At 42.0% G+C, this 142,614-nt stretch overlaps 5 protein-coding genes across 7 annotated transcripts; 3 read left to right on the plus strand and 2 right to left on the minus strand.

Moving 5' to 3' along the window:
• The first annotated feature begins 2,774 nt into the window (after window positions 1–2,774).
• On the plus strand, window positions 2,775–74,084 carry LOC137907710 (ryanodine receptor 3-like). Its single transcript, XM_068752068.1, has 107 exons — window positions 2,775–2,822; window positions 13,558–13,677; window positions 15,302–15,406; window positions 15,983–16,003; window positions 20,875–20,889; window positions 21,492–21,566; window positions 21,670–21,748; window positions 22,168–22,280; window positions 23,334–23,433; window positions 23,812–23,905; window positions 24,636–24,710; window positions 25,253–25,409; window positions 25,869–26,033; window positions 26,334–26,455; window positions 27,132–27,312; window positions 28,232–28,367; window positions 29,471–29,566; window positions 29,863–29,981; window positions 30,906–31,039; window positions 31,143–31,384; window positions 31,687–31,879; window positions 34,162–34,378; window positions 34,456–34,560; window positions 34,819–34,821; window positions 36,453–36,556; window positions 37,299–37,382; window positions 37,597–37,756; window positions 38,099–38,246; window positions 38,566–38,768; window positions 38,939–39,113; window positions 39,383–39,591; window positions 39,678–39,877; window positions 39,974–40,040; window positions 40,131–40,291; window positions 40,426–40,591; window positions 40,982–41,068; window positions 41,407–41,633; window positions 41,974–42,781; window positions 42,911–43,111; window positions 44,107–44,209; window positions 44,557–44,688; window positions 46,488–46,761; window positions 46,921–47,035; window positions 47,543–47,675; window positions 47,916–48,019; window positions 48,132–48,267; window positions 48,519–48,705; window positions 48,861–48,969; window positions 49,054–49,174; window positions 49,520–49,689; window positions 49,951–50,171; window positions 50,440–50,530; window positions 51,007–51,147; window positions 51,722–51,885; window positions 52,010–52,088; window positions 52,591–52,680; window positions 52,771–52,917; window positions 53,048–53,110; window positions 53,242–53,317; window positions 53,522–53,645; window positions 53,738–53,853; window positions 53,935–54,002; window positions 54,107–54,228; window positions 54,394–54,443; window positions 54,903–54,963; window positions 56,008–56,246; window positions 56,357–56,438; window positions 56,527–56,657; window positions 57,049–57,372; window positions 57,733–57,973; window positions 58,053–58,140; window positions 58,247–58,339; window positions 58,712–58,726; window positions 59,331–59,501; window positions 59,597–59,656; window positions 59,756–59,890; window positions 60,021–60,133; window positions 61,085–61,181; window positions 62,045–62,154; window positions 62,445–62,496; window positions 62,581–62,637; window positions 62,725–62,824; window positions 62,910–62,989; window positions 63,071–63,147; window positions 63,475–63,548; window positions 64,368–64,385; window positions 65,019–65,099; window positions 65,218–65,306; window positions 65,399–65,527; window positions 65,612–65,716; window positions 66,429–66,510; window positions 66,722–68,034; window positions 68,121–68,179; window positions 68,573–68,747; window positions 68,850–68,936; window positions 69,025–69,219; window positions 69,572–69,702; window positions 69,806–69,848; window positions 69,960–70,087; window positions 70,170–70,230; window positions 70,354–70,500; window positions 71,658–71,792; window positions 71,873–72,029; window positions 72,244–72,308; window positions 72,772–72,872; window positions 73,197–73,248; window positions 73,973–74,084. Exons 1-107 carry the CDS (start codon window positions 2,775–2,777, stop codon window positions 74,066–74,068), a joined length of 14,700 nt encoding a protein of 4,899 aa, XP_068608169.1. The 3' UTR covers window positions 74,069–74,084.
• Window positions 74,085–95,659: 21,575 nt separating this feature from the next.
• On the plus strand, window positions 95,660–97,240 carry LOC137907519 (muscarinic acetylcholine receptor M5-like). Its single transcript, XM_068751864.1, has one exon. It carries the CDS (start codon window positions 95,660–95,662, stop codon window positions 97,238–97,240), a length of 1,581 nt encoding a protein of 526 aa, XP_068607965.1.
• A 1,302-nt stretch (window positions 97,241–98,542) lies between these two features.
• zgc:194887 (uncharacterized protein LOC571819 homolog) lies at window positions 98,543–99,994 on the minus strand. The gene is made up of 2 exons (XM_068752416.1): window positions 99,850–99,994; window positions 98,543–99,237 (listed from the first exon to the last, which is right to left on the minus strand). Exons 1-2 carry the CDS (start codon window positions 99,992–99,994, stop codon window positions 98,543–98,545), a joined length of 840 nt encoding a protein of 279 aa, XP_068608517.1.
• Window positions 99,995–100,501: 507 nt separating this feature from the next.
• On the minus strand, window positions 100,502–103,771 carry LOC137907854 (KATNB1-like protein 1). 2 transcript variants are annotated; one of them, XM_068752209.1, is made up of 10 exons: window positions 103,649–103,771; window positions 103,008–103,095; window positions 102,866–102,903; window positions 102,110–102,386; window positions 101,904–102,019; window positions 101,758–101,808; window positions 101,593–101,682; window positions 101,371–101,475; window positions 101,004–101,097; window positions 100,502–100,908 (listed from the first exon to the last, which is right to left on the minus strand). In XM_068752209.1, exons 1-10 carry the CDS (start codon window positions 103,747–103,749, stop codon window positions 100,876–100,878), a joined length of 993 nt encoding a protein of 330 aa, XP_068608310.1. In that variant the 5' UTR covers window positions 103,750–103,771; the 3' UTR covers window positions 100,502–100,875. The 2 variants fall into 2 exon arrangements, with proteins under 2 accessions (XP_068608310.1, XP_068608311.1); XM_068752210.1 differs by lacking the exon at window positions 102,866–102,903 and having other exon boundaries at window positions 103,012–103,095.
• Window positions 103,293–113,666, plus strand: acp7 (acid phosphatase 7, tartrate resistant (putative)). Of its 2 annotated transcripts, XM_068752206.1 has the most exons (15): window positions 103,293–103,438; window positions 104,292–104,407; window positions 104,673–104,873; window positions 104,958–105,140; window positions 106,008–106,033; window positions 106,623–106,720; window positions 110,312–110,374; window positions 111,026–111,140; window positions 111,349–111,462; window positions 112,037–112,103; window positions 112,438–112,505; window positions 112,600–112,671; window positions 113,027–113,164; window positions 113,243–113,341; window positions 113,434–113,666. In XM_068752206.1, the coding sequence occupies exons 2-15, from the start codon at window positions 104,299–104,301 to the stop codon at window positions 113,602–113,604; spliced, it is 1,524 nt and encodes a 507-aa protein (XP_068608307.1). In that variant the 5' UTR covers window positions 103,293–103,438; window positions 104,292–104,298; the 3' UTR covers window positions 113,605–113,666. The 2 variants fall into 2 exon arrangements, with proteins under 2 accessions (XP_068608307.1, XP_068608308.1); XM_068752207.1 differs by having other exon boundaries at window positions 113,243–113,666.
• The last annotated feature ends 28,948 nt before the right edge of the window (window positions 113,667–142,614 follow it).

Below are 142,614 nucleotides of genomic sequence, written 5' to 3' on the forward strand. Positions count from 1 at the left end.
ACCTTGCTGCAGCCACCAGTGAAATGAGACGGCGATGGAATGGCACTGTTCTGCTCCAACAGCTGAAGTCGGGCAATACACATGCTAATTTATTATAAATTAAAATGTCATGCATGTAACTCCTATCAGATTCGTGTCATCATGATGTCATGGTTTTTGCTAAATGCAGAAATGCGGTCTACTCGACCGCTCTGCATGGAAGTCTACCTGCAGCAGGTGAAATCACTTTGAAAAAGATAAACATTGGCTTACCCGTTTCAGAGGCATGGCAATTGGCAAATGTCTCTCTTCACATCTCTCTATCCTGCAGCCAGCCAGCGCTCACCGCGGCTTCACGGGGCTGCTCCGCCGTGATCGACGGGGGTCTCCGTCCAATAGAGAAGCTCAGCGCCACCTTACTGCTCTTTGATTGGTTGGTGGAGCTTTCATCCACGTCCTGCAATTCCTGTCGGTTGCAGCTGCAGCTTGCAGGTGGGCCCATGTGATGGATTTCAGCGTGCGCAGCGAGCAAACGGTGCCAAGTGTGGCTGGAAATCATTTATATGTGGCAGCACTTTTCAGCGTTCACGGAGACAACAACTCTCAACCGCATATCGTTGCACACAGAGATAACTTCGCTGGCCAGGTGGCGCTATTTGTCGCGACACATGCTCCTCTGTTATTATTATTTGTCTCCATTCAAAACAGGAATCTATGACATTATATATTCAAAGCTACCAAGGAGCTTATATTCAGTCCAGTAAATGATGGGACACATTTGAGCAATCACAAGAGTGTACAAATATATGGGGCGATATGACATGCTTGTTGGTTTGCTTTTCTGATACTGGGATTCACCTTGTTGGGCATATGCAAAGTGGATCCTGAAAAATGGGGAGATTCGGTTTTTTCCTACTTTTTTATTATAAAATATACACGATAGAGCTTGTCTGACCAATTTTGACAATTATACATAAACTATTTGACCAATCAACATGAAACTGGATGAGTGGAGCATGTGTGAGATGTGAAATTAGTGGATTTTATACCAGTGGATAGAAGGTGGATACAGTATTTTTATTGTTATTATTATTATTATTTCAACTCCATTAATATTGCAATAATCCTGAGAATAGGCCTTTTGTCATGTTTGGAATTAAATTAGGATTTTATTTAAAATAACTTGGACCTTTAGGATGGCATCCGATACAAGCACCATTCTAGTTTTATAAATAAAATTGAAATTGAAGTAAGACTCATCCAAGCAGAAAGGAAAACTTCATGGGATACTGAAATTTGACACACACAGAAAAATACATGATATATAAATTGCCATATTAAATGGAGGCAGAACAAACAATTTAATTAAAAGGAAATGGATAGAAACAGAGAGGATAAGGAAAGGACTAATTGATATATGCTCAATTAAAAAACGTATCCCTGCGTTTATTTGCTATTTTGCAAATACAATTTGTACCATACGAACAACCTGTGTTAACTTTAAATTAAACACCATTTTGGTTGGCAATATTGTGGATATTTCTGTATTTGAACAGCTAGTAAAAATCAGTGAAATCTGGCTTACAGTTCAAATCATGGACACTGGGGGGTGATATTGTATCATGATTAAGAGTTAAAGTTGTTAAGTTAATTTTAGTGAAATAGATATTTTCAATATGGCAACCATAAGGGTAGATTGCCCAGGCTCGCTTTTGTCATTTAATTTTATTGGAAGGATAAGGTTAAAAAAAAACACGTACATTTTAAAAATCAACTGTCAGTTTTGCAGGCTGTAATATGTTCTCGCTCCTCAGCTCCTATTAACAAAATACTTCACACTTTTTAACTTGATTATGCATAATGCCACAGAATAGCTACAGCACTGTAAACACTGGACACATTTTTTGGACCGTAAATGTTACAGAGTTGTGTTTTGCTTATCCTATGACTGTTCTGTCTCTATATAGAAAATGTAAAATAGTGAATAGATAGATACAGGCTGCCACTTTGTTAATTAAATACAATGACGACATTTAACGCAAACGCAGACTAAGAAGTGTGCTTTGTGTGGCGCTGTCCGTGGTGCTGATCTGGACCGACGCTAGAATGGGCGCTCCCATAGTACACGTCCCGCCTGGTGCTGTCCGTGGTGCTGATCTGGACGAACGCTAGAAATGGGCGCTACCATAGTACACGGCTCGCGTGGCGCTGTCCGTGGTGCTGATCTGGACGAACGCTAGAAACGCATACAGCGAAGTGCGCTTTGTGTGGCGCTGTCCGTGGTGCTGATCTGGACCGGCGCTAGAAACGCATACAGCGAAGTGCGCTTTGTGTGGCGCTGTCCGTGGTGCTGATCTGAACCGACGCTCGAAATGGTCGCTACCATATTACACGTCCTGAACAGACATGCCCATGTTTTCTGCGTTTCCTTAGCGAGGCGGCGAGGCGGGAAGCTGCAGGCTATCGGCACGTGCGCGCGCCTTCCTGATTACTTCACCTACGTTTTGAATATTCGCGCTTTTCACGGCTGTAATTAATAAGCTCTGCCGGTGACGTCGAAGATAAAGACCCCGCTGCTGTATCTGGGCTACGCGACTTGTATTCTTCCTGGTTCCCCACCACACCGTCTCCAGATGCTCCAGCCCACCGATGCTGACACACACTCCTCCTCCCGGGGCTTGAGTGACACATGCTGCGGTAGTCTCCCCCCGCTCTGTGGCCGTGGATTAGCTATATGCTAATATCGACAGGAGAGAGGAGCCAGCGGAGGCTTCTGAACTGCCTCCTTTGCAGCCATGGCTGAAGGTGGAGAAGGAGAGGATGAGATTCAGTTCCTCAGGACTGTGAGTACATTTGGACTTGAAGCTCTCTGTTGCTCTCTCTTTCACGGTATCCTGTGTGTGGATTCATGCGGTGGATCAGCTACCATCACTTGGCTCTCCTCACAGCTATTTTTTTACCATGCAGCCTGTGATAACCCTTTGCAGATCTTAGAGGGGGTGATAGCGCTCCTTTGTTTTGCGCATCGTTCACTGACAGCTTTTGTCTCTTCTGCAGCACAAGAAGTTGACGGCACTGTTTCCCATGCCACGTCAAACTTACACTACATACCTTGACGCACAGCTGTAGTCAAATCTTCACAAGGCGGCAGGTTAACAATGGAGAAACTGTCGATTTCATCAGTCTTCAAATAACTTGAATACAAAGCTTCTTGTTGCATCATTTGAGGATATAAAGAGTTGATTATGCTGTATAATCCTGGCACTGTCCAGACAGACACCCAAGGGTTCCTGTGCAACAGCAAAAGGTCTATGTAAATTGATTTTGTCATAAATATTCCTGCTGCACATGAGCAAGATTTATAACGCTGTCTTTTTAGACATGGACCCAAAAGTAGATGCGATGCTACAATGAAATAATGTCACTTAGTAAACATGCGTGTTAAGATTTCAAACACTTCCCACTTTTGACAAATAGAGACGGTGTGATGTGGTTGTGCATTGACAGGTGGGTTGTGTGTGAGGAGATACCCTCACTGGCAGTGGTTGAAGGAGCAGAGTGTTGGAGGTCTTCCAGTCAGACCCAGAGGCAGTGGGAGGTGTTTGGTTGCACATATCGCTGCCTCTGCTGCTTGAGGTTTCCCTTTATTAAGCTGCTCACTGATACGCAACTTGTTGTATTTGGAGGTAAACGGAGCAGGGATGTATGCGATTCATCTTAATTATACGAATACACTCTTGTGTGTGTTTTTTTTTAAGTGAAATTTTCCTTTAAAGATTTCAATGTCAAAATGCATTGTACAAATTAATGCTTCTTTGTAATGAACCACATTTTATCCAACAAATAACAAGTGAACATAGATCCAAGCGGAAAACGATCCAGTAAGTGATGAAGCATTGCTTGGGCAAGTCAGCGTTTTATCGCTGACAGGGGTCTCTATCCCCAGCAATCTTAAAAATGCCCCTTCCTGACTTAGAAAAGCTGACACCTGGTCTTTATTTGCCCCTCGGCACCCTCAACCTTTTAACCACAGCACGTAGAGGTCATTACATCAGCAGCCCTGCCACTCCACAATGCAGCTGACATTCCAACATCATTCCGACCTTCAGTAGGGATTTTTAGAAACAAGCCTCGTGAAAGATGTGAACCTTTTTGCTTTTTTGACTGTTCTTGTTCAAATATTTTGATCTGCATTGGGGCTGAGCAATATGACATAATTACTCTTACAAATATTGCAATTGCAATATGATTTCCAAGTTTAATGGTAATGGTGTTCTTATGCACTTCATTCCTCTGAAACAGATACAAAAAACGTTTAAATGTGATATCACTGATGTCTGAATAATTGATTGCAGGCTGAGGCGTCTCTTAATCACCGCCGTGCTTCATTTATAAATGTATGTTGCGACACATTTGACTCTTGGCAACTGCGATGCGGATATTGCACTTGGCCTTTATTGGACTTTCATTAAAATTTCAATTAATTTTTGGCTCGTTTTCACAGTGAACATTTCCCCAGATGTAGCCCTGAGAGAAGAAGCAATGCCTTCTGATGTGAATCTGCTGCTATGTTTTTATAAAAGGCTTAGCAGCTTGTTGCATCCCTCCACACAGGGAAGCAGCTGACAGCCGAGACGATGTTCGGGTGGTGTTTGTGTGTGTGTGTGTGTGTGTGTGTGTGTGTGTGTGTGTGCGTGTGCATTGAATGCAAATGCTGAGCTGTAGTTCTGGTGCAGTCAGTCTGCACCAGACGTGCCACAGCAGAGCACAGTGCAGAGATTAATCATCAGTCTATGCGAGGCACGTACACTGTGTGCGAGTGTGTTATATATATATATATATATACACACAGACGCACATTTGAACCTTTCTCTCTTTATATATATTATGTGTGTGACTGCTTAGAATCTTTCTTGCTGAATTGTAGATGTTTCTTGTTATGGGAGTCAAAAAGTTTGATAAAGAAGTTCACAAACTGCCTTTTTTCTAACAACTCTAAGTAATTTCCCTGGAGTGGCAGCAGAAATTACCCCAACCAGTCTGCTGCCTATAAACCCAACTCAGTGGGAGGCAAGGGAAGGAGAGACTAAGAGTGAAGAGATCTCAGCTATGGGTAATTTGATGTTATGGGAAGAGGAATGATGCTGCAGGAAACTATGAGGAAAGCCTTCCCCATACTATCTTTTTCATGTTAAAGGGCCAAGGAGCTGCAGGACCTTTATTTTCCCTCTTTGGAGATTGGTTACATCCAGAGATGTGCTGGCTCTGGCAGTACAGGCTTCATTAAAAGCAGAATAGAGAATACGATTCCAGATTATGGTCACCTGGGCAGCTCATTATGTAGGAGCTGATTTAAAAATGAACTTTATTAGAGTCATTAGAGCAGACGAGAGAGAACAGTGACAAATGTTGGTGAGTTTTGGTTTTAAACCTTGACAGAAGGCTGTTTATGGGTAAAAACATGTTCCAGCACGTGTTGCGATGTCTGCATAGAAGCGCACGTGAATGGATCCCTGCTAGGTGAATATCAAATCGTGACAGCTTTATTAGCGGTTGGAGTGGGAGTAGCACCTCTGAAAAAGCCCGACTGGAGCTTTGATGAATGCACAGCGACATTGCTTGTCTGTGAGAATCCATCAGCATAATTTTACAACCAGGCGATGATTGCTACACAGAAGTCAAGCCCAAGAACAAATATGAGAAAAGGTGCTGGCTTTTGTACTTGGAAGATGCCACCAGCAGACTGTAATTGCGATATGAGTGAATTGTGAGGGTGGATGCTGCTTATACGTGTTTCACCCTGGCTCAGATGCAACCAAAGGTGTCCTTGATCTGAATGTTCTTTCTACGGAATGGAGGAATGTTTTGCTCACTTTAGTGCAGGCTAGCGCTGAACTATAAATATTATCATCATCAACACTGCGATGTGTGAACCCGTAGGAAGGTGACGTACCCTGAGGCAACTTAACTCAAACATTCTCTGAGTAGCAAGACGAAGAACGAGACTGAGGTTCTTGTGGTTTCTGTTTTCCAAAATTAATTGACATGTCTGTCTGATAAGTCCAATATCAGATTATTCCCATTGCTTGGAATTTAGTTCAACACATTCACAGATTCTAATTGACCTTAAGAAGGAGAACTTTAACGCTAAAATGATGAGGGCTGCTTTAATTACACAGCTGAATTAAAATAAAGAATTAACCCTGGTTTCATTAGTGATGGAAAGGCTTTTTTTTTTTTGTATAATGCTATATATTTCAGCGGTCACGATTAAGCGATTTCATGAAACAACAAAAATTAAATATTTTCTTGCAGTATGTTACGGGGAATCTTGCCTGACTGGTTTGATCACCATCTTCTTTTACTGGCTGTTACTGCATGGCTCAGGACAGAAACTTTCTGTGTCTCTGGATTGTAACTGATCTATTGTGGTTCTTTTTCATGGCGAGTTGTTTTTAAACTGCACAAAATGCAAATGTGTGTCCCCACGTACCACTACCACATACATGGGACTTGTTCAGATACTCAGATTGCAGAGAAGGAAGTTCAGAAGAAGGCTGTTTCTCTGTGTTTTGTGATGAAAATGATGCTTGAGATAGGCCTGTGACATGGAGCGCATTAAGCCAGCAGGCCTGCCCAGAGTGATCCCAGTGTAAAGCTGCTGTAATGAGCTATTGATCGGGTCACCAAATGAAGACATTTCTTCTGTAATGCCACTGACATGCAGCAAGCGGGGCCCATTGATGTGCTGTTTTTTAACATGAATATTTAAAGAGGGAAAGCACTCTTCCTCCCTAATAACACCCTTCTCTGTTGGATGCTGACCTCCAACATGTGTGCCAATTAAGGTTCCAATTATAGAATTGGAGTGTGGAGAATCAAATCAGCCTAATATGAACACTTATTTCAAGCTGCTGAAATGCCGATTGGTCCGTATGCTGGGTTGGAGGTGTTGGATCTTTTGTTGCAGAGGTTTAGAGCAACTAATTACTATTTTACTCAGTGGTGAATCAGTTTGCAATTAAGTGAGTTGATTGTGTTTAAAAAGCTACCAGAGCCCAAAGCCTCATCTTTACTTACAGTTAACAACAACCCAACAGCAAATGAATGCCGAAAACCACGAGGGTACAAAGGTTGTCTTTGGATTATTAAAACGCCACATTTTCTCTTTGCCATTGATTCTAGATTGTGTTGGCTCACACGTGGAAATCTGTGTTTCCAAATGTGTGGCTATCAATGAATCACTGAATGTAGTAAAACTGAACCTCTTAAGTTTATTCCCCTCTTCAGAAAAGGGACCCACACAACCTAAATATCCTTTGGTGTTATGCTAAACTAACCATCATCTTCTACGGCTACATAATGAACATGAATATTTAACAATAAACTATAACTGAGTAAGTAAGCCAGTATGTGCATTTCACAAGTTTTGTGTTAGTATTGGCAGAAAGGAACAAGATGCTTGGATGCCTTTTCTCATCTGGGTGGTTTTAATTAAGAAACATGAATTAGAGTAGCTTGTTTCTGTGAGTCTGTCTTGTTTTTCTCTTCCATTTGATGATGATGCTTTACACACTGGGAAATATTCCACAGCATAAATCATAAGCTCCCCCAAACTGTCAGGATTTACAGCCATTTTTCCCCAAAACAAACCAAGGGTCTCCTCTTTAATTGTGATTGACTGCACTTCCTTACGTGCAAACGAGTGGTCTTTCCCTACTTATGTAATCATGTTGCTACGGAGATAATATCATGGATAAAAGTCAAATAAACCCTCTCAACTTTTGGCTGTGCTTGTTAATCATTCTCCTGCTGCATTAAACAGCTCTGCTATCTGCAGCAATTCTGTCCAATGTTCCCCACTGAGCCCCTAATAATCCATTTAGAGGAGTGCTTGCTGCTGCAATCTGCTACCGTTGAGATGCACTGAGAGAAAGCTGACTTTTTCTCTGTGTCTTCAGCCAAACCTTGACATCTGCGTCCAATGCAAACCTGGATCATTACACTGTGAGTAAGGCACTCCCAGTGCCACCAGTGCATGTTAGTGAAGAATCCCATTGACCCCACTAAGGCAGCATATTTAAGTAATAGCAGGGTCTTCACACAAAGGTGCTCCAGATGCTATAACAATTGCTGTATTGAAGAAAAAACCTGTGATGTTGCCCCTGTGGAAAATTATGTATTTTGTGTAAAATGTTTTAGGTTTAGGTCTGAATCCAGAATGGAGCAGATGACACGCCAGATGAAACACGGATTGGGCCTACGGTATTGAACTACCACTGATCAGATTATCTTCTAGCGCCTCGCTGGTATTTTCTTGAAAGCACATCTTGAGGATTTTCAGCCAATAACAACCGAGAATAAAAATGTCTGATTTTCCCATCTGTTGATACAAAGAGCTGCTGTGGATGGTGTGCAGAAACCGGATTGCCTCAGGAATTGCTGTTCATTAGGGCTGGAATATATATTGAGATTATTTTAGTGTCTGTTGGCAGCACGGTGGTGCAGTGGATGCTCATTGCTCAATATACATACATTTAGAATAAACAGGTCAACAATACTCTATGCAGAAGCAGGGGCTGGATATAAAGCTAAGCAATGTCATTGATCATGACTGCAGCTTTTTTCTGCAGGCCAATTTTTCTGCTGGGTGCTGGATGTAACATTATTAACTTTAGAACAAGAAAGCTGCAACCAGCAAAGCCACAGGCATGCTTAGAAACACCAGTGTGACTGCGCTAATACATGAAAATACAAGTACCTTACCTGACACTGTACTGCGGATTCAAGGATCGTATCTAAACCTCTATAGTGTGACAGTACCGGTGCTGTTTGCAGTGTAGCGGCATGCATTTAGTACCAACAACTCGCCACTGGCATTATTCAATAGTGGGCTTTAAAACTGTCCTCCTCAGCAAAGCCTTTAAAAGAGACGGATATTTCAGTGGATGTCGAGATTAATTTATGGTGTAACTCTGGGCTGGGGATTTTAATGATGTGTGTAGAGAGATTTTTATGTTCTCTATAGCTTTGTTTGCCTCTCCTCTCTCTCTCTCTGCTCTGGCCAGCTGCATTGTGTTCTGCAGTGCTGAACAGCTGTATCAGTCTGTGCACAATAAAGTCTCCATGTGCGACCTAGTCAATGCAGCAGCAAGGTCCCTGGTGATGATGGAGATTTGTGTGTATTATGCATCGGCTTTGCTTGCAGCATCTCTTCCGCTGTCACATCCTTTCCCTTCCTTCATCGTGGCCTCTTCTCTGGCATGTGGTGTTATATCCTTAGATATAGCAAAGGGCCTCTCCCTGTGTAGTACAGATCAGTTAATTTTTTGTTCACCCGATTATCTGGCAAAGGATGTGAAACTAAAAGAAGAAAGAACAAATCTGACCTTAAAAAGAGAGGCAGAGAGCAAGAAGCTGCTACATCTTCAGAGGGGGAGTCTGGATATGTATTACCACACCAGTCTTTGCAGTGTCATCATGGCACTTGTAACTGTTTCCCTAAACAGTGCAAGAACATTTTGTTTAAATGCAGCAACAGCACAAAAATATTGAAAGCATGCTTTCTATACAAGCTGAGATGCTGCATGTGAAACGCTAAGGCTGTTTTAAAAGTGTAGCCTTCACAGCCTTCTCCTTTCATCGCCTTTTCTGCTACACACCTTCCTGTAGCACTGAACTGTAGCGTCAGCCATGCACACTCACAACAGGTATTTTAGGTTAAAGCATTTTTGAACATCATGTGCAAACTCAAACAACATTTTAAGGCGGTGTCATGTGACAGCATCATTGTGGATGCATGTCTAATGCCAAACCGTGCGATCAGCTGACGAGGATTTGACTCATTTCGATGTCATTCTGCTGCCATCATACCCAGATTTTCTTGGATGGAGGTACTTTATTTTTCCCCCTCTTGTTTTAGTTTTCCTGTGTCTGTAAAACATTGTTGAATGCCGCTTTACTCTGTATTGTAGTGACTTCAAGATATACTTCAGAAAATATTGCCAAAGCAATGCAGCTCTGGGAAATACTTGATAAGCTGGTAGATATCACACTTTCTACGAGCTGATGGCATTCATAGCCACTCCACTCTCAGCTGAAATGTCCTTCAAATTTCTTCCAGCTGAAGGCTGAGCTGCTCCAGACACCTCCTGAGAGCATTCTGACTCAGGTACCTATTGCAGTACTTTAGAGGAAGCCCACCAGTATTACATTATCCTTCACAAACCCTTGCTTTCTCTCCGGAATGAATAAAAATGTGAGGAAAAGCGTACATAAAACACTGGGTTGGAGAAGCAGAGAGAAAAAAGAGGCTCTTTAAATAATTGCACACTAGTGCAGGCCCTAATGCCAGGATTATTCTTTTATGAGCCACAATAACCCCTCACTTGTCTCTGAATGCTGTAATCACTCTTTAGAATCATCAATATTGATCATTTATTTAGAAGCAGTGCGAGTGCAGTCCAGCAGCGACACTACGAGGTCAGGGCTTTAGGGTAGCAGTGCTACCCACCGACCTGTCACTATGCAAACATCTCCACCAATGCCCTGTTTCCCCAGTGCAGCAGAGAAGCCTGATTGGCTGAAGCCAAGAGAATATTCTCATTGATATGCCTCGGCGTTACTTGCAAAAGTCCCCAAGGAGTGTTACACTATGGTGGTGCGCACAAACACACATACAAAAATTCACACGCATTTTTCACAGTGGAAATGACGAATGCATGAATTTATGAACGAGTGTGTGTGTGTGAGAGAGAGAGAGAGCGAGAGAGAGAGAGCGCAAGCATTACAGTAGAGTGGAATTTAATCTCAAGGTGCCCTTGGAGACAGGAGAATGTAATATTGTCATATTATTATTTTTGGTTTTTAATATGCTGACAGGTGAAGGCCTGACACCAATTTAAGCAGCTGATGTTCTTGCTTCTGCACTGAGATGCAATCTTCTTGAAGGTTTTAAATTGATGCATGATAATCAAATATATTCTACTAACTTCCCTTCTCATCTGATTCCACAAGCCTGTTGACATTTTCTAATGACTGTCTCAATTACTGATCGAATATTTTGTTTTTGCTCCTATCTTTAACAGGTTTAAAGTTACACACAAAATCACTGCCTGTGTGTGTGCGCGCATTAGTTAATTCTCTGCATGCTAGCATGGCGATGTCAGCTCAAAGCACCACTGTGAGCGTGGTGTGGTTCTCTTTCTATCGCTGTGGAGGAATCCCCTGAAGTCTGATGTTTTATTCAGATTTTGTAAACTGACCCATCCCAAGTTGAGGAGAGCCTCTTCCTCCCTTCCAGTCTGGCAAACAGCAGTTTGAGTCTGACTTCATAAATGATTGATAGGAGTGAGCTCCTCCTCCTCCTCCTCACAGTCAGTCAGGTCAGATGGTGGTTGAAGGACAGGTTACAAGAGTGAGGGAGAGACAGTGTCAGTTACTGGAGCTTCTATATGAGGTTAGGTAATTTCCTCAGTTAGACAATTGCAGAGACATTGCGCTGACAGTGACCTCTCTCATTAATAAGACCTGTGTGTCTATGCATGTGTGTATCTGTGTGTATATGTGTGTGAACCTGCTTGCGCATGTTTGTATCTGGGCACTCAGACAGGCCGTCTTGTGATGCGTGGATCGATGCTGTACTTATAGCGCCAAAATCAACCCTCTGGTCACTCCATCAACAATGACACTGATTGCATGTTCCAGCCAGCCAAGTGTCGATTTATCACAGAGAGCAATTCATTTCAATCTGCATTTGCGCCGAGGAACATTTTCGTATCGATCCATGACTGTTAGCATCATCCAAAGTCTTTCCCATAACAGTCCTATGAAAGACACAATCAATTCTAGCAGACAGTATTATCTCAGTTATGTCTGCTTTCTATTACACGGACTGTTTGTGTATCCAGTACTGTACCTTTACATTTTAGTTTAAAGCTCCAGATTATTTCTCCTGTTCAAAGACTTTTTAATCAATATTTTATTATTTCAATGTTTGTCTAGTGCAGTCCTGAAACATTTTATTTTATTTATAGAGGCATCACAGTGTGGTTAACATCTGAATTGGTTCCTGCACTATGTCCTAATGCATGCATGGTCATGCATGTGGGGATAAAATGTGTATCCTCATGTGTTTTGTGGGCCCTGAGGCTCATCTTCTTGACTTTTGCGCAGCGCTAAACAAATATTTGGAAAAGCAGACACGTGCGCTTACAGACTTGTCTTTTCACTGTCACTCTTTTATTCATCGAGCTGCACTGTGATGGAGCGCTGTACCGTTACTACCGCTCTCTGCACTACCGCTCCTGCATCAAACAATGCAGCTAGCCACCCAAATGCCCTGCAGCAGCCCACATCAACAGATTTCTGCTCGTTCTGCTATTATGAAGACTAGTTTCACATTTACAAGCCACTGTTATTCCTCTAAAGGAACAAATATTTTCTTTTATTGCTTAAACTAATTCACCTTCACAATGACAAAAGCAATAAAGATCAATAAAGATCACATTATTTATTGGTTTACAGTTACTACTTATGCATTTATTTGACATAGCGGTAATTGCAATGTTGAAAAGCTCTGTGTAATGTTATAAACCATTGACATTAGTGTTTCTCCATTTGCTTCCTCTATGCTGTTGTTTCTGCAACGTGTTGATGTAACTGATGCTGACATTGTTATTGCTGCCATCTGTGTCTCTTTCACACTGGACAAACTGTCGGCTTCAGTCAAAATACATTATCAGGTGCAATGACCCAAACAAGAGCCTTTGAAGAAATTAGGACAACCCCTGTGAACACGCTCGCGTTTATCAGCTTCTCTGACACCCGTTGAAGTCGATGATGTCGACGTGTAAATTCTACATCTTCCTCGTCCTGAATATCCTTCATTAGACATGAGATCTGAAAGAGAGACTGCCAACATTAGTTTGCTCACGGTTGAACAAGCTGTGTGTCATTTTAGGGTAATTCTCAGTGCAATCATTTGTCTTTTTGGTACCACATATACAGAGTAAACAGCCCAGTGGATTTGGGTCGACTCAGAGGGATCAGCTTTGGGTGGTCTCTGTTTAATCATCGCAATTAAAAGAGAAACCCCCTCCCCCGATTAGCCAGGCCAATGCAGATAATTAACTATCGCTTGTGAAGAAGGGTAAATACTTGCTAGAATGAACTCTCTGTGGTGTATTTGACGGTTTAGGTTTATAGTATTGCAGCGTATGCACCTTCAGTACCATTGTGCATAAGCACCCCAGAGTATTTGAGAATTCTGGATCATCAAAACAACTATAATGCAATGCAAATTCTATGAGTCATTGTTCATGGTTTCCTTTACTTGTCCATATCGTGACTGAAACATAAATATTAATAGTGACCACACAGCGGTTCGAGTTCCAGGATTACAATATAAATCTTTCTGGGTGCTCTTGTTCATTTCCCTCCACGACCACAGATAATTACTGGTGGTACTGGAGTCCTGTCTTATCGGCGCACTAGAATGACCGCGCGGGTTTACTGGGGTTTTCTTGTCATAACATCCACATTGGAACACACAGTCTAATGTCCATTTTGCCTTGACAGGATGATGAAGTGGTGCTCCAGTGCGTGGCCTGCATCCAGAAGGAGAATCGCAAATTCTGCCTGGCTGCTGAGGGGCTGGGCAACCGGCTGTGTTACCTGGAGCCCACATCTGAGGCAAAGGTAGGCGCAGTCGCCCTGCTGGTGTTAACATCACATCCCCCATGTTTGTTGTCTCTGCAGTTCTGTGATGAACTCTGTGTTCATACGCAGACGTGAATGTGTTCAGCAGATTACACATGAAAGTTGCTTTCAGGAAAGCAAATCCGATGAAAGGATGTGTTCACCCAGGAAAGAATGCCATGGAAACCAGACATCCATTTGTGCCCAGTAAAGACTCAGTGAAGCCAAGCAGGGATGCACAGAGAGGCAGCTCAGAGTACCATCAGAGCTGAAACAACAGGGTTCGGGGATTCGGTGGAATCTCTGTTGGGACCGTTGTCAGATGTTAATTCCCTGAAATTGTGCCGCTGAACATTTTGGATGGAGTGTTTCACAAACAGAGCTGTTGTTGCTTTAATTACCTACACACTGCGGAACAGTCAGAGCTGCTGAAGTATTTGTTAGTGCAAAGTTTTTATGATAACATTTGTTCTCAATTCAATTATTTATCTTATATTTCACTGGACCTCAGCTGACCATGTGACTTTAATGTTTTCCTATAGAAAGCTATTGACAGCAGGGATAATGGGCTTTCCCCGCATTGATTGGCTTTTAATCACAGTCAATTGATATTGTCTGAGATTGCTCTCGCTCAAACTATGACAACAGGCGAATGCAGTGTAAATGAGACTCAATAATGCTTCCCAGGGAATGCAGGATCTATATAATCCTGGTATTGAGCTTCTCTCCTTTCGCCTGTGCTTCTCTTCTTTCAACAACTCTCACAAAGAGTATGTACAGGTAATCTTGGCAATCTGAACGTAAGCTTTACTTTACTTTTGCTATCTGAATTTACAAACAAGGTTACAATTTCCTTTGTAAATGAGCCAGTTTTAGAGGAATTGAGGCCGACGAGGTTCTTTAGGTTGTGTTTTTATCTTCGCCTTCCTGATTCTGTCAGTGAATTAGGTCTTTTCTCTCCTGTTCCGTCCAGCGCTGCCCTGGTTTGGAATGTGATGCAGCATTTCTTTGTTGCTCTAATATTGCTCTGACCGAGGCATGGCTTATCTGAGCACAGACTGACCTGAGAGTGCTGAATCTGTTTCTAAAGTACTTTTTAATTAAAATCGCCCACTTGACGACAAACTTGGTTCAAGAGCTTTTACAATGCAGTAGTCAGCACAGCCTTTATGAGTATGCATCGGAATATCCCTATAGATGCAGGAGGACAGCGTTACAGTGCTCTGGCCACATATGAATTATTTCCACCTTTAAAAAAAGGTACTTCTCCTTCTAAATCTTAATCATTTTGATGGAGTTGTCATTAGCTCTGTAGCTCCTCTCAGCAAATAAGCTATCTTTTTCTTTTTTAGCTTATTGTATTGGTGGACATAAACACAACAAAAATGCTTACATTTCACCTGATCAGTATAATACATAAAGCATTAAGTGTATGCATCCTGTTTTCACTGCCACCGAGATTAAGCTGGACCTTTGTGGTCCCAAACGGTCGCATGAGATAATAGATTTAATTACACAGACGTGACAGAACGGCAAATTCCCAGATGTTTTTTTTCTCATTAATTTTGATATTAGAGAGGGTGGAAATGGTGATGGTACATAAAATACCACTCTGCTGTTTCAGTATGTCCCTCCAGACCTGTGCATCTGCACCTTTATTCTGGAACAGTCTTTGTCAGTCCGGGCTCTACAGGAGATGCTGGCGAAGAGCGGACAGAACAGTGAAGAGGTGAGTGATCACAAACACACACACCCACACCCACACACACACACACACACACCCTCTGATAATCCATTAGTCACCTCTTCATAAGCCATTCATGGGTCTTGTACTGTATGTCCTCCTCTGTTAGACATTCAGAAAAGAAGGTCGTAAAATATTTCCTGGTGATTGCTGTCAGCTCAGTCAAATATTATGTTTTTAAGTCACATTGCAGATATTAACGAGTGAAATAGGCCAATTATAGTGGCCGGGGGAACCTGGCTGGTGAGAGGTCTGGGCCTTTATGAGTATTGATGAGGATGTTCTGGCATTACTGCAGCTTTTTTCTAAGCAGTTCATGCTTTTTTCCCGTTTTTAAAATTGACTTTTTTTCCTTTTAGAATACGCTACAAGCAAAGACAGGAGCTTTCCAGAGTATAGAACATATTCCATAATTACAGTACAGAGACCTGTCTGGTGGAGGGAATGCGCACATGGAATCATTTTGCTGTTGTCTTAAGAGTGTCTGGCCGCTCTGAGTGTGTAATTATTCCATCTTTGTCTTCTGTTTTCTGTGTAAAATCTCAATCTTCTGCTTTGTAGACGCGCGGCCTGGATCGATGGGTATGTTCACCACTCATGCCATACCATTCCCCTCTCACCACTAATGCATGACATCACATGTCACCACTGAACATTCGACTTGAAGTCAATATAAATGGTAATTTATGCAAACACCAGAGCCCATGCTTAACTAATGATTGTATGGATTTATTGTGCACAATGGGTGAGGAGATTGTGTGTGAGAGCCCAATGACCTGACAAAGACAAATAACATTTCATGCAGACTTTGTGCCGTTAGTACTGGATTAGCGTCAGATTCGCGTTAGTCTCGTTCTCCGGGCATTCAGATGGATATTCTGTGCAGTATCATTTGTTTTATGCAAACCCTACCACATAGCATAAGCTTTAATTTGTCATACTATCTCTAAGTCAGTCACTCTTGGCTGCAAGCTATGAAATGCTATTAGTCAATGCTGGCAGCTGAGAGCAAGATTTTAGAAATAAGACAGAAAAATAGTGATATAGTCACAGAAGCCCTTGGCTGACTTTGAGTTAACTTTAGCCAGGTCACCCTCTGGAGAATTTACATAAATCTTCAAATCGTTAAACCTCATATTCATTGAATTGACTTGTGAGAAAAATGGAGTTTCAGTGCCAGAGCAATGCTAGAGCATCGTGGATGCAGTGGACAGAAAGGAAATTAATTGGTTCCACTGCCACTGCGGGGATAAAATGGTGCTCAAAATATTTAATGCTAAATTAAACCTGAAATTGGAATAATTAACTGCTCGTCCAGCCTCATCCTTCTTATAACCTTAGAACCTTATAAAGGCCAAGGAGTCCATCTGAAATTTCATTTCATGTTTTTATCTGCTGCAGCATACATATCATCTGTGTAGATCACTTGTCTTGTTTTCTCCTTTGAAAAAAAATAACAATAAAATAACAAAAACATATTTTTTTTTGTTGGGTAAGAGTTCATTCTCCATCTATGTAGATTTACTTATTTATGGCGGGACTTTGAAACCTGTTTCTATAAAACAGTAACACTGTTGACATTGAGAAAGAGCCAGAAAGCAGTTTTATCACAAAATGCAAAGACTAAGACTGAAAACTCACATTGACTCTTCTGTAATTACAAATTCACCAAAGCAAAGCACAGTGCTAACATCAGCTATGTAGCAGCAGCAGCAGCATAAAAACAGTATATAAACATCATCTTATACTAACAACAGACTTTATAACAATGGCCTGTTTAGCTATACCCCATGTTTTTATGTAACTTCTCTGCTGTTCCGTGGCTATGACTCAGATATGTTCATCCAGTGGCTCAGAGGAAAATAAGCAACTCAGCCTTTTCACCAAAGAAGATTGGGTTTTAATAATTTCCACAAGACTCATCTGACGATTTGTCCGTCAGTATAAAAAAGGCAGACGTTTCCCGATGTCTTGGATCGGATAATTGTTACTTTAGTGTTTTCACTCTACTCAATCTATCTGTTTTCTATGTTGTCTATCTATCCCATCATTCTTTGCCTCCACTGAAATGCCCCTGGATCCGAAGCCCGATCCGAAAAGCCCGTTCGCCCCTTGGCAATCATGGTTCTCAAAACCTCCGTGATCCGGGGGGCCCCAGCCACCGTCAGTTATCCGAGAATAGTGCTTGGCGCTGGGCCGCCACGAGGCACTTTGTCCCTTTGCCACTCGTGGAAGTACAGGTCGTGAAAAACCTCTTCCCTGATAACGTGAAGGAGGTCGCTTGCAGCACCCCCCGAAACCTGACCGGACCCTGTCAAGAGCTCGCCGCGGCCGCCGGAGGGTCCGCGGGCCACCCTTTGACTGGGGGGACCCAGCCGGGACGAAAGTTTGACTGTCACCCGGGGACCTCCAGGGGAGGGGTACCGCCGCCTCACTCGTGCCCAGTGAAGGGGCCCGAATCTCGGATCCGAAAAGCCCGTTCGCCCCTTGGCAATCATGGTTCTCAAAACCTCCGTGATTCGGGGGGCCCCAGCCACCGTCAGTGATCCGAGAATAGTGCTTGACGCTGGCCCGCCAAAAGTTACTTTGTCCCTTTGCCACTCGTGGAAGTACAGGTCGTGAAAAACCTCTTCCCTGATCACGTGAAGGAGGTCGCTTGCAGCACCCCCCGAAACCTGACCTCCAGGGGAGGGGGTGCCGCCGCTCAGCTCATGCCCAGCGAAGAGGCCCGAATCTCGGATGCGAAAAGCACATTCGCCCCCTTGACCCTCTGGAGTTTTTTTTTTTTTTATTTTATTTTTTTTCTACGTTTCTGTTTTCTCTCCCTCCTCCCCTCATCCACCACCATGCCCCCTAACCCTGCCAGGCTCTCCACGACCTCCCGGCCCAAAGCTCGGCTTTTAGCGGAAGACCTCCAGGGGAGGGGTGCCGCCGCTCAGCTCGTGCCAAGCGAAGGGGCCCGAATCTCGGATGCGAAAAGCACATTCGCCCCCTTGGCCCTCTGGAGGTTTTTTCTTTTTTTTTTTTTTTTCTCTGTTTCTGTTTTCTCTCCCTCCTCCCCTCATCCACCACCATGCCCCCTAACCCTGCCAGGCTCTCCACGACCCAAAGCTCGGCTGTTAGCGGAAGACCTCCAGGGGACGGGTGCCGCCGCTCAGCTCGTGCCCAGCGAAGGGGCCCGAATCTCGGATGCGAAAAGCACATTCGCCCCCTTGGCCCTCTGGAGCTTTTTTTTTTTTTTTTTTTTTTTTTCTATGTTTCTGTTTTCTCTCCCGCCTCCCCTCATCCACCACCATGCCCCCTAACCCTGCCAGGCTCTCCACGACCTCCCGGCCCAAAGCTCGGCTTTTAGCGGAAGACCTCCAGGGGAGGGGTGGCGCCGCTCAGCTCGTGCCCAGCGAAGGGGCCCGAATCTCGAATGCGAAAAGCACATTCGCCCCCTTGGCTCTCTGGAGGTTTTTTTTTTTTTTTTTCTATGTTTCTGTTTTCTCTCCCTCCTCCCCTCATCCACCACCATGCCCCCTAACCCTGCCAGGCTCTCTACGACCTCCCGGCCCAAAGCTCGGCTTTTAGCGGAAGACCTCCAGGGGAGGGGTGCCGCCGCTCAGCTCGTGCCCAGCGAAGGGACCCGAATCTCGAATGCGAAAAGCACATTCGCCCCCTTGGCCCTCTGGAGGTTTTCTTTTTTTCTTTTTTTTTTTCTATGTTTCTGTTTTCTCTCCCGCCTCCCCTCATCCACCACCATGCTCCCTAACCCTGCCAGGCTCTCCACGACCCAAAGCTCGGCTTTTAGCGGAAGACCTCCAGGGGACGGGTGCCGCCGCTCAGCTCGTGCCCAGCGAAGGGGCCCGAATCTCGGATGCGAAAAGCACATTCTCCCCCTTGGCCCTCTGGAGGTTTTTTTTTTTTTTTTTTCTATGTTTCTGTTTTCTCTCCCTCCTCCCCTCATCCACCACCATGCCCCCTAACCCTGCCAGGCTCTCTACGACCTCCCGGCCCAAAGCTCGGCTTTTAGCTGAAGACCTCCAGGGGAGGGGTGCCGCCGCTCAGCTCGTGCCCAGCAAAGGGACCCGAATCTCGAATGCGAAAAGCACATTCGCCCCCTTGGCCCTCTGGAGGTTATTTTTTTTATTTTTTATTTTTTTCTATGTTTCTGTTTTCTCTCCCTCCTCCCCTCATCCACCACCATGCCCCCTAACCCTGCCAGGCTCTCCACGACCCAAAGCTCAGCTTTTAGCGGAAGACCTCCAGGGGAGGGGTGCCACCGCTCAGCTCGTGACCATTGAAAGGGAAATGGAGGTCGAATGTATCTTGGCCTGGCTCTGAAATCAATGTCTTTTAACAGATGGGCTTATCAGTAGTGCATGGCTGTTTTAGCTGAAGGCACCGAGGAAGAGGAATAGAAGAAAACACTCCTCAGTATCCTCCACCTATCATTGGATGCGAGTTTACAGACGCTGACCTGTCTGATTTGGGGGTTGCTGGTTAAAAGGTCGACTGATTCTTAGTCAAAAACGGCGCTTTGCTGAGCATCTGGTGTGGTCATGTTTCTCTTCCTGTGCTTTCTCTGAAACCTCTTTTTCCTTCAGGTAGTCATTTTCAGAAACCATGATACTGTGGCCACACATAATTCTGCAAAGCTGAAACACAGGCCCGCCTTCAAAATAATGTTACTTGTGATCAACAGCAGGACAAGAGACAGAATGCAGTATTTGCTTCTTCCTATTCATAGCTATGATCTAATAGTGCGGTGTACTCGTTTCAATATAATTTTACTCATCTCAGCGACATAACGTATTTTGCTGCAGCGTGTTTCAACAAGCAGAGGATACTTTTTCTTCCTGGTACAAGCTGCAAATCCCCTTAATGCACTCTATCTGTACAGGGCAGTCCCCAGCCATATGATGAGGAAGTCAACAGGAGACCTGGGGCTTATTGGTTGTGGTGATTGCAGCTGGAATGTGCCTCAAAGCATTAAGATCAGTACCTAAGCCAGAAAATAGCAGTAGCCAGAAGAGGCCTGGAAGCCAGTGCTGCAGTCTGTACTACAGAGCTGCATCAAAACGTAGGCCTGTAGCCAATTGAAGGGGATAGCAAGAAGAAAAGACAGAAGGAAACTGAATCAGAGAGAGGTGAAATACTGCCAGGATTCACGCACCACCTCTGATAATTATGACTATATATCTTTTTTGCATACTTTAATGTGCTGAGGTTGTTGTAGTTTCAGTTTGTGCCACAGTTATGGTTACAATTTGCTGTTCTTGTGCCAGTGGTGTGGATTTCTAAAATGCAAAATAATACTTTTGTTAATGCACAAAAGCTCTCAAAAAACAATAACATTTCCCCCAAGGACGTTATCGTGTGAACCGAGGCAGATGCAGGCAGAAAGGCTCAGGAGAACTCTAGTCTGTTCTTAATACTGACTCTCTTTCTTACCTTAATGCTTCCTATAGAGGCTCATAAGAAAGGTGAGTTTCATGGGAGTTGGTTGCCAGCGAAAACCAACAAAAGCTCTTCCTTATCCCCTCACATCTCTAGCAGTAGAGCTTTCATCCCCCCCCCCCCCCTGCATCCTAATCCAATCCCATATAACAACCTGCTAATGCTGCATAACAGACTGACAGTTGTTGTGCATCTTTCCCACATTCCTGTAGTCGGAGTGGTCGAAAGATGACCCCGCATCCTTTTCATTCATGGATTCAGGAGCCAAGAACTCCCTCTCCTGTGGCAATTCAGGTTGCATGTCTTCATTGGTGAGATAACCCTCCCCAAGTTTCAGGTCATTGTCATTGCTTGCACCGATTGGTTGATTCTCTGTCTCAATCTCTCTGATGTGTATATATATATCGTTGTTTTAAGAGAGATTGCAGTTTTTGTTTATGTTCCAATGAGTGCCTAAAGCCGTGGGCCTTCTCACGATTTTATTATGTTCGCATAATGATAATAAAGTATCTTGAATCTTGAATCTTGAATCTTGGTTGAGCGTATATTGAAGCAGCTTGCGCATTGCAGGAGTTCAGTCAGGAGTGATGTGTAATTGTGTGTTTCTCTCTGTGAATCATCTCTGCAGGCAGCACAGAGCGGTGGACATAAGACTCTTCTATATGGACATGCAATCCTCCTGCGCCATTCCTTCAGCTCCATGGTCAGTGTCGCCATCCTAAGAACAAGACATTCAAACATGATAAGTGGGATGTGTTCTGCAGATGAAGTGTGTGACGTCTCTGTTCCGTGTCTTCCGGCCACAGTACCTGGCCTGTTTGAAGACTTCAAGGTCGCAGACAGATAAACTGTCATTTGATGTCGGTCTACAGGAAGATTCAGCAGGTAAAGTAATACCATTAGAAAAGTTTGCTTTCATCCGCCTTCATTCATTCTTTTTATTTCTCTGATGTCTTTGAGCCCGTCTCCCTTCATCTTTCTCTCTGCACATCATTTGACTATGAGTTTGTGTTTTTTTTTTTTTACCATCTCAGTTAAAAGTCCCTGAAGAATCCTGTAGACATCGTGTTGATTAGGTCTGTCAGTATTGTTGCTGTGGTGCTCTGCTACCTTGATGTCCTATTTGCATTATTAGTTATTTCGTGCCATGCAGCAGATGAACAGTTACCTCATTATGCTCTGAATATATTTTTACCGTGGAGCATCTACCGTGCATGTGTCCAAATTGTCATTGCCTCTTACGTTATTAGTAATTTCAGATGTACGTACAGATTTCAGATATGTGCGTGTGTGTGTATGTGCAGGTGAAGCCTGCTGGTGGACGATCCACCCTGCCTCCAAACAGAGATCTGAAGGAGAGAAAGTGCGGATTGGTGATGACCTCATCCTCGTCAGCTTGTCGTCAGAGCGATATCTAGTAAATTAATTTTTAGCCATTTGTCTCTCAATTTGTGTGTGTGTGTGTGGTTGCAGGAAACCATCAACTCTACTTTCCCTGACATGGTGGCAAAACTCCGGTAACAAAATGCTGCTCTGTCTGCCTGACCTCTCCTGCAGGAGGCTTAATGTTAAAAGAGACATTGTAGCCCTAAAACTGCTCACAATTACATTTAGCACATATTAACTGCCATGGAAATGCTTGTTCAGATGGATTAGGATTTCTTTTTTACTAATCATCCTTGTCACATACACACATCACTCTGTCACCAATGTACCAATGTTTTATTCATGTGGCTCTTCTGAAGGGACTTTTGCATAAGTAGACATATTTAGTCATCAGATAGACCTTTCTCCCCTATAATCTTAGCATCATAGATCTGTTCCACGTTAACCCTGGGAATCATGTTCCCTGTGATACATGAAGTTGGACACAGTAACCGGGGTGGTGCTTTTACCTCCTTCATGGCAGCAGGGGAATGGCCAGAAGGACACAATTGCCTCATGGCCACCAATGTCAGTCAGTATATGAGGACGGCAACCAAGGGCTTCAGAGGGACCCTGGGAAGGGACGTAGATCAAGATACAGCTGCCACAAAATCAGATTTGTGGACACAGACAATGTGACACACATATACGGTACACTTCCACAGCATTACAGCTCCCAAGTGAGAACAAACCCTCAAACTCTAAAGGCAGTTTTATGGTTCCATTACTCACATAAACTAGATATTTTTTAAATGGCTCAAAGATTACAGAGAGTTTGCCGAACCCTGCCTCACTCTCTGTCATCATCACATTTAATTTGATTTCATAGAAATATTAGAAATCAATTTTTAATGTTTCTGTGAAACCACATTGCTTCAGATCAGGTTATAATCCAAATCTAATATGATTCACTCTGCGGGACAGAAAAAAGAACCCATGCTTGTAACCCTACTGGTAGCTCATCTTTAAAAGATGTGCGCGCCACTGGTGACGATGTAAGCAGAAAAAGTCAATCCTTCAAGCAATTTTTCCTTCTTTCCTGCAGCATTTATCAATCTCCAATGGCAACATTCAGGTGGATGCTTCCTTCATGCAAACGCTGTGGAATGTCCATCCTATCTGCTCGGGTAGCAATATAGAAGAAGGTAGAGACCACACACACACAACCCGGGCATCTTGTTAGAACACTTTCACACATTTCAGAACTGTTTCATAAAAAAAAGTAATAGTAGAGATTTTTTGCGACTGATCATTTCTATCCATCAAGCTCATCGATGGTACTGCAGAAAAATCCTTAATTCAAGGTTTGCCATGATCCGATCTTTTTTGAATTTTTAATTACAGGAAAACACCCAAACCCAGAAACGTTTTATACAATTTTAATTCGGTCTATGGAGTACATCTTTTCCAGATTTGATCTGTGAAATAGTCAGCATTCATGGTAGAGGGGCGGGGGCAAGGCAGCATCAAGAATGAAAATGAAATGTTCATTTTGAGGATTTCTGTTCTTACTCCTCCAATAGGCTACCTGCTGGGCGGTCATGTGATGCGGCTGTTCCATGGACATGACGAGGTGGTGGCGATCCCAGGGTCGGACCAGAGTGAAGAGCAGCAGAGGTGCGAATCACAGCAAGCATTGAACAATAGCTTTGCAGCAATAGGGGTCACACCGCTGTGAGGTCAAAGCAGTTATGTAGCACAGGAGAAACAAGTTACCCCCTGCCCATTTCCTCGGTTCCCACCTTGTGTGATAAAAATGGCTCTGAACAGCATAACACTTGGCTGTCTGGGGAGCCAAAACAGCTGCTGTGTGGCTCATCACCGTCAGCACAGATAAGGTCGGCCACCAAACTGAGTGTAAAGTGGGCCAAAACAGTTGCCAAAGCTCATTCATGCAAATGTTTTTCATGAAAGTTAGAAACGTGTGGGGAGCAGGATTATGTATTAATGTCCAACCTTGAGATTTCTCCTACTTTCATTCTTGGAATTCAAGATATCAAGCTGTTTAGAAGTCTTCCATTTTTCTGGGTTAGATAACGCTATCTTTGGTGGGCTAATGAGCGATTACTTTTGTCTTTGGAGTCAGTCACCCATATCACTGATAGAAAATTGCCGCTGTGGGCTGTCATGGTGCAAATGTTGTCTCTGCTTGAAGGCCAGGATGCAGTAGTGTGCGGCTGATGGCTCAGAACATGAGTGTGAACATCCTCCGATTGAATATCAGTGTGACAAACATAAGGAGGTGGTGTTCTTCTAAGCCAGGATGAAAGACCATGACAGTATCAGGGGTGGATAGACGTTTTAAGCATCCAAGCACCGGCCGCCCACACATGCCTCTGTCCCCCAGGATAGTCAACTATGAGACGGGTAAAGCCGGTGCCAAGGCCAGATCCTTGTGGAGGCTGGAGCCACTCCGAATCAGGTGGGCAGAGTTTCAAATGATCTGTTCTGTTTTTTTGTTTGAACTGCCCTGCTATCCTTGTCTACTCATCTCCTTTTCATCTGCTTTCTTTCTTTTTGCTATCCCCATCTATTTATCCTTATGCTCCACTTCTATTTGCCAACCTCTGATTTAATGCTGCACTTTGGCCTTTATGTCTTTTTATTACTGTCTTTGTTCCTCTATTTCATTTTGTGCCTCTTTCAAGTCTTTGTCTCAGCTGTTTTACAGCCTGGCAGGGGTGCAGCTTTGATTTTTTCCATTTCACTTGAGCTTGTTAAATATTCTGAACATCTGTGGAGTTTTTGACCCCAGTTTGTTTTGACTTTCCCAAAGAGAAACTGAGGATATATTGAAAAGATGTTTTGAACATTTTTCTGTTCTGCTAAAAAATGAACAACTGGTGCCATGTTTACATCAACTAATTGGCTCATGTTAGACTTCCAGGCAATATGAAAATCAACTTTTTTGTCCGTGTATATATTCATGTCTGTTTTGTTCTAACGTGGGTGTCACGCTGACAGCTGGAGTGGGAGCCACATCCGTTGGGGTCAGTCCTTCCGTTTGCGGCACCTGACCACTGGTCACTACCTGGCCCTGACTGAGGACAGGGGGTTGGTGCTGCAGGACCGGGAAAGGTCCAACACCATCGCTACTGCCTTCTGCTTCAGAGCCTCTAAGGTCTGGATACACAAAGATTGACTCCATGCTGGTCCTCAAGGTGAAATGTGTCACATGGGTGCACACTTCCTCATTAAACATGAAAATTACTTATAAACGATCACCTCTAAACCTTTATGAATGAACCCCACTTCACTCCCTGTGGAATGTAAAATCACAATTTTTCCAAGGACAAAGGGAATTATTGGACCAATGACAGCGATGCCATAGAGGTTCATGATATCGTTAAAGATATTGAGCCAGTTAGTGACCATACCCTAAGTGAGGCCATTTTTCCTTGAGGTCATCATGTCGAAGTTGTATCTGATACTTAATGTCAAAACAAATACAATCATCTCACTGAGATCGAGTCATAAACAGCAGAAACCTCTTGAAATTGGGTTGGTGGTGGTTGAAGAAATTTCACCCTGCCTGTGTATGTTATCCCCCCCCCCCCCCCCCCCCCCCCTCCATATGCAGGAGAAGCTGGAGCAGAGTCCCAAGCGGGACATTGATGGAATGGGGGTGGCAGAGATTAAATACGGGGACTCGCTCTGCTTCATCATGCATGTGGCCACGGGACTCTGGCTCTCCTACCAGGCCCCGGATGTGAAATCTTCCCGGCTGGGTCCCCTAAAGAGACGAGTGAGCAGAGACAAACACAAACAAACATTGTCCATGTACTATTTTTTTCATATTTTTTATTTGTCAGGTAATACGTTGATTGATTTTGGATCGCTCCCTCAACTACATGTAAACCTTGGCCCTTGGCTATCATGGCAGGATGAGGTGTGTGTGTCTGTGTGTGTGTGTGTGATTTGTCCTCCATGTAAACACAGTTAGTGAGCCTGTGTTCCAGGTATTGTTATTCAGTGTTGCTGGAGACCCCCACTTCAGTTGTCTCATGACATTGTCTCACACCCTTTCTCCCTCTTCCCTCTCAAGGCGTGTCTACATGCTGAAGGTCACATGGATGACGGGTTGACCTTGCAGCGCTGTCAACACGAGGAATCCCGCGCTGCACGGATCATCCGTAACACCACGCTGCTCTTCAACCGATTCATCAGGTTTGCTAAACACTGCAGCTGATTATTCCTCACTAATACATGCAGCAATGATACCGCACAAATTGCGTAATTAATTAAAATTACTGTCCACATTTTTCTTGTGGCACTTTATTAGCGTAATCTAAAAAAATTGTCCTGTCACTTGTTCAAGTTGTGTAAGAGCTACACAATGATGAGCCTAATTAATACAGATGGCGACACAAAATAAGGAGTCTCAAACCACACCGCATTATCAAATCATAGAAGAAGCTTAAAAACCAAAGCCTTGTAGATCCTCCAAACCTAGCGGCCTGTTCGCTGGTCCGGTCATGCATGTCCAAATGACAAGCATTGTAGCGATGTCTCTTCTATGCACGGTCAGCTCTGTTCAAGGAAGCTGTTATGCACCTATGTGAATGTTTCCGGTACGGTTGTTTGTTATCGAAGGGCCCATTGCCCCCTGGGGTGAGCACTCATGGCTGGGACGCACACATCTCCCCGTCCACGTGTACAACTGGAGTTATTTTCAGCCAGCGAGCAGAAATAAGCCTTTCAGCATGGATGAACCTGTGGAATAAACGTGTGTTAGTCATCACAGCGTCTCCTCCAGTCTGCTCAGCCTCCCACTTACAGTGTCTTCGCCTTCAGTATTCTTGAAATAACTAGTCTTCATCTATATTTGTTTTCTCCTTGCCAGAGACCTGGATTGCCTGGGCGTTAAGAACAGGGTGCTTATCTTGCTGCCTGTCGAGGAGGTTTTACAAACCCTAAATGACCTCATTGCCTATTTTCTGCTCCCTGACGTCGAGCTGGAGCACGAGGAGAGGCAGATCAAGCTACGTTCACTCAAGAACCGGCAGAACCTCTTCAAACAGGAAGTGAGTTTCACCATAAATGATAGCATAGCAAACTGGCCATCCATGAAAAAAATAACATAAACATACCCAAGAGAAGAGAGTCTGACTTATTAGTGTGGCAATTTTAGTAAGTGACTGCACATAGGAGTGAGCTAAGTGCATTTTCTTTTGCAAAAGACAAAGTGTGTGAAAGCCCAACACAATTGATTCTTTGTGGTGTGTTTTTAATGCTATCATGTATTTGAGGGAATTAAATTTGAAGGCGTCAGCAGCTTTTGGAGATCTACGTTTTTCCGATGCTTTATCGAGCTCATTAAACCATTCCGCTAAGCCTCTAGGACCTAAATTACTTTCATCAATTATAGAGTGTCAGCTGCCTCACTGAGGTGGTCTGTGATGTCATCAATCCAAGCTCCCCTTTATTCTAACGGGCTGGAGTGATGCGTGTCCTCCAGCCAACATACATGAATATAAGTAGGCAACTTAAATATGTATCTTAGTTCTTTAAATGTATCAAATAAATATTTAAAATTATGCATATTTCAGCAACTCATCCATTTACCTACTGTCCTATTATAATTCACCAAACTAGCCTATCTCTGTCTCTGTCCCACCGCTGATGCATTAGTGCATTCAGGAAATCACTGTCGAGAGCTGGCACATGATTTTTACAGGCATTATGGATATTTTCTAGTTTCCCTTTCGTATTCTTTCCCAATTCACTTAGCATATCTTATTACTGTAAATATTTCTCTATGGAATAAATTACACCAATATAGCCACCAAATGGGACAGGAGAGCACTGCAGCGCTTTCATCAAATTAAGTTATTGTGCTATTTGGAGCTTGTTTCATAAAATACATAATTCTTATTATTTATTATTATTTTTTATATACAGTAGGTATTATGCTTATGTGTTGCATCACTGTGCATTTCTCAGGGCATGTTGACTCTGGTGTCCAACTGTATAGACCGTCTAAATGTCTACAACAGTGCTGCCCACTTTGGGGAGTGCGCTGGGCCAGAGGCCGGAGCAACCTGGAAAGACATCCTCAACCTGCTGTATGAGCTCCTGGGTGAGAAGCACACACACACACACACACATATGCGTAAAAACGGTGCTGCTGTAATCACTCACAGAGCCAAGCGATATTGTTTGGAGCAGCTGTTGCTGTGTTGCTTCGGTGATGAAGAGGAACTGCACTGGTATTTAACCTCTAGATGCACCACATCATGGACGCCCACTTCAAACTCAAGAGATCTCCGTATATGTGATGCTTTTCCAGGGTATCAGCCAGAAAAGATTAGTCGTCTCACACACTCAAAGATTTTTGTTTGCATGAAAATCAGCACAGTCCCCATTGCACCTAATCTTTCTTGTTAGCCCATAAAAAACTCTAGCCCACAAACCCTGTAAAGTCATCATATAATCATTTTTAAATTTAGGGACCAACAGAAAAGGAATTAGTATGCATGTTTGAAGAATTGTTTGAAGCCCTGAAGTGTGTTTTTTTCATTTTTTTTGATAACTCTCTTCATTAAAGGTCATTTGATATTTGACCTTTGGTTTGGATACACGTGTAAAGGTTTAACTGCACCACATTCAGGTCCCCCTGACCCCCAGGTTTGTCCATCACAAAGTGATATTCACATTAATCAATAGCCTGGAGTCGCAGTTAATGAATCTTTCCAAAACCATAAAGACTACTAAAAGTCTGTTGTTTGTGGCTCCCTTCATTGAATGCAGCCCTTGCATAGCCTGTGTTTACACTGATTTCACCTCTGGCTTGTATTAGTGTTCCAGCCACGTCTCGCATCCCCCCTTACCTTCCTCCACACATCTGCTCAGACGATGTACTAAGTGAATATGGATGCATCCTCAAGTCACCCTGTCTTTTTTTTTTTTTGCGATAACGTGTTGTTGGTTTTGTCCTTAAGTTGTTCTGACTTTTCTCTCCTTGAGACACGCCCGGCTGTAGATAAGGCATCTTCCAAATGAAGATCTACATGGAGTTCAATGTAGAGCCTCCCTGCTTCTTTGATTTCTGGTGTTCATTTGAGGTTTTTACCTTTGAGCGACATCCCTTTTGCTGCTGTGTGTCACACCGTGGCAGCTAGCAGCCATCTTCCCTTCTGTTTCTGAGATTTGACACATGCACGTCTTCATTGTTCCTTGCAGCGGCGTTAATTAGAGGGAACAGAAACAACTGCACACAGTTCTCCAACAACTTGGATTGGCTGGTTAGCAAGCTGGAGAGACTGGAGTCTTCGTCAGGTATGCTCATGATCATCCTCACACAAACTAAGTTATTAGTAATACAAGATTGTGTCATGATTTCAATTTTCCTAACAAATCTGCCAAGTTCCCTAAATGGTAATCCAGCATTCCTGATCGGAAACGCATGACACTACATTTTAAAATTCTGTTTGTGCCTCTCCTTAATAAATGTATGGTGAAGAATGTAGAAACAGCAGCGTCTTTTAATCTCTGCAGTGCCGTTGATGAGTGTCCTCTGGCATGTTTTTCTCATCTGCACGCGTTAACTAATTGATGAATTTGCGGCTGCGCAGGCATCCTGGAAGTTCTGCACTGCATTTTAACCGAGAGCCCCGAGGCCCTCAACATCATCCAGCGAGGACACATCAAGTCTATCATATCACTGCTCTACAAGCACGGACGCAACCACAAGGTGAACAGTAGGAAGTGTTGCTGCATTCAGCAGCTAATCTGTGTGATGCACGTTAATGACATTAAAAGTATCTTAAATGTGCGTAAAGAGAGACAGACAGTAGTTATTTGTCTTTCTTGAGAGTTAACACAATCTATCAGCCAGCACATCCCTCTTGGCTGGACACAAAACACAGATCAGATTGCAGGTTGTTCACACACATCTGTTTTTATTTGGATTACAAAAATTAGTGAGTTTTAGAGGCGCCGTTAGGTTGATTCTGTAAGAGAATGTGTAGAGAGTGTATTGGCCATAATTTTTTCAACGAGTAAAAAAGGACACAAAACAATGATTTATGCCTGTTTAGCTTGGATCCATTCATCTCCAGTTGTTTCCTCATTAGGTTCTCTGAAACGCTTCACTGGATGCTCATCTATTTCCATAACACTTCCCTTTGGGCCTCTTTGCAACACCTTCGTCTCTTTAGCTATCAATTAAGTGCATTTATATTCTGCTAGCATACAACATTTTGTTTTCGACACAAGACTCCGGGGAGTTTGTCTGCACTGTCCTCATGAATCCAAACATTTGATGTTTAAATCAGGTGAAGGCAGAATGATAACCAGCATCTTACATAAGCCTGGAAGTTACTGAGAGGAGTAACGGGCAGTCGATGAAACAAGGAGCTGTCTGGTCGGTCACTTTTCATTTGGGCTCTTTTGCATTTATTTCTTTTTTAATAAAGAGTCAAGGTGATATTATTGGACATGTTTCCACCCATCTATCATCCTGGGCAGCGATCAGGAATAAATATAATACTGTAAATTCTTTCTGTGCTGAGTTTCATAGGGCCAACCAGGTCTATTAATGTGGAGCTATAATGCTCTTCCTCTCAGTGGTGTTGCTAATTTCCCCTCCTGGTTTGTATACCTTTTATTTTTTCAGATTTTGGATGTGCTCTGCTCGCTGTGTGTCTGCAATGGCGTGGCTGTGCGAACCAATCAGAACCTAATATGTGATCACTTGCTGCCCAACAGAGATTTGCTGCTCCAAACGCAGCTGGTCAATGACGTCCAAAGGTTAGATTAGCGTTTGCATTTTTTTTAAAATCAGTTTTAAATCAGTTAAACATATTGCAAATGAAAATGAGTAAGGATAACTAATGTTTTCATTCATTCCCAGCATGAGACCCAACGTCTTCCTGGGGGTGAGCGAGGGCTCAGCTCAGTATAAGAAGTGGTACTATGAGCTGATGATTGATCACGTAGACCACTTCTTGACCAGCGAGCCCTCCCACCTGAGGGTGGGCTGGGCTAACACTAAAGGCTACGCTCCCTACCCTGGAGGAGGAGAAGGATGGGGTGGCAACGGAGTAGGAGATGACCTCTACTCGTTTGGTTTCGATGGACTTCACCTCTGGTCTGGTGAGTGGCTGGAAGGATATTCTGTGTTTGTGTGTAACTCATATAATAACGAACTGATGTATTAAAGATTAGTGGTGCTGTTGGTCTACGGCCAAGTTGTGTCTAGAGTAGACAGACCCAGAACCCCGCAGGGATGAAATCCTTGGCTAGAGTGTGTAACAATGCATTTGTGTGTGCAAATGGGTGTGCTCAATCCTGAGTGTGTGTGTGTGTGTGTGTGTGAGAGAGAGAGAGTGTGAGATGGTTTGTCACCCACTTTGTCACGCTTTGCATAACTTTGGTGGTGATTTTGTCCCAAACAGGTCGTATCCCTCGTGCAGTTGCATCCCTGAAGCAGCACATCCTGACCTCAGAGGATGTGGTGAGCTGCTGTCTGGACCTGGGCGCTCCCAGCATCTCTTTCAGAATCAATGGACAACCTGTTCAGGGCATGTTTGAAAATTTCAACACAGACGGCCTCTTCTTTCCTGTCGCCAGTTTCTCTGCGGGGGTCAAGTGAGCATTTTTGATTTGTTTCGTCCTGTTTGTTGACGGCGACTAATCTGCTCCTTGTCAGTAGTCTATGATAAATTAGCCACACAGAAGCATCGATTACATGCGGCCAGAAGTGCACGCCGTTTACACTGCATCCCTACACTCACTCCAGCACTGCCTGCATTAGATCTGTCTAATCCATCTCCTAATTCAAGGCCTTGAGACTAGACACTTGGCTTCATGCTCATCTGCTCTTCCACCTCAGCGACAGAATGATTTCACGATTCAATTTGATTTTTTGCTTTACCAGAGACACAAAGAGGCTAGTTTGATTTTATTTGGTAATACAAGCTGCTTGAATGTGATTTCAATCCAAATAGAGGTGCAGCATCATTAGAGTTCAGCTGGAAAGCAGCAAACATCTAAAAAGCTCATTTGAAATGTAAGGAACTGTTGTGCAATGGACTGTACAAATAAATTCAACAAGACATCTGAGCTATCAATTACATTCCTCAACTAAACTCAGCCATGTTGCTGGGTGCTTTGCCATCAGTGGGGGTGTAGGGCCCTGTTGGGAACGTATTGTCTGATGAAAATACATTTGCAGAACGCATTGTCGTTCCTGAAAATGTATGCGCAGAGTGGGAATTGAGTGCCCCATGTAATTCAGCAAATAGCGTTTCACAGAAGAATCAAGGGAGAGCATTGAAACAATATGTGATTATCTTCAGAAGAGGCTCAACTGTGCTGAGTCGGTCTATCTTCTATGACTTTGTTTTATTAGTCGACAATACGGAGTCTGCAGCAGCTCCGCCAGATTGTAAAGGTTAACGTGCTTATGCTGACAGGACATTATCTTTCATCATCATATTTGAGTATTTTCCACTTACTCATTTAAAAAATAAGCATTTACTTGACAATGTCAGTGATTACTGATTTTCATAATGGACTAGATATGAAGTCAAATTACGTGAAGGTTTGTACTTTTCACAGCAGTAAAGGAAAAACTAGGGGGTTTCCACCTCATAATAATAGTCCAATATCATTTTATATTTCTGGTGTGTTAGTGACTGATAAATCCTCTTTTTATCTTCATCACCATATAAACATATGCGATCAAAGAATAGACAATCTGAATCTTAATTAATTAATATTATTAGGCCCGAGCGCCTATCCTAGTTTTATTTATATCTGTAGGTGTAGCAAAATAGTAAAGAAGAACTTTTTACATGAAATGAAAGAAAAACATTTCTGCCATAATTCTGACTTTCAGATTAATGGTAGTAAGTTTGTAAATGAATATTGCTTTTTACGGTGAAGCATGTGACTGCATATCATTAATAATTAGAAGCTAGGTTTATACAAATGTTCCGTTCTCAACAGCCATATTTAAAAACGCCACTATATTCCTGTACATCAGGTATTGAAGAATGTTATCACACATCATTTTCTTCGCATTGTGCAGGACTGGAGGACATCTGTAACCACAGGCCCAGAGGTGGGAGATATTTCCACTCTGTTCTAATCCTTTTAATTTTGTTTTAATTCCCCCAGTCATTGTTACTGCTAACTCCCCAGCAGACATCCGTCTTTATCCTATAATGGGATAAAGTCACCAGATGTGTCTTTCCCAACTCTACAGTTAGAAATAGAAAATATATTATAATTATTTCTGGTTTTTATTGGTAAGAAATAGAAGAAATCCATAAATCAAATCTTAGCAACAAATGAAACGACTTATATCCATCATTCATTATTAACGCTTTACAGAGCAAACATGCTGCATGTCATACGAGAAGCACATTTCACCACTCTTGAATGCTTTAGGAGCTTGCACTGGAAACTGACTCGCTGATCCACAGATTTGAAACGTTCCAGAAAGTGACAGCCTCACTTCTCTCACTCTTCTATAATTGAGGGCTGCAGTCACAATGGGATTGCACCACTACTACTGGATGGCTATTTTTGGCGAGCTTCAGGAGAGCTTCTTCACAGTGATGGCCCGAGACATCCCAGTCTCACAGCTAAATTTGTCCCTGTTTGAGCGGAGGCTGGAAAAGATGGAAGCTTTGTTGGTTTTCTTTTCACTAGCTGCTTTTTCTTTCTTAACAGGTTGTTTTTGCAAATGATAATTAGTTCTCATTAACTTACCTGGTTAAAAAAAGGTAAAAAAGAAAAAGAAAAATCATAATAGATCACGAATAAAAATACTATTTATATTGTCACACGTTTTTCAAGTTGTATGACGTTCTTATGTTTTTAACACATAGAATAACAGACTACGCCAACATTTAACTCTTCAGGGTGCGCTTCCTCCTGGGCGGTCGACACGGTGACTTTAAGTTCCTGCCTCCGTTGAGTTATGCTCCGTGTTATGAAGCCCTGCTCCCAAAAGAGAAGATGAAGGTGGAGCCGGTGAAAGAGTATAAGAGGGATGTGGACGGAGTCCGAGATCTGTTGGGCACTGCACAATTCTTGTCTCAAGCCTCCTTCATCCCCACACCTGTTGAGACCAGCCAGGTAAACTAGCAGGAGAAAAACAAACAGAACAACATGTAAATACGTGCTGCATAAACCTTTTATGCGTTTGCCTTCAGGTTGTTATGCCCCCTCATTTAGAGAAGGTCCGAGACAAACTGGCTGAAAACATCCATGAACTGTGGGGCATGAATAAAATCGAGCTCGGCTGGTCATATGGCAAGGTGAGAATACACAATGCTCTATATGGTGCACACTGACAGCAAAATCATCACTCTGGACCAGAAGATAAAAACATAATTCATACATTTATCCATGTTTTTGACAAATAGGCATCATAATGCAAATTTTATTTCTGTCAAGTTTGAGTTAAATACCTGCTTAAATTGCATCAATTGTTAGTAATGCTAAGAGTAAGTCATTAGAAGCCTGGACATCATCTTGCTTTCTCTTCTATAATTTGCGGTTCACAACAAAAAAAGAGGGTAAGTGGAAACTGTCATTTTCCATATTCCACAAATCATCCAGTCATGTAGATGCATCATTCTAGCGTGTAGGTAGAAGAGTCATCGTGTGTGTGTGTTTAACTGTGAGTTCTGAATAACAGAGTCACCAAAGGGCAGAACGGAGTCTTTTGGAAATCGGCATGGCAATAAATACCCTTTTTTTTAGAGACATTTAAAATACATATACAAATACATATTTATTTTTAAATGATACGTAATTTTTGCTAATTATTTTGGACATATTTTGACATGTTGTTAACATTAACCCAGGTTTGCTGCAATGGACAATAAGGATTTGTTCAGTTAAATCATGCAGTCAGACTTTAGAGATTTAAATGAAACAAAACATGTTCTTTGGTCGATTTAAAATATTTTACATTATTCTATCCTTTTAAGGGAGTTAGAATAGCTATTAGCTGTTTCCAGCTACTTAATGCTAAACTAACTTAATGGAAAGATGTTACAACAAGAATTAGTACCGGTAATCAATTATTTCTTTTGAGTTTTTTTATTTTTCTTTTGCAACATTTCAACAAATATTACTATTTTATCGTGTATTTCTTATATTGTTGTATACGTAGAATAAGTCTAGACATACCGGCAATCAATAATTAATAATAATATTTTAGCTTTTTTTTTCTGATTGCGATTTATTGCATGTTAGCCAAATGATCAGCACCAAAATGGCCTGTTTTGCCCTTAACAATAGAATAGATCTCAGCTCTTATGTTTATAATACAATCAGCATCCGGCTTCTGTTACTGACACTGCTGGCTTCTTGGCTGCCTTAAGTTTCAACACAGTCTCTCATTTAGTATGAAGTTTGTCATCCGAACATGATTTTTCTTTTTTTTTTTTTTATGCTTTAATTCAATTTTGAAATGTTTTTAAAAAAAAAGAGATAATCACGTTGTAATTAAATGTAGAGTGTTTTGGATGGAGCTAGAACTAACACTGTGCTCTCTATTTATCTGCCATTGTGATTGATTGCACCAGCAGTCACAGTAGATGCCCTAAAGTTCAGGAAATAAACAAAGTAGCTTCTGACATTTAGCTCCGGTGCATGAAAATATATATTTCCTTTAGTGTTCGTTCCACGAATGGAACTCTGTAGGAGAAAGAGCAGCGAAGTGACTTCCTGTGGACTTCTTGTACTATTAACACAAGAGCTGACTACGTTCATAGCCCTGCATGTTTTTCCTGGTAAACATCCACCATCGTCATGTCACCACCTCTGTGCAGCATTGCCAAAGGGATTATTTGGTCTAAAATGCAGCCTCGAGAGAGAGAGAGGCCCTTACGTCTGGCTTTTTTATTCCAGCCACACACCTTTCTGTCTCCCTCAAGAACAATTGCTGCCTAGTTCCTCTTCCATAACATCTTCACTACAGTCATATCACTGCAATCAGTAGCATCCTGCTTTTAAATAACATCCCCAACTCCCTCTTGGTTCACAATGACACTGACTCACTAGGCTGTGTATTTCATATGCGTATATTTGGTAAGGTTTCCCACATGGTGTACATTTGTGTATTCCTGTTGTGGAACAAAGTTCTGGCAAGAAAGGAATATATAATTTATAATATCTGTGTCTGTTCTTGCTCACACAGATGCGCGACGATAATAAGCGGCAGCATCCGTGTCTTGTGGATTTCTCAAAGCTTCCTGAAACCGAAAAGAACTACAATCTGCAAATGTCAACAGAAACTCTGAAGTGCGTTTAACACATTGGATTGCTTTTCATGACTTTATCTTTGTTTCTTAAGAGAATAATAACAAAGAGTGTGGGATGGACTCAACACAAAATCGTACCTTTAGTTATTACTTCACTCTCAAAATTGTTTAGCCCTCAATAACATCCTTCACAAGAGCACCAATGTTTTTAGGAGGAACAAGCGTTTTGGGTTGCTTGCTGCTCTGTGGAGTGAAGAAGCAACATTTTTTCCTGATGCTGCCTTGATGGATCGACTTAATTTTGTTAATGTCAGGGTTTCGAAAATTTACACTTTCAATGTTGATTAACCAAATAATTCTTCTTGACTTTTTTCCAGTCGACAGTACACTGCACGCTACTTCTCCCCATAGAGATCCCACTGGGACTTATTAAATGCATTTTAAATGATGCAGAAGCTCATTTAGAGGTGTTGAACTCAATCCCCATCAGTGGCAAGTGGCAGACACATCAGAGTGACACTGATCGGTTGTTAAATGACAGCAACACTTTTGTCTGTCACTTTTTCCTCCCACAATATATGAATAAATTTGTTGAAAGATGTTCCATCGTCTGGGGATTCCTTTGCCTCGTCTCCTGGCAGATTAGGACTTGAACAAGTATCACTGCTACATCTGTGCATAACATTTCCTCAGTAACATGTGTAATACTGTCAAGGTGTGGCTTAAACAACTGCAGGCAGAATTAATTTGTTCAGTGATTTTATATTGTTTCCCTCCCAAAGGACCCTGCTGGCATTGGGCTGCCGTATCGTTCAGGTCAGTTCAAACGCTGACGGCTCCCTCAAAAAGATCAAACTCCCGAAGAAGTAAGTGTGCATATAAATATTTGAATGTTTCTTTAATTTAACAGATGTTATTTATATATTTTGTTTAAAGAAAATGTATAATACTTAATTCCTTTCTATAGTAATAATAAAGATGAAAAGATAATTCAGAGATGTGTTAACTTAATTGAATCATGTGTTGTTGGAATTATCTGCTATTACTTTGACAACTGAGCAAAACATTTTTTTCCTGTAGCTACATGATGTCCAATGGTTATAAGCCATCTCCTCTGGACCTGTCTGACATAAAACTGACTCCAGGTCAGGAGCTGCTGGTCGACAAACTGGCAGAGAATGCACACAACGTATGGGCGAAAGACCGCGTCAAGCAGGGTTGGACCTATGGCATTCAGCAGGTACACCTTTGTGTTCAGTGTGTTTGACATACGATCAGGTCACTGACCAACATTTTGAGCAAAATGCCAAAAAGCTTTCATTTTAAAGCTCTTTAGTGAGTTTGAAAACTGGTATGTGAGACCAACAAACATGCCTGCGATCTGCATGATCGAAACCCAAATCTGTTTTAGTAGCGTTCATGCCAGTGGGAGCACTGGTATGGGAAATTACACCGGCAGATTTGAGGAAGTGACAATAATTGGCAATAAATGACTAATTATCTTCTCAATAAGTGCTACAGTTTATTTGTTGAGACAATACAACCCGATAAAATTTCCTCTGGCTGCATCGTCTCCTTGCAGGATCTGAAGAGCAAGCGCAACCCTCGCCTGGTCCCGTATATTCTGCTGGATGAACGCACCAAGAAGTCAAACAGGGACAGCTTGCGGGAGGCTATTCGTACTCTGATTGGTCACGGATACAACATTGAGCCCTCAGACCAGGAAAGTGGTGAGTTTCACTCAGGGACACATGCCTAGTAGAATGGCCAGGCTTTTGAATTATGCAGGACATCCTTGTTACAGACTTATTTATTGGGTGACGTGACATCAGAATGAGGCCATAAAATGACTAACCCTAACCCAGGGACTCATCCATTTTCCCGATCGTATTATCCGAAATCCGGATCGCAAGTATTACTGGAGCCTCTCCCGGCAGTCGACAGTCAAGAGGCAGGCTGCGCTCTCCGAGTGCTTTTTTAGTTAATGAATTGGATTCTGATATTGCAGCTCCAGAACCTTACACTGATGCTGTCCCTTCCACCCTGCAGGACAAGTGGTTGAGCGGCTCAGCATTGACATGGTTCGCTTCTTTCGAGTGGAGAGGACATATGCAGTAAAGACCGGCAGATGGTACTTTGAATTTGAGGCCGTAACAGGAGGAGACATGCGAGTAGGCTGGGCAAGGCCTGGATGTAAGCCAGACGTGGAGCTTGGCACAGATGAGCTCGCCTTTGTCTTTGATGGATACAGGGTGAGTTGTTAACTGGGACTACACTAAATTATAAATATGTGAGAACATTCTTGTTGATTTCTCCACTGAATAAGATCAGACGGTTTTAATTCTAATCATCTAATATTGTCAAATTCAAGGAAATATGACAAATCCACTGTTTTATTTTATGCCTTATGTGTTTCATCAAGGGTCACTGCCTCAACACGGGTAGTCGATTGTTTGGAAGATGCTGGCACGCTGGAGATGTGGTGGGCTGCATGATTAACATGGAGGACAAGTCCATGATCTTCACCCTGAACGGAGAGATCCTCATTACCACCAAGGGCTCCGAACTCTGTTTCACTGACTTTGAAACTGAAGACGGTGAGAATGTAATGAGCTGTTATAAAAGCCAAAGGTCAGTGACAGTTGGACTGATTAGGGGATTGCAGGACATGCAAAGCAAATGTCATTAACACAGGCTGACCGCACTGGAGATATAACTGGACAATGACTGGCTCCCTGTAATGAAATCCCCTTATTTAATCTGACACTTGTAAACTGCTGAATTGATTTCCCCTTCCCTTCCTGCTGTGCAATCCTAAAGTCGTTTTATTCTGCCCTCCCTCTGCTTCTCTTCCTCTGTCCTTCAGGGTTTATTCCCGTGTGTAGTCTCGGCCTGTCTCAGGTGGGTCGCATGAATCTGGGCAAAGATGCTAGCACCTTCAAGTACTACACCATGTGTGGCCTTCAGGAAGGATTCGAACCCTTTGCCGTCAACATGAACCGAGAGGTCACCATGTGGTTCAGCAAACGTCTACCGACTTTTGTCAATGTGCCAAAGGATCACAACCACATTAAAGTAAGCTCAAAAGCAGAGAAATATTTGTTAGTCAAAAAACACAGGATGAGAGTTGCGAGGAATGCAGAATTTTCTCGTACCTGCAGGTGACCAGGATTGACGGCACCATCGACAGCCCTCCTTGCCTTAAAGTCACCCATAAGACCTTCGGCACTCAGAACAGTAATGCAGACATGGTGTTCTGTCGTCTCAGCATGCCTGTAGAGTTCCAGTCCATCTTCAAACCCAGTCCTGTCATTGACATGAACGGGGTATATGAGGACGACATCCTTAAAGTCAAACACAGGTAGCTAAATCATGCTTGAGATGTTTTTTTCCAGTCAGAATCAACCAGAAGTTCTTTATTCAGTGCTCACCTGATACTTGATATGCTTCCTGATAGATATCCATTGAGATCTGTGAGGCACAGCGATGAAATCAGACGCGTGGACTACAGCAGCATCTCTACAGTAATGATTCACCCTTTTTCGGGGGGGGGGGGTACCTGGACGAGTACCAATTGTTGCAGAGGTGGCTAACTCTTCCGTGTTTCATTTCAGTACTATCACTCCGTAAGGGTCTTCGCTGGTCAGGACCCTGCCGGTGTGTGGGTCGGATGGGTTACCCCCGACTACCATTACTATAGCAACAACTTCAACCTCAGTAAAAACCGAACGGTAACCGTTACGCTTGGTGATGAGCGAGGACGAGTCCACGAGAGGTGAGAAGGGAGACTGTCTTCTTGCGATTGAGTAAAAGTTCAGTAGCTGACAGAGCCCTATGATCATTCATAGTTGCTTACAACTACATTATAGTGTGTAAATCACTTGTTTAATGCTCTTTGCACTCTGACAGCGTGAAGAGGAGTAACTGCTACATGGTATGGGGTGGTGATGTCACCAACGCTGCTCACACCTCGGGTCGCAGCAACGTGGACGTGGAGATTGGCTGTCAGATAGACCTGGCCACTGGCCTGGTAATATTTACTGTCAATGGGAGGGAGATTTCTACTTCCTACCAGGTACTTACAATCCCGTTGACTTTCAGAGTGACTTGTTTTCCCTCTTTGCTTATCTTTCTAACAGAGCAGTGATTTCTGTATTGTTGAATTTCAGATTTTGATTTTGCCTGTTTAGATGAAGTCTGAGAACTAAACCTTAAAGAACCTTTTGAACGGTTTAATCTCCTTATATTCTCCCTCACTGAAACCGTTAGGCTCCGCCGAGATGCTGAGTCATTTAGCCAGCCGACACTCTTCAGTGATCACGCACACATGCACCCGTAGGGGAATTTTATGACGCGTCATTAAGCTGCTTTCCACAAGCCGTGCTTTCTGGCTTCTCCTCAAGCATTTTATGTGCGCTTCCTTTTCGGACCAACTCTAAACTCGGTTCTGTTTTCTCCGCTCTAGGTGGAACCAAACACCAAGCTTTTCCCTGCTGTGTTTGTGCAACCCACCAGCCCCAACCTCTTCCAGTTCGAGTTGGCGAAAATAAAGGTAAAGGAGATCTTAACTTTGTGCACACAGTACATATAATTTTACACAGTGTTACTCTGAGACTGTGGTATTTAATTAGTCATTAAAAAAATGCTCTCATAAAAGCCAAGTGTAGATTTTTGATATGAAAATTAGGAAAAGCATGTGAAGAAAAAGCAAGTTAGTGAGGGAGGAATCATGTCCTGGGGCACACTGAACAACCAAAGCGTCCTCTCGAGAAAATACTGGACTCTGATACACTCTGCTGAGAATTTAAGGTCGGCATACGCTGATTTCTGTCATTGAAAAAAAATGCAGCATCGCTTACATCAGTCCATCCATGTCATGTCCCCGTCCAGAATGCCATGCCTCTGTCGTCAGCTATCTTCAAGAGTGAACATAAGAACCCGGTGCCCCAGTGTCCACCCCGTCTAGATGTGCAGACTATCAATGCCGTGCTGTGGAGCCGCATGCCCAATACCTTCTTGAAGGTGGAAACCGCGAGGGTTAGTGAAAGACACGGCTGGGTGGTTCAGTGTCTGGAACCGTTGCAGATGCTGGCTGTGCATATACCTGAGGAGAACAGGTACAGAATACTGTACTCATGTAATGTTAAGGCCTTTGTTATGATTAATATTAAAGACGATTCTGTTGTCTGAACTTAAATGAGTTTTCTTTTGAACAGAATGTTTTGTACACTTTCAGCATTACTCACAAAAGCACATTGTGCTTTTCCAACAGATGAGCTTCTCCTTTGAGTACTTTAAATCCTACCCATGTTTATTGACTGCAGGCTTTTTCATAGGCATGCGAGCTGCTCTCATTTGCAGTATGGCATTATGCTCTAGTACCAACAGAGGTCAAAACCTCCACAGGGAACATTATCGATCATGTACTCTGTTATTTCACCTTTTTTTTTTTTGTAGGTGTGTTGACATCATGGAGCTGTCTGAGCAGGAGGACATGAGGAGGTTCCACTACCACACCCTGAGGCTCTACTGTGCCCTCTGTGCGCTGGGAAACACGCGGGTGGCGCATGCCCTCTGCAGTCACCTGGACCAATCACAGCTCTTATACATGATCGATAACCAATACCTGTCAGGCATGTTACGTGAGGGCTTCTACAACGTCCTGATAAGCACGCACCTGGAGACGGCCAAAGAGGCGCGGCTCATGATGAAAGATGAGTTCATCATCCCAGTCACAATCGAGACACGTTCCATCCGCCTCTTCTCCGATGCCTCCAAAAAGCATCTCCCGCCAGGGGTTGGACTCAGTACCTCACTCAAACCCCGTTTCAACTTTGCTCCACCCTGTTTCATCAACACCAAACGGGAGCAACATCTCTATAGTCCTCAAATACCACTGGATGCACTGAAGGAGAAAGCTATTTCAATGCTGACGGAGGCAGTTCAGGGCGGCGGGCACCACATCAGGGATCCTGTCGGAGGGGGCGTAGAGTACCAGTTTGTGCCAATCTTGAAACTCATTAGCACTTTGCTGACTATGGGCGTACTAAGTAGTCAGGATGTTCATCAGATATTACTGCTCATAGACCCGAATGTTTTCAAAGACGCACACGAGGACGGAGTCGTCGGTGCAGCGGACAAAGAAGGACTCACAGGAGTGGAGGAGAAGGCGGTGGAGGCTGGAGAGGAGGAGGCAGCCCAAGAGACGAAGCAGCCATTGAAAGGACTGTTGGAGAAGAGACTTCCGGAGCCTGTGAAACGACAGGTGATTTTTTTTTTTTGACTTTATCAATGTAAACCACAGAACAAAGTAAGAAAGCACCATATGGCGTTTTCTTCAGATCTGCTCGTAATAGTGATGCATCTGTATTTCCTCCCTTTGTTTATTCCCCAGATGTGTGAGCTGCTTCACTATTTCTGCGACTGTGAGCTGAAGCACCGCATCGAAGCCATTGTATCCTTCTCAGACAACTTTGTGTCCAAACTGCAGTTCAACCAGAAGTTCCGCTACAATGAGCTGATGCTGGCGCTCAACATGTCTGCCGCCGTCACTGCAAAGAAAACCAAAGAGTTCAGATCGCCCCCTCAAGAACAGGTGAGAAGAGGCCTTAGTCACTGGTTCTCTTTAATATCCGTCTGCCTCTGCTGAGGCTGGCTGGATTTACATTATACCTGCAGTTTTCTTATAATATAATATAGAAATCATGTCATTTTTATATTTTCAAATAGAACAAATGGAAAAAAATTGTTATTCATATTCCTGTCTATTTTTATGCCTTTAAACATACATTTTTAAGTTAGATTTCCTTTATAAATAAATCAAAAGGAATAATTCATTCTGTTTATCTATTTCACAGCACTTGCACATCCACAGATCAGATTCCACGTACCGATAAGAATGATGAAAGTTTAATTTATCCCACTCTGCCAGGTGCTAACTGGAGAGGGAAAACCCCCTGAGAAGAGATCTAATCATCCAAAAAATTGAAATAATCCAAATAATGTGGAGGGCCTTTAATTTTTATTCATTGTTTATTTCACATTGATTGTTTATCATCAAAAAGAAGCACATCACAACTCATTCTTTTATCGACTTAGAAGCGGTCTGCATCATCTCATTTTAATATTTCTGTATATCATAATGTCACTTGGCATGTAACAGTTCTGACTTAAAGGTGCAAATCAGCCCCAGAGGGTAAACAGCAGGAACTGTACGTCACATAGATCTGCTTAATGTTACCGACCAGAAATGAAGCCTGCAAGCTCAGCACTTCCAATGATGCATGCAACCAGATAATTCAGGGAGAGTTGTTACATAACGTCATTCATTTTGACCCCCCCCCCCCCCCCCCTAAACACACACACACACACACACACACACACACGGTATTACTTGAGGATCACAGCTGCAGCTATAGTTGAGCGCTTCAGAGTCTCGTCAAGGACTCGTAATGGTGTCTCTTTCTGAGTGCAGATGGAGAATCAGCCTCTGACTCCTACAGCGAGACCTCCTGCACGGAGTTCCTTCCAAAGAGTTATCATACACTGTTCATGCATTAAAGTATCTCATCTCATGTTTCCGCATTTTAGATCAACATGCTGCTAACCTTCAGTATGGGTGACGACTGCCCATGTCCAACAGACATCCAGGGGGAGCTGTATGATTTCCACACCCAGCTGCAGCTCCATTGTGGTGAGATATTTATGTGCTTCTTTCTTCGTGAAGTGTTCCAGTGCTTTCTCACACAGATGCTCCTTTTCCCTTTATGCATCTCTGTCTCTCTGCTGAAGAATTACACTTTATCTTGCTGTTTTGATGAATTGCCAAATCCTCTGTACAAGCGACCTTAGATTCCAATGCGCCACATTGTGCAACCTGTTGTGGCTCCTTCCAAACACAAAGAAACGAAATTGTACTTGAAATATTTCTGAGCTTCTCTTTATATTAATGCACTATTCCCACAGGAAGCTCTATTTGACAGAGATACCGCTTTAATGCGCTTTGCTGTTCATCTGTATGTTTTTCTACTTCCTGTGCAGGAATCCCTATGGAGGAAGACGATGATGAGCAAGCGACCTCTATTAAAGGTCGCCTCCTCATGCTGGTGAACAAGATTAAAGGCCAGTCTCTGAAAGTAGAACGGCCCACAAAGATGGCTCAGGCTGCACCATGTGAGGAAGTCACTGTTTTTTTTATATGTCTCAGTCTTTATAAGTGTTTAAATCTAAATATCCAAGGGGAAAAAAACACAATTGAACAATTAGCAGTTGCTTTTCTCTTTCTACACTTGTTGTTTCACAATTTCTACTCACCCATAAAAAGGTATAGGTCTGACACACATTCTGCCTGTTTACTCCCCTCTACATTCTGCTTGTTTATGGTGGCTTTCACCTTCTTTTGTACGAGCTCTTTGTCTGCGCTCCTCACTCAGAGGGAGAACGTAAAAGCTGGAGCTCTGCCATTGTATCTCCACCCACAACCTTGCCTCGGTTGTTTTCCGGTGTCTTGTGGGCTGAGTCATTTCCATTTAAATTTCTTTCCAATTTAGTTCTGGTAATACAGAAACAGGTGGAGGAGAGGCTCCAGTAAGAAAAGTAGGTATTTTCATCCGCTCTGGGAGATGTGAGGAGAAAAGAAAGAAAATACAGTGAGGATAAAATAAAAGGTTAACCTGATTTGCACATGCATGGATGCAGCCTATCAAACTTGAGTGCATACACCGCAGCAAAACAATAATTTCAGTAGCAGTACTCAGTAATCAGGATTCAGGGAGTCTGCCAGGATGATAATCTGGAACAAGTTGTACAGAATCCTTTTGTCTCAAGTATCACTTGTTTGATTTGTGTCAGGGACCACAAATCAAGTCACTGATTATCTAAATTTAGTATTATTATTTAGTATTGATTTAGTATTGTATTGTATTTGACAAATCTATGTGACATTTGTGATACATTTTGAATTCCAAAATTAAATCTGGTATAAGAAATAGTTTTGCCAGGAGGCTGGAAGATGGTTAAGAGTGAAGATGACATGATATAGTCTGTGCTGTTGCTCCAGCCGTAACGTCTCCTCCCATTTCATCATCTCGCTCAGCCAGACCCTGAAGATACTAAATGTGCTGTTGTCTTAGCAATTATTTCATGAGAATGAAGTCAAAGGAGCGCAGAAGTCATTTTCCTCCTCCTGATAAATGGCTTATCCACCAGAAGCATTTAATGCTCAGACATGATGACTGGCCTGGAAGAAAAGTGTGTGTGAGAGGGCTTGTGTGTGAACCCTCAAATCATAAAAGATGCCGGCTTTCATCAATCTAATGCTAGACTGGATGGAGATTTTTATTGTGTTGTTCAGAGGGACGAGGGAGGGAGTGTTTTAAAGAGGAACACAGGCAGAGAGAGCGAGAGAGAGAGAGAATGTAAGTCAGGTGTTATGAAGCACACTCAGTGCACACACACACACACACACACACACACACTTGCATTGATTGACAGTCTGGCATCCAGTAGTCTCACTGCAGATCCATTCAGCCATGCAGTCACAGGACCTTAAAAAAACGATCAACTAAGTGCAATTGACCTGAAGATCAGGTCTATTGCAATTAGCCAAACACAAAGCTCTCTTTGTGTTTGGAGCACAAAGAGCACTGTAATAAAGTTTTATGCGAAGTGTGTGTGTGTCCGTGTGTATTTGTGCACATGTGAATACTAGAAGGTGAATTGAGATGTGAGATATGTTGCTTTCAACAGAAATTCAGTCGTTTCAGATTGAAGTGTCAAAGATCGCCTATAGTTCCACATATTTTCTAATGATGTACCCTGCAGATTGTCAGAATGTGAGGTGTCTTGATTTCACAACTTTGAATGTAAAAACAAATAATACATTAGGTTTTAGCAAATACTTAACTTGCCATGGAAAAAAATATATTTATTTGCAAAATTAGCAGTCATCTTTACTTATTTGTTCCCCCCAGCCAATCTCAAGGAGCTGATCTCTCAGACAATGGTGACCTGGGCTCAGGAGTGTCACATCCAAGACCCAGAGCTGGTCCGCAAGATGTTCAGCCTGCTGAGGCGGCAGTATGACAGCATCGGGGAACTGCTGAGGGCCATGAGGAAGACCTACACGATTAGCGCCGCTTCAGTCCAGGATACCATCAACCTGCTGGCTTCTCTCGGTCAGATCCGATCTTTGCTGTCGGTCCGTATGGGAAAAGAGGAAGAGAAACTCATGATTGACGGACTTGGGTAAGTTGGGATTGTCAACTGGGTCAAATATTTTTTTGACTGTTCTCATATAGTTTGTCATGGTTATGATGTTGCTAGTTTTATTCTACGAGGGACACAATTGAAATTCAATGGGGTTGTATTGAATGACGTTTCCCCTGTGTCCTCCTTCCATTTCAGGGACATCATGAATAACAAAGTGTTCTACCAGCACCCTAACCTAATGAGAATACTGGGCATGCATGAGACTGTCATGGAGGTCATGGTCAATGTGCTTGGAGGAGACAAGTCCCAGGTTCCTGCTTTTAAATATTCTCTGCTTTCACATATTTTGACTTGGACAGCCACACTTGTAAAGATGCATGTCACTGTCGCTGTGCATTTCCAGTGTGTGTGTGTCTGTGTGAGCGACAGTCATCGCCACAGTGTGAGGATACGTTAATAAAGACATGGTGTCAGTAGGTGGTGTTTATCCTCGGGCTGACAGCATCAGCGTCTGGCAGATAGGGAGGGTAAAAAAGGCTCAGTCTGGCCAGCTGACAGGCTGCGTGAAGGCGTCGGGTCTTTTAGAGAGAAAACACGTCAGGGTATTTATGAAAACAAGTCAATACAATAAACCCACCACACGAGAAAAGGACGCAAACTCTCCATGACCACTTGGTGTCACGTTAGTTCTGTTTTGTGGGGTGTAGTTAGTTAGCAATGCGTGGCATGAAGCTAGTCAATAATAGAGTCGTAAATTGAAGGGACTGTTGCCTGAAATTACTTCAGCTGACGTTTGAGAAACTGTGTATTCCCTCAGGAAATTGCTTTCCCCAAAATGGTGGCCAGCTGCTGTCGCTTCCTGTGCTACTTCTGCCGGATCAGCCGTCAGAACCAGAAAGCCATGTTCGACCACCTCAGCTACCTTCTGGAGAACAGCAGCGTGGGGCTAGGTGAGCGCGCCTTTATGTAAACGCCTTTGTTCCATCGAATTAGTAGCCTCACGCCAAGGGCGTGCACATGAATTCTGAGAATCTACCGACTCATCTATCATTCTGTGAGAAGAGAATGAGCTTTAAAGAGCGTCCTGCTGGCGTGAAAAGTGTCTCTTCTAGATCCACACCCACACACACACACCCAGCATGTAAGAGCCAAGTCAGAGGTTGATTGGATGAGATTGCTTTGTGTTGCAGCTTCACCAGCTATGAGAGGCTCCACCCCTCTAGATGTGGCCGCCTCCTCAGTGATGGACAACAATGGCCTGGCTCTGGCGTTGGAAGAGCCCGACCTGGACAAGGTCGGTTCACCTTCCTTCATTTATTCAGTGTGTGTCTGCTTGATGTAAAGACATTGTCACATGTACACAGCAGTATTTGTGATCTATATGTGTTTTTGTGCTATACCCGTAGGTGGTCACCTACCTAGCAGGCTGTGGCCTCCAGAGCTGCCTGATGCTCCTCGCCAAAGGTTATCCGGATATCGGCTGGAACCCCATTGAGGGGGAGCGTTACCTTTCCTTCTTGAGATTTGCCGTGTTTGTTAACGGTACGACTGTAAATAGCATCTAGACTCAGGACTTTCTTTCTGCCTTTGTGTTCATTCACTTTCTTTGATTATCTTTAAAAATGTAGAAAAGATGAACAGTCATCCAATAATGCTTGAAATTCTTTCGTTCAGCCACTTAAAATGCAGACACCCGAGGCTTATGACGTGCAGGTTGTGTGTATGTTAGAGTTGCAGTGTGTGCATGCTGTATTTTCTTGTTTGTATCGCACGGTTTTGTATTTGTGTCTCAGGTGAGAGTGTGGAAGAGAACTCCAGTGTTGTGGTCAAGCTGCTCATCCGTCGCCCAGAGTGCTTTGGACCCGCCCTGAGGGGAGAGGGAGGAAACGGCCTGCTGGCAGCCATGAAAGAAGCTATCAAGATCTCCGAGACGCCGGCTTTGGATCTCCCGGGCTCTGTGCAGGGAGCCAGCTCTGATGTGTAGGCTATATAGATACAGCGAAGCTTATCAAATCAATGCTGAGGACTTAACCTTCAGATTAGTGTCTTATCCCTTATCCCCTTTAAGTAATTTCTCTGTTGTTCCTCCTCTTTTCTGTTTCTTCAATTCTGCACTTCACTTTCTCGACTGTTAGATCTGCTGACGGTGACGATGAGGAGGAGGTGGTACACATGGGCAATGCCATCATGTCCTTTTACTCTGCGCTCATTGACCTGTTAGGACGTTGTGCCCCAGAGATGCATGTATGCGTGATGAAATTGTGCATTCATTCGGTGTGTTTCTTGGACAGATGTTCCCTTGTCTCACTCGCATTTCTTCTTCTTCAGCTCATCAACAAAGGCAAAGGTGAAGCTTTGCGTATCCGTGCCATCCTGCGCTCTCTGGTCCCCACTGAAGACCTCGTAGGCATCATTAGCATTCCGCTCAAAATGCCCATAACCAACAAAGGTACTGGTCTGCGCCATGTTGAGCACCCGAAATAAAAAGTCTGCACATTCATTTGATTTCATTCCACTGCTCATGCCTGTTTAATCAGCTCAATGCTTTACTGCACACGCTCATATCTGAGTAAGCCCGATCATTTCTACAGCGAGCTGTCCTGGTCTTATTGATTAATAATCAGCATATTCATGACGAGACGTGCCTCTTTAATGGCTGAGCTCGGCCACAGGCTAAGAATGAAGACAGCAAGCTGTTACTTCTCAACTACTTTGAAAATACTTTATGACTCTCACACCAGTACAGTTTATGCTGCATGTCATGCCTTCCATTCCTTGTCTCACTCTTTCTCAGACGGGTTGGTGACAGAGCCAGACGTGTCCGCCAGCTTCTGTCCAGATCACAAAGCCCCAATGGTGCTGTTTTTGGACAGGGTGTATGGCATAGAAGACCAGAGCTTTCTGCTTCAACTTCTTGAAGTGGGCTTCCTTCCTGACCTGCGGGCTGCTACGTCTCTGGATACGGTACTATAATGCCTGAGAGAAGTACTGAATGGCCAGCCATTGTAACAGGCATTTCATCCACGATTTACCGGTCAATGATGCTCGGCAATCTCCATGTTGAACCTTGTTTTTTCTCAACCTTCAGTTAATTCATTCAATTATTGTTTCATCGTAATTAGCAGCTAAAATAATGTAATTTTAAGTACCCGAACAAAAGCTGTTTTTTTTAAGTTTAATTGTCTTGTATTAAATGAAGCAATCTCTCTGTGACTCTCTGTAAAGGAGGGTCTTTGTACCACGGAGACCGCCCTGGCCATGAACCGCTACATTGGCTCAGCCTTACTACCCCTCCTCACCCGCTGTGCCCCTCTCTTTGCGGGCACTGAGCACTACGCCACCCTCATCGACTCAACTCTGCACACCATCTACCGCCTTTCTAAGGGCCGCTCTCTCACCAAGGCCCAGAGAGATGCTATAGAGGAGTGCCTGCTAGCTGTCTGCAAGTAAGAGGCAAAATTATATATTAGAAAATAGAAATATTAATTTGACTCATTACATAATTCCTAATGCATGAGGTATCTCAGCTTGAATGAATAAAAAAAAAATCTAAAGTGTATTTGACGTTTCCTGACAAAACTTGATTATAGTTCTAGCCTCTTACCTAAATGCCCCTCTAAATCACTGAGACAAATATGCTTATAGTCTGCTGATGTTGTGATTTGGAGCTGCCCAGGACAGCGGCACTCTTATCTTTCTTACCTTGTTTTGCAGGTACCTCCGTCCCTCGATGCTGCAGCAGCTCCTGCGCCGCCTCGTCTTTGATGTACCCTTGCTGACTGATTACTGCAAGATGCCTTTGAGGGTGCCAATAATTTTCTTGACTTTTCTGTCTGGTCACTGCCTAATCTCATTACAGCTTTAATATAAAAATGTTAAAGTTTTTTCAGCTCTGCGGTGAAACACATCCAACGTATTTCCAACATTTGGTTTGAAGGCTTATCTTAGGTATGCTGGGTTCACCTGCTTCTCTCTCACACTCAGTCATATGACGTGCAAGAAGTGGTCTGTGTGATTACACACTGCTTCTCTTTATACATCTGAGAGAAGCACTGTGGATGTAATAAGGAGTGACTGCTATGAAATGGCAGCAATGATTGTTCTATACTTTCATATCCACATTTGGATTTCATTTGACTGTGCGGAAGAGAGAATTTCCTTTTGAGGTCCAGTTTGCTAAACCTCTTTGACCCAGTCCTATTGTGCTGTGGCTGCACTGTTGACTAAGCTGCATATTTATTAATCTACTTGTGTTGACTTTGCATTATGTTTGTCATCCAGCTGCTAACCAACCACTATGAGCAGAACTGGAAGTACTATTGTCTCCCGTCTGGCTGGGGCAGCTACGGCACAGCATCCGAAGATGAACTACTGCTCACCAAGAAAATCTTCTGGGGTATATTTGACTCTCTGTCACAGAGGGTAAGCGGGTTGCTTTTATGTTGCATGAGCCTTTTGTTTTCTCTTTTTAGGGTTCTTTTGTAATTTTATCACGATTTAAATACCAGTAGTAAATATGTGGTGCAAGCCTCCCCAAAATGATTAGAATGTGTAACATTGCAGCTATACTATAAAGTGATGAGAGTTAAATAAAACCCATCTAAATCTACATTTCGATGTATTTATGTGAGTGATCTCACTGAGGTTTCTTCTTCATGCAGACGACCAAACACAGCTGTCTAAATGCATCCTTATGTAAGAAGGCCGTGCAAAAGGCTGGCTTAAAAACATCAATATTTCGACAGCCACCATTGATCTGAAGCCTTGAGCATGCTAGTTATCCAGCTTTTAGAATAATTCTTCCTTGGATTCTATTCTGCCAGCACTTGCACTGGTTCAATGAAACTGTTGCCGCTTTGTTTAATTTAATATTAGCTTTATTTTATTTCAATGCACCTAAACCCATTCATTTAATTTGTTAAATCCATTGCTTCAAGGCAATTTTAAGAGCTAAATTTTGAATGTAATCTGTAGCTGCCTTTCTTTTATCATGCAGAAATATGACCAAGATCTCTTCAAGATGGCGATGCCATGCCTCAGTGCCATAGCTGGAGCGTTGCCACCAGACTATGTGGATGCCTCCATTAATACTACGATGGAAAAACTTGTCTCTGTTGATACTCAGGGCAACTTTGACCCCAAGCCCATCAGTATTGCTAAGTAAGCAATGTTCAAACCAGATTTAAATGAGAAATATTATTTTAGCTTGACTTATTATGTAATATATGTCTATGCATGAATAGTATAAGCTTAAAACAGGCTTACTGTTGTATTCTTTTTCAAGTATTGCTCTTCCGGAAAAGCTGGAGCACTTTGCCAACAAATATGCAGAGCATTCCCATGAGAAATGGTCAGCAGAAAAGGTAAGCGCGTTTACCGGCTCAAACAGGTATTCAGTTCCACAGTTTAGAACCAGACACGTCTAAGTCCTTGAATGAGTAAAACCCTTTTGAATTATTATTAATCTATCCAACCTTTTATAACTGAAAAAAAAAAAATGGTTCAGTTTCATATCTTGATATTATTCTATTTTTGGTACCACAAGACTATTTATTTTCATGATAGCTCCTTTTCTTATTATAGAAAGGGATACTCCGGGAATGCTGACAGGAGTTTTGCAAGTCTCTGTGTAGAAGGCCCTTGTACTGTTTTGTGCCAACTGCTTAGCCTGCATTGTTGCATCTGTCAAAAACAATTATGAAGTGCTGAGGACAGCAAGAACTTAATGCACCATGACTCCTTAATCTGTTATGCATGCTTAATCTCTTACCCAGTCTTCCATACATTAAATTGCATCCTTAAGTGATTCTGAAGGCATTGAGGATTGTTTTCTCCATTGCACATTTCTTTGTTCTCATCCCTTAGGTGCTGCTGGGATGGAAATATGGAGATTGCGTTGATGAGAGGACCAAAATTCACCCTCAGCTCAGGACATACAAAGCCCTGACAGAGAAGGTACAGGATGTAAAGATGATAAAAAAAATAAAAAATCTGAAATGTTTGAAGCTTCTAGGCTTAGTCCCTGTTTCGGTTCATGTGCTTTAGGAGAAAGATATTTACAGATGGCCGATCAGAGAATCCCTCAAGAGCATGCTGGCAATGGGTTGGAGTATTGACAGGACCAAAGACGGAGAAAGCATGTCTCTGCAAAGGGAGAGTGAGAAAATGCGAAAGATCTCCCAGGCTTCACAGGTACAGTGCAAAGGTTGTGATCGGGAAAAGCAGTAATATCACAAGCCTATTTCATGAGCTTGATTCATGAAGATTATTTAAAGCCAAAACACAGTGTGTCTCACTGTAAATATGTTCTTTATATGTTCAGGCAAACGGCTTCCATCCAAGCCCCATTGACACAAGCAACGTGGTTCTATCCAGAGAGCTGCAGGTGAGCAGCCTGCTTTAAAAATAACAATTCTAATACAAATCAGATGTTCTGTCAGTGTGAATAAATATGAACGTCATCTAAATGAGTAGCATGTGCAGGATATGAGATGCACTGTTTATTTTTATTTTTAGGGGATGGTGGAGGCGGTGGCTGACAATTATCATAACATCTGGGCTAAGAAGAAAAAGAGTGACCTTGGAAGCAGAGGTGATTTGTTCATGAAATCAATCCAAGTCGGCACATAGAGATACAGTATCTGAAAAACAAACTGGAAGAGACGTAGAGTGTTGGCTGAACAGGTTCAGCTGAGTGGTTAATCTATTTTTTATTGCCATGCCTCTGCACAGACATACAGCAGAAAGCTGCGATTGATGGTGTTTTAGCTGACACTGGGCTGTCTGTGTTTTTAAGGTGGGGGAACACACCCTCTGTTGGTGCCCTATGACACACTGACAGCCAAGGAGAAGGCCCGTGATCGGGAGAAGGCACAGGAACTTTTCCGCTTCCTGCAGGTCAACGGCTACAGCATCACAAGGTTCTGGATGTCACCTGTATTATATGTCAATGTCTTCCAGACATTAGAGGAGAACCTGGTGGTTTTGAAGTTAGGTTGTTATTGTATTGCAGAGGTTTGAAGGACTTGGAGCATGACTCATCCTCCATGGAGAAGAGGTTTGCATACAAGTTCCTCAAGAAGCTTCTGAAGTATGTTGACTCAGCTCAGGAGTTCATCGCTCACTTGGGTATGGTGATATTACATAGGACCTGAGTACATGGCACCAAACTACTTATTATTAAACTTGTTTTTTATGCTTTCAATCCAGAGGCCATGGCTGCCAGTGGCAAAACAGACCGCTCCCCTCATGAACAGGAAATCAAGTTTTTTGCCAAAGTAATGATGCAATAAAATGCAGATGCTGAACCAGAATTGATTAGTTTTCAGTTTGGTTTCTGTTCAGATAATCTGATTGTGTAATTATTGGTATCCTCTATCAGGTTCTCCTTCCTCTTATTGACCAGTACTTCAAGAACCACTCGCTCTACTTCCTCTCCTCCCCCAATAAGAACCTGAGTAGCAGCGGTTATGCCTCCAACAAGGAGAAGGAGATGGTCACCAGGTACACAGTGAAAACAATGTCAATTGGATAAAGCAATGCAGCATCAAAATAAGCCTTCAACATTCTTTACTAAAAATCTTATGAATTGACTGATTCTCTCTAAAATAATAAGTTTTCATTGTGATTGTCTGTTTTCCTTCCTTTGTCTATCCATCACACCTCCAGCCTCTTTTGTAAACTGGCAGCTCTTGTCAGACATAGGATTTCTCTCTTTGGTAAGCTTATTACGACCTAATGGCCACTGTGCATACGCGTCAAACATATTCATTCACAGGTGCTAGTAGGCTGCTAATGTTACCTTTGTTTAAAGCCAAGCTACTGCTTTCCACCTATGTTCCAGTGTTTGTCTGTGGACAGCGAGGAGCGGCATCAGCTGTCTTATCATAGCCTTGAAACTTTGATAGTTCTAGTGGTGAAACAACTGTATGCGCTAATTTAACCATCGGACCTTCAACCACAGTGCATGCCCTACCTTTATCTTTTACTGGATATTGATTACCTAGATGTAACCTACCATTTCTGTAGGTTCTGTAGGGACTGTAGGTTATTGTACATACAAAAAAACAAGAACTGAATTCTGAAGAGAGGCTCAGCTCATGTCATGAAAGTTCCCTAAACATTAATGACCGAGGTTGTGTTTATATCACAATAATGGCTCTTTTCTTGTATTGTAGGGAGCGACTCCACCACCATTGTCAGCTGTTTGCATATCCTGGCACACACCCTGGACACCAGGTGTGTACAAAGTAGGCAGCAATCAAGACTAGCAGGGAACCTGGCACAGTCAGCATTTCTCCTTGAATTGAGAAAATGTTTATTCATTCATTTTCTGTTACTGCTTAACCTTTGTAAGGTCAGGTAAGCTGGAGCCAATCCCAGCCTGGAAAAGATGCTGGTTCTAAAAGGAAAAAAGCAAAAAACAAATGTATATATAATATGTACTTTTTTTTTTACGTATCGGTAATTTTCATGTAGGTTTAATAACATGGACTGGGGCCATATTTGCCCTTGGACAAGATTTCCAGGAAAGGAATACTTCTGTGGGAAGCCAGTTACATAGTCCTGTTTAAAGCAAAATAATTTATCTGCAGAAACATTTCACCAAGAACATTTTCTTTTTAAACATTTGTTACCATAATGTCTTATGGGACGTACTGACATTAAAAGATTCAGAGCATCCTCTGGCATTTAAAATAAGCAAAAACAAATGTGTCATGTGTTGCCCAGGGCCTACAGTGTTCTTTGGACTCAAACGTACTGTTTGTTAATGCAGCTCACGCATCGTAAGGCTCAATCTGCAATGTATCATCATGTCTGATCTGTGCTGAGGAGCCACAGCTGATGCCCACTGTCTCTTTCATTTCTCCTTCCTGCTGGGACACAGGCGGCTTAAAAATGGATAATTTGTTTGGCAACGTTATGAACTGTGAAATGCTGGAAATGGACCGACTAATCACATGAACACATTGTTGTATTTCAGTGTCATGCAATACAAATGTCAGAGCTCGAACATTGGCAAGCTTAAATTTAAGTATGCACCTTTTCATTTCATGAATGAATCGTTGATACTTCGTCTAAGGGCAGTCAGGTTCATACTTGTGTCTCATATTTCTTGACTAACACCTTCACAGTCTGTAAATTCATAGTGAGCCTGTCCTGCTGTGCATGAACTATGGTATTTGCATACCAAACGGTTTCCTGTGGTTTAGTGCAGTTCTGCCCTTGGATATCTCGTCATTTGATTTCAGTAATTTATCACACCTCGTGCCACTTCAACAGGACGGTGATGAAGTCGGGCTCTGAGCTGGTGAGGCTGGGCCTCAGAACGTTTTTCGAAAATGCCGCAGAGGACCTGGAGAAAACCTTTGAGAACCTGAAGCTGGGGAAGTTTACTCACTCTCGCTCACAGATGAAAGGGGTGTCGCAGAATATCAACTACACCACTGTAGCACTCCTCCCTATTTTAACGGCTTTGTTTGAACACATCACGCAACACCACTTTGGAGTCGATCTGCTTTGTGAGTCCTGATGGGAAACTAATGTGCGCTAAAGAACTGGATCAAAATGTTAAAGTAAATGTAAATACAAGTGTCATGTTGGTGGAACTCGCAACTCTTTTTTTCCCCAGTGGAGGATGTTCAAGTGTCCTGCTACCGCACCCTGACCAGTCTCTATGCACTGGGAACTGGGAAAAACATCTATGTAGAAAGGTAGAAAATCATCAACACTTGTTTAAAGTCTTGGGGGAGAATCCCTGGGCTATTCAATGCGGTCTCATCCCCTCTGTGCCCCCCCCAGACAGCTACCTGCTATTGGCCAGTGTCTGGCCACTCTAGCTGGAGCGATGCCTGTAGCCTTCCTGGAGCCGCTGCTCAACACCTATAACCCCTGCTCTGTCTTTAATACCAGGAGTGCAAGGGAACGAACCAGTGAGTCACATTTATTTGTTTAAAAATGAAAGACTTAATTACCAGAAGTGGACTGGTTTAAATTATATCAGCACTGCAGTCGTTTTTCCACACATTCTATAGTCAGAAATTGCTGATCAATTCAATCAGAATTTTTTTCATGTCTTGTAAAACCTCTCTTGGTTTAAGGGAACGTTTTTCCAGTCAGACTTGTGAAAAAAAATATATGTGTATTTAATGGTACAATGTGGAAATTAAATATATATCCGTATGTGTGAAGTCTTTAGCAAGTACACTTGAAATTCTGTTTAGTTTGACAAAAACCACTACCTTTTATAAAATGTTTAACGCTGCAGTTTGATCCTATATGCATTTTTTTTAATCACACTTGAATATCCTGTGGTATTTTCAGTGCTGGGAATACCAGATTCAGTTGAGGAGATGTGTCCTGGGATGCCACGGCTGGACGGTCTGATGAAGGACATCAATGACATGTCTGAGTCTGGAGCCCGGTACACAGAGATGCCTCATGTGATTGAGGTGGTGCTGCCCATGCTGTGTAACTACCTGTCCTACTGGTGGGAGAGGGGTCCTGAGAACCAGCAAGCCAGCGGGGGCAGCATCTGCTGCACCACTGTCACCTCTGAGCACCTCAGCCTCATTCTTGGTAACATCCTCAAGATCCTCAACAACAACCTGGGCATAGATGAGGCATCCTGGATGAAGAGGATTGCAGGTGGGTTTGCCGCGATAAAATCAAATGAGAATCTTGAGTCCACACTGGATTGTGTTACTTTTAGTTTTGCATTATTCCTAGTCTCAACTAATTTTATTTTGCATTTCAACTAAGTAGCATTTCACAGGAATCTGGATTGAAACAGTGTCAGCCTATACAGGCTGTTTTCTGCTATATTCTGCATGAATGCTATTAGTGCTAATGCTAACTATTACTAGTAATTAATTGCATGACTGTTAATAAAAACTTAAAAACATGTGAAAGCCCATCAATACATTTTAATAAATAAATATAAGTTTCTGGTAAATTAAAACATTTTAAATGCTTGCACAACTGTACTAAGTTAAATTTTCTGTTCAGTATACGTGCAACCCATCATCAGTAAGGCCCGAGCGGACCTGCTGAAGAGCCACTTCCTGCCTACGCTGGAGAAGCTGAAGAAGAAGACGGTGAAGGTGGTTGCTGAGGAAGAGCTTCTGAAAGCAGACAACAAGGGGGACACCCAGGAGGCAGAACTTCTAATTCTGGATGAGTTTGCAGTACTCTGCAGGGACCTCTACGCCTTTTACCCAATGCTTATCCGCTATGTGGACAACAACAGGTCAGCACACTGAGACGTAGATGATGTCATGCTATATTTCAAAGAGATGATCCTGATGTACTTGTTTCCTTTGCTGCAGGTCCAGATGGCTGAAAGAACCGGATTCTGACTCCAATGAACTCTTCAGAATGGTTGCTGAGATATTTATCCTCTGGTGCAAGTCTCATGTAAGTTTTTTCATCTGCATACATGCTGATCTGGAAAAAACAAACTGTCATTCGTAGCAATAACACTAAAAAATCTTAGCTATCTGCGCCTTCTGTCTTTTTCCAGAATTTCAAAAGAGAAGAGCAGAACTTTGTGGTCCAGAATGAAATCAACAACCTTTCCTTCTTGACTGGTGATAATAAAACCAAGATATCTAAGGTTGGTTATTTATTTTCACAAAGGCTTATTCCTGCACCCATTTAATCACATATAATTGCTCCTTAACCCTTCGGATGTGTGTGCAGAAACCTTAAAATGATCCTGAATTGAGCAGGATCATGACTCTCTTTGACTTATGCCTGTGAGTGTGTGAATTTATGCATGTATGTTTCTACATGACGGAAAAATAAATTCATTCTGTAGCCAAATATTCCTTCATACCTCTGGCCCTGGTCTGCATTACAGGGGTCTGCCTTGTTTACCTGTTTGAAGGCAAACAAATGGTTTTCACTGCATCCTTTTGAGAGCCCTCTCATCATTTTCCTCTATCTGTCCCTTTTTTCTGTCTTTCCCTCTCCCTGTCTCAAACAGTCCTTTAAGGAAAAGGTAGAGTGATGCAGTGCATGAGCCGTTTACCTACCATCGTATTGGCTTAAGTGCTCCAGTCGCTAAGCAGAGAAGCCAATAGCTTGTGCCGCTGTCTTATATGGTCTGTCGTGTAGTTATGTTCTGTTTCTTGTCTCCTAATTATCTGTGGTCTCCATTTATCACCATGCGTGATGGTAATGTTGTCCTTCGTCATTCACTCGTGGGCGGAACATGTGTCACCTGGCATAATGAAATCCAGCCCTTCTGTTCCCAATCATGTGATCTGTGACTGGTGTTTGCAGTAAATAGATTGTGGTACCCTGTTGTGTTTGTTTCTGTGTATATCTATATAGTCAGAAGTTTACATTTGCTGTTAAATTGGATCTCCTAGAAATGCCTCAGCAGCACAGGATTAGTCTGGTCATGGATTTTGTCAAAAGATGAGAACCTGTCATGTCTCTGGTTTTTGTTTACTTATATTGTTTGTCCTTCAACTGTGAAGCAGGCTCCATTAAAATACTGTTGGGGCATCTATTTAGATAAATTATTTTAAATGTTGAACATTTAGTTAGAATGCCATACGGCCTTGTCTCTATTTAGCATTACTATTTCTTTTTTTTAGTCTGGAGGACAGGACCAGGAAAGGAGGCACAAGAAAAGGCGTGGGGAGTTCTACTCCATCCAGACCTCTCTTATTGTGGCGGCTCTGAAGAAGATGCTACCGATTGGCCTCAACATGTGTACCCCGGGAGACCAGGAGCTCATCTCTCTAGCCAAGACCCGCTACCTCCTGGTGAGTCAGCTGTTATGTGATTGATATGTAAGGAAGCTTATTTGAAATGTTTATATTTCCCCTTAATGGAACTTGAATCTGCTGTTGTTCAATAGAAAGATACAGATGAAGAGGTCAAAGATCACATCCGGCAAAATCTGCATCTTCGCGAAAAAGTGAGGATGATGAATTCATTGTCATAAATGTTAGCGGCTACAAGATTTCAAAGACTGAATATGCTGCGTTCCACATCTTTCTATTTAACACTGTCCCAGTCGGAGGACCCTGCAGTGAGGTGGCAGCTCAACCTCTACAAAGACATAGCAATGAGAAGTGAGGGGCCTCCAGATCCTGAGAGGGTGGTGGACCGTATCCAGAGGATCTCTGCTGCTGTCTTCAACCTGGAGCAAGTGAGTCCCAAACATGAAATCTCAGGTCATAATCACGATTTTCTGGGGTTTTTTTGGCCTATAGGTTTGCCTGGTAGAAAATATCTTGACAAATCAAAGACGTATTCCTGACTTTTTCTGCTCCCATTAGGTGGAGCAGCCACTGAGATCCAAGAAATGCGTGTGGCAAAAGCTGCTTTCCAAACAGCGGAAAAGAGCTGTTGTTGCCTGCTTCCGCATGGCTCCACTTTATAATCTGCCCAGGTATGACCGAGTACAGCCCCTTTATCAATCAGTACAGCATATAACATGGATCCAAGATGATACCGAGCATTCACCTGCAGCAGAGCGCCAGCCGCAAAAGGAAAACTGTGGCATTCTTTGCTGTCCCAGTAGCCCAACATGCCGTTTCTCTCACAACCGATAATTTATCTTTTTCTTTGTTCTGACCCTGCATTAATGTTTCCCTCCCTGCGTTTGTAGGACAAATGTCTGGCCGGCAGCTGTTATCAACAAGGAGAAATAAAGGGACAAAATAGCAATTTCATGCCCTGCTGCTCTGTAACTCAATCACAGGAAGTCAGGCAGAGGGCTACAGTGGGGAGGAAAACAATTATGAGGCCCAACCTGGATATGGCCATCTTCAGTGTGTGCTCAGACGATGCTGCCCGCCCGCCTGACAGCATGACTCATTTATTAAGACTTGTTCACAGTGAAAAGTGACACAGGGCAGCCGATAATTCATTATTAGTGATTGCTTTTACTTGTATTAATAGATTAGTGTCTGGGGGAAGGATGTGAGGATCTTCTCTGATTTGCGCACATTCAGATGCCGCGTTTTGTCCGCTCAGCCACAGTCTGCCACAGTATCACACTCTTGTACCTCATCCCCTCAGGCACCAAAATAATAATTACTTCCTGAATGCCTACCGACATATTTGGTGGAGATAATGCTCTAATGATCTAGAATTTGTCTCTGATTTTGAGACTTTTGAACTGCACTTGAAAAAATACAACTAGATCCAGTCTCTGACAGAGAGCATGTACATCACAGCATTTCTAAGCAACATTCCAGTTTCCTCTCAGGTGGCCAGTTTGATGTGGCAGTGCCTTTAAACTAATCGATATTAACTTCCTCCTGCATAAAAAGGGCATCCCACTTCCTTTGCTCTGCTCCTGTCTAACCCGGGCTAATCTCCTTTCACCCTCCCTTAGGCATCGCTCTATTAACTTCTTCCTCCTGGCTTATCAGAGAATATGGATAGAAACAGAGGCATACTCATTTGAGGAGAGGCTAGTGCAGGATCTTGCAGTAAGTACTTGCATCATCCCCTAGTGCCCTGCTGTTGGTATCTATGTGCTGAATTTGTCGCTGCAGCACCGCCTTTCATTACGTACTGTCTCAAAAGCTCCCCAACCCCACCGCATACGACTGGGTCACACTTAGTCATCTTGCTTTTCACATTGACGCCGATTTATGGCATGCATGACATCAGTAATGATGTCATGCATGCTGACGTATTTTAACCTCAACGTGCAACATCGCGAAGAGGACATCCCGCCATGACGCTTCACAAGATCAGTGATATGTATGTGAGCTGAGAGGCCTTAACAATCACAGAACAGCATAATCATGCATTGTGTTTGTAGAGAAAGCATTATAAAATGTTTTTGCACTCTGTAGCATAATAACCTAGTAATGCTGATTGTGCATGGCTTAAATAAACTGCTCAAAGGACCCATGAAACCAATTAGTTCTTACTGGGAGACAATCACAAAGGCGTTCTAGAACTATGCAGGCCCTACTGTGTAAATGGGTTTGTTTTTCTCTCTTTCTGTAATGAAGTGAAGATATCATTTGAATTAATATCACTTTAGAAAATCTAATGTTCTTTTAGACTTTCTTCATATCAGAGAAACCCACTGAGAGTTGCCTGCTACATGTCTATCATGACAGCCGTGCAGTTTGCGCATGCGTGTGTGTGTGCCAGAATACCTGTGGATGTGTCCGTCATTGTGTTCATGCTTGTGCTTGTTGGCATGAGTTTATCCCATAGCTGTTTTTTCTCCGCTTCTCTTAAGGTAAGTGATGCAAAGCTAAACTTTTAGTTGTGTTGCTGTTTAGATTTGTAGTTTTCCTCAGGTTCTATGATTTAATTGCATGGGTTTGTCCAGAAAACACAGCCAAAAGTAGAGGAAGAGGAAGAGGAAGATGTCAGAAAGCAGCCGGACCCACTTCACCAGCTCATTCTGCATTTCAGCCACAATGCTCTCACTGAGTGCAGGTATTTACCCCCTCACACAGACACCTACCGGTACACACTTTGCTCCATCTGTGCCGCATACTAGATTTGACTGCTGGAGTTGCAATGAGCAAAATCCTCATTGTGTATTCTGTTAAAGGACAGAGACACAGAAACAAATTTCTTTTATAGAAATGTAGATTGGCTGCTTATTTGTACAGTGGCTTGAAATCTAACTACGTTCTAAAACTTGCTTAGCATTCTTAAAATAATGAGATGTGACTGCGGCTACATAAATTTAAAGCTAATTATCTACCTTTTTCTTTTGTTAGTTCATTGGATGAGGATCCCTTGTACATTGCTTATGCTGATATGATGGCAAAGGTACTTTATTTCCCTAAACTTTATTCCCAGATGTCTGCTGTTCAGCTGAACCTCAAGGGTTTGACATTTTTCTCCCTCTTTTAGAGTTGTGCTGAAGGAGAAGAAGAAGAGGAGGAGGAAGGAAAGGAGAAAACATTTGAGGTGCTACTGATTGCTCAGGATGACGGCTCCCTTTGTTACTGAATGATTGTCAGGCAATCTGTCTCTCTCTATTATTATTTCTTGCAGGAAAAGGAAATGGAGAAGCAGAAGATGCTGTACCAGCAAGCCCGACTGCATGATAGGGGAGCTGCAGAGATGGTGCTTCAGATGATCAGTGCAAGCAAAGGCAGGAAAGCTCACATTCACCTCCAACTTTTTTATTTCCGGCCGTGGTGTAGTCACTGTATGATAAATGATTTTTTGGTGATCAGGTCGGCTCGGTGCAATGGTGACTTTCACGCTCAAACTAGGCATCTCTATTCTTAATGGAGGAAACATTCTGGTCCAGCAGGTACGCATCAGACGTGAGCATTCAGAGACTGTGAAGTTACAACATCGACCTACTATTTATTGTGCTTTCATTTTGATGCAGAAAATGCTGGACTACCTAAAGGAAAAAAGAGACATTGGATTTTTCAAAAGTTTGTCTGGACTTATGATGTCTTGCAGGTACTAATAAAGCCATGGTCATTTATAATAAACACACATTTTACTTCTAATCTCAGTTTTATTTCTTAGCTGCAGTATAAATCACACACAGTTTATAGTCACAAGTAAACAACTGTGAAACCAGTTGTGTAATGCCGAAACCTTGTGACAACCCTCTCACTTTGGCAGACAGGCGGAGTTTGAATGGTGTAGCTGTTGAGCTGTTGACGAGATCATTATGAGAAGTGAAGGATCCAGTGTTTGTGTTTTGAAATGAAGTGATGTAAATAGAGAATGAAGCTAAATACATATATGCAATGTCAAACTTTGTTTGTTTGTCTCCTACAGTGTCCTTGACCTGAATGCTTTCGAAAGGCAAAATAAAGCTGAAGGTCTAGGGATGGTTACTGAAGAAGGGTCAAGTAAGTAAGGATAGTGAGCCTGGTAAAGTCTCCTTTTGCCTCCTCTTGTGCTCACATAAAGACCAGTACACAATATGCAAACGTGTCACTGAATGAAAAACTTGATAATCTGCCTTGGAACGATTTTCTGCTTGGATCACTGTAAAAAACAACAACATAAAAACAATATTGACAGAGGTTCAGTGCTAAATGTTTATCACGTTCTGTGCTACAGTCTGCGTTGCTGTTAAATGCTGATCTGCCGCATATCAATAGGCAAAGTGAAACTGGTTATGGAATTGAACTTTTTTCTTTAGTGTTACAAGTTTCTAAAACACAAACGATTAGAATCTGCTCTTTAGTTTGTCGTCATGCAAGCCCATCTGTCGTACTTCATGTCATACGTCAGGATCATGCAGGTTAACCTGTTCTACTGTATGTCTGGATCCTGTCTCGGCCTTGTCTGCCACATAAACACGCTCATAATTCACAACTACAGTGCATCTATTTTAGCGGAGGGTTCTATTTGAAGGACGGTTAGGATACAGTACATAAATATATTTTTCTCATGCATATTCCAGCTCATTTACACCTCAAAAACTCAGGCATAAGTGATGGTAACTGTTAGTCTGGTACAGGATGTACTATAAGACTTTGTTTAATCATAATCGTGTGTCAATGTCTCAAATAAATGTGAGTATATAAGCTATTTCTATCCTTCTCTCCTGTTTGTAATTCTTCTGATTGAATCTCAATGTCTTGTCCTTTGCTTATGTCTGGTTTTGTTTTGTTTGTTTGTTTGTTTTCCTCTGATCATGTTTCTTATCTCATCAGTCGCAGTCAACGTGAGTGAGCAGGGTAAATACATGGTTTAGATTCTACTCATTCTATGCAATGCTGACACCTTGATTGCGCTTGTTCAACTCGTTCCTTCCTCTCCTCGTTCCCTTCCAGTCTTTCTGTCCCCCTTTCCCTCCCTCCCTTGCCCTGAATGCATCACAACCACCTTCTATTGTACCTTGGACTGAAGGAACGCATGCATGCTCCTGCAACATTTGGACAGATCGCTCAGTCCAGGGTCAGACGTCCCAAACTGACTCAAATCTCACCTTTCTTCTTCCACGTCCTTTATGAGAAGAAAATGATTGCCATTTTTGTGGGACTTTTTTATTATCATTAATTTTCACATTACTAAGCAGGGTGTGATAAAAATAAAAAAAATATTCCAAAAGCTTTGATTATAAGATACAACCAAGCTTTGCTGGTCCTAATAAAATAAAGATCAGTTTTATTCCTGAAATAAACCCTGTTAATCTGTGAAATTATATTTTATGGTCTGATCCCAAAATATAGAACACATAACAACTACAGGATGGCTTTGTGGGGATTAGAAAGCTGTGCAAGCCTTGATACCAGTGCTGACATTAAAATAATGGTTCTCTGACCTTCTCACCACCAGAAGGGGCAGTTAATTTCATTTCCTGTCTTCAGGTTCCAAAGTACTGCAGGATGATGAGTTCACTAAGGATCTCTTCAGGTTTCTGCAGCTCCTCTGTGAGGGCCACAACAATGGTAAGTGGACAATTTCATAAAGCTGTTTGTCTGGGAAAACAAAAAAATGATGAAAAGTTGCCCGAGTCGTGTGCCCTCTACTTTCGGTTATTTGATCTCACGCCATCATCTGTTGTAGATTTTCAGAACTTCTTGAGAACTCAGACAGGAAACACAACTACAGTCAACATCATCATTAGCACAGTGGACTACCTGCTAAGACTCCAGGTATGATGTTAACAAACATGTCAAAAATAATTTCATATACGTTTGTCCAAACGCTATAAATTGCTGAAACATTTTATTTTTGCTTCAATTAGGAATCCATCAGTGATTTCTATTGGTACTACTCTGGTAAAGACGTCATCGATGAGGCAGGTCAGAGGAACTTCTCCAGAGCGCTGGCGGTGGCCAAGCAGATCTTCAACTCTTTAACTGAGTATATACAGGTACCGGCACCGCACCCCGCACCGCAACAAGACTAATTACCATCCTGATCATTGACGACTGATGTCGATGGCTTTTATTACCAGGGCCCGTGTGTCGGGAACCAGCAGAGTCTGGCACATAGCAGGCTGTGGGATGCAGTGGTGGGCTTCTTGCATGTTTTTGCCAACATGCAGATGAAGTTATCTCAGGTATGCAGAAAGTAGACATGCTATACATTGGTATTGTACTTAACTAAAAGTTTTAAGGCATACTACATAAATGGTTTTACGGTATGAGTCTAATTTGTTTCCCAGACAAAAGTGCCTCCTTATATATTTGTGGTTGTTGGCCAAAACGGCTTTCAAGTATTACGGTGTCTGTTGCCACTAGAGGTCTCTCCAGGCTGAAGGATAACCTCAGGCTACTGCAGGACAATTACATATTGTATGTCATTCCCCTCTGCTATATGATGCATTACTCCATCAATGACATTTCCTCCATGGTCAATAAGCCAAGGAATACAACCGCCTCCGTATATCTCCCGGTCATCAGCTTGGTTTGACAATAGACGCCAGAATGAAGAAGGCCACCGATGGAGGGCTTTGAATTTAGCACATCAATGTATGCCACAGATTTACGGCATTCTGAAAACGGCCTCCATAGAGAGCTTAAATGAGTCAGGCTGACCGAACCATCTGCTTCAGGACAGTAATATAACATTAACCCTGGTGCTGATGGATGGATGTTACCTAGAAGGCACTTTTCTGCCATTGTGGGTCGCCACAATCAAACGCAGCCTTGATCTCTGAGGGAAATTAGATGGGATGTCCGAACCCTTACAGAGAGGCCATCAGTCAGTCTGTGTGATATAGTACAGTGTGACTCACACAAGGTTTCCCTGGTTTTGTCTTTTCCTAACAGGACTCCAGTCAGATTGAATTATTGAAGGAGCTGCTGGACCTGCAGAAGGACATGATTGTCATGATGCTCTCTCTTCTCGAAGGTTTATTTCATGATGACTTGCCGACTCCACACTAGTTATCTCGACACTATAAGTTTACAAGGACATTGTCCCTTACGGGACTTTCATCAAACAGATTTGTTGGTTTGGAACTTAATCAAATATTTTCCAAACAGCTTTTGCTTAATCTGTGTTTGTATTTATTTTGTGTACCGGCAAACTTTGCTCAGGACGTTTCTCCCTTACATCGCAGGTAATGTCGTCAATGGCACCATCGGCAAACAGATGGTGGACACCTTAGTGGAATCTTCTAGCAATGTGGAGATGATCCTAAAATTCTTCGACATGTTCCTGAAGTTGAAGGATCTAACTACTTCGGACAGCTTTAAGGAGTACGACCCTGAGAGCAAAGGGGTGATCTCAAAGAAAGATTTCCAGAAATCCATGGAGAACCAGAAGCAATATTCCCAATCTGAGATCGAGTTTCTTCTCTCCTGTGCTGAGGCGGATGAGAATGACATGTTCAACTATGAGCAGTTTGTGGAGAGATTTCACGAACCAGCCAAGGATATTGGCTTCAATGTAGCTGTGTTGCTGACCAACCTCTCTGAGCATATGCCTCACGATGTTCGTCTCTCAACGTTCCTCAACCTGGCTCAGAGTGTCCTCAGCTATTTTGAGCCCTATTTGGGGCGTATCGAGATCATGGGAGGTGCAAAACGCATCGAGAGAGTCTACTTTGAGATCAGTTTGTCGAGTCGCACCCAGTGGGAGAAGCCTCAGGTGAAGGAGTCAAAGCGTCAGTTCATCTTTGATGTGGTCAATGAAGGTGGCGAGAGCGAGAAGATGGAACTCTTTGTCAACTTCTGTGAGGACACCATCTTTGAGATGCAACTTGCCTCTCAGATTTCAGAGCCAGACCCAGTGGAGCGTCCGGATGAAAATGAGGAGGACAACCAGAGTGTGCAGGAAAACCAGGAAGAGGAAGAGGAGGAAAGCATGATGTTTGAATCTTCCTCAGCTTTCACAGTAGCCTGCATTTCCATGAGAAAAAGTCTCTGCCACTTCCGCCAGCTCCTGACTTTCAAGAGCATGAGGCGGCAGTACAGAAAATTCAGGAAGATGAGTGTGAGGGAGATGGTCCGCGGCTTCTTCTCGTTCTTCTGGATGATCATCACAGGTCTCTTGCACTTTGTCTACAGCCTGGTTTGGGGTTTCTTCCACATCTTGTGGACCACTATGTTCGGCGGTGGCCTCGTTGAAGGGGCCAAGAATATGAAAGTGACAGACATTTTGGGCAACATGCCAGACCCCACCCAGTTCGGCATCCACGGAGATGTTCTAGAGATGGAGAAGATGGAGGCCAATGAAGCATCTGCTTTGGCAGAGATTGGTCAGATGGCTCAGGGAGAGGCGGCAGAAGCTGACCTAATGGCTGAGCTGCTGAACATTCAGCCAAAGAAGGAGGGAAAGCACGGCTCCGAGCCAGGTTTGGGGGATGTGTCTGAGGTCGTGGTTGGAGATGCTCCATCAATCGCCAGCGCTGTCAAGCAGAAGAAGGCACAGGTCAGTTTTCAGGTTAAATCCAGTCTTGGCATGTTTTTTCCATTTAAGCAATGTTTTTTGATGGTGAAAACATTATTATATCATAGATAGCTGCGAAGAAGAAGGTGTCAAATGGAGACTACAAGTCTGATTCAGAGAAAGGAGAGTGAGTATCCCTAATTTACACTTTATTCATTCATTCATTCTTGATATTTTTTTTTGATTGTTCATTTGATTGCTTGCAGTATCATGCAGAAACTAGAGTACTTGACTGATTTTCATGAATCTTGGTGTACGGTTTGGGATTTTATCAAGGAAGAACTTAGTGAATTTTGAAGGATGGATCCAGGATTCTTTTTTATTGTTAATTTAATAATTTGAATTTGAATTTAATTATAATGTGAATATGGAGGCTTCTGCTCACTCTTTGATGGCTGTTTTGTAGTGTTTTTGGCTAAGTTAATCATTGTCCACAGGGAGGCTTTAATGATGTAAAAAGTCAGATATTTAACAGGATTGAAGTTGTATTCGCTGCAAAATATTACATATTTTGTTGCAGCTCAGAGGATGGTGAGAAGAAGGATCACGACAAGGCCAAAGATGAACCCCCTCCGGAGTCTTTAATGGAGCAGAAGAAAGTCCTGAAGAAGAGGCTGGGCCAGAAGAAAGAACCACCAGAGGCCTTCACGGCCAGCTTCTTTGCTGGCTTGGAAATCTACCAGACCAAGATGCTGGTCAGATATTTCCCTCACAAGAATATCAGAAAAAGACATGAATAGAGTTCAAATCAACTTGTTGTACATAAACATTTTATACATGAATGATTGTTTTCACAGAATTACCTGGCAAGAAACTTCTACAACCTCCGCTTCCTTGCACTTTTTGTCGCTTTTGCCATCAACTTCATTCTGCTCTTCTACAAGGTGAAATTAATTCAAAGTAATGTATAAAGTATATACGGAATGAGCGTTGTTGCTATTGCTTCCATTAAATACCTGCAATGGGTTTTAGGTGACGGGTGATTACTCAGATGATGAAGACCCCTGGAATGGTCGAAGTAGATCCGGAGAGGAGGATGATGAGGGTGCGCTAGAGTATTTCATCCTGCAGGAGAGCACGGGTTACATGGCGCCGACACTCCGATGTCTCGCCATACTGCACACTATCATATCTTTCCTGTGCGTGGTGGGATACTACTACCTGAAGGTACAGCATCTCCAGCAAAAAAGGAATACTGTACTCTAAAGTTTGATAAGTTTGCACTTTATATTTTTGATTTTGGCTGTGGAACTTGTTTTAATGAAAGCTTTTACCCAAATTACCTTTTGGTAAAATATTTCTTTTCATGATAACAAAAGGGAAGAAATACAATTATGTGCTGTATTTTACATTTTTAAAACCAATTACAATAAATCCAACTTAATTTAGTGGCCAGGACTTAATTTATTACGGTACTTAGAATAATACCCGCAACTGTACAGCTGGCATTGTAAGAGAATAACAAATAAAAACTCTATGAGATCTCTTCGCTGCATTAATAATTCATTTTATGCCCAAGGTGCCTCTGGTCGTGTTCAAGCGTGAGAAGGAGATCGCAAGGAAGCTGGAGTTTGCCGGGCTTTACATCACGGAGCAGCCATCGGATGAAGACATCAAGGGGCAGTGGGACCGCCTGGTCATCAATACTCCGTGAGTCGGTTGTTGTACGCTTAATGAACTCTTAATGTTTTATTTAAGAAAAAAAGATTAATGGCATTGTTTTTTTTATTCTGTTCTTTTTTTTTTTTTAAAGTTCCTTCCCAAACAACTACTGGGATAAATTTGTCAAACGCAAAGTAAGTGGCTTATGCAATTTTCATGCAACTCCTGCTCTGTTGTGCACACAGCCTGGTGCTGTTTGTCTCAGCTTACAGCATCGTCCTCTTTTAATGTTTTGCTGTTTGTAGGTCATCAAAAAGTATGGAGATCTGTACGGTGCCGAGAGGATAGCAGAACTGCTGGGGCTTGATAAAAGCGCGCTGGATTTCAACCCCACAGAAGAAACTGCTGCCAAGGAGGCTTCGCTGGTGTCATGGTGAGCGATTCGAGGGATCAGCAGACAGAGAAGAGCTCATTGAATCATCAGCTCCTCTCATCAGTTTTCTCTATTATTCCAGGTTGAGCTTTATTGATACGAAATACCAAGTCTGGAAGCTGGGGGTGGTGTTCACAGACAATGTAGGTTTCAATGTGATTGTGGTTGTATGGACCGATGAGTGAATGGTTTTAAGAATGGATGGATGGACTCATTGATTGTGCCACTGGACAGATTCTGATTGCCTCATTTTGTGTCTTTGCCAGTCATTCCTGTATCTGGTGTGGTACACCACCATGTCCATCCTGGGCCACTACAACAATTTCTTCTTCGCTGCTCATCTGCTGGACATCGCCATGGGGTTCAAAACCCTTCGCACCATCCTTTCCTCCGTCACACATAACGGCAAACAGGTGAGGATGAAGAGGAGGCAGTGCGTTTTCCAGGCAGCAGGGGTCACTGCAGAGTTAGTGGGAGTGATTGGGAATGTGACCGCAGCCTGATTATTCCCTGATGTGGAAACACAAGCCAGTTTTAGCACAGTTTCCATGCTTCTGTCCCACGACAACAAACACCATTTTGGTTTAGATGGAAAAATGATGAGATTGATATGGTCTGTGATCTACTAATTGATTTCAATCAAGTTGTTTAATCAATATAAATCGAATTATTATTAAAGTTGCAGGTTTTTTTGAGTTTTCATAAACCTTCCGAAGCTTCTTCTATTGTTTTTATCATGACTATCCCATGATTACTCTCACTCTCCTTGCTAGTCCATCTCCTACACTGTGCATCTATTCTTTCTGTACATTGGTTAGCTTGTGTTGCTTTCTGTCCAACATGTTATAATCGATAATGAAATGTAAAATGATGCCAGGTCGCACAAGAAGATGCCATCTGCTCGACATCTTATGCCTTGTCAGTATTTATAGCTTTACGTTCATTACCTGCACTCCTCCCTCATTAGAGAATTGGAAAAATGCATTCAAAAGCAATGGATGTAAGTGACGGAAGCACAGATTCATGATGGGAATTTAGATGGAACTGGTATCCTTTGACATTTAAGTTCAAATGGCTCAATTGCCTTCATTTCAGTCCCAACTCCCATGGATCCTCGTGTCAACCGCCCAAATCAGAATTTAATGTCACTTCAATCTCATAGAGTTGAAATGGCAAGGCCTCAAGGAATTGCCAACAATTCCTACATTCCGCCGCCTGTGGCCAGATCAATCACACACCTCGTTTTCCTTTTTTTTTGCTGGTTGGGTTTACAAGTCAATCACTGCGGGAGCTGCACCCAGATGTTTAAATGAGTTTTCACTTTGGGGTAAAACACATGTGTGATTGGTCGCTAATCTGAACTCTTTCATCCTTCCTACTCATTACTATTTTACCCTGCTCGCCATCACCATCCCATTGGGCTCCCCCCCCCCCGAGGCTCCAACTTTTTCAAATGGGAAACAAATGGGAGCTGCCGGCTTCGCCCCAGCTGTGTCGATTGTGTTTCCACCACGAACATGCAGGTAGCCAGAAAGTTCAAGACATTTTAACTGCCTTTGATCCTCCCCAGCTGGTGCTGACAGTGGGCCTGCTGGCGGTCGTGGTCTACCTCTACACTGTGGTGGCCTTCAACTTCTTCAGAAAGTTCTACAACAAGAGTGGGGATGAAGACGAGCCGGACATGAAGTGTGACGACATGATGACTGTAAGTATCACTCGCTTGCATTTTTAATGGTGGACACACACTGTGAAGGAGCTCTGCTCTCATCCTCCTGTGTGCGTCAGTGTTACCTGTTCCACATGTACGTTGGGGTGAGAGCGGGTGGGGGCATCGGGGATGAGATCGAGGACCCTGCCGGTGACCCCTATGAGCTCTACCGTATCCTGTTTGACATCACCTTCTTCTTCTTCGTCATTGTCATCCTCCTGGCCATCATCCAGGGTAATCGTCACTTTAAGATTCCTTCAGTAAATAAAAAAATATTTTAATGAATCTGCCTCATTTTCTTTCTTCTTCTTCTTTCTAAATTTCCTCGCTAGCAGTGCAATAGTAAACTCACGTTGCACGCTGCGTTCTGTGGTTTTAGTAACTGGGGGTTGTAAGCTGTGCTCTTATTCATCACACAGATACATTGTACATGATATTGTGTTTACAGGTTTGATCATTGATGCATTTGGAGAGCTGAGAGACCAACAGGAACAAGTCAAAGAGGACATGGAGGTGAGACAGGATTAATCCTCCCATAAGGACGCCAACCTATGGGTCCTCAGATGCCTTGGGGGTTTCATCCTGTTCAGGATGATAAATAATATGATTTAGTGACTTTATTTATGGCATGATGCTGAAAGTGCAAAAGCAAAGCTCATCGTCATCTCTCAACCCATCTCTATTTTAAATCAAGAAAGCACATGACTGTATGTTGGATGATGTGTCATGTGCTTTCTTTATTTCTCATAGATTGTAATTAGAGAGGGGTTGGGGGGATACACGTTTAGTTCAAAATATGACTGAATTCAGTCTAACTTTAGGATTTTTTAACTGGGATTCCAAGGAGGAAATCACAATGATCCTGTTGCTGCTTTCACTTCGAGATGAGCTTAAAAGATTCAAGATGCTCATTTTCTCTGAGTGCATGTAAAATGATGTTTAAAATCATGTCCTCGTCACCTTTGTCTGTTCTCAGACCAAATGCTTCATCTGTGGGATCGGCAATGACTACTTTGACACAACGCCTCACGGATTTGAGACTCACACTTTACAAGAGCACAATTTGGCCAACTACTTGTGAGTCCTCCCCTTTTTTAACTCTTAAATCGGTCATTAGTGTCACATTTAGCAACATGTGTGTGTCAGTGTGATGTAACCACGTGATCGATGGCTGTGCTCCTTCAGCCAACAGGTCATCCCGACGCTGCATCCTTCCAGGTGTCTTTTCCATTGTTTCCTCTGTTTTTGTATAATGGCCACCACGTCAGAAAGTGTCGGCCCACTAGCTCGCAGTCAGTCGGCTGGATATGAGAACCTCATTACGGTGCTTCATTACTACTTAATGCAGATTTATTTTTCCTCTGACATATTTGTTTTGTCTCATTGGCCTTTTTCCTAAAGGTTTTTCTTGATGTATCTTATCAACAAGGATGAGACGGAGCATACCGGCCAGGTACGACGTCACCCCACGTCCGTGACCTTCTCTGAGGAAACGCCAGCTAATTAATCAAACGCAAAGCAACAATGCATTTTCTGTCACGATTAGAGATGGCGTTAATTTTGTTCAAGACCATGATTGATAAAGTCCTTTTCTCTATGAATGACATTTTGTTGTGTCCAACAAATTATATTTATGAGCATCCAGAGAAAAGAGGAAATAAAATATACCAGATATTTTCCCTTGCTGGACAGGAGGAGATCCTGGTTCAAAATAAATCCATCAGTGTTTAATGATGCACTGATACTTGTTGGAATATTACATTAGCAGTAACCTTCATGGAATGCTAAGGAGTCATGCTGAGGTGTGCAGCAGTTACTACAGGAGATCATATTGCGTTCTAAGCCTCATCAGTCAAACAGCAGTCTCCTTGAACTCTGTTGATATATTGCATTAAAGGCGTGTTTATGTTTGAGCGCAGTCATATATCAATGTGTGTATTACCATCCACAATGAATGACTCCATAAGGCTTACTGCTACTGTTCACGAGTCACGTTTAACGTGATATTGAACTTGAGCCTCTATAATAGCGATGATTTGATCAAATCATCAACCAGGTCGACCTTCAATTCATAAAAGTTGCTTTTTAAAAAACTTTAAACACACATGTTTTGTATGCATGCATTAGTTAAAGGCGGATTTCATCTGAATTTAACACTCCATGATGTCTGACTCCAGGAGTCCTATGTGTGGAAGATGTACCAGGAGCGCTGCTGGGATTTCTTCCCGGCTGGAGATTGCTTCCGCAAACAGTATGAAGACCAGCTTGGATAGAGCAGATGCATCCACTGTTCATCTGACCAGATTCCGTGGATTCTGATGGACTGTAACACTTCACAGTCGTTCCACCAATGGCTGGTCAGAGGAGAGATGAAACTCCGCCTGCATCAGAAATACAGAACGTCTGTACTTTCATCATGCACCTTCCTTTGAGGAAACAACCTGTAACACGTTACTTTAGTTTCCAGACTCGTCCTTGACAGCGCGTTGCCTTCTACTCCACATAACCCCCAAATCATTGCACAATTATTTTTGGTTGTTTTTCTTAGGGAACTCTGGGTTGTGTGGCGTTTTTGGGACAAAGTGTCAGTCATTTTATGCACAAAAACCCAACTTCAATATTTAGAGGATTTTGAACTTGACATAAAATGCCAAAAGAAACGTAGAGGAGTAGAGTAGATGGATGTGTTGTGGAAGAAATGTGATTGGAGGATGTTTGTCTTTCAGATGTTCTAACCTCATATATCGAGAAATGTTAAATGGAAGTGGCAAAAAGATTTATTACAAATGAAAAATGCCTATTTTCTTCATGAAGTGCCTTACAGTACTGTATCTACATTACAATGGAGCTATGCAAAACTTTGTTTCTTCTTTATTGTATATGTCAGTACAGTATTTTTCCTGGAGCAGTAACAAGTAGCCGATCAGAAACGTGGACTGTGGCAGAACTGTTTCATTTGAACATAGAAGAACACGTTGATTTGATATTTTTGCTGAATGCAGCATAAGTGCAAGGTGCAAATTGCTCCTCAGAATTTATTGAAAACCTTCAAACAAGAACAAATATTAAATGCTAATGTATGGCCATTTGTATGTAGTAGCTTTGCTGATCTGTGCATTTCTTTTGATGAAAAAAGTAAAGAAATTATTGCAAGAAACGTTCATGTCTCATATTGCTGGTGAAGCTACGTCCTCAAAGACACTAATCAACTGTAAAACTGTTCCCATCAGCTCCTTCAGTCCTAAAGGCTCTGATAATGAGTCACTTCATCACCCCAAAATCAGCCAGATCCTCCAGTAGTCATTAATAACAGTGTGGTAGATGCATTCCTGATTGGTCAGAGAGGCAGAATGGGGCCTCAGCGGTCCACCCATGGTGCCACCTGTCAGCTCGCGTCCTGTCACCACACCTCAGCCACCAACGGTGCTGCAGCCTTCCGCTAAAAGCCGTTCTGCTTCCCCAGCTCCTTCACAAATGTCCACAGCAGCTGGTGGACATTGGTTTTCAAGATTCCAGTACACTGTGAAGAAAAAGTGAAATAATTCTGCCACACTAAGAATGCAAGATGAAAAAGCCACATCCATCAGCAGTTGTTGTAAAAATAAAATAAAAAAAAGTGACTGTCATAGTTTAATAAGTAATTAGCAGATAGTGAGTGCATTCTATAAAGCAAAGGGAAACTCAATTTAAGTCTTCTGTTCACTGAGGATAATAAGGATCTTATTTTATTTAGTGTATAATGTGGCCATTATAGCAACGGGGGCGGGGGATAATATAGCTTGCAAATTACTGATATGATCATTTGCTATAATTTGACATAATGAAAACTGTAAGAATCCCCTCTCATCATGACATAGAAAAGATTGAGCAGCCAAATAACTGGAGACTTATTAAACCAATAAAGTTCTAGTTTCCAATTATGAGCAAAATGAGATTATCATTTCATTTTAAAGGAGAATAAAAGGAATTTTATGGACATGCTTAAGGACGTTTCAACAATTAGAAATATTGGATTTCCCCTTTATTTGAAGTATCGGTTCGATGCTCAATATAGTTTCAAACTAACATCAAAAGACTGAAATATGTTGTAAATATACAGACATTTGTGTCCTTTGCATCTTCCTCACCAACACCAGCCACTCTCATGTCCTCCCTCACTACGTCCATGTATCTTCTCCTAGGTCGTCCCTGTTCCCTGGTAGTTCCGTCCTCAGCATCCTTCTACCCATATAGTCCCTATCTCTCCTTGTCCTGGATAACTTTCCCTTCTGACGGCATCACACCTCTCTCCTGTAAATACCAGTGAGCAAACACTGACGCGAAGCATCTAAAAGGTGGAATCCGACCTGTCGTCCTGGACCTCTTATGGTGCAGGACGCTGTGGAACAACCGATATTATGGGAAACAATGAGCTGCTTGAGTCACAAGCAACCTGCTGCTGGTACCCTGCAGAGAGACCTCCAGATGCGGACAAAAAACAAAACAAAGAGAGAGTCCCATTCAAACCTAAAGATGAAAGAAACAAATCTTCATCGCAGAGAAGCTGACTTTTTTTGATGGAAAGAATCCCGTGATTAAAAACCGCTCCTGTGATGAGGTAAGCTGCGGCACAAAAAGAATCAAGCAATTAACAGCGGATGATATGCAATCAGATATGAATTTCAAGCCTGAGGAAGTTTTGTTATTAAATCCCCAGACTAATTATCAGGCAGATGCCTCTGACAGACATTTGGCTCTGTGGCATTGTTTCCGTTCAGACTTAAAACAACGAGGGGCTGCAGACAACTCCTTGCATTATGGTAGAGGTCTTCATGCTTTAGTATTGTGCTGTGGGTGTGGTTTCGCTCACCTGACTCAACTCCTCACCTGTCCTCAATAAAGTCCTCTCAATGATGACAGAGATGACATCAATGGTTACGTCTTGGACGTCTTCTGCGAACAACACGGTTCTTTCTTTTTGTTTGAAAGATTGAAGGAGGCTAGCTCTGAGAGTGGTTACTGATTTAGCATTAAGAGGACAGGGGCAAATCTCTCTGGGGCAAATGATAAGCACATGGAAGCAGCAACGCACAGGTGAGATTGACTCTACCTGGAAGTACTAGAGAATGTCTACTCTAAAGTCTAAATGGAAGCACTTTTACCTGAAAGTGATAATTGCTATGTGGTTGACTCTCTCTCTCTCTCTGTGTGTGTGTGTGTGTGTGTGTGTGTGCGTCTGACGGACACGGAACATTAAACTCTTGAGTGTCTGTATTTCACATCCTTCTTTTTCCTTTTGTGAAAACTGTAAATCAACATGTCAGTAAACTTGTCAGATGTAATTGAACTCGATTTCATCCTCAGGAGATCCAGTGTGATTGGAATAAATGGTTTCACTTAATAAATGCCTCACTCACCCTTAAGGGGGCAGTTGTAAAATGTTTTTTAATTATTAGGACCACAGGTCCTTTCACAGCTCAACAAATGGCACTCAAACTACAATGTTTCATGTCTGAAACACCTTCGTCTTTACCTCACCTGTAGAGCGGCTGAGGTGATACAGTTGGGCTATTTAAATTGAAGCTTAATGTCAGAAACCTAGAAGCTGAAGTCTCACTGTATTAAAAGTACCTGAACAACATTGATGGTTTGCTGGGCTGTCTCATCCTTTGACGTCAACAGATAACCTGGTCTTATGGTTTCCTTTGAAGGATCAGTTACGTTTCCAAGGACAGACAGAGACACTACAGCCTGTGGCTGCAGAGGAACTGAAGCTGCAGGGTCCACAGGGCAGACGGACGGTGATGTGAGGCGAACGATGCTGAGTGAAGGTTGAAGGGAATTGCTTGGTGCTCTACGGGTGTTCTATTGCGCTGATGCAGCAGGGGACATGTCAAGTTCAGATGGCGCTCTGGCCCCAGGCCAAACATACCTGAGCCAAAGAGGAACTGAGAGCAGGACGCAAAGTCGTTTGCTTATTTATAATGTGATCAAATCAAATTCTCATTCTAGGATTTGTTCAAGAGCTGAAAGGTCAGATACACCAGTTGATTGTTGATCAATGTATTTAACATCAAGATCAGTTTGCACTTTCACTCACAGCACGGTGGGACAGCTGTGACCCAACAGGTTAGCCACCATGTCAAAGTTGATTTTCTGTGGCAACCCCGGAAGTACAGTAGTAGTACTAGTAAGTAATTGAACTATGAGTCTTTTTTATTTAATAAAAGGGTTCCCCAGAACCCCGATTCTGATCGCGCTGAAGTTGTTTGTATGGCAACTAGTGTAAACCATAGCGAGACAGAAAAAGTCCCTAAAAAAAGATGAAAGTTTTGTTCCAATGAAGCCACCAGATATGACGGGCTTACCCTCTGACTGCTGCAGAGACAAATGGATGTCTCTAATCAAGATAATTGTAGCTGATGATGAGGACAGAAACGTACAGTGATTAGACCGTTGTTTTGAAACACCAGGTTGCCATTCAAAGTTGCACCAGCCTCCTGAATAAAGGTTTTCAAAGAAGGACGCAGCCTCATTACAGACACGGAAGTAATACTGAATGTTTAACGCCGTGGAATTTAAACATAGAAATAGCAAAGCTATTCTAGTTCTAAAAAGAACAACGGTTATCATAATGAACACAGTGATTGCGTGATATAAGTCGGACTTGGTCCTCTTCTCTGTGAATAATGCATGTTATTATCAACACAGAGCATAAACGGCTTCGACACTCATGCTGACTCATGCAAGTCAAAGAGGGACACAGAGGCAGGTTTCCCAAAACCTTTCAACCTCTATTCTTCTGAGCGGCTCTGGATTCCACTTCATGCTGCATTTACTCTCCTTGGATGTTCGCCACAAGCCGCCTGTGTCACATGATGCCTCAGAGCAGTGAGTGTGCTAAATATGGGAGAGAGAATTCCCAGTGGACCTTCTCTTCTGTCACTGGAAACCTTCGCGTAGCAGTGAATAACGAAATGTGCATTTTGATGTCCCATTCTTATAGTGGTGGTACGGATGATAAAGGGGATGGAGGAGCCTCTGCAGCATCATGATATAAATCTTCCATCTCTGATTCCTTGTAGATCTTGTCTATTGATTCGGGACCTCTGTAACCTTTTTGAGGCATCCAGTTCAGTTTTCTAAGGTCCAATTAATCTTGCAGCATGGAATGGATTCCGGCAGAAGAAGATATCATATCTTTGATGACCAGTATTGTTCATCTGGGTTATGTACTGATCTATTTGCCATTTGGGACAGTCATCTTCCAAGGTCTTGCCAGTCACTGAGAGCAGCTTGCAGAGACACTCTAGTGTTTCCTCATCATGATTTTGGAGGAGTTCAGAAACACAGAAACACTTTGAACAGTTCACTAATGAAACTTGCAATGCCCAGTGAGCGGCGCCAGACCTTGTTTCTGGCCTCCTCCAGCTCTACCTTTAGGAGATCATGCTCTTCTTCATTTTTGGCAAACTCCAACACTTTAGTTTCTTCTCAAAAATCTGATCTATAAGTCACATAACATAACGTTCTTTATCTCTCGGCTGCCCCGAAGACAAAACCTAGGTGTGCGATTATGGAATTTTGCTCCGGACAGCTCTGAAAGAGAGAAAACAGATACGATAATTTCATTTCATCGTGTGTAGAATCCTCAAGTGCTCAGCATGACACAAGCTTATAAAGGCAATTTACTGTTGTTTTTCGCTCAGCTTATTAAATTGTGTGCCTGAGGACATAGCTGCTTAGACAGCTTTAGGTTATTGTGCACATAAAAAACAACAAAGGCAGTCGCCACGAGTAAAAAGCCAGTTTTAACATTTCTTTAAAAATCTGAAATATGTGTTTGTATTGCCACAGTGATCTTGTTATCCTTGTGACTGGAGAAAAAAAACCCGATTGATTTAAGATATACTCTTTGCAATATCCACCCTGAAAATCTTTTAATCCAGTTATGTTTGTCTGTAGAATAAACAGAGGGATGGAAATCCGGCACCAACCGCATGGCTGTAATCGTTGTTTTAGATGGGAACAGCCGCCACTTCTCTACAGTTCATGAATGTCCAGTGAAGATTCAGCTTGTTAGAATTCAGTGAGGATGCTGCTGGTTTTGATTTGGACCTCTCCTTTGTGGATCATCTCTTACAGTGGATCATCATGAACATACTTTTATTTACACCGGCTGAAAACAAGCGGCAGGTAATTTCAGAGCTCCGTTTCTGACCCAAGTGTACTCTTCATAGAGCTCTGCATATATCTTACTGTAGATGTTACATTTATCACCTTCATCTACTGAGATCTGACTCGGCATCTAAATCCAAGTTCAGACTATGAAAGGGACGTAATGCCGTAATTATTGTGACCAAGCCAGGAAGTAGGATGGACCAGGTTTTTTATTTACAGGTCAGTTCTGCCACCATGGGAGTCGTTCGCTAGTTAAAACACTCAATTGCTCGCCTACTTTCTTAGCTTCGAAACCAGAGTTGCCATTAACACAGGGAAGTCCTGTGCTGCTAGCTAGACAATTTACTTAGAAGCAACACAACATATTTAAATTAAGAATGTTGAAGGCAGCAGCTTCAACATATACATATATGTATATGTATATTCTTCATATTTTGAGGTGCCATTGATCTGGCTGTTATGAACATGCATGTTTGATTAACTGTGTGTTTCCGTTGCTGCTGATCACGTTCCCTCTCATGTCCTTCAGGTACGGCTGATAACGAACCAGCAGGATCCCAACGAGCCACACCTGAAAGTCCTTTCCAGTCATCATCAGTTACTCCTTCAGACCTGACTCTACCCTCGGCTTCCTGCCGGATGATGATTGTTCCAGCATGCATTCAGACCTGTTCCTTGAGCCAATGAATTTAGTTTGGCTTCTGTTTTCAGAGGCTTTTCTGACAGAGCTGTTTGATACAGAAAAGAGGGACGCTGTGCTGCAGCATCTGCTTGCTGTTTTAACCCAAGACTTTCACAGATATTTCACATAAGTGTCCGGGAACTGCGTAAACTTGTGGAAAAAGGGTATAATATGTGACCTTTAAAGTATTCTGATATCAGCATGGAGATGATTGATGTAAAGCATGCTTCTACCTGCAGCTACTGGAGGAAGCCTCGTAAACTATGCAACCCCATGCAAGACCTTCAGAAGCAAGGCATGCCCAACTTATCCAAAGTAGCTACGTTGGCTTTATTCTCTCATCACTCCGCTCGGGAACTTGGTGCAACTTCAGCCAATTAGCACACAGCACCACAGGAAAGCGAATCTTATCAATAATCCATGGCACATTATTTAGGATGGAGATTAAAGATTCATGACCGAGTCTCCTGAAAAGACAAGTATGCACTTCGAACCATCAACGTGCACTTTATAAATGAGCCTTGGTTTGTCCTTAAACTTTTGAAGGGATGTCACGTTTAATATTTACTCAATGGCCCAGCTGTGTGACGCCATAATTCTGACAGCCAATGCTTCGGGCGTTATCATCAGTCGGGAGGCCATCTATGTTTATTTTCCATTAAGAGTGGCTCTCTCATCACTCCCTTCCTCAAGGATACACTTCATGTTAGATCTACCAATTAATAATTCATGTATTGAATTTGGCTAATCTCATTGATGAATATCAAGGAGCCTCACATACTGTTACTTACTATGGCTAGCAGGTCAATACACATGCCCACACCAGGGGAATGCAACAGTGCCTCTGCCTCATACATGATCAAACCATGTGCAAAGAAAGTAAACCCAGAAGCAATATGGAAAGACTTGCATCAAGCTGAACATACCATCGTTTAGTATGCTGGATCCACCCAAAATAAACACCTTTCAAGACAGTGTGTGCGTTGCTGGCTTAGCAGCCTGCAGGCTCTGCTGAGAGGCATCTCACCCAATTAGCATTGTCTGGGAGGTTAAGTATAGAAGCGAGCTTAACAAGGGTAGGCATGTCAACAGAAAGGTTTTTGGAAATATATTTTGGGGTGGCTCTCATTAAGAATCTGTTTGTCTTGGAAATGCACTATAACATTAAAAACTGTCTTCTCTGACTTCTATGTTATCATTGAAGAGAACGACTGACATAAACGCTCATGAAATCAGGATTTATAAAAGTCCTATTCTGGACAGGTGTTGGTGCACAAGTAGACACAAAGGTGTGTACCAAAGAGTTAAGGAAAGATTCTCCTGGCACAAACCCGCCTCCTCGCAGCTTCAGATCTTCTGAAGGCTATGAAAAGATGCTCCTGTCACACCTCCACTGGTGGCAGCGCCCACATATGATGAAACCATCTGCCGATTGAATGAATCATTCAGTCATTCATTTTCTTAAACTGCTCCACAATGAGTAAAACAACTCTTGCAAAGGTAATAAAACCTAAAACATGATAAGAATAATTAAATATTATGCTGTTTATCAGACATAAGTGATGCTCAACCTGATGTGTGTGTCTGGAATAATCTGAGGGACATCACTGAAGGTTAAGGGAAGTTTCATTAATTTTTTTCACGCCAAATGGAAATGACTGGGATGTGACGAGCAGGAAAAGATGTCTGCAGCTTCTCCTAAAATCACATAAACATCTGTAAGTCGATGATTCATAGATCTCTGGCTTCAGCTTCTCAAACTCAATGATTGATAATAAAACATTTTAATTAGATTTGGCTACTTATAAGAAATGAGAGATTCATATTTCCCTTAATCATTAGACTTTAAAAAACATGATTCCAACTAAATTAATTCCTGACGAATAAAACATTGGCAGGGTTAATTGAGGTTTTCCTGTAAAAACCTTCAAAAAAAGTAATCTGGCTAAAGAACAAACATTTTATTTTTACATTAGAGTACAAAATGTAAATTTAAAAAGGTCAATTAAAGCAATTGAAGGAGTGCGGCAGAATGGGTAATGAAATATTGTTAATTTGAATTTAACAGACTGTGAAGCACATTAATTTGATTCTGCTGATGATATTTCCATCCCTGCTGGGCTGTGGTGATTTTAAACTGTCCCCAAGGAAAATGTAAGTTTGTCCACAGTCTTGGCGTGACTGAGGATTCCTTTATTTCCAGCTATCCCTGTTGACAAATTGCTACTACCGTAACCAGAAGAAGAGACAAATCAGAGTCTGAGCTGAAAGTAAAACCACTGCAGTGTACTGAATATGTTTTACTATTTTTTTACTTGCAAGACAACTTTCCAAACTCACACCTCACATCTCAAAGTTTCATTCTAATGGGACGGACAAAGGAATTGCCCAAGCTAGTTTTCGCCAAACTCATGTGCATGCAATCCCGGCTCCCTTGGGTGCCATTATAAAGGCCGGTTATTTTGGCCTCTTTCCCCAGTGAGGGGCTAAGCTGCTGTAATTTGCGGCTTCAGAACAGCGAGAAGAGGTGGCCCCCGTTATGTGGCTGTGTCAGGGCCTCACAGAGCTCTGATAATGAGGCAGGTAAAGTTGCCTCATTAAAAGCCATGAGGCTTGCACACTAAAGAGTCTGACATCAAAAACCTCCTTGCTGCCTTTGGTTTGCCTCTGCACATATGGGTCGGACTACGAATGCCGCGATATTAAAGTCACAAAAAAGACCTTTCTGCAGCGGCACCCGCCCTCTTATTGCTACTGTCTGGCACCTCAAAGCAGCGCCGTGTTTCTCTCTGGAAACAATTAATCAGGCTTTTATATTTTTTTGGAAACAAAATGAATGAACAAGCTTTTAGGTCCGTGTCCGTAAAGGTTTTGGTTTTGTGTAGATTATGGATGACTTGCATGAGGATGCATATAGTCTTATATCAGTCACTGAAGCATAGATTTAAAATGCGCTCTCAGCCTATAAAACAGGCTTGGGGGATCCTGGGAAGGCAGCGGCCAGACCAACACTAAAAGATCTCAACAACTACCAGACTGATTTATGGTAAATCTATATTTATTTCTCCATGAATGAGTCCTAATAAAAAAAAAAACTGTAAACTATTCAGAACATGTAAGTTTGTACATTAGACTATGAGTCTGAGACATCCCAAACAGGAGAACGCTGTGGGTCTGATGTTTGAAGATGAATGACAATAGTGCAAACTGAGACGTATCCTAGCAGTAGCATAAAGTTCAAATACTCAGTTTCAGTTCAACATTGCAAAATTCACAAGCCGCCCCACGTCTTCATCTCCTCCATTCCTCATCACTGCCACAAGCCTCTGGATTCCAGCAGGGCATCTTCATTATGGAAGCATTTCATCTGTCAGAAGGCTTCTACTGGTGATCTACTTCCTGCACCAAATGCTATTCCTTCTGCTGGCTTCAGTCCTGTCTTCTTCTTTTCATGTTTCTAGTGAGTGAAATGTTCTTGGGTATAGATGAGTATTCATGCGGAAAGGTCTGCAGGAATACGGGTGGAGTGGTCAGGGAAGTTGTCATGTCTTTGTCTCGGGGAAACGACTCAATAATTCAGTTGTTTGAATTCAATACTGTTCATATATAAAAACTGGGCAAACTTTCTCGCTGCCTTTGAGTAAGCCATTAAAGAATTGCTCTCTTGCCCTCCTGCCACAGGCATTTTGTGATTGAGCTGCATGTCGCCACTGGAGGATTGATGCTGCATGGATGGGACGGATATGAGATGTGCTCTGACATCTCTGCTCCGACACTGCTGGACGTCAAATCTCAGGAACCAGACAGCTTATGCACAAGATGTCAGGAGTTATAGATGGACGTCGGGGTGTCTTTTATTGCTTTGACAGTGTGTATATGTCTGTAGTTTTGTACAGATGCTTAAATGCACAGGAAGAGTGCAGGTTTACCCTACAGGCCTGCAGGGAAAGGTTTCTGTACTTGTACGCCTTTTTCTTACATGGCAGGTATTTCAAATGTGCCACACATGATGGGTCTCTAGGTACATCAGTAGGAACCCAGCAAGCTTTAGTGGATCTGTCACCGGGAGAATAAAATATTGTGGCTCTAACGCCGTAAGAAGGCCAGTGTGGTATAGATAAAAATAAACATTGATGCTCTTAGCTCAGGCATGAAGCGTTTTGTAAGAAGATAGACTAGAAATGTGGAGAGAGGGGGAAAGATGGAGAGTGGAAGTGACAGAAAAAAGGAGAGATGTTTGGAAAATAGAATAATTAACCAGGCAGAATGCAAAATGAATTGTTTTATTCTGATTGGGATGAGTCTCAACAGATTGAAATACAGCGCAGTATTTGGTTTTATCTTCCTTTTGTCAAAATGTTGTGTGATGTTCATGCTGAGAAATCCTATCTGGTAAAATGTGTTTTTGTAAAGGTGCTATTCTGCAGTCTGCAGCCAGTGTGTGTGGCAGTGACTGCTGTGCAGCGCTGTGACTGACGGCTGCTTCTGTCCACTCTGGATGTGGAACAAACAGGTGGGAGGACTCTCATCAGGCATAAATCCGAGTCATACTCCTTTATTCTAATCAGAGGACAGTTTCATAACTCATCATGAAATGAAAATGTCCTCTTGCCCCGTTATCTCTCAAACAGTCGCATGCACTCGTTCGCCATCTGTTCATCATGCACATCCTGCCTGCCCTTCATCTGACTCTGAATGCAGCTTGTTCAGCAGTGCTAAAACAGGTACGGCCGTCCCTCAGAGCATCACCTCCTTTATGTCAGAGTGGTGCTGAAGCAAACAAAAAAAAAATCACAGGTTAGTAAAATAGCACCTTTTCAACCGTGAAGCCAAATGTTCCCCTTTGCTCTGTTTCCCTTAGCCTCAAACGCAGACAGGAGAGCAGGCAACGCCGCCACCAAGCAGCAGCAGCAAGCTATAAGCAAACTGTTGTATTTATTATGCTTCAGAGCGCCTTGACGTCTCCTCCTGCTGAACTAGGTCTATGGGTCAGCAGGCGTCCTCATTGTTAGAAGCACAAAACTGTGTGGCTGTTGTTCGAACCCACTCAAAGTGGGTCAGGCTGTTTTTGATAGTGTGATCTAATAGTGTCTGAGTCCTACATGCAAGCAAGTGGTCTGTCCAATTAATGGTGTAAATGATTCATCTTTCTATTCACTGCTGAACAAACAGAAGATTTGATTTGAAAACATCTCCTGGAAAAAAACAGCATTAGCAGAAAATGCGGCTGTGCCGTATGGATTTTCCACTCTGAGAGGTAGTGGATTCACCCACTGCAGCGTGTCTCACTGACACATAACATACCTCAGTGAAGTTGCATGACAAATCGGCCTTCCCGTTAGGGTTAACGTTGCATGCAAATAAAGCAGATTAGAACAATCTCCTGGTGCTGGACACAAAAATTCATCTCACCGGGCGAAATAAATAAGTTCTGTCATCTTCGAGTTAGTGGGATATTTTTTTTCAAAAGAGGAGACAGATAGTGAAGAAGAAGATTTAATAGCGCTAGGCTTCTCCTTCGCTGTGGAGAGTCGATTATAAACTCAATCGATCTATTCCACTGCTGTTTGGAAGATCGGCCCATCTTTCTTTGAGGGGTTTTCCATTTCTCAATAAGTAGGAAGCTGAAGAAGGCATTCAGCAGGTGGTCCCGAATTACAGTAATTAAAAAGACAGACGGCCATGAAGGCAACACGACCTGAGTGCAGGACGGCCCAGACAGGCCGAGTCAGATCAGATATTGAACACCTTTATCAATTATTTTCAGTCTTTATTATCTCCTACGCCTTCTCTCTGTGGTCAGTCTGGGTCAATCTCTGTTGATGAGGTGATTAATATATTTATTTTTTTGCTCTTCACTCAGTGGAAATTTGGCTGCTGCTGATAAGATTCCCTGCAGCAATAGTCCAGCTCACTTGAAGCTTCAACACCCTTTTGAGCTGACCGATGATTCAGACAGAAGGCGACTGGACAAACTGATAGTGACATCTCCAGCATCCACAGCGAGACCTGTCTCACTGTGCTCACGGGAGCATTGGCTGTATCGCACACCCACAGAAAACAGAGCAGTGTTGACTCAGGAACGTCATTAGAATGGAACACGAGAAAAGAAATTTAATCCAGCTGTGCTTGTTTTCCTGTCTCCGCAAATTATAGTCTAATTATTCTGCACACACCAAATAAAGTACGGACTGTGTAGCTATCAGTGTAAGTAACAAATATATCCTGATTTGCAGGAAGTCCTGAACAGGAATGGTTATGTGGCTGCAAATGAGTTCCATCCTGATAAGGTCGACGTAGTCAATTTTAGCCAAATCCCCAAACATGATGGCATGTCAGCCAGGCTTATGCATCTTTTGCAAAGGTTTGCATCTTTAGTTTAGATTGTAGCTTGCCTGATTTTAACCTTGACTCAGGCTTTTTTGTGTGTGCGTGTGTTGTTCCTCGCTACCTCTCCAAGGAGTTCTGCAAGATGTTTGTGCGGAAAAAGCTAAGGATGTGGATTCTGGATCATTTTTCACTTTCTACGTTCTGTGACATATCATTTACGCATAATTGTAGACCGCTCAAAATAAAATGACTCACGATCCTCCTCTATAATGTTCGGATACTGAACCTGATGATAATTAGAATCTGGGGAAATACGTGTGCCTGCAAATGATGATCCCTCAGCTACATTTAGCAGAAGTAGAATCCGAGTCATTCAAATGGATTTCAGCTGTGAAAGGTAAGCCGTTATATCTAGATGAAAAATGTATCAGGATCCGCCCCTATATTGATAAACTAATAAAAGACTGATAAACAGGTTTCCAGTGTCAAGGAACCATCAACAGAATAAGTACCCTGATTCCACTCCCACTCATCTCCACATGCTCAGCAGTGTGACCGCTTTCTTTATTTGTATACATGTTCTTTTATGTGTTATTTCTCCATGTTGCGCCTTCACACTAATGTTTGTTTCCTGCCAGCATCCACTCTGCCAACGTTCTTCAGCCTCTGCCACTTAGTTCTCCGTCTGTTTCCCCTCCGGCTTCATTGGCTAAATCATCTATATTATAATAAACTGTCACTCACATCCACCCCCCATGTCTGTGTCCCCTCTGAGGTACACAATGGAAGCTAAATGGAACACCAACCAAAATAAATGAAGTAAATCTGCACAGCATTTCCATCTGGTCTTCTTGATTATCCTTTTCTCTGTAGTTTTGCGATTAACAACAATCTGTAATTACCAAATACTGCAAGACATTTGTGTCTTTCCATTAATCGGACAATCATTAGTTAAATTTTTCAGGAAACACACACGGTGTAATTTGGGTCATTGCTGTTGATGTAGGAGTGTCTCAGTGTTGGATGTCCTTAACGGAGCACAATCCACAGGTCCACAATAAAACAATCTGAGATGCCTTGACTTAATCTCCTCTTAAAGTGGCATTAAAGTTTCATTGTGGGGAGGGAGCGTTCATGTGCCACCCAACCCCGACACAGGCAGGGTTTGGTGGCACTGTCAGGTAGAGACATAGATCCTGCTGCATGCATTTAGATATTCATGACTCTAAATATAGCATTCATTCATTAGTGTTGAATGTGTCTTTGTGTGGCCCTGTGATGAACTGCCAACTTGTCCAGGGTGGACCCTGCCTTTCACCCATTGACTGCTGGGATACGTTCCAGCATGACCCTCGACTGGACAATGATCAAATCAATGCATTATTTAACCGGGGAAACTATCTATCTATCAGCTAAGAGTTCAGTCTTCTCTCCACAGGGATAAAAGAAAGTTGCACCGTAGATCTTCAATAAATCCACTGAAACACTCCAAGGTGTTGGCTAATCATTGTGTCAAAAATAAGTTGTTGCCTGGGGGCCAGAGGGAGACAAAAATCCAAAAGAACCTAGCATGAGATCTAATAAACATTTGATGAAGAGACAAGGCAATCAGATCAAGAGTGGAGAGACTCATGTCAGAAATCAAAGTGAAGGATTGATCGCATCAGTCAAAGTCACTCGGCAGGATTATTTACAGCAATTTAGCGAGTAACTAATCAAAAGTAAAACAAAAGAGCAGTCATCTGTCGAAGCACATTTGCCACCAGCAGTAGTCAAGTATGAGCAGAATGAAGACAGATGGAAAAAGACGGTAAAACAATATTCAATTTCATAGTGGCCAATTCCATATTTTTTTATGTTACCAAATGGATGCACTTATTGCATCACGAGATAAGAAATACCTCCTGATCTACGGATGGACTCACATCTTTAATGCCCTTCTCTTTTTGGTCAGCCGTGCATGGCTCAGACAATGTTCTCTGGAAATAACCACGACATCTTTAGAATGTGGATGAACAGATGAGTGTCTGAATGACAGCGGGCTTCAGCGATTCCCTGACATCTGCCATCATTTACTGATTACAAGCCTTGTGAATATTGGTGAAAAAGAGGATGTGCTAATCAGAATCGAAAAAAAGTTGGACATAAAGTCACTCCATAAATTCCACAATTTAAAACCCTAATTTTTTAAAACATTTTTGCTTTACTGTCAAAGGTCAGATCTTTTACTTCAGCTTTAACTGTGCATTTAATTACAGCATTAATAATTCATTTCAATTGCTGTTTAATCAATAAGACATATACTGAATAATCGATATGAATGAGTTTTCCGATGAGACCTTGGTGTGGACGCTTGCACTTTTTTTTGTTGTTGATGCGTTGATGTACCTTATAAAAAACATGAGCGCTATAAACTTTGTGTCAGTCAGCAGTTCAATGAACAGTGATGAGCCAGGTCCTTTGGCCAGCTGCCTGGAAATGGCACGGCGAGGTGGGATGGAGGGTGGAACGCTGAGTGGGCGCAGATATACGGAGCCCTGAGGAACGGACGCGGAGATATTTTCATGAAACCCATCAATCGTGTTGGCGGTGCATGGCTTTGACCTAGTCACAAAATCATTTTAGAGCTGCATTATGGAAAAATGTCAATATGAAATGAAGGCGGCTGAGCCAGTTATCCTCTAAGCAGCTGCTCTGCTCCACAGGACAAAGTGCAGCGTGGAGGTTTATGTACTTCTTTTACATTTCTCGAAGCAGTTTACGATCTATGGTACTCGTGTTCTTTACTTACTGACTCCAAAGTGAACAATTTGATAGGAATTCCACTTGGGTTTAAAAAAAAATTGCAATCGGCTGTCAAATTATATGTCTTGTGATGCTTTAAAATAAACAAACGCTTTCATGTAGACTGATGTCACAGCTTGACATGCAGGCAATTAAACCTCATTAAATTGTGACAGTAGAATACTGAGAATCTAAAACTCCATGAAAACAATTTGAGCAATTAGAGGAAAAGGAAATGAAAGTGGCATAAATATACTCATCTCAGGACCTCCCAGACATCATTATTGTACTTCCAGAGCTTAGAAATGGAGGGCCATTTGATACTTTTGTGTAATGATTGTGTTTACGATTAGCAGCCGATTTTTTTCTTAGTCTTTCGTGTGACCTTCTAAATATGAGTCAGTGTCATAAGGGGAAATGCTAACAGTGCATCCTACAGATAAATGTATTATATTGGCAGCAACTTATTATTATTATCACTCTGGTGATTTGATGGGGGCTTGTGGGAGAGATCAGTGCACATCATCCAGATTAAAGCCATACAAGGGCTTTAAACCCATCCAGGCCAGTGGTGTAATGCTCAGCAAATAATTCCCCAATCAGCATATCAGCACGATGACATTAATGTCGTGTGCACACATGCATCCACACACAAATGCACGACAAAGGTGCCAATGTCGCTCCAGAATTCTGCTTATCTGGCCATGTCAGCGCTCTTCCATCGGCACAAAGGCAGCAGCATGTGTTTCATGTTCTTCAGATGAGTTTACTGATAGCCACACTGCTTTCTCCTCAGAGCAGATCAAACACGCGCAGAGCCCGCCGTCTGCTCGCTTTTCAGTGAAAACGCAGACAAAAGACTCGCCGTTGGAGGTAATTCATGGTTTATGTGACACACAACAAACACAGAAGTAGAAAAACGGGATTTGACTCGACCGGTGTGACTCAACACCAAACTCGCCACCATCATCTTAATGCACACAAAACCCTAAATCCTCCAAAGCAACCCCATCGAAGCCACCCAGCTACCTTTTTATTTTATTTTTTCCTCTTCCACCTTCATACTTCGTGACTCTCACTCTGTGGTCTGAGCTGCATGCTCACTGTCCCGAAACATGATGAACCACTCAGCCCTATGGAAATTTCTCCTCCCAGTGAGCTAGCGTCAGCTACATCTGTGCCTGTCAGCCAGAGCGGATGCAGAGGCAGCTCGAGCAGCAGAGTGGCAGCAGCAGAGAGTTGGCTCCGGCACCAGGCAGCCTCACACTGATATTCCGCTTCAAGTTGACTGGGAGGCAGTACGCACTTTTCCCTTTACCTTCAGCTCCTGAGCCATTTCAACTCATCTAGGAGTGACTGAGGAGGGATGCTGAACAACTTCGGGATACTTTTCTCATCTGGATGCACAGCGGCTGCGTTGGATGACCGGTGGGGAACATGAGTCTCTGCGCTGTGCAGGGATGACCAAAGCTCTCCGGTGTCCACGTCGTCTCCTTTTATTCGTCTTCTTTGTCCTTTGCCTCCGTGCTCCCCTCTGGCATGCGAGGGTCAAACCAGTGGGATTTTTCATCCAACACAATCCTGCCTGTGACTGTGTTGTGCTTCCGTCTCTCATACTTGACCTGAAGGCTCCGCAGGCGAAACAAAGGGATTACCAGTAAACTTTGCTTTCACCGGGAAAGAAAGTCTTCTCTCAAAGAGGGGATGAAAGTCAACTGTAGGTAGGTTTGTCTTTTTTGTCTCCTCGACTCAAGAGCAATTGAATGATCAGGTTTGTTTGCAGAGCCATGACCTGGATTTAAGGGGAATAGTGTCATCTGTGCACAAGTGCATGTCTGAGAGGTCTAAGCATGTATTTTTAATGTAACCTTTTACCATAATAAACACAGCAGTGGATGGGCTGCTGGAAACATGGGTAACAAACTGTGTCTCACCTCTTCCCATATAGTGTCTCCTCTATTTTATACCTTTGTTCTTTTTTTCACAGGAGTCTTCATGATAGATTCAGGCTTTCTGTAATACCTGTCATCCATCTTCCATTTATTTCTAGGAACAACTTCAGTCTGTCAGCACAGCTCTATTATAATAGAGCAATCACACCCTCCTGCTTCCCCTCCTTTGATCTAAATTCAGACTTATCTTAAAATATTTGCCAAACTGACATGTTTCTAAGATGGGGAATTCCTTTGCTTTTGTCTCTCTCCCAAAAGACCAATCAACATTTTCCCTCAGAAGCAGCCCCCCCACTGCCACCACTCCCACCTCTCTTTTATTGAGCCAGAGACACTAAACAAGCAAAGCTTAAGCAATGAAGTATGATTTCAAGTTCATCCAGAGTCCAGCAAAATATTATGTTTTATCAATTGGAGAAATATCAGATTGCGTGGGTTAATAAAACACATAGATGTACTTTTTTTTGCAGTATGTTCTAGGATAAATTGCATTGTATCTGGCTATAAATGTTGGCTTGGGGGTTGTGCATACCTGTTTTTATTTGGCTATGATTTTATATATTATAGTCAGTGAGCAAAGTTTTAAGCATATTGAAAAATGATGCACTGGCTTTAGAGAGATGCATGCAGACACACAGGGATGTGTTTTATTGTCCATGAGCTTTAATGTATTCTTGTGTGTACATCCTCAACAGGTCATCTGTGCTTCCTGCTTAGCTTCTACCAGAAGTGGAAAAATAATAAAGACAGATGTTATTAAACCCACTGAACTCACTTTCATATACATATGCAATATCGACCTGTTGAAAATTGGTCATGTCTGGGGACAAAACCGCACAACAATAAGGCACGAAAATGTAGGAAACACTTCATGCGAGAACACCAATGAGATGATAGTCAGATCATTATCCAAACAATGGGGCATTAATGAAATACGGCTGCTGCTCATAAAACTGAATGCATGGAGGCGTTAAGAGTTATCATATCATTCTGTTCAGCAGCTGCCAAAGCCACGTGCAGATCTCAATATTAATGTAATGATCATATTCATCATGTTCTCATCGTAGAGGAGACCGTGGAGACGTAGCCGAAATCAAGTTTATGCTTGACTCTAAATCACAGGGGAGAAACCATTTAGGCACTGAATAAACAAAAAGCAGATAAGCACCTTATACTCTAGAGGGTAGACTGCAAATGATTGCTTTTATTCTCAGCTGCAGTGCACACTTGGCATTATCCATCCTAATATACCTGATGAATATTTCGGCTTGCATATTTTGGCCTCAGATCGGCATCCTCTCTTCTCCGACGATGCCTGATACAAAGAATGATTCAGGCATTTTGTGGGTCCTCACTTCTGCAGGATGCTTAACCATGGGTCAGTGGACTAACTACAAGATGCACAAACCATTGTGCCAAAAAGCTCTGGGGAGATTTAACAAACCCAAACACTCACCACAGATGCTGTCCTTTGCCTCATGCGCTTCCTCTTCTTCTTCATTTGGTTTCTCCCGCTCTTTTGCAAATGCCACACACATACACATGGCTTGCTTTTATATTTACAGAGCAGCGGCACTGCAAGCGTGTGAGTGTAGAAAAAGGTCATATAAGGCTGGGAGGCCCTGGCGTATAGAGTCACTGATAGCCGGGTACCAGAGGAATCCAACGTGTCCACCTCTGTACTCATTGGGCTCAGCAAAGTATTATGTTACCTCGTCTCGAGACTCAGGTGTCATGACGAAGGTTTCTTGGAGTGAGGCCAAGTTGAGTCTGCTCTATTATTTGTCACTGATTCCTAGACCTCTGACCTCTGAGTGTAGAATTTATAGCATCACACAGTGTTCGAACACACCATTAGTCTGACCAGATGCCACGAGGCAAGAGGTCCATCCCAAACAGACCATGCTCTCTATTCGTAATGATGGAGTCCATGTTAACCCTGCAGCCGGGCATCTGAGTGTACCATTAAAATGCTTCCTGCTTCCGCTGTTAGGAGGCTTGACTTGCTCCACACTGGCTGAGGTCAAGAGGTAGAATTCGCCCTTTCCTTGAGCTTGTGTGCAAGTGCGCGTAAGGATAATAGCACGCGAGCAGTAGTGAGTCAGAATATTCTCATTTTGCAAACTCTGTAGCTGCCATCATTCATCACCTCCACCGAGGCGAGGCAGAGCTTATGTAATATGTTCGTCCGTCCATCCATCTGTTGATAACTCAAAAGATTCTGGATGGATCTGGATTAAAAATATTTCAGGAAAAGTTGGGAATCTTACCAGGAACTGTTTTGGTGACAATCCAGAGCAGATCCTGAATTCTCAATCACTTTCAAATTTTTGTTAGCATTGCAGTCAATGGAGCTTTAAAATTGTGCACAGCAACAGCAGATAAATTTGAGGTACCCTCATAAACAATGAGGGCTGATCATGTGGAGATTTGAGCGACATGAGATGAAATGTCGGTCTATAGCAACATGAGGGACAAAGTCCTGGAGGACGACCCCCCCACAGTGACTGGAATGTTATTTTTGTGGGCCTCCGGCTGCTACCGGCACTCCTGCTAACCTGGCACTGTCGAAAGAGTGTGACGGTCGTTTCTCAAGTACGCACTGCTGATTATGGAAAAAGGAAAATGAAATATAAAAAAAACCTAGTTACATTTAAAAACCTTTAGTTTGCTCAGCATCTCAACAGCAAGGCAGGTCGTTTCTTGATTCACACCTGAACGTTCCGTTTGCAGTTTCTTTCAGAGGAGACACTTTTTTTTCTGGCCACAGTACATCATCTATTTTTGGGAACTTCTGTTGGTTGTGCTGGTTCTCACATTTTGAAGATTAGATTGACTCAAGTAAGCACCCTTCAGAGTGTAATCATCCATCTACATTTACAAATGTACTGAAACCCAGGGGATTCTATGCTGCTTCCACACATTTGACAAAAGCCCTCGAGGCTCGCACGAGGCCACACGGCACCACCGTGCATTTGTAGGTCATGAAAAGAGATAAATTAAGCCACAGGAACTTCCCATTGGCTTTTTATTTTAATGCACAGACCCAGGTTGGCATGGGCAGCCCCTCGGCCACTATTGATTGGCATGTCCAGCACCGAGGGATGAAATGTGCATGCATGCCACTGCTCTGACCTGAGAATGGAAGGAATATGGGTGGAGGAGTGTGCCGCCCTCCAGTGGTGGTTAATGTGAAAACCCTTTACTCGCTGAACAAGCAGTTGCATTACATTGTATATGAAGAAATTGAGTGTCCACATAGAAAATAGTTGATAGTTTTCATGTCATTTAAGACACTATGCAGAGCTAGAGATTCAGTGCATGCTGACACATTAGCTGGCAGTGTGTTTGGAATGTTTGTAGGGACATTAGCATCTGACATTAATCTGTATTTGCATTCTGAGACAGGCAGCAAATGCAAGTCCTACTAAAGGATGGAATATTTATGTATTTATTTTCTTATTTATATAATCAGAGCAAAATTACCACCTCTGTTCACTATTAATATAACAACACATATTTGGAGCAATGGATTAAATTATGTAATGACCTGGATTTTTTAATATGCCACAGATGTGCAGAGATTGCCTCAAACTCTCCATGTGGGAATATTCACATGATTGGTCTAACTGTGTGAGCTGCAGGACAGCTTACAGTTCTCATCGATGAAACCGAGAAAATTACATCTTTGTAGTTGAATGCTATTATCGGTTCAGGATGTATGATGGACAGATATGTTATTTTTGATTACCGGTATAAGGAGCAAAACTTGAGGCTTCTCGTTCGCCTTAGTGCCAAGTATTTGATGCACAATATGCAGAACTGCTGCCATCTAGTGGTGTCAATGAAACTCTAACATTTTGTTTCCTGTTTTTTTTTTATTCAGGGGATCTTTCTGAAAATGATAAACACAAACGCTCTTATCACATTTGGATAATAATACTCAGACGTGGACCATGGAAGGAGAGAGCGTGCTGAATTCCACTGCAAACACCAGTACAGCAGATGTCCAACTGGACACTCACAGTCTCTGGGAGGTGATCACCATTGCAACTGTATCTGCTATAGTCAGCCTCATCACCATCGTGGGCAATGTCCTAGTGATGCTCTCCTTTAAAGTTAACAGCCAGCTGAAGACAGTGAATAATTACTATCTGCTGAGTCTGGCAGCTGCTGACCTCATCATTGGCATTTTCTCCATGAACCTGTATACCTCTTACATCCTGATGGGCTACTGGGCTTTGGGGAACCTTGCTTGCGACCTGTGGTTGGCCCTGGACTATGTGGCCAGTAACGCATCAGTCATGAACCTGTTGGTGATCAGTTTTGACAGATATTTTTCCATCACCAGACCTTTAACCTACAGGGCTAAGCGGACTCCCAGACGGGCTGGTATCATGATAGGTTTGGCCTGGTTGGTCTCACTAATTCTGTGGGCCCCGCCTATCCTCTGTTGGCAGTACTTTGTCGGAAAAAGGACCGTTCGTGAGAAGCAATGCCAGATCCAGTTTTTCTCCGAGCCTGTGATAACCTTTGGGACAGCAATCGCTGCCTTTTACATCCCTGTATCTGTCATGACAATCCTCTACTGTAGAATCTACAAGGAGACTGAGAAGAGGACCAAAGACCTGGCAGAGCTGCAGGGGATTAACTATCCCACAAATTCTGTAGTCACTCAGCCTCAAAAGACCATTATCAGATCCTGCTTTAGTTGTAAGTTAGGATCAGCTTCACATGACAGGAATCAGGCCTCTTGGTCTTCCTCGAGCCGAAGCACTGCTGCAAAATCAGTAGTTGCCGCCAATGATGAATGGTCCAAAGCTGGTCAGCTGACCACCTTCAACAGCTACGCTTCCTCCGAGGATGAGGACAGGCCGGTGTCTCCAGGAGGCTTCGAAACATCCTTCAAGAATCAGGGTTGCAAGACCATCAAGAGCGGAGTGGGCAGCGAGAGCGAACAGCTCAGCAGCTATGAAGAGGATAGCTTCTTCCAGACACCGCCCAAAAGTAACTCTCAGAAGAGCAGCAAATGTGTGTCCTACAAGTTCAAGCCTGTGGTCAAAGATGCACAGGTGGAGCACCAAAGCAAAAACGGAGACGCCAAAATGGCCTCATCTGCATTCTCTTCAGCCGAGTCCATGAGCGCTCCATCCACTTCGTCGACATCTAAGCCTATAGATGCCACACTGAAGAACCAGATCACCAAGAGGAAGCGAATGGTTCTGATCAAGGAGAGGAAGGCAGCTCAGACTCTCAGCGCCATCTTGCTGGCCTTTATCTTAACTTGGACGCCGTATAATATCATGGTGCTCATATCTACTTTCTGCTCAGATTGCATTCCCCTCTCTCTCTGGCATCTGGGCTACTGGCTATGCTATGTCAATAGCACAGTCAATCCCATGTGCTATGCTCTTTGTAACAAGACTTTTCAAAAGACCTTCCGGATGCTCTTACTGTGCCAATGGAAGAAGAAAAGGATTGAGGAGAAATTATATTGGTACGGACAAAACCCCGTGGTCAGCTCGAAAATGTCATGACCTTTTGATTATAATGGTTAGAATTATCTTGGCTTTAAACTTGAATTCCACATATTAGGCAATTTCAAAAGAAAAACACTTTATCAATTAGCTGGTACAGTTTATAGTGTTTCCGATTTATCAACAGGTCAGCTTTAGTGTGCATACTGCCTACACTTTAGGAATGGAAAACCTTGTCCCATGTAATTAGTGATTTTGTAAATAGATTTAAAAAAATATCCAAATAGTATACTGTATATGTATATTTGATAGCCGGAGACCATGTTAAAATTACTCCATTCTAATGATTGATTCAATAGCATTGAGAAATGCCAATATTATCTCACAAGTTGATGCTATTTACACCCAAAGTGTCGTGTGAATATTGTTTTTTCTCTCTGTGTTGTGTTTGTATTGAAGATGCACACTTTAGAACTGTTATTGTATTTTAAAGGGCTACTCTATGTTGTCTTGGTGACGTAAGCCCAGATTGTAACTTGATGATTATGAAAGCCTTTTCACATGTGCCAATGTCTTTTGTCAGAGGAGTAAATATATAATCTACGTAACTATTTTCAGACATTTCCTGCCTTCCCAATCTCAATGCAACAGTACGGTCAACAAACCGAACCCTACTGCTGATCCCTTAAAAACTTAGAAAAGGACAAATATCGTTAGCCTCGTAGCATAATTGCCCATTATAAATAGGAATGACCTAAGACTTAGGCTATTACGCTAACGGTATGACAGTGTCAGCTTTTACAGAAGAAAAAGGGTAGGATTTGAGTTTGTTTATTATCATCTGTTTTATTTTTCATCCTCAGGATATATTTTTTTAATAGCGATACACAGTATTTGTTTCCCCAGAACAAATGTAGTGAAATCCACACCTTTATATCTTACCGGTAAATGTATTTCTGGCAAACTTTAACGTATGGTGGCAAAAAAAAAAAACACACAATAGTGTTTGTGAAACCTTTGTTTTGGAGATACCATGCAAATATATTTTACATGTCTGAAGCTGTTATGCCCTGAAACTCTTTTTATGACTGTGATAAACCAGAAGTCTGCTTGCAATTTGGAGAATGAAAGTGCTTTGGTTCATGTATTGAAATGGTGTATGATAGAAACCCAAAAACATATAGCTGAAACTGCACGGCATTTTTATACAGTGTTCAAAGTATTTCCAACATTTTGTGATCCTGTAAATGTACTTCTGAATAAAATGTTGTGACCTGACTTCTGTTAGGACGAACTGTTGCCCGCTGTAATGTCTGTTGCAGAGAAAAGCGAAGCCGTAGCCTCAGTGAATATAAAGAACTCTCACAACTCGTCCTTCCTGCAGTCTCCATTATGAATCACTTTAACTGTGTCTGACGGTCTCACCATCATCCATGCATACTTGCACAGTCTCTCTTTGTTGCAATCCTTTTGCCAATAGATAACATTCCTGCGATTCAGGTTTGCTCCCGCGCAGGCATCATACCACCATCCCCCCCCTGGCACTCCCTGATACTCCAACCTTGCGCAATTTTGGAAGTAGTTGTCATTGTCTCTGTCTTTAGTTGTGAATCTTTGGTTGTCATGAAGGTAGTTCTCAGTGTCGAGGGTAAGAGCATCCCCAGCTGTGCCCTGAAACAGCCCCAACCTCAACCTGTATGCCGATAATTCATCCTCTACCAGGAAAGGATCATACTCCCCGACCTTTATCTCGGCATCTTGATCCACTAATTTTATTCCCAGTTTATAGAGTGCAGGTCCACGGGTGAGCTGATGAAGGTATTCATTTCCAAGCCAGTGATCACCAGTTACATCTCCAAAGCCAATCTTGTATTCAGCCCAGGTGCGATCGAAATTCACGCTGCTGTTGACGGTGATATGCTGTACCACGGTCCAGCCTCCCTCCTGCATGGCACAGTAGGCCACAATGGTGAAGTCACCTGGTCGGATCAGGTACACCCCATCCATGGCACGGCCCGATGAGGCCATCAGCATGTCGTGGCAGTCTCTGGGCAGCACTGTTGATAAAATGAACGTATTAGCTGCGACTGTGAAACAATCCAGCTTAAATACAGTGAATTATTTTAAATATTTACTCATGAGGGAAACCAAAGAGGCACTTTGGCACCACAAATTTGAGGAATCAAACACTATTTTAAGAGTATACTGTTTTCTTCTGTTGCATGCTTTTGTTTCTTTGTGTGTTTTCACCAGTTTGTCCTACTGTTAGGAAGATGACAAACAAACTAATTAAACTTACGTTTTGCAGTAGATGATAACAATTTTAGTTGATGATTTCTCATGAGAGGGCATCTCAAAATAAGAACTTGAATTTTAAGCTACTCCTGGATAAAGAGAGGACCCTTTTCTTGACAATACAAAAATCATGATGACATATCTCGGTTGTTCTTGGCAGAACAATGTGTCCTATTGGGTGTCTTAGCAATTCATCATGTTTCACTAAAAACCTAATGATATTTATTAGTTAGAGTTAGATACTCCTATCTTCTTGACACCATCCTCCCGTCTGTCCAACAAATAAACAGCCAGCAGACAGATGGATCGATACTCCTCCAATAATTATCAGACCGCGATCAAATCTCACCAAAAGTAAAAGCAACCTTAAATACCTTTCATTCCACGGTTCAGAACCAGTTTGTGTTCATCTGCACGAATGAGATTCAGATTCCCAGCCTGGAGTTCTTCCGCTTCAACGTCAACCACAGCGAGGATCAGGAAGGCCGCTGCCGGCAGCCAGAGCCTCGAACAACCCATCCTTCACGTCCCTGCGCTGCCAGGGAGCTGAAGAGAGGATGTGAACGATAGCTGGAAAAATCTAAAAATCTGTCCTGTTCCCTCTGTCCAAATCTTTCATCACACTAAGGCAAAAGTCAATCCTGATAGAATAAAAAAAAAAAAAGGCGCACCAGCGGTTGGCAGCTCGGTTCATTGAAATCACTTCAGTGTCCCCCGCTTGCAGCTGGACTTCAGCCTCAGGCTCACGTCCCGGTGACACAAACCCTTCACTTATCTGTGCCAGTGCAGATAAAGCTGCATGTAAATGGAAGATGTGCCCAATGCAAACAGAGATATCTGAAATCACTTGGAGACAGGATGAGGCTGAAGTCCAAATGCGGTTGACAAAGACGTTCTCCTGATTGGCAGCTTCCATTTGCTATTTCACCCGAATTGCACTTGTGTTCTGTTGTCACATGCAACAGTAGCACAAATGTGTGTTTGTAAATTGTTGAAGTTGTACCAAATAATCATTTCAATACCAAGTTTTCACATTGAAAAGAAGATTTTTTATTAATCACCAACTGAACAATTTAAAAGCGCAGACAGTACATCAGTCTGAATTCTTACATTCAGTGTTATATTTAAAAAAAGACTCCATGCCCCTATGGAAAAAAAAAAAAAAGAAACTTCGCAATGATGGGAATCTTTTCATGAGTCACGGTTACAACATTGACCTTGTTCAAAGAAAAAGTGATTAGATTCATATTGTACATTCTCCATATGTCTATTCACTATCATGTACAACATATACGTGATATAAAAGGCACCTATATCGAAGCTGCAGTCTCATCATTCTACTGGATTCTCTTTTGAAGCGGCTGACAGAGAACAACTTGTTATCTGGTTCTTCATTGCCATCAATAAAGTTGAGACAGGAAAGAATCAATGACCTGAAGGAAAAACAAGTCATTTTTGCTATCAAATTAAATTTCAGTAATGAATAAACATGTTAAAAATTTAATTTTATATGCAATGCACAACAGACCTGCGCCATGTCTCCTGCAGGTCCTGGAACATATTTCAGTGATGACTGCTGATGCCATAGATCCAATAACTGCTGATTAAAGACCTGGTAATTTCTGTAATAAAGTTACATAAACACTTTACTGCAACAGTTGTGTGTGTTCTGATCAAAACTCTGTAAAACTGTGGCAAACTCTCACTTAGTTAATGGTGCTGCATGGGTTGAATGTGTAACTGAAAGATTTAAAGGTTTGATGAACGACTTTTGCTTTTAATTAATCTTGTGTGATTTCCTTTTATCTGTCCAATAATAAAGAACTGCATTGATTTAAATAACTTTTTATCTCTTCATGATGTCTTCCAGCTCATCAAAAAGATCCAACACTTACTTGTCTGGATAAGGTTCAGCTGATCCACTGCAGCCGCTGGATCTTAGTTCGTCACACCAGTTCTTCAAGACTGCATTGATCCACTTTAAACCGACAATAAGATACCTGCAGGAATCATACATTCTGTTAGTCCTCACACGGCAGTTATACTGATTACACCGTCTGCAGATGGATTTCATGCGTGCGAAATCAAAGGCAGTCAAATGGAGCAACAAGACTCACTCTTCATACGGACTGGTGAGCACCTTCTGAACTAAAGGAAGGAGGTCAACGCAAGAGCCGATGGTGATCCTGGAGGAATTATCATCAATGCTGCAGAGAAAGATTTACTAGATCAACACTCAGTTCCACACGCAGTCAGCGTTAATGAAAAATCAGCTCGCTCACCTTTTGCTTATCAGCGGGAGGAAATCAACAAACACACCAATGTCTTGTATTCTGCAAAAAAAAAAAGCAACTATAATTTAAATTCAAGCAAACATAATGCATTTCACATTTTGAAAATCAACAACACAGAAAATTAAATACGGTACCTCAGAAAGTAAGTCAACAGTTCCCCAATATTCCTCTGCCACAGTGTTAACGACACTTTGAGTCTTAAATGCCTTCCATAAAGCACGTCTCTTATCGAGCTATGATCCCTTGTGAGCTGGAAAAAATGGTTGGGTTTATAACCATTGTGCACACAGTGATAAAAAAACACATCAGAAACAGGCTGATCTGTGACCGCATGGCTGACCTCAGAGAGAATGTGGTAGTCAGCTTGTTCAGAACCAGTTCTGCCAGTCATGTGGCTATTATTAACATTTAGAGCAAACGCCCAACGATCCAGGTCAGTTTTCTCCTGTGGCATGTCCTGCAAGCACTTCATCTCATTTTCCGAGTTTGCAGCATCACAGGTCCTCCCTGTTCCAGCTGGCTTCCTGCGGGCCACCATCGGATAATGGGTCTTCCTTTTACACGACACCACCCTCTTCACTCTGCCTGGGTTGTTGCCAGGGCGACTGACTGGAAAGCTGGACAGGGCAAAAAAGTTTCATCAAAAGGTTTCACTTTTTGCAGATCCTAGTTTTGAGCGGACAATGAATTTTGATATGTCCTGTTTGGACATCTCTTCGGCTGCATGGTGGCAAGTGAGCCTACCGCTGAAAAAAAATATGGTTGCACTACGGGAACAGCTTCGTTTCTAGTATGATTAAATGATTATATTACTATCACTACCTTGACACTACAACTTACACAACTGATACTACTTGCAAGCTTTAACTTCCAGCTTTTCTGGCGAAGCTCTTCATCTCTTAGTTTATCATATTCTTTGCAGTTCAGATTAAATTTCAGACAGGTTTTCAGGGTTTTTACTGGACTAGACTAACACATATTTCGGCATTTTTTAAGACAAATAATCTAATGTACAATCTAATACAGTTTGAAATTCAACTGAGCTACAGCAGGAAATGCACTTTTCCAGTTCAACTGCAAAACAGGTATGACTTACCTCTTTTTGTTGATATCTTCATTATTCTCACAATCCACCTTTATATATGTAGAAATACATTTGTAAAAAAATAAAATAAAAAAATAAGTCAATAATAAGCCGCATACTTATGCTGTCTTTTATAGGGCGTCAGTCATCTGACCTGCTTGTTGTTCCTCCCATCAGGATATGCCACTCTGCAATCGGCTGTTTTTCTGTTCTCCCAATCTTCACTGTTGAAGTCCATTGATCTCGAGGTAAGAAAAAAAAACATAATCTCGAAATGTTTTTGACCTAATTAAATATTGACACAACTTATTTGAATATTCGGGTCAATGTACCAATCTAGCAAGATATTAAAATAATAGTTGCATCTTAACGCGTACAGCATTCAACACTATTTTGTTATAATTGTCGTATGTAAACATACATTAATGTTAAGTAGCTCAACAAATCGAGTTAAATCCACCTTTTTAGCCGATGTCGCCTCCGGACTCAGCGCGTTATTAAACTCAGTTACCCACAACTCCCTTTTGAGTGTGCGTAATTACGCACTGCGTAATATGGACAAGAACTGCTACCGAGATTGTTGACGTGAGTGATTTTATTCACTCGGATAAAACTAGCTCGTTTGTTGTTTTTATCTTGTTGTTATTTGTAGCATTATTTCGTTGTATAATTTTAAGACGTAATTGTGGGCCTGGGACCAAACTATTTGGATTTCTGCAGCGCGTATATACGGTGTTCCAACGCGGACATGACATTCAAAATAATACTGTGCACCGTTACTGTACCGTCACTCACCTCGGCTTTCCCTTCCTGGGGAGTAACAATAGAATTAAACTTCTCCTCCGGTTCGATTCGGTATGTTCTGTTTCCGTGGCTGACATGAAAACGTGAGACATTCGCCTCGAACTGACAACATCGCCATGCGTAAAGCCCCTTGTTCATTATTCGGGTCATGCGCCCTCTAGCGACTGTAGATGTAAATGCAGCGAAATTCAAACCCAAACGTCCCATTAAAGTAGTGGCGTTTTAATTCTTTGAATTTCTTTATCCTGATTACTAATCAGTGATTAGTGATATGCCCCCCCCCCCTGCCCACCTAAGGTGTCTTGAGCTCACTTTGACTGCATCAACTTCCCTGAATGCACAATGAAAAACAGCATCAGCTGCTTTTTACTGATGCATCATTGATTTCCGTTTTGCGCTTGCTGAGTCAGCTGTCTCTGCAGAAACTGAGCCTGTTTTGCTTTTTGCAAGTGGTCATGTAGGATATTTTAAAGCTGAGTTATTGTTTTACAAGAGAGGCATTGATCCATTTAGCTTTGTGGTGTATCAAGAGATGTCTGACAAGAGAGCTTCAAACATCACATCATCATATGACAATATTGTTTTATTTGTTGTCTTTTGCAACTTTAACCAGGCTTCTCCTTTTGCAATGTAGTTGTAAAATGGTGTCTGTTCGTGCTGCCTGCGCTTTGTTAAGCTTCGCACCCCTTTTGGTACTTGGTATTCCTCCCATTTGGACCCAACCAGAGCAAGTACATCTCTCATATCCAGGTAAGTTTTATAATTACCCCCCCATCAGCCTCATGTGTTTTCATTTAAGGAATATAAAGCCCCTTAGGAATATGAATTATATATTTATTGCCTCCGTCAAGGAGGTTATGTTTTTGCCAGTGTTTGTTTGTCTGTCTGTTAGCAGGATTATGGAAAAACTGCTGGGTGGATCTTTTTCCAACTTAGATCCCATTAAATTTCCATCAGTAACAGTATCCAGTTATTCTGTCAGACCAGTCTACATCACAGTTCCTCATCTTTACAGGAGTGATTGGTTCTATGGTGGTGACTTGGACCACTTTCAACAAGACAGAGAGCAAGGTGGAGTATGGCTTTCAGGGGGGTCACCTCTTCCAGATCAGCACCAGCGGTAGCGCCACCCTGTTTGTGGACTCAGGACCGGAAAAGAGGGAGATGTACATCCACAGAGTCACTCTCACAGGCCTCAAACCTGCAGCTACTTATGGTGGATGGAACTTTTTGTTTCTTCACTTTGGCATTATCTGAGCATTTCCCCATATGGACATGCTTCTCTTCTGTGCAACCCCAGTCTACCACTGTGGGAGTGAGGAGGGCTGGAGCGATGTGTTCTCATTCACTGCTCTGAATGACAGCACTGGTTTCAGCCCCAGGTTTGCTCTATATGGAGACCTGGGCAACGAGAACCCCCAGTCTCTGGCACGGCTGCAAAAGGAGACACAACTTGGCATGTATGATGCCATCCTGCACATAGGTAAGCTCCATACTGAGAGAAACACAACAGCCATTTGCACCCTATAAGCAGTGAAAAACAGGAGATTTAATCTGCTGCTTTCTAAGGCATTAGTCATAAAGGCAAGGAATAATATGGGATGACTCCGTTTTGCTTCATCATCTAAAAATCTCTTGTTCTTCAGCGTTTGTCTCCCGTATCAGTTTTCTTCTACTTTTATTGGCTTGTTAAATGAAACACCAGGTTAAACATTGTTTTATGGAACATTAAAGAGAATATAATTCTGTGATTGTGTCAAAAGACAATACTGATTTATTTTTTTCTATATTTTGGTCAGGTCACTTTCAAAATATATTTTTTTACATTTTGCTAAATAGCTTAGCATTAGCACTGGAAACCGGTGCAAACATCTACTGAAAGGTAAGAAATAAAAAGTTACTCATTACCATCTCTGAAGCTCGTTACATTTATTTATTTATTGATTATTACATGGTAAGTGTCAGCATATAGCTCCCTGTAAAAAATGTAATTGTAATTTATTCATCATGGTTTTTGTACATGTTAAAAATATAAGATGTCATCTTTTAATTAATGAGTGCTAAATGTGCTGGTAGGTGGTCTTTATTCACCAAGCCTCCACTCATATTTATTATACAGAAGTGAGTTAATCTAATCTGACCCTCTGCTGTAAAATGGCGATTTAGTTCTATTCCTTCAAGTATGTTATCTCTTTACTAAAACCTTGAATGTTATCATAAAGCATTAAACGAGAATTAAATAAAAGAAAACTCCACTTGTACTGGAAACCTTGCACCAGAGATACACATACTGTTATTCTTCTACACTGAGAAAGTAAAAATCTTAACTCAGACCGTTTTTCTTTTACAGGGGACTTTGCCTATGATCTGCATGAGGTAAGTTACTTTTGTGTTTTTCTTAATATCACTTTTGTCTAGTTAGGTCGGTAAGTGACAGGAGATTCCTGAAACGGGTGAGTGTAAAATCTCCAAAGAATACTCAGGAAAAAAGGTCACAAAAATATTTTAAAAAATCACAAATGTCACTAAATACCAAACGGACATAGCAGCAACTTTGCCTTAGATGCTAATATCGCCTTACTGGAAATTAATTAATAAAAAAGAAAATACAGAGCTTAATGTAATCAGCAGACTCCTTGAGAAAATCATAACCATTATCCGTGCAAGCTGTGCCTTTAGCAAACATATGTGTGTCTTATGTCTGCACTGAAGAAGGGAACATTGTCTGAAAGGTCATTATTATGGCTGTGGCGGCCATTAAAAGGTTTTCTTTTTAAAAGCTGTGCATAAAAAAGACCAAAATGCCTTTTGTCTGAGTGAGGCTGGTTTGGTACGATAATGATATATTCCTCAAGTGATCTGGAAAATGGATTTACATACTTCCTCAAAATAATGTGGCTGAAAATTAGTAAATGATGAATGAATCTTTAAGGAGAAAATCTTTTATGCCACATGTCTATTCCAGGACAATGCCAGGATTGGAGATGAGTTCATGAGGCAGATTCAGACTATCGCTGCCTACGTTCCCTACATGACCTGTCCGGGCAACCATGAATACACATAGTAGGTGGAAGTAAATTTCTTCCTAATCTCTTCGGCATTCCTCTTTTGTCAGTCAGATCCTCATTTTTTGAAAGATAGTTTGTTTTATTTTTGTGACAAGGAGCAGCTTCATGAGTCAACATGGAATAAGTCTCACTGTTTTTGCGTTTTGCTTACATGTGATGCCACATTCTCCCTCGGGGCTAGCGTATAATGATTGGGTTTGGGACAAATGCAGCAGTAAATTCTGTTTTCCATATTGTGGAGCGAGATTTGCCAGACGTTCCTGACAAATTGGGAGGGGGGGGGGGGGGATCAGCTGCAGTTATTCCTCATGAAAGAACACACTTTGGTCTGCTGAAAACTCTTCACAGCACAGTTTGAACACATGGGACCTATTTCAGTCTCTAAACACTGGATCGGCATCAACAACCACCAACATCTAAACAAGACAGAACTCCCCAAAAATCAAAACATTATCTGACTGGGACTCATCAGCTTTCACTTTCTGGTTTTCAGTTTCCCAGACATGGCCTGGGGTTTTGGGAATGAAACCTGCATTTTGGCTTTAATGAATGTATTGTTCATTTTAAGATTGGTATATTTTCTGGACTGAAATTACTTTTTGAGGTAAATTGTAAATGTGAGGATCTGATGCTTTTCGGATTTATATGATGGCAACTAGAATATTTTTCAGTTTTAGACTGGTGGTGAATGTATCCACTATTTTACCATCTTTTGAAAGGTGCCTGCTGCTATAGCAAGACGGTCCTCTTCTGTCTTTTCCATATGTAACAAAATCTCCAAATCGGTTTTAATGCACTGGTCTTTTTTGGGGGGGAGGGGGGGGGGTCTGCATCCTGACATAAGAACCTAATATCAAGCCCCTTTTTGCTGCATTGCATAACCAGAAATCCAGTTACTCTGTCCCTCTTCTAAAAGTGTGTGTATCCTTTCACTGTGCAATCCAGATATTCCCAGCAGGGGGTCGCTGTCTTTCCAACCTCAAAACCTAACCGGTGAAAGGCAGCTGAAACTGAGTCGACCTCAAACGTTTTCAGTCTGCGTTCCAGCAGTCGTACATCAATTACAGAAGCCAAGCCTCCAGTCAAGAGTCAAGACTGCCTTTGTTCGCCAAATACAATATGGGTCCTCGGGCCCTCAGAGGGATTGTGGAGTAACCATCGCTGCTTTAGACTACGTCCTGTGCGCCAGTTTGCGGCTATGACTGGGGCTTTTTTCTTCTCTTCCTGGATTCCGCTCATCAGCGGATGAATGTGGAAGACGAGGGGGGTGTCTTGTGAAAACTTAGATCATTCACATTAAATTTAACAGACAAGACAATCTTAGCCCCATCTTATTTTCACAAACGCACATAACAAGGAAACGCATGCTTTTTTTTTATTTGTGTTGTTGAGCATATCTCACACATACGATTACCATAGAGGATAATTAAATAAATATAATGCCTTCTGTGTGAGGCTCTTTATATATGCTGCTACCGTTCTGAGCCACAAGATGGGAGTGTTCATCTTCTGACTTCCTGGTTCAGCACCATGACTGACAAATGATTTACAATATGGAAGAGATTTCAGTCGAACTTTGTTTTAGCCCCTATTGCTTCTATGGCTGAATCAATAGGTTATGTAAATAATATTATCCTCTGGATTTGAATGCCGTCACTCTTGTTTCCAGTATTATGTCAAAATAAGATGTGGTAAAGTTTTCAAGATAAAACTTCAAGAAAATGGTCAGTATGCTTAATGGTCATAGATAGTTCAACCGATAGATTCGACGTGATCTTTGTTATTGAGTTACCAATCTTTCTCGGGAAAATACTACTCCATCTCATCTTGGGTGGCGCTAAATAGACATGGCACAATTGTTACGATACCTATCAACAATAATTTGAGCTAACCACAATTATCTTGCCTAATCTTTAGATTGGATTATATTTGTCTGAAATTTAATTACTAAATGTCCTTCGATTGCGATGCCGTTTCTCCCAGTTTGATGACTGACCAGCAATAATTAATGACATTATCTGGCTGAGCTTAATCTGCTACGAGCAGAGGATGAAGTTGGCCTTTATCTCATTAAAATAGCCATTTCATCTGGAGGCACTGAACCTCTTGGTGCGTTGGATTGACGTGAACATCTTGGATCATTTAGAGGCAACGCCAAACAAGGCAGATTGCTGTGGGCACATTTTGGTTTTAAGTCAAATGAAAGAGGAGAGCCCAGTAACTGGAACGAGCAAAGAGGTAGCAGTCAAAACAGCTAATATCACGAATCTAAAAAACCTAATATGGGTGGAACACGTTGTGGAAAAGGTGGAGAGCAGTGACTTAAAAAGTTCAGCCAATGGGAAACTCCTCCCAATAATCTTCCTGTGACTCAGCCTCATTAGGACGTACTCGTTGATAGTAAATATCTGTTATTAAAATGTTTGACTTTTACTCGTGACCTTTGACCTCACACTTCTCTTGTCCCACCCCATATTAACCACTGAAGGTGGAGATCCAAACTGTCCCACCCTGTCACCCCCCAAGTCCAGAATGTTGCCCTTTTTCTCTCACTTATGTAAGACAGGAAAGCAATCATTCCTATCACCTGCCCTTTTTAATGGCCTGCTGAGAAGATTGGTTCCTGCTTCCACGCAGAAATTAAAAGCTGTGAAAAGAGGCTGGCGTCAGCGTGCTGGCATCGCAGACAGCTTTCCATGAAAGTGTTTTTTGGTTTTTTTCCCCCTTTGTGCGGTGCAGCCATTCTAATATTTGGAGAGCACGAGTCGAACGTGGATGATGGTGCACCGTTACACGTTGTCAATCACTTCTTGGATGCTTATGCGTCTTCAACTTTCAACAAGTCTAGAAAATAGTGGTGGGGATTGTGGCTGCAGCGATAGATCACTTCAGTGTTCCTGTTCCAGAACTTTGAAAGGGCCCTTTTAACGTGACGCCTCAGAAGGCCCGTGATCTAAAAAAAATCTATCATTAAAGGCGATGTTATGGTTTTAAGAGGGGGTATATTTAGAGGCCTGTTTTCTTGATTGATGCCAGACACTCAGCCGCAGTGGCTCCTACTTGCTCAGCTCTGCTCCACCCAGCCACCCCTCGCATTGCCTCAAATTGTTTTATTATCTGCTTCCAGAAACTGACCATGATCTTAAAGCTGCAAAATATCCCATCAGAAATTTCGAGGGCGATAGAATAGGTAACACGGAGACTGTGTTCATGCTTTTCTCCGGCCTTTCATTTGGAGGAGCGGACTCTGATGGCCTGGCTCTGACAGTAACATTTACAGCCTCTCAGATCGTTTAACACTAGCTCCCTTTTGAATGTGTAGGTCATCTTTTTCCAATGATGTGCCGCCCGGAATTTGAAAAGTGTCCTAAAACAAAGGAAACGCATCAAAAATGGGATTATTTTTGAGAATTCCTGGTTAATAGCACAGCTGGGAATGGGATGTGCTTTAGCTCATCTGTTGGTATTGGTGTAAGCCCCACAATATAAGAGAGGACAGATGTCTGTGGTGTTAATTGTTGTTTCTCAGATGTTTAAAGAATCTAGGTTCATCTAAAATATATTTTCTTGTCTTGTTTGTTCACAGTAACTTCTCCAACTACAAGAATCGCTTCAGCATGCCCGGTCAGACCGAGAGCCTGTGGTACAGGTGAGGGAGGAAAATCAAGAAGTAGAAGACAACTTCAAATCAAAAGTGGACGCTAGCTGTGCAGACAGAGCAAGGAAAGTGAAAGGACCTCATGTGACCTATTAGGGGATGTTTTAATACATCCTACTGTATCTCAGCAAGCAGGAGGAATCAGCAGAAGAGTATAGGGCAACCCTCTGATTAGTTTGCCTCTTATCTCTGGGATGTGGGGTCAACACAAAGGAACTATGCATTAGATAGGCTGGCTCATGGCAGAGCTCAATCTCTCAGCAGTAAGATAATACCTTTCTGGACCACAGGCCAGCTGCCCAGTCCTCATTGTCAGATGGGAAGCCTGTTGAAAGAGTGCACTGAGCTCAGGTGTGCGGTTTGCATCAAGGGAAGGTGGAGGGGAGAACAGGAAAGGCAATCTGCAGTCCTAGCTACTGGAAACAGTTCCTAACATACAGTACAGGACACGTGTGTTTCCATGAGTCTTGCAGGACGAACATGTATGCACTGCGGTTGCACTAAGGCATTCATCCACTAATGCTTGCTGCCTGATGTATTTTTAACACATTATAGAATGTGTTTGAACATGTTTGCATTCTGACTTTAACTTGATTCTCTGCTGGGTCAAAGTTGTGTGTCATTTTAACACTGTGTCTGCAGCTGGAACCTGGGCCCGGCACACATCATCTCCCTCTCCACAGAGGTGTATTTCTACCTTGAGTTCGGCCTGGATCTCCTCTTCAGGCAGTACGATTGGCTGAAGAAGGACCTGGAGGTCAGTGAACACACCACACACTGTACACGTGCTGATGAGAACAAAGTGTTCTCCTTTTGTTTCTGTGTTCTCTTTTTTCCACTTAAGCACAATTATCTATTGACATAACTCTATTTCAGGGAAAACATAATGGCTCTGGCATTTAAATGAATATCTGAAAGGAAATTCAATAATCAGATTCTTGCATGTGTGGCTTCTCCTAATCCAGGTGGCTAACCGGCCAGAGAACCGAGCAGTGCGTCCATGGATCATCACTATGGGACACAGACCCATGTACTGCTCCGATGACGACCAGGACGACTGCACCAAGTTTGACTCATTTGTGTGTAAAAGACACATTTCCATCCATCCATTTATGTATATTTTCTCATGTGAATAGCCAGAGCGATGAAGCAGCAAAGCAGGTAACTGTAATGTCCTTGCTAAATTCTTGATGGCAGAAGTTTTTAATAGCAAATCCTAAGCACCTTTTCTTTATGATATTTGGCAAGAGAAAACACGCCTTAACTTTAAATTATTTAGTAAACCAGCTGCAGCTCGTCCTTTTCTGCACTAAAAGCAACATATCTGTATTGATAAAGGTTTTATTTCGTCTCGTGGATGTATTTTTTGGGATTCATTTTCTGCCACAATGCTTGAGAGTAATTTTCCCTTGGAGCAGACGTGTTGCAAGCCAGGCAGTTCACGTCACAGCCCACAAACACACTATCCTATTTTGTCCTAATTGTTATTTGGAAACAAACACTTTCCACTTAGACATCTCTCGGTACGTGAAAGTGTTTTAAAGAACTGGCACGTGCATAATGGGATTCCGCCAGGCTGAATTTTGAGCCGTGGTTAGTATTTTGGCCGCCTGTGCCAGTTCACGCTGACATTATTCCTCTGTTTTATCTCAGGTCCGGCTGGGACGGAAGGACACCAAACCACCAGCTCCTGGTCTAGAGGATCTGTTTTACCGCTATGGTGTGTTGTCACTCTGTGGACTGCTAATTGATGTTTAATATTACAAATTCACACACGCCGGCTAAACAAAAAACTAAACAGTAACAAAGAGCAGAGCAATCCGGACATCCTTTGTTAATAAAGCCAGCCTCTGATCTGGCTGACATCCTAGCAGCACATTTGTAAACGTCTTCTCTGTATTACATTTTTTTTGTTGCATTTAATTATTCAGCTTTTGGTTGAACATTGAAGACAGGTTTAGATAAATGTTAGAGCCTCAGCATGTGTTGTTTATAACGTTTATAACGGAGTTGTTTTGCCAGTCACGAATATGTAGATGGCTGGTCTTTCACAGGAGTGGATGTGGAGTTGTGGGCACATGAACACACTTATGAGAGGCTTTGGCCTGTCTATGGTGACAAGGTCAGCAAACTGAATTTGTAATTCACCACATTCTTACATTTGTGGTCCTCATTATATTGTCGGTAACGGAAACATTTCATGCTTTTCCCTTCAGGTTTACAATGGGAGCAAAGAGCAGCCTTATGTGAACCCTAAAGCTCCAGTGCACATTATCACAGGCTCTGCTGTAAGTATTTTCTTGACACTGCATACGTCTTAATGTTTTCCCCAGATAGATTGTGGCATCGACAGCAGCATCAGCAAAAACAATGTCAGATATTGTCCAGCTTCCTTTCTGTGCAGCATTTCGTCTACCACATGAGTTCACTACCAGCTGCTCCTCCAGTTAAGAGTGTTGTTATGCGGTGGTGAGCAGCACAGGGCATGAATTAGTCATTGCCATATCAAAATGTGGTCAGACTCACACCGAGACACAGCCGCAGTTGTAAATGTCACACAAAGGGCTTTGTGGATGGAGCTGCACGAAGGCATGCAGCTCATTCCTAATCGATTGGGTGTGATGGCTGATGATCTCTGTGCAGGGCTGCAGAGAGAAGACTGACACGTTCAACCCGAACCCCAAAGACTGGAGTGCCTTCCGCAGCAAAGACTACGGATACACCCGTATGCAAGTGGTCAACAGCACTCACCTTTACCTGGAGCAGGTCTCTGATGACCAGGTGAGGTCACTTTGAGAAAACATGCAGAAAACAGGTTTGTGGTGATGAGAAAGATCTTTTTTGTGTACTGTATTCCAGCATGGCAAGGTTATCGACAGCACATGGGTGGTGAAGGACAAACATGGCTTCTCTGCCTGGTTCCGAAGGCCGTCGTCTGTGTCTGTCATCCAGGTCGAGGTAAAGACGCCTCTTTGATGAGATGAGAGGTGAAATGTCTTCAACCAAACTTAAGCAAAGTCCTGTTGATTTTTTTTTTGCTCTTCTTTAAGACCATCCTCAAAAAAAAACAAATCTGCTCAGGAAATGAACTCTTGTTTCTGCATCACGTCAATCATACACCGATGATGCACTCATTTTCACTGTCTGACAATAAAGAAGACCAATTTATGATTGTATTGTGTGAATCAATAATGCAGCTGCTTTGCTGTGAGGTGTTCTAACATGTAATATTTTGCACACAGTGTTTTTGCACAGAAATTTAAATAAATTGGACTTTTGTTGATGGATATCTGGATTCTTTCCTCTGAAACTATGATACAGTTCATTTTAGTTCGCCATCAGTTTTACAACATTAACTTTCCATTGACTGGTGCCGGTAGGTGGAGGTCTCTTCCTCTCTGCCTGAATAGTCTTCTGACATTCGACATAGACAGCGGGTGTTTGACAGAAACCAGGCCTGAATCCTCTCAGAGGATATTCTTCTGTTCAAAAATCTGAAAATGTACTTAAACGTATCAGATTTCTGCTCAATCCTTCTACCTAGATGACAGATTCCTCTCCTGCTAACATATTATATTAGAATATTAATATTGGATGGAATCTGCATTCAATTCAATCTATCTGTGTAGCCATCAGGGTCCGAGACAGATGCACGGAAGTCTGCGTCTCTACTAAAGAACTCTTATGCTTGTGGCTCGGGTGTGTGCAGAGATGAGTGTTGCTTGCACCCTGACTCTCAGCGCTATGCTGACATTAATTACTAACAGCAGCATGCTGGCTCTCTTGAGTAATGGCTGACAAATGGCATAGATCTCTGATTTAAGTCTTCAAGCTGCACGTTGGCTCTGCCGTTTAATCTCATGGCTGCATAATTCTGTTGACAATGCAGTCTGCATATACAAAATTAACGATTCATTAACACTACACATGTTAATGCTCAGAAACCTATAAGGCTGACAGTTTTGCACAAAGCGCATGCAATGATATGATGGAAAATGCATTCGGTCTTTTTTAAAACCTCTTTTCTTTTTATCTGAACTCTTACAGAAAGTAAAAAAATATTTGAATCTACTGAAGGATTTATTGCTCCTTGTTGATTGAGCAGTGCTGTCTGGTAGAAGAAGACACAAATTTATATCTTAATGTGGCTAACCACTGCTACACACCTACTAACACAACACATGCTAATTTGTGATTGCGAGTGTCCAACAAGTCTTACAATATTGTATTTTCCTACTCAGTGAGAGAGACATGGAAAAGGTGTTGCTAAGGGCCCAGCAGGGGGCCGTAGATGATAGCGCGTCCAGCTAATCTGTAGCCGAGACTGAGTCATTGCATTTGCTTACAAAGTTAAGCAACCACAATTATAGTTCAGTAAAAGTTGTTTCTTTCTGGTTAGTTGTCTGTGTACAAGGATGCCAAATGATCTATGGGAAGTTCTGGCCTTGAAATAATGAGCTTGATGTGCAATCTGACCTGTTAGGCGGATGAAGCTCAGGATTTACAGGTCATGCTTTCAACATATAGACCAATTTGTTCTTGAAACCTGCAGCTGGCCAACTTGCGACTGGTCTCAGTATGCAGGAAGTAGTACCTATTCTAGGTTCTAAATTGAACAGGATTATTCATTGTGACATTTATTCATACAGCTTCCAAAGGGATCTGCTTTTGCAATAGAAAACTGTGTCTTGGTGTAGGTTCCTTATTACCTCCCTGTCATTACATCACCCCTAACCTGTTCTGAAGTGCCACCAAATGCTGAAGACAGTTACCTCTATTATCTAAGTCCAGCCGCAAGGATCTAACTTGTATAACTGCAGCACTTCTCCTCGGCGCTCTGTCATGCCTGCTTGGTTAAGACAAATTGCCTGGCTAAGCTGCTTTGACTGTTACCGTATTGGCCCGAATATAACACGACCCCGGATATAATACGACCCCCTCTTTTTCAAGACTCAAGTTTGAGAAAATACTTTTTGAACACCAAATTCAATTTTTATACAGAAAATAATTACAGTACATCTGATACAAATGATTATAACAATATATTCGAGAGAAAAAGCATGTTATTTTGCCACATTCAAATCATGCAAAAACTGTCTCACATCTTAATATCTGAACATTTAAATATGTGAACTAAAGCGCAATCACATTTGTAAATGAATGGCTTCTGGTTTTTAAAATGTAAATAAACCAATCTACTGTGATAAAACAACAAAATTGCAATAACTGCATTAACCATCAAAGTGAAGTCTAACTGGGGAAATCGTTGTTCTCCAGCGCCTCCGGGGTTAACTTCCAGACCAGGCTGGGGACGAAGGCTGAAGTCTCCTAGTCCTCTCTGTTGCTGCTCTGCTCTGCACGCTCTCTCTCTTTCTCTATCACACACTCGTTCGCTCCGGCGGGACACACCGCAGCTGGACGCGCGCACGTGCACACACACATCCACACAGACACATCTCACAACATATGAATAAGGAAAAACATCGCAATAAAATAATGATAGGCGTTTGCTTTGGCCTGGGGAGTTCAGTTCACCATTTGTTGTAACGATATCTGGCGCCATCTAGCGTTCAGAATGGGTATAATGTCTAGACCCCGAATATAACACGACCCGACTTTTTCAGCCTAATTTCAATGCAAAAAACATCGTGTTATATTCGGGCCAATACGGTACTGCTGAACACATGCGCTCAACAAATGCAATGTTCCATTGAGAACAATGACAGGTCCACTAGTGCATATCTTGAGTTCTAAATGCCGTGCATGCTGGGAAGTCTGTCTATTTTAGCACCAAATATCATTGAGGCCTGTTATTGTTGGAAGTTTTGCAAACAATGTTGTGTTCATCGTTGAGTACAGGGTGTTGTTTGAGGTGAATAGGCGACCTTTGTTATTCCAGGTGAGCCATCACCTAAGCAGTGTTTGAAATCTGAGCTTGGCAAAGAAATGGTCCAGAGACTGGCTTAAAATACGTGACTAGTGTTATACAGGGATGGTAACACAAGAACTCCTTCAAAGCTCTGGTTTTAAAGCCTTCAAGTTAGGCATGAGGCGATTAACGTTCCTAATGGTTATCGCACACGTAACGCGAAGCTCCTGTCCTGAAATATCATGAAGACAGCTTGAAGACTTTGTATGTTGTCAGCCTTCTAGGGCACGTGTAGAGGCCACACTTTGCACTCAGTCACTGGGAAACAAATGCATGGGTGTAAACCGCAAGCCCCTTTTAAGCAATTTGGCACAACAATCAACTAGCAGTAAGCAGTCCCAGTAGTGCCCACAGGAAATAATTTCGCTCTGGAAGAGTGTTATGACAAGGGCACAACCTGACTCTAGGCATAAGACGATATTTCAACACCTTAATTCCCATTGGGAGTTCATGCAGGATCTTTCTTCAGGAAAGTAGTTGTAGCATTCACAATCCTACTGATGGATGGCGGGCACTGATGGATCTTTCAGCACTCGGCAAAAAGACAGAAATGTCAATGTGTTTTGTTTTTTTCCTTTTATATCCACGTGAGATAAGTCCGGAATTCAAGAATGTTCTCACCTCAAGGTCAGGAGTCAACACAGGAGACTTCCCCTGGTATGGAGGCCAGCCAAAAACACAAAAACAGCCAGAAATGCCCAGTGTGGCCTGTGGTATTGGACAAAAAGAGGCAAGTAACACGACAGAAGGTGTTTTTGGGAGGACGGGAAGAATAGAAAGCCTTGCAACTAAGCAAGGGATTAAAATATAAAGACACTATGGCAACATTGAAAGCTGATTCTATCCTAAAAGCCACAGTTCAGGCTGTAAAGGTAATCATCATAAGGAGACGGTATCCAGTGTTGTTTTTGAAAGAGGGCGATCATACTAGACTGTCTTATTGATGGTAAAGTGGTTTTCAATGTTTACGGAGAGATCCAAATGAAAGGGAAATGTGGGTCTGCAGTGTACCTTGAAAAAAGCACACAAAAAAAGCTCTTCTCTTCACCAGCCTGTTGGTTGGGAACCAAATGACTGACTCGCCACAAAAACACAGATGTCTCAAGTCACAGAACAGAAAGTAGTGAGAGAATCCGTCCAAAAATAGCAGGTGGTTGTGTCGTTAGAAGACATTGATGTCCTTGGCCTAATGACATGCTATAAATGGACTCAGACAGACAGGTACATCCCCTGCCTGGAGCATGAAGATAATTTATGTATTTAGAGACATTTGGCATTTGCCATAAATGTATTTGTATGCAACCAAAAAGGAAGCTGATTGAAAAACAGAAATAGACTTTTCCAATTCAGGGATTGATTTAGAAATATGCAGCTATTGTTGAAGCCACATTTGTAGCACAGACGGTCCAGACTGAAATATTTAAACAATTATTGGATTAATTGCTCTGAACTCTTGAACTCTTGAATGATGTTCTCCTGATTTTTCCTCAATCGATCGTAATTCTTAGCCAATCTGTCCAACTAAGAGACAGCATACATCTGAAAATAGATTCCTTACATAATAACTGCAAAAAAGAAAGAAATAAAAGTTTCATCAATATCACAAGTTGTTTGAGAATTGGTTTAAAAATGTTTAAACAAATCGGTGGTAGTGTCACGGCTCTACTTCCCCTTACTATTAGACAAATAGAACATGTTTGTCCCAACAAATGTGAATTTTAATCTCCCTGATATTGTTTTGTGTTTGGATCCAATTTAGTGGTGGAACATCATGAGTGTTGTCTGGGTGTTTTCATTTTCATTGGTCTGCTATTGTTACCTCTGCCATGATGAATGTGTTTTCACCCATGCCTGTTTGTTGTTTGATCATGCAAAACTACTGAATTGGTTGTCATTGTACACGGTGGGAGGATGAGTCAACGGCCATCTCTCATTGGTAGAGAGACAATAATGACATTCCCTGAGCCATATTTGCACATGGTTGTAATTAACACCAAAGCAGATGTTACTTTGCTAACGTAGGAATGAGATTGTCATCTTATCTAAATGCTCCGCTGAGCCAAAGTACAGCCTCAGTCTGTTATGGTGTGACTGCAGGCACACAAAATAAAATGGATGTCAGACACCGGCACATTCTTCCAAGGTGATAACGGAAACAGGTGGTTGCCGTTTTTGAAATCTTTCACCACACGCAGCCCACGGAAGCAACAAAAACACCAGTTGACGGGAAGACTCGGGGTTTGCGCGATCTAACAATAAATAAGTTTGAGCATAACGATGGACCAAGGCATGAATTTTGGCAAAGAGAAGCAAACCATCCCGCGGCAGCGAATTGGATTTGTGTGGCCCCTTGGCCACCAGAGGAGCTTGTTTAAACGTACCCAGACTGAAAGACTTAATGACCTTGCTGACAGGAGTCATTCGAGATGTCTGGAGAAGCTGGATACTGTGGCTGAGTGGGAGACAGTCTTACAACTGCAAAGAGAAAGGGAGAGATGTTGCGGTCGTAGTCTACTTATGTATGTCCAGAGAAATGAATTGAACAAAATTAGTTTAAAAAAAATAATAATTCTGACTACACTATTTGTTCTCCCACCATAGCGAAACCAACTGAATAAAGGATATGCAGTTCCATGACAGCCTGCCGTGTTTTTCCTTCCACCTCAAACGTGTTCTGCTTCTTCGCTTCCAACGTCATCTCAATTAAACATTACCATGTGGACAGAGAGCAGCGCGGACTCAAAAGTAGGCTTGTTTTTTTCGAATGGTAGTAGCGAGTTTAGTTTGGATTCTAATTATATCGCATGCATTCACACAATTCTGCTGATTTGAACGATTCCCTGATTCCCTGAGTTATTTGCGTGTGCTCAACATGTGCCAAACAGAATTGGATGCACATGTGTAAAAAAAAAAAAACAGAACAATAAAGACAGTGCAGTTGCAAAGGCTCAATTTCTCTTCAAATTATCTGAAGAGCAGAAAATAGGGGAAAAAAATCTTTAGCCTCACTGTTTTTTCAACAGAGGAAGCGACTCCATGTAGGAATGTCCTTTGGTCTTTGGGCATATTTTTCAGATTTATCAGTTTTGTTTTGATCCCTTTAACTTGTTTGATCCCTTTACCATGGACCATTCCAAAGTAAAGAAGAAAAACCGGATGCCAGAAGTTCTCTCGCTAACTGCAATCTGCACTCTGTACGCAGGTTTACTGTGAATACACAACCAAAGACTTTATCATTGAAGATTGTTTCTTCTCTTGAGATGGTATAAAATAATCTGCTTACAGAGAGTTGACTTAAATCAGATGAGCAAAATAAGCATAACATCTGTTTAACCAACTTTTTTTTTTTTAAATCAAGAAAATAATTTGTACCAGGATGTTGAAATTTTAATAAACCTTGCTTTAAATGTCTTGTATGAAATGGATGATGGATGGAATTCCTTCCTGCTGTATTTTGTATAGTTAAATTATAAACTGTTTTGCAAGCCTTTCCGCTGGACTTAGAATAATGTTTTTTTTTTTGAAGGAATTCCTTCATTTGAGAAGTTTAATAATATGACGTCTGTCTTCACTTCTTTCCACTCTTATTTTGAAAGAAGAAACAGGTCGATTAAGGTTGAATCAACAGGGACTGTGTGCACATGATGCATTGCACGTAAAGAAGATCAGCATTCAGAGAGCGGCTACTTCAGGGACAGCTAAACTGAAACATACCAAATATCTGGAAGAGCTTATTTTCCTCAGGCTATAGGAAGAGATGGGAAAAATAAACTTCCAGCGGCTCACAGTTTGCCATCTAACACCGTCCTCTCACATCTACTTATTTTCTAACTTTAGCTTTGAATGTCTAGACCTGAAAATGGCACGGGGTCAAGTATGAGTAGCATTAAGGTGAGATATTTCCCTAATGTTTGGTTTAGTACTTCCTGTGTCCACATGATACGTGTCTTCTGCGGTATGTAAACTATTATAGACTGCACCAAATTTTTTTCTCTTTTTCCATCTGCAAATTCTCTTTCTTGAAATTCAAACGGACACAATTCACTAAAATTAAGTAATCATTCAATACAAATATCCCATAACCAAAATCTTCATCTTCTTCATTAATTGTTCAAAATCTTCAATTTTGATTAAATAGATTCTAAGACTTGGAATGAAAGTGATGCTCATATTAATGTTAATATGTATGTATGTTTTGACAGGTTTTATTCATCAGAATCAAAATATGCTTTGTCATTGACAGCACAGTACAAGTACGGTACGACAATGAAATTATGTTAAGAGTTTTTGGAAGTTTTGGGGAAGTTTGACAGGAAATACTTGCTCTGTGAACACAGACAGCGGTTGGACAAGAGGAAAAATGTTGCAACAGGTATCTTTGAATTGACGTCAATGGTTGGTCAATGCCATGTTGCCTCTCGGAAATGTGTCTGTCTTTAATATTATGACCTTGGTATCTTATGCGTTTGCATGGAACTGGACTCTTTTTTTCTCTTCCCTGATGCTCTTGCTCTTTGGTGAAGGGATTTCAACATTTCTTCACTGTGTCTACAGAATGCACGTGACCTTTAATGTCCAAAATCTCCCCCTTATCCAGTAGCAATAACCGTATTTCAGATGTTACCTGATGTTTTCACCTGCCTGCTCATGCACATGCCTTTAGTCATCGCTTCACCGCAGGGTGCCGCCACATGTCCTTTACTTTCCTCTCAACATTCTCTCCTGTATAGTCCGTGTGTGTGTGTGTGTGTGTGTGGGCTCATCATCACACACTCCTGTCAAGTATACACATGTGGATTGTCTCTCCAGTAACGGCTTATATTCCCGTCATTTCCACGGCTGTGACCGATCCAAACACCAGTCAGTCAGCCGCCCTGCAGACAGATGTGATTCACTCCTTTGTTTTGTGTGACTCAAAGCCCTCTTGCCTGTCTCCTCATGTCCTCCTCTTTCTCCAACTCTCCTCGCAGGACTAGGCCCTGCCATTTAACCCACTCCCAAATTGGAGACGCTCCCGCAGCATTCATGTGAGAGCTTGCATGGAGCTTTTACAAGGCAACAGTTTGTGGACACTAATGTAAAAACGACAAACAGATGTCTGAAAGAGGAGCAATCTGCATTTTTTGTTTTCTTTTACAAATGTAATGATTTGTTTCCTTTTTCTATACACTGACCTATATATTTGTAATCAATATCGAATCAAGGCTGTATAGTCACAGGACTGTCAGCTCTAGTGAGAATCAACAGAACTTTGCTTTTGGAAAGTTAAGAATTGACTCTTTCATGAGGTGATAATCAAAAAATTATATTCCTTCAAATTGGTCCAACAATGAAGAAAATCAGCGAGAGAGTTTCCAACCTCAAAACGGATGACTCACAGTCAAAGGACATCCTGTCCTTTGACTGTGAGTTTTGAACTTCGAATCAATCAATCTAGAGAATAATTTAATGTCTGCCTATGCACATGAGTGTGAATAGGGGTTTGACTTCAGAAGAAAAAAAAAATACAGTGGTTCCCTCCATTAGTATTTTCTTTTTAAACTAAGGACAGATGAGGGGGAGCGATAAACATCCCCAGAAGAAGAGGAGAAAGGGCTGACTGTACTCCACATACAAAACAAAAGAGGTTGGAGATTTGCAGGCAGTATTTTCCAACGAGCCTTGTGGATTAGCTTCTTGCAAGTTGTGTAAACGTGAGCTGTGAGAGGGTTGTGACAGGTCCAGCTCTCATCTCCACCGCCTGCACAGCCAAAATGGAAGGAGCCAGCGATTCCACAAGAACTCCTCAAATAAGCAGCGCACAGCACGACACCTCCCTTAACTGGAAAACATGAATGGAGACGAGACGGAGCAAGACGGAGGCCTGCCTGTCCTTCCAACCAGTGGAATGGGAAAACTAAACAACTTGATTCAAACATTCAAAAATGGAATCCACTCATCCATAGTAAACAGGCCTTATAATAAGAAAGGAGACCTCCTTTTTGACGTTGTGGTCAGGTTTTTAGTATATACAGTAAAATTACAAAGATTCCAATTTAGGTTGAGCGTATGACATATTCCGGTTGTAAACCCAGCAATATGGGCTCAGGTGGGGTGAGGTGCTCGGAGCTGCTCCTCCCTCACAGCGAAAGGAGTCAACTGGTTTGAACATCTGGGATGCTTCCCGGGCTTCTGCAGCAGATGTGTCTCCATAGATGTTGGTGAAACATTTCAGAGAGAGTTGAATTCGGCACAATCTAAATGGTTATTTCAAGTGGTTAGGTGAATTAAAAGATGATTGACAACTGGGTCAGGATCTTTTACTTTTAGATTCACTCATAGTAACCTGCTGTTATGGAGGCTTCCCTGTGTTTGGTGATTACAAATATCTTATTATAAAAATGAATATGATGCTAACCCACTGCAGCTACATAAAAGTTAGGTGATTGTAAACATGTTGTTAGATATGGAGATGCTAAAAGTCAGGCTGTCGGGGCTGTTTCCTGCTGATGTTTGTGATAGGAGGAGGTGCCTAATATCTATGATGCACAACTATGACTTTTACAGGGAAAATAAACTTTTGAAAGGAGGCTGCAAAACTATTTGGGAGGAGTTTATTTTAATTATGCATATTTGCAGAAAACAAGTACAATACAGACTGATGACTAAATTTATTGATAGATATGAACAGCGCTGGTTTGCAGGTCTGCATCAAAGATGTCCTTAAAAGGGTAAAGAGGAAGTGATGTCGTCAAATCGTAATGATTCGGCAGCTGGTCGACAGTGGAAATCCTGGGAGACTTCGGGGATGACGGAGACCAGCTGCTGACTCAGTGACTCATTTTTACCTCGGAAGGGAGAAGGAGGGAAGGAGAGTAGGAAATGGGAGCGAGGCAGCCCAGACAAAGTACAGGCGCAGCCAGCAAAACTTTTTTGGGTGCTGTATCAGTTTGTGGCCTACACTGCTTTTCCTTTGGCACCACACTGGAATCATGTTGCGTGCTACTTGGATTAAAAACACAATATTTGATTAAGAACGGTCTTTTCAGTTAATGTGGGATAAATTGCATTAGCAATCATTTTATGTTTAGCATGTAAACAGGTCAGTGGTTCTCACTCCTAGCAGCGGCGTCAAAGATCCAGGTCCCATTACGCCCATTAACACTGGTAGCTCTATTGAAGTAAATTACCAAATTAAAAAGGAAATAGATGGACAGGGTCGTTTGATCTACACAGACAGGTGTGTATAATAGCATTAATGATGTGAGGCAACCGGGATAACAAAAACGGCTCACCTAACTGGAATATATCCCTGTTTACTGTATAATTCCTAACTTCTATACAGGTACAAAAAGTACATCAAAGAGTTTCTCAATCAGAGACGGGAGTATTTTTCATTCGCTGGTATTGCGCCATCCACAGCTTCACGTTTCACTTTTGTTCTTTGCTGGCAGTAGATTGTTCTGACTTGTATTTTGTCTGAGAGGCAACCTTGTTCCCGGTTGTGATAGTTTGAATGAAATCCACTGCAACAGCTTGCCCAATAACCAAACAACAACCAAACACACACACACACACACATACACATACACACAACTTTCAATGCCACATATTTGATTCAGATCTCAGACCTGTTTAAATCTGGGAATAGAGCCCCTTCTCTGGTGCATCCACTCCTCGGCTGTTGGGCGCAGATGTTTTAAGTTTAGGTGAAGCTTCTTCACTGTCTGACAGTTTGGGGGAGTTGAAGGGACATGTCTTTGAAAATCATCCAGCTGCTAACTTTATAAACCCCCCTCGCAGACTTCATGAATGTGACACTGTGATCACAGTCATGCAGACTTTGATAAAGCTCTTCCCTCTTCCCTGACTTAATTGTCATTAGCCATCAATCAGACATAGCTGAAGCTCAGTAGCAAAACTCCAGCTACCACAGGGTACAAGACTCAACTGGTGCAGGAATCAAAGGATTCAGTCTTATGACATCAGCCATGACCACAATGGAAAGAAACCTTTCAGATAAACAAATTACAGGCTTGCTGCTCTCAGACAAAAACTGTTTCTTTAGGAAACAATAACTAAATGCAAAATGGACAAACAGCAAACAGATACGCTACTAAATAAAAGACAGCTGAAAAGAGGGAATCATCAATTTTTCCAAGCACAAACCATCTCTGGGTTGGAAGCGAGATTTTTGCAGATAATGGGAAGTTCCATGGTGACATAGAAGCTTTGCCTTTATAAGGAGACCGCGGATAATGCGAGCCATGGGAAATGTGTTCAAGGAGTTGGTCCGGAATGTCTGGTATGGCTGGTGGTGGTACCGCCACCATGCAGATCTGCTGTTTCTTAATCTACCACAGAACATACTAGTGTTTATTGTTGTACATTATGTACTAATATGGTTGTGTAACCAAATCAGGTGTGAAAGCAACATCAAAACTTCAAAAGCGAACCTGCCAGAATGCGAGCCGTGACGCAGATAGTAATTCAGTGAAGATATGACGTCTGCATGCAAGATTCAGTGGCGTGTAATTTAGAAGTCCTTTGGAACGTCATTATCTGATCTTTCTTTTACCGAAATAGCCATGAGTCAGTTTTTCAGAACTGGGCATCCGGCTATGATTAGCCTTATTTATATTTTTGGCTTATCACTGCTTTGCACCTGAATTACAAACATTATCCGGAACAACGCGTTTGTCGTGATAAATTGTGGAAAAACATTGACGTTGAACCCATAAATAGGTGGTGATGATACGGATTGTTACTTTAGTTTCTTTTCTACCAGAGAGAAGAATGTGTGATTATTTTTTATATATGTAATTTCCTTCCTTATCGTGCATCTGAAACTAGTTATCCAAATAATCCCGGAGCCAAACAGCGTAGCACAGATTCCCAGAGCGGCCTGTGGGAGTACGTGCCGATAGGCATGAGTAAACAGTGTTGCTATGCAGTGAAGGAAACACAAAACAAGGCAGACACTTTTCCATGCATTCAAAGGTTTATGTGTGTACTATAGAGACTTACATCATAGTTAACTGGTTTGCAGCATAGACCGAGGTAATAATGCATCGATAATGGGAACAAATATTATATGATACATGATACATATGGAAGGTAATTAATGATCGCTACGTCGACCGATGGGGGGAAATAACGAGTAGCAGCAGACCAGAAAAAAAACATCACGATACGGAAAAACAAGCCTGTCTTCACTGAGGTGGTCAGTTATTACTGGCAGACAGCTTAAAGCAATCGGTATTTCGCAATCTGTTGTTATCTGTAAACTGATCACGATGAAGCCAATGGCAAAAGAGAGTATTGGAAATAAACATTCCCATTCAGGATGTGGTGTTTCCCCACAGCAGGTTACATCTTTTTAGTCAGTTTGTTGGAATTTGCTAATGAAAGTGCACATGCTTGATGAAGAGGAGAAGGTGGCCTATCGTTAATGATTATTTTATTGATTTCTGGAACTGGCTCTATTCATTTCTAGCCACTTGAAGTAAAAACTGCTGTGGAGGATTAACAAAAGCTGACATTGTTCCTGGTTGTTAAGTATTAATGGCATGAAAAAGAGTTTGTAAAAATGGGTTTTTAACACTTTGATTTACAACTAAATGTGTCATGTTGGTGTTTTTTCTTGTATTTTTTTTGCTTTCATGCCATGCGTTTATGTGTTGCATTATTTCCTGTGTTCTGCGTCTGACCTCATTTCCTCTCGTTGTCACACCTGCTCTGATTGTCACACCTGATCCTCATTCCCTTTGTCACCCTGCCATCTTATCCCCCCCTCTGTCTTCAGTCCTCCGGTTTGTTGAACCTCACAGTCACGCTCCTGCCTTTTTTTTCTCAAGTCATAGCCGTACCAGTCTCTTTTCTGAACCTTTGCCTGATTTTTGACCTTGCCTTTTGCCTAACGATTTGGACAACAATTATTTTCCTGCCACTTAACCTGCTTCACAGGAAGTTCACTACAAGATCATTTGAATGTCACTCGCTAATAATGCAAACTTCCTTCATTCAAGGCCTTTTACTTACTACACTCTACTTTGACCTTTGCGTTGACCGCCATGTCACCCACATGAAAAATGTGAATGAAGGGTTACTATCTCATCAGCTGTTTACAGCAAATAAAGGTCTTAAAACCAACTTTAGACAATCTGTCAGTCATAATAGGATGTGCTAAAACAACTACTTAATGAATTTACTGGTAACTGATCATTTAGCCACTATGACCTGGAGGCTTCTATTGAGAGCTAGAGCTCTGGAACTAAAGTTAATGAGCCCTCTTACTTTACTTCTAGTAAAGCTTTGAACGATGCCTGTGACATTGTGCATCGAAACTGCTGACATAGATGCGTATAGTTTTAGAAATAAAGGCAGCAAAGTGTTGCATCAAGTCAACGCATCAAATTTCATGTTGAATAAAGAAACCATATTTTCCTCTCCAGCTGTGGTTGGTCTGGTTGCCTGGAGTGTTTCGTTCTCAGAAACGTCCTGGCCACAATGCGAACACTTTCTGCAGCAGAAGTTTGAACCTCGGGCCGTGATAAATGAGCGAGAATTGCTGCAATTTACTGCGGCTCTCTGGTGGGTCCTAACTGGTGGTGATATTTCTGCCCAGACAATTTGTCTGGTAGCTGATGTTGTCACATGCTCTCCTCAACAGAGGTCATTTGAGAATGACTGAATGGGAAAAAAATTCTAATTAAATTCAAACAAGTGAGAGTCAGTGATATATTTGTCAGGTCGAGATATCAGACAGGTTGGTTGGGATGTGTGAATCGATTGAGAAACAGCCTGTATGCTTTGGAAAATCACAGCGTTGACTCAAAGAGCAGTGAGAAACCTGACATGATGTATACAGTGTTAAAGCTGTCTTGTTTAAATTATAGAAATCTGGATTAAAACAAGGCAACTGTGTTTTTGTGACGCCTCTCTCCATCCATAGCTGTGGTTAGCCACAACATTCCCGTCACAGATACCATTTTAGTCATACCTGCTCATACAAGCCGCAGGAGCAGACAGACACCCAAATAATCACTCCATTTGTCCAGATGACTATACCATTCAGCCACCCAAGAAATGGTCTGAAGTTCAAACTGTTTACATCTGAGCAGAGGAAAGAAATAATATTCAATCCTGTGAATAATGCGACAACTGATTAACTATTAGTAATAGTTTCAGTAATTATGAATCACAGATAAAAAAAAAAATCCTTTCTACCTACTGCAGGAGTTTACTTTGGTTTTATGATGGAGCAACAAAAATGCTTTTTTATTTCTCAAATGCATCACCTTTTTAATTTCATGCACAAAGTGAATTGTGAAGTGTGTTTTCATTTATGCCTTTCATGTGGCATTATGATGAACTCCAGAGTTCATTATTCCAACAGTGTGACTGTGACCACTGAATTATTTCCTTCATTTGCTGAGTAAGTATTGTGGATGCAGTCTTTTTCACAGGCAGACACTGTTATGCGTAGGCTCCTAGGAAATGTAAGGATATTATAATGATACCTTTAGCTAAAAGCTGCTATTATGTTATGCAGGTCTGCTTTTCATCATTTTGATCTTCACTGCAGGTCAATAAACATCTTGCAGAATATTGAAACATTTAAGTGCAATTACACTCTCACATATAGAAAAAAGAGACGCTATTTCTATTATGAAAGTGCTTTATAACACCCCACATCTGTCTGACTCATGTAAGGTAGAAAGCAATATAATATCTGAAATATATATTTTCATTGGACACATCTACGGTTAGCATTGCATCGTGTGAGGGCTTGAAACAGCAGATAACAATTAAACTACACTTGTATAGCACTTACAAGAAAACTTTATATCTTTACACAGTGTAATGTGTAAAATTAAAGAAAAAGAAGAATGATTTGCCAGATTATTTCTTGGCCTGGTCCAGTAGCAGTCTGGATTTTCCACTGGTGGCTAAACTGTATGGAAAAATGTATTCATCTTTTAGACAACATCATGATGAGATTGTGCTCACAGTAAACAATTAAAACATCTGATAGTGGTGAATCTTTCAGATGTACTGCCAGACATATGGTCAGTATCAGTCATTTATGGACGACTGCTAAAAGATAGAAACTAATTATTGATCCTGACAGTGTTCATCCTAGTAGACAGCCCTATATCACCTAACATCCAAACCAATGTGTGCACTAATATTTGGTTTTATTATAACCACCAGTAAAATTCGATTAAACAAATTAAAGTTTTACTTTTGTTGGAAGGCTGCAGAATGTATGTAAATATTCTTAATAGAAATAAAATCTTCTGTGTCTCAAAGAAATGCACATTTTCCCAGTTGACTGTGCTCATGCAGCATTAATTGTTTCAGCGCAAGCACGAAAACAACTTCAGACTTGCTCTCCTATCATCAACCACCCATTAAGTTGCTATTTTTATCGGTTTTTTAAGTGTCCAGGTACATGCTAATTCTTATGTAACACGTTCCAGACATCTAATTAGATCTTTTTCACAAGATACTTTGTCTGAGTCTTCTGCCAAGGAAAATCTCCTGATTAAGACACATGATTACGCTCCTGCGGTTTATCTCGTAGTTACAGCCCCTGTTGCGTCTGTTTACCGTGACGCCTTTTACTTGATTGTAAATCATTTGACTGTGGAACATTTGATCAAATTTTGACTTGTTAGAGGCTGCCATCTCGTTCTCTAATGGTAATATAGTGAATGCAGTCATCCTCTGGTAGGACAGCCAAACCGCAGGCCTGATAATGGAACCACACTGGCTCCACTCATAAAGACCAGCCGACACCTTCATTGTATGTCCTGTATGCTCTTGTCAGCTCTGAGCTCATCCCGTGTGTAATTGCTGCGCTGATAATTAACAGTGGAGTATAAACTACAATATCTTCCTGAAGTGGAGCAGAGTTAGATGGTAGTGCCGTACTTCAAAATGCTTGAATTGACTTTGAAATTAAAAACAGAAATGCTAATGTAATTAATTACATTCCACCGGTGCTATATGTCTTCATCACTGAAGCTGCACCTCACTAAAAATGATCCGAACCTGTGTGCGTACTTAAATGCTGTCGGCCACAGTCAGTCCATGTACGGTGTTTTTTTTTATCAAGGTAATTAAGATGCTACAAAAACCACAAAATGAAAAAGCAGGAGTTGGTTTGAATGAGGCTGAAGGGTGAGTTCAAGTAAACTTGTGAAGTATTACGTGAACCTCAGACATGACGTGCTGGAGACAACGCAGCTACTGAGTGGGCTTCGAGTGTTTATTAATGAGCGCTTCAGACGCGCCGCAGTTATGTTGCTGGATGCTCATAAAGACATGATCTAACTCTGCAACCTTCTCAAGCCCGTCAGATCGCAGCTTTACTCGTCACCGTGCAGCCTGCAGATCGCTTTGTAATGTCATCTAAGATGGTGTTGTCACAGATGTTAATCGTCATAATGGATCGGGAGCATTTGCGAGTGAGGCGGGCGGTCACATTCTGAGTTTCTCTCGCATTCTGAGGAAGTTGTGTTGGAAATATTAACATGACGTCAAGGCCATACACAAGTCAAAGTGGTTAATGGTCCGATACCCAGCATTTGCGGTGGACAACAGATATCTCTTTCTCTGAATCTCAAAAGCAAGATCAACACAAAGGCAAGCGAGGCTTTTGGAGCACTAAGTGTTTCAGCAGAGGGAAATTGGTTGTCTAACGTCTACAGAGAGGTTTGTGCAGAGGTATGCTCACGAGTTTTTCCATGATTACATTTTCTAATCACAATAAATCTCACTCTGTGCCGAGCTACCGAGCCCAAGGTAGGATGTTATGTTCCCCTGCCAGATGCAAATGTCATTTAAAGAGCCTGGTGATATGCTTTTGGTTTAAAATATAGTGTGTGCTGACTGCTCACACCAGACTGCCCCCCCCCCCCCGGCTTCTGGGTCATCTGGCTGCAGAGCTGAGAGGTTTAATATACAGTATATGCTGTATATATATTTATTCTTTAACACTTTTGGTCTTAGAAGCACCACCCAAGTGTGCACACTTCCTTCACACATCCTTAATATTTACATTACATCCAGCTTGCAGGAAAGTTCCCAAACAGCTCAACCGCATTTCCTTGAACCTAAAGGAAACTTTCTCCTCCTCCTTGAATTCACATTTCATTTTATTGCCCGTGCTCTCTCCGTGTCACCAAATTGTAAAATAAGAACATTTTATTCACATGACAAGAGCTATGTCGTAAACTCAGCCACGCGGTGAAAGATAAAATGAGAATAAAGAAGAAATGGGTTCATAGCAGTCTAGAAATTCTTTTCGCTTTAGACAACGTTCGGTGCAGACAGACGCCACATGGTATTGTATTTGTCAGGCTATATTCCCAAGACAGCTGCAGCAGAAATTGTGAAATTATCTGTGTTTCATGTTCTAACATGTGTAACATAGATATCATGGCTTCCATTTCTTCAGAATCAGGCTGAGAAGGTCAGCACATCGGCGCAGAAAGCAGCGCAACGTGGGAGACTGGCCTCAGCGTGTTAATTCAACAACTTTCCAAAAGATTTTTTTCAAGCTCCACTGAGTAGTCTTTTGGCTGCAAGGTCCCCCATTACTGTAGAGGTATAGGCACAATCAGCTTTTCCATGTGGTGGACATTCTGGGCCACATCTGCTTTTAATATATCCCCATGTCCAGCTGTTTCAGACCTATAGGCTACCAGTCTTTTCGCTGCCAATCCAATGAAGTCATTAATGCCAGTGACACCAAGGCTGGGCTGTGTTGCCGTTAGGAATAGTATATAATTAATCGGATAATGTATATAATGGATGTGCTCAATTTGGGGTTTTTTTGCTACGCAATATAAATGTCAGAGATGGAAGGATTAATTTACTTTCTGCTGTTTACCCATATTTCATTGCACCACAAACATATTTATATCTTGAAGTAGCATGGAGGAGGTAACTGTTTGCAAGAGAAATCACAGCTCTCTGTGGAAGTGAGCGAACGCGAACGTTAGTTACACATCTGCTTTTGACGCATAATTTAAATCAAAAGATGCAACCCTGTCTTTGCTTGTGTAGCCGCAGCTTGATGAGCTTCATATCCTCCCAATGTGCTATTTCCTTTATCTTCAATTAATTTCCACATGTGCAATCCAACTTCACTCAGACACTCTACGGAGTTGTGAGAAACTAATAAAATCATTAGCTTCACAGCAGCAGCTCCTGCTTGGCCTCATTCCAAAGTTGAGTTGAGATGAGACAAGAGTGTATGTACTAAGTTTTATATGTCTTAATCTATATGGACCCATAAAGATGCTCACAATATTTATTCAAAGTTCACTGAAAATTGTGTTTATTTTATTGTGGACTTTAAAATAAAATGGTTTTCATTGAAAAGCTCAAGATTTTGTTCCTTTCAAGAGGTGTGAAGGTAAATAAGATGTTAATCCGTCCAACAAATGTAGTTGATTTCTTACCTAAAATGGATCATAAGTGAAATCAAACACTTGTCCATCAGTCTCATCAGCAGCTGCTGACATGACCACAGAGGTGTATCCCAGATGATTCCTGAAAAGCACATTTTTATTAAAAACAGAAGGGAGCCGAAATAGATTTGTAATTTTGCTTTTTTTTAAAAAAAACAACTTGATTTAAAATAGTAAATAGTATTTTTTCAGAATATTAATAATAATAAATCAAAAATGTATGGGCTTCTGCAGAAGTTTGCACGAAATTTATTTTCTGTTCCGAGTCACATTTTCTCTGTATTTATCTTTGTAATAACTGTTAAGCAACTATTCCATTTCCTCATCAACTTAGAGTAGCCCTTTGTTCGCATCTGGATCTGGAATTCTGTCGAGCTGCCCTGGAGGGGAGCTCGTTAGACTGGAAGGAACCTTTCCTCACGTGCTTCGGAGTGACTGCAGCCAATTCTGCTTCGGCCATTTATTTATCTTTCCAAGTTCTACACATTTCTTGAGTTTTCCGATGTAAGTTGCATTTGATATTACCTTGTCAAACTGCTGGATACAAGTCTGTTTTTTTTTTCCATTTCATGGTACACTTAAATCACATAAGTCCAGGGATCTGAATCTTGATTTACAGTTGTAGCCAAACACTGCATGTATACATCCCGCAGCTTAAATGCGGGACGCAGAATAAATCAACAATGCATTGATTTATTCCCAGCATGGCCTCCAATATGTGTGTCAAACTGCTGATAAATTTACATTCAGGAGCAGCATCACCATTTTAAAGGTCAGGTTCTCTTCTGTGTTTGAATTGTACTGTTGAATCACACGGGTCAACGCCTCAGCGATCCCTCTGGTCAGAAACATGCTGCAGCGTCCACTGGTCAGCGCAAACTGAAAAGGTTTCCGATGGTGAAGACGCAGGCTGGAAGCTACTAGCTTTTGATTCATCAAATTTCTTGTAAATGTGAATCATAGTTTTTGTTCGTTTTTAGGGCAGAGATAAAACAAAATCTGCTCACATACATGGAGTGAGCCGATCCAACACAGTGATCAGAGACATGAGAACTACCCATCGGAGCTTGGCGATAGAAATGGAACATTTCTGTTGCCAAGTGCAGTTTGCATTTGTTAATCATGCATTCAGGCATTATTTGCTTTATATATGGCATCCAGACCCTTTGTAGTTTCGGAAGTACCTGTATTTGTTTTAAGGCTCTTGCTCCAAAGCACCAACTATTTTCCACGGAGCAATTTATGAGTATTTCTTCCAAATCCATGAAGATGGGACGAGGAGCAAAGACAGATGCTTATTCTGACCCTGTAGGTTCTATTCTGCTACTGCTCTGTCTAAATGTGAGACTTCTGAATTGTAAGATGACATTTTCCATTCAGGAAAGGCTGCAGCACCCCGGGGGGTCTGTCAGGCTCTATAACACAGCCCGAGACAGACTGAATGCCCTAAGAGCAGTTAACAAAGAAGAGAGACAGATACATGTACCTTTACACAAATTCCCTTTTACAATCAGTGAAAAGAGCATTACACAGGCGTGGCTCAGGGAACGTTCGCTCGAACGTGTTGGCGCCAAGTCTGTTGGAATTCTCAGTTTGTTACTCAGACCGCAGCTGCAGGAATCAATCATTCCTGTGCAGCCCGTGTTTCAAAGCATGTTACATTAAATACAAATAAGCAACTGTTAATCAAGTTAAAATATACCTATGTAATGTCATTCAATCATGAGCCTAAAGATTCATTAATTTTAGCATAGAAATCTGATTATAATTTATGATATACTAGTGTGTATATTTAAATGCAATACTGTCTCTACTCTCATTATACAACAGGCACATGTCAAACTTTATTAACTAGTAAAACCTAGTTAATAAGCTAATTTAAACATTAACATTTTAAGGACTGGCTGATCTTTCACCCCTCCTAGTCTGGTCCTACAGCTGAAAACACCACAGCGGACACACAACACATGTGACGCAGTCTGACGCTTGTGATTGTTTGTCTTGCTGAGGTGTACAGTAGCAGCGGTCCTGTGCAAACAGGAGCCGCGCTGCTGTGTGGAGACACAAGAGCGCCTCAGAGGGATTCTAATAAATCCGTCAACCGGGCAAGAGAGAGAGAGAGAGCTCTTTAAAAACTGGCCTCCATTAAAAACACTCAGCTGTCACAACTCGCCTTTGTACACTGACAGCAATTTCATTTGCAGCCTTTTTACAGCTGAAGCTTTTTCAAAGGTAAAAGAAAAGGGGGCAGTTAGACTTTATGCCATTAGCAGGAAAACATCTTTGATTCGGTTTGAAGACATTTGTTTCGTGTTTTAACCATGAAAGTGGCAGAAAGTAAATATACTTAAAGTAGTTTGATCAACGCTTTTGGTCCAGATTGCAAAATATTACCAGCTACCACATCAATTTGCAACAGGCATTCAGGGTTTCCATCTATTTTGCATAACCTACCTGAAAAATTATGATGAAACTTGGGTTGGGTATGTAAAAAAGAAGGTGCCAACTTTGATGTGGTAGATCCTGGAATGTTATTTTTCCAAATCTTTGGGATGGGACTTGTAACTGCAATTGTCTGAAAGTAGAAACCACTGAATTTTGAAAAAGATCCAGACAAAGGGGTGAATCAATTCTTTTCAGTGTTTTTAATAACCTGCGGGCGGCTGAATCAAAACGTATTTGACAGTCTTGGTGATTTTTGATTGAGCATATATATCCTGGCATGGGATAGGAAGAGGTGATTTTACATGTTGGAAAAGCAATAAAAGAAAATACAGAATTTTCTGAATTATAACATACAAATTCCTCACAGAAAGGCCACACATTGAATTTGAACCTGCACATCTTCTTGCTGTGAGGCAACAGCGAACAATGAAATTATTTTTGCTGCCAAATGCTGATGCTTTAGATGCTGTCGTGGCTGGTGGGGCTTTACGCTCTTGTTCTAAAACTGCTGGATCAACACGTTCACGCCATCAAAAATGTAGCGAAAATGTATCCCTTTGGCTTTGGTTTGGCTTTTCACTTTAAAGTTCATATTTGGGCCATGGTTACTTTAAGCTACCGGTTTTTGCTTTGGCGTCTCATCAGTCTCACGTTCCCCGGTGACTCTCACATTGTCACTTTTAATCAGAGTATCTGCGGGACACATCAGAGGAGACAGCCAGCTTCAGGGAAATATAATGAAAATATATAATGAGATTACAGCAATTAATGGAAAGTAATTGGGCTATGTTATCATTATTTGGATGACTGTTATTATGGGGGCAGCACTGTGGCACAGTGGGTAGCGCTGTAGCCTCACAGCAAGAAGGTCCCGGGTTCAATTCTGTGCAGGGTTTGTATGTTCTCCCCGTGTCTCTCTGGGTTCTCCAGCTTCCTCTCATCACAAAACAAACCTGCAAATTAGGTAAATTGGTCACGCTCACACTCCGTAGGTGTGAGCGTGTGTGTGAGTGGTTGTTTGTCTACATATGGCACCGCGATGAGCTGGCGTCTCATCCGGGGTGTACCCCGCCCTTCACCCGTCGTCAGCTGGGATAGACTCCTGCAATGTAGATATGAGAATGGAGCCTCCAGAGTGGTGATAAGAATTTAGTGTTCAGGGATCAATAAGCACACGATTATGAGATCTGTTTTTGCAGCCTTGTTATTTACTTTGGAAATCTATTAAACTTAAAAACAAAAACAGTGGTGCTAATCTTTTTGCGGGTGCAGAAGAATTGGAAGCAAATTTGTGATAAGTGAATAAAATGGGGTCTTTTGATTTTCCTGCAAGACATCCCAGCTCTACAAGTTGCTTTTGTTGGCTGAGTTTCTGCCCCCTGATGAGATCTGGAAAATATATCCAAACGAGGGGCCTCCAGTAGATGGTCTTTACTGCGATCCAATAGGCAGCATACCTCTGCATCGTACCTCCCAGTGGGAGCGCCAGGAGAAAGTCACAAGACTTCAGCATCAGCAACATGGGGGAATCTAAATATCTTGCTTCTGTTACTCCACTTTTCCTGACACGGCACATTTCTGAGTATATAAGGCCTCCAATGAAGTGTCCGAAGCAATGAAGGCTTGGGAGGAAATGATACCTCAGTCTCACCTATCAGTTGTCTCAGTCTGCTTGTGTCTCAAGTCCTTTCAGTACATTGCAAAAATACTCTTCGTGGTGGCTGTTTGGAGGTTCTGCTGCATGTTAAGGAAAGCCTCTGAGGTTTTTTTTTTTTTTATGCAAAACTAAACAGACATTTCTGAGGAAATATGCAGAATCTGTGACAACAGGGTTGAAATGTTTCCTGGCTCAATCCTCGTCCAATCAGTGCCGTCTGACCAAAGTTGTCGGGGAACAAAAAGGTCTTCCATACAGCAGTGCAGTACCGGATGGATTCACCAGTTTGCCTTGATCAGCATTTAGAGAAGCCGAAAGAGGCTTTGACCTTTCTGCTGATTTGGAACATCCCGTGTTGTTTCTAAAAGTTCTCAGTGGAGTATCTTCTCTTCCATCTGGAATAATCTGCTAAACACATCTTGCTGTGGCCTTTTGAAAATGGACTGAGTCCATAAAACTGCACCAAAGGCCTGCCCTATACAGTGAAGGGAAAAAAAATGCATAAATACAGTGATAGAGATGTCCCGAAGTGAGACAGGAAGCATTCTAACCATGATCTGACAAACAGGTACGGCAGTTCCAGTTACAGGTAGTTACAGTTGTAACTAAATAGCATTGTACTACATTAAGCTGAAGGAATCACAAAGGGTTGGAGTTTAAGATCCAGCAGGAGCTTGGCAATGAATCCAGGAATGTGTCCTTGCATGGGTTTTTGTTTAGTTTCTGTGTTGCCCTTAACAAAAAAGACATGTCACTGATTCCTCAATACTATACATCGACCCACATAAAGTACTAATGCAATAAATGTGCATTCAATGCTAAAATCTGATCAATGACATGATGGCAGATATGATTTTTCACATATATTTCACAAGCAGCCAAATACCCAGATGGAAAAAAGTTGCATGGCTCTCTGTGGGGGAAGCCTTTTTTTCTTTTTGTCCTGGGGCATCCAGATAGACGCCCACTCTCATCTCAAGACTCATTCCACGCCCCAGAGACGTAAATTGGTCACGTTTCAGCTTTACCGTAAAATGTTCAGACAAAGACGGCCAGACTTATGACCCTGCTGATGGAAGGGAACCTCCGATTTGTGAGGCATGGAAAGAGCTTTTCAAGTGGGTGTGTGAGTAAAGGGATTCCCGGCAATCTTAAAGGGAGATGTCACGATATTTCTTCCCTTTTTCTGAGAAAGGCAACCTTTTCGTGCCAGAAGGGGCAGAAACCAAAAAGACTTTTGGGAAAATTCATCAGATTCTTGATTATACTTGTCTCGCCGGTCAGGTCTGCATGTTCTTCCATTTTCCTCTATTTTTTTTAACCCCCCCCCCCCCCCCCCCAACTCAACCCCAGCCTCTCACACACACACACACAATTGTGATCTATAAATGGGGTGACAATTTATCAGCTTTATAGATGAATGTGAGTCACAACAAATCATCTTGAAATAAATGTTTTATATTCATCATTCATCTTTTGTCTTGGATTAATGTTTCCATGTGTGTGCGTGTTTTGATGTGGTTTAACTGAGCATTTTAAAGAGAAATAGATCTGCCAAACAGAGAAAGAACATCAGTGGTTTATTTTGAAAAGAAACATATTTAGCTGTTTTATTTAGAACCCAACAAAACATGAATAGCAGCTGAGAACCTTCCAGCGAACATCTGCCTGCACTGACGTGTCTCACGTCACACATGACTGGAAGTGAACAACGCTCCCTGTGAGACCTCTAGAAACTGTTGCACTTTGAAAATTGATGTCTTTTTACAACACGCTTGTTGCCCAGATTGCAGCAAATACAGGAGCCATCTCTGTGAATAATTGTCAAAGAACAAAAAAAGAATAATTTGTACTCAAAATGCCCTTGAAAGGCACTTTTAAGGAAGCTAACAGAAAGAATGCATTTCCTGCCATTGGCAATATTTCAACTGCCACATATTTCTTTTTTTTTGCATCCCCGGATTTCATTGAAGCTATGATGCAAATATGGTGTAAATATGGTTAAATCTGTAAAATAACCTCCAAAAAATAACATCTAATTGCATAATCTTCATACGTCTCCATCTTTGTAAGAAATGAATGACCGGCAGCTCTATTTTTACTGCAGTGCTATATTTTAAATATGGTTTGTCGGTTCACTGATACTGAACCACTAGAAAAATAATCAGATGTGGTCTGCTTTAGTGCCCTCCTGTGCAACCAAGACAACACGAGGTGAAGCTCGTGCCTCAGACTGTTACTAAGCAGGACTTCTGTCTGGATGGGATGTGAACAGCTGAGCCTGGAATGACAGAAATTACACACATTATGATTTAATTATGCTGTGGTTGTATAAATGAATGAAGTATTTTATAAAAAAATAAAAAATATCTTAGTATTGTACATTGAAATTTTCATCACTGGGCTTACAGTACAAAAATAATATTATTAAAATAGTCCCTTTCAAGGAGCTGTGATAAATCATATTAATACATTATGCCTGTGGATGTGGGCCTTCAGCTCTCAAGAACCTCCTGCAGCTACAGGAAGCATGCTGGGGGGAGTTCAGTGATAGATTTTCAAGACACGGAGGCTACAAACAGCAGCTAGCACTCCCTCTAAATCCAGCTGCCCTCAGAGACTGAACGGTTACAGGTTCAACGGGATGAAAAAATAAAATTAAACCAAGGCAGTATCTGTATTTGATTAAACTCCCAGACACAATAACAGCGTCTTTAGTGAGGCTCGGAGGTTGTGCTTTGCCAATAATTTATCATTTAAAGACTATCTAAGTGGGTTATTGGAAAATAATGACTGGAAGATAGAATTAATAAAAGAAGGTAAGAATTTCTATTATGCATACCTCCAATTAAGGTATAGAGAGCAATCCATTTGGAAATCAAGTGTGTGCCAAAATAAACCTTTTTTCTTTCATATTTTGCCTCTGACACCTGGTGACCTCATGCCTCTGGTTCAAAAAGGCAAAGTAGTAGTAAAAAGGAAGAGAGAAGCAGCACCAGTAATTAGTTTCTCCTCTGTCACCCCGGCAGACTGTTGATTCGTTTCCAAGAGATGGAATGGGGTCGATGGCACACTCCCCAGAACACGGTGGACTCTTCTTCGCCACAGCTAACTGCTGCAAATAAACTACTGGATGCTACTTTTACAGACCATAAAAGTAAGGCAAAAAACCCACAAACCTGAACGAGTTCATGCAGTTCATCTTTAGATACAAATGATTGAGTGGGGGGCGATCTGTAAATAGACAGAAATAAAAATAAACTAAAATGAGGCATTCAAAACGCACACATCTACACTCGGGTCCCAGAGTGGGAAACGAAAAGTATCATGTGCCATCTCAGCTGGGATCTCCATGACAACTCCAGCAGCAGTGTATAACCTATAGCTTTAGGCAAATCTGTGCAATAATGGTACTGGAAAATATTACAATCCCACCTGGTTCTACTCAGCAAAAACATCTGCAAGAATGCACGGAATTCCAAATATAGGGCAGCTTTTGTCAGATTCTGCATCATAAAAAGAGATTTTAATCAGCGGCTATTAAACACAGACAGTGTTTATCTGCGGTGCAACTCATGCAGAGCAACCCAGAAATGAGCAGGCATGGGTTTCCTTTATTTAGATCAAAAATGAAGGTGTATGATTTCAGGCAGTAAAGTAAAGATAGTTTCTTCCGTGTTATCTGGAAAGTAGGTCAGCCATGTGGATCAAAGAAACGTGACTGACAATTCCCAAAGTCTCCCAGTGCGGTGAGGGTCTTAGAGGATTCATGCCTCTTATCGTTGACCTTCTCATCAAAGTAAAAAAGGATGTTCATCCCATATATGAACAATAACAGGATTCAAGCGTGCTCTACTCTTCAGTTTCTTATCAGCCAAGCACATGTGACAACTTCCCTACAGCAGTGATGAATACGGTCGTTAGGAGTGAAGACTGAAACCTGCGCAGCTCCTCCACATACCACAAACTCCTATATATATATATATATGCTGCTGCAAAGGCCCAAACAAGGGGCAATATGACGTGACACTGAGCAGCAGGGCTCCCTGTGGCCTCGTATCTAACTCCATTTATTTTTGACAGAATTAGAACATGCACATAGTCACACACGTATGATGTCATGGGAAAAATTCGAAGTGACACACTGCACTGAGCGCTGTGTTTTTAAATGAGTCTTTAGTGAGGATGTGGCAGCAGATCAAAGTTTGGCCTTACCTGGCTGTCGTCACTAAATATTGTTTCACTGTAGGTTTAATATCCTTCAGGGTCAACATGGCGAGAATCCACTTCCTTAAATCAATGTGGAATTTTAAGAGAAGGCCAAGAAAAGCAGGGTCGCATAACAAACAAAATAGTGCCGTTAACTTTATGCTGTACAGCCCAATCCACAATATTAGCTTTGACCTATTTTCTTTATAAGTTACTATATTCTACTGAGGAATTGTGGGAGACACAGGCTCCAATGGTGCGCTGTTGAAGGGGCTTGTGTGGGATCTCTCTCCACTAACATCACTGTGTGAGTGCACCCATTTCCATGTATTAGAATGTTGAATGTAAAAATTCTCTGTGGTCATTAAAAAAAAAAAAAAAAGAACAGAACAAAACAAGACGGCATGATTTAGATTGTTTTTGCAACAGAATCGGATGTCCTCCAAGAAGATGATGCTTCCAGCTGAGAGAATCTCCGCAGAAAAACTGAACACACTGTACCGAGCTTGTAATGACTTGCATTTGTACAACCTATTTTTCATCTGAATATTTAACGTGTGCCAATGACGCATTATGCGTCAACCTGACACAAGAAAGGCATCGAAGCTGCACCGAGATTGGCTCTGGAGCTGTTTCACTTGCTCTTGAAGATCTATCTCCACCCTCACATAATTCAGCTCAAATCATTCTGTAAAGTGCTGTTCCGTCTCTCATGGTTGAGTGACGTGAATATTTACTTGAATATTAAATCATACAGTAACAGCACTTCCAAAAGGTCACTATCCGCTCGTGTGGTCATCAGGAACTCCGGTGTGATGAGACCTCTACAAGTTCCCTCCACAAGTTCTCTTCTTCCAGTTGAGTTTTAGGTGGTCTGTCGGCTCATTAGTCAAAGGTGTGCATGGTGAGCATTTACAGCTGTCACTCGGCGACACTATAGCCTTCTGTGCCTTCGCAACTGGCATGCAAGGAGCGCCATGGATGACTTGGTGTCTGTCCGTGAGCTGAAATAGAGGGTCCGTCCAACATCATCAGACTGTGACATCAGTTGCCGGAATGGAGCAGACTCACTGCCACCAATTAATCATTTTCTTCCATGCGTATATCCAAGGCTGAGCTAGATGGCTCCACAAGGAGAACCGTTTCTTCCCTTGGTTGTTTGCAGAAAAGGACTTTTGAAAATGAGCTTCTTTGAAACTGAAATCCAGCCTCTTCTCTTTTTCCCCCTCAAAGTTAATGTGTTAATGTTGGATAAGGATATGTGTAAAATATGTAAAAATATTTATACAGATAATATTTTTACAGATTGTATTTTACTACCTGCCTTACAGAACAGTGTCAATTTCAATTAATCATGGTTTTCTTTTGCATATTAATAAATGTAATAATCCATTTTAAGAATATTATTTTATTATCTAAAATGTGTTGCTTGAAAAGTTTGGTAAGGGGCAATAAAGACTTTTTTAAACGGTATAAAATTCATCTATATCTACTAATGTTTTCCAAAGTGAAAGATAAGCAGCGATTAATGGCGACCCCTGTGGCAATCACACCTTCTGGGTTTATCAGGGAATCTATTATTCACTCTTTCCCTTGTATTCCCTAAAGGATGACTCTCACTAGCTGGTATCCCTGGGGCATTTTGTGATACAGATAAAGTGAAGAATGATGTGTTCAAGCAAGTACAAGACAATCAAATGAAGTTTCTCACTAACCCCAGTCTTTCTTTAAAACTTTTCTTTTGGAAGTAAACACTTGATCATGTTGTTAAAACCTGCAGCTGCAGGGAAACTTCCATGTGATACCACCTTCCATATTAAAGGTGGTATCACATCAAATACTGGAGGACTTAGTCAGTGTGAATGGTGACACATTTCAGGAGGAACTGTTAACCTGTCAGGGTGAAAACGCGGATCTGCTGCGTCATACGTTGCCCAACATCATGCCCGTCGTCCGCTGTCACTCAGACTCGGTGTTCTTTTCATTGCAGTCATGAACAGAAATCTGATGCAGCTTTAAACATGGAAGAAAACAACACATTGCTTTGATTTGCTCAAGTTGAAGAATAAATAAAACTTTTAGAGACCACAAAACAAACAAACTTACAAAAAAGGCCCCATGTGGATTTGTGAGTCTTCCTACTGTGAGGTGATACTTCTAACCACTGCACCACCTCTTTGCCTGCTGTCTATTGACTGTCTTCTACTATCTGCTCTCTGTGCTGTATATATTTTTGGCTCACTGTATCTCTTCATTTCCGACTCCGTGAGCTTACAGCCACTCCACAGAGATACACCTGGTCACACCTTGCTATGATATCTCCAACAACCATGAAAGCAGAGATGTTTTATGATTGATCCCATTTCACAGCGCTGAATCCGTTTTTCCATTTGACTGTTTGCCTTGTCACCGTCTTGCTTTATGTTTCACCAAGGTGAAAACTACATGTGGCAAATGTCATTATAAGACGCAAAGGTTCCTGTGGGATTCCCTGGGTTACAAAACAGTTACCCACATGTGTCCAAAG

The sequence above is a fragment of the Brachionichthys hirsutus genome, chromosome 18 (genome assembly GCF_040956055.1).
Source record: "Brachionichthys hirsutus isolate HB-005 chromosome 18, CSIRO-AGI_Bhir_v1, whole genome shotgun sequence".
NCBI classification, from domain to species: Eukaryota; Metazoa; Chordata; class Actinopteri; order Lophiiformes; family Brachionichthyidae; genus Brachionichthys; species Brachionichthys hirsutus.

What these genes read in the sequence shown, in the direction of transcription:
- LOC137907710 (XM_068752068.1), top strand. Translation starts at nt 2,775, where the DNA reads ATGGCTGAAGGTGGAGAAGGAGAGGATGAGATTCAGTTCCTCAGGACT. An exon ending in CTGGTCAATGACGTCCAAAG is followed by an intron (nt 31,040 to 31,142) that starts GTTAGATTAGCG and finishes ATTCATTCCCAG; the next exon opens with CATGAGACCCAACGTCTTCC. An exon ending in CCAAGACCCGCTACCTCCTG is followed by an intron (nt 59,502 to 59,596) that starts GTGAGTCAGCTG and finishes GTTGTTCAATAG; the next exon opens with AAAGATACAGATGAAGAGGT.
- LOC137907519 (XM_068751864.1), top strand. Translation starts at nt 95,660, where the DNA reads ATGGAAGGAGAGAGCGTGCTGAATTCCACTGCAAACACCAGTACAGCA.
- zgc:194887 (XM_068752416.1), bottom strand. Translation starts at nt 99,994, where the DNA reads ATGGGTTGTTCGAGGCTCTGGCTGCCGGCAGCGGCCTTCCTGATCCTC. An exon ending in TCTGAACCGTGGAATGAAAG is followed by an intron (nt 99,238 to 99,849) that starts GTATTTAAGGTT and finishes TTTTATCAACAG; the next exon opens with TGCTGCCCAGAGACTGCCAC.
- LOC137907854 (XM_068752209.1), bottom strand. Translation starts at nt 103,749, where the DNA reads ATGTCTCACGTTTTCATGTCAGCCACGGAAACAGAACATACCGAATCG. An exon ending in CTGTTGACTTACTTTCTGAG is followed by an intron (nt 101,809 to 101,903) that starts GTACCGTATTTA and finishes TTTTTTTTGCAG; the next exon opens with AATACAAGACATTGGTGTGT. An exon ending in CTCACCAGTCCGTATGAAGA is followed by an intron (nt 101,476 to 101,592) that starts GTGAGTCTTGTT and finishes TGATTCCTGCAG; the next exon opens with GTATCTTATTGTCGGTTTAA.
- acp7 (XM_068752206.1), top strand. Translation starts at nt 104,299, where the DNA reads ATGGTGTCTGTTCGTGCTGCCTGCGCTTTGTTAAGCTTCGCACCCCTT. An exon ending in GGCTGAAGAAGGACCTGGAG is followed by an intron (nt 111,141 to 111,348) that starts GTCAGTGAACAC and finishes CTCCTAATCCAG; the next exon opens with GTGGCTAACCGGCCAGAGAA. An exon ending in GGCCTGTCTATGGTGACAAG is followed by an intron (nt 112,506 to 112,599) that starts GTCAGCAAACTG and finishes TTTTCCCTTCAG; the next exon opens with GTTTACAATGGGAGCAAAGA.